At 35.8% G+C, this 143,519-nt stretch overlaps 13 protein-coding genes and 2 long non-coding RNA genes across 18 annotated transcripts; 9 read left to right on the top strand and 6 right to left on the bottom strand.

The window, feature by feature from the left end:
* Window positions 1-1,186: 1,186 nt before the first annotated feature.
* Hand (heart- and neural crest derivatives-expressed protein) lies at window positions 1,187-17,189 on the bottom strand. Its single transcript, XM_073965103.1, has 5 exons — window positions 16,893-17,189; window positions 16,380-16,607; window positions 16,027-16,235; window positions 9,471-9,629; window positions 1,187-1,529 (listed from the first exon to the last, which is right to left on the bottom strand). The coding sequence occupies exons 1-5, from the start codon at window positions 17,005-17,007 to the stop codon at window positions 1,449-1,451; spliced, it is 792 nt and encodes a 263-aa protein (XP_073821204.1). The 5' UTR covers window positions 17,008-17,189; the 3' UTR covers window positions 1,187-1,448.
* Window positions 17,190-37,200: 20,011 nt separating this feature from the next.
* On the top strand, window positions 37,201-38,578 carry l(2)SH0834 (lethal (2) SH0834). Its single transcript, XM_073965104.1, has 3 exons — window positions 37,201-37,547; window positions 37,811-37,888; window positions 37,950-38,578. The coding sequence occupies exons 1-3, from the start codon at window positions 37,319-37,321 to the stop codon at window positions 38,444-38,446; spliced, it is 804 nt and encodes a 267-aa protein (XP_073821205.1). The 5' UTR covers window positions 37,201-37,318; the 3' UTR covers window positions 38,447-38,578.
* A 1,306-nt stretch (window positions 38,579-39,884) lies between these two features.
* Rpn3 (regulatory particle non-ATPase 3) lies at window positions 39,885-41,761 on the top strand. The gene is made up of 3 exons (XM_073967126.1): window positions 39,885-39,987; window positions 40,052-40,236; window positions 40,300-41,761. The coding sequence occupies exons 2-3, from the start codon at window positions 40,076-40,078 to the stop codon at window positions 41,615-41,617; spliced, it is 1,479 nt and encodes a 492-aa protein (XP_073823227.1). The 5' UTR covers window positions 39,885-39,987; window positions 40,052-40,075; the 3' UTR covers window positions 41,618-41,761.
* Window positions 41,762-42,351: 590 nt separating this feature from the next.
* Window positions 42,352-44,671, bottom strand: Usp14 (ubiquitin specific protease 14). Its single transcript, XM_073967127.1, has 6 exons — window positions 44,303-44,671; window positions 44,053-44,228; window positions 43,891-43,995; window positions 43,428-43,825; window positions 43,140-43,362; window positions 42,352-43,073 (listed from the first exon to the last, which is right to left on the bottom strand). The coding sequence occupies exons 1-6, from the start codon at window positions 44,316-44,318 to the stop codon at window positions 42,513-42,515; spliced, it is 1,479 nt and encodes a 492-aa protein (XP_073823228.1). The 5' UTR covers window positions 44,319-44,671; the 3' UTR covers window positions 42,352-42,512.
* A 207-nt stretch (window positions 44,672-44,878) lies between these two features.
* On the top strand, window positions 44,879-46,962 carry LOC141393717 (uncharacterized). Of its 4 annotated transcripts, none has more exons than XR_012410165.1 (8): window positions 44,879-45,007; window positions 45,090-45,240; window positions 45,317-45,548; window positions 45,624-45,733; window positions 45,792-45,988; window positions 46,050-46,453; window positions 46,521-46,733; window positions 46,793-46,962. It is a non-coding gene; the product is annotated as an uncharacterized lncRNA (long non-coding RNA). The 4 variants fall into 4 exon arrangements; XR_012410167.1 differs by having other exon boundaries at window positions 46,521-46,721; XR_012410166.1 differs by lacking the exon at window positions 44,879-45,007 and having other exon boundaries at window positions 45,022-45,240; window positions 46,521-46,721.
* Window positions 46,963-61,365: 14,403 nt separating this feature from the next.
* Window positions 61,366-65,255, top strand: LOC141393719 (FAD-dependent oxidoreductase domain-containing protein 1-like). Its single transcript, XM_073967129.1, has 4 exons — window positions 61,366-62,222; window positions 62,338-62,491; window positions 62,553-62,702; window positions 64,216-65,255. Exons 1-4 carry the CDS (start codon window positions 61,803-61,805, stop codon window positions 65,052-65,054), a joined length of 1,563 nt encoding a protein of 520 aa, XP_073823230.1. The 5' UTR covers window positions 61,366-61,802; the 3' UTR covers window positions 65,055-65,255.
* Window positions 65,159-77,123, bottom strand: LOC141393721 (calcium load-activated calcium channel). The gene is made up of 4 exons (XM_073967130.1): window positions 76,959-77,123; window positions 76,825-76,902; window positions 65,587-65,761; window positions 65,159-65,508 (listed from the first exon to the last, which is right to left on the bottom strand). Exons 1-4 carry the CDS (start codon window positions 77,017-77,019, stop codon window positions 65,271-65,273), a joined length of 552 nt encoding a protein of 183 aa, XP_073823231.1. The 5' UTR covers window positions 77,020-77,123; the 3' UTR covers window positions 65,159-65,270.
* LOC141393718 (uncharacterized) lies at window positions 70,129-75,884 on the top strand. The gene is made up of 4 exons (XM_073967128.1): window positions 70,129-70,651; window positions 70,738-70,800; window positions 73,540-73,702; window positions 73,762-75,884. Exons 1-4 carry the CDS (start codon window positions 70,581-70,583, stop codon window positions 75,793-75,795), a joined length of 2,331 nt encoding a protein of 776 aa, XP_073823229.1. The 5' UTR covers window positions 70,129-70,580; the 3' UTR covers window positions 75,796-75,884.
* Window positions 77,124-83,221: 6,098 nt separating the features above from the next.
* On the top strand, window positions 83,222-85,212 carry LOC141393723 (E3 ubiquitin-protein ligase CHIP-like). Its single transcript, XM_073967132.1, has 2 exons — window positions 83,222-83,323; window positions 83,407-85,212. The coding sequence occupies exon 2, from the start codon at window positions 83,462-83,464 to the stop codon at window positions 84,341-84,343; it is 882 nt and encodes a 293-aa protein (XP_073823233.1). The 5' UTR covers window positions 83,222-83,323; window positions 83,407-83,461; the 3' UTR covers window positions 84,344-85,212.
* Window positions 84,930-91,870, bottom strand: IntS3 (integrator complex subunit 3). Its single transcript, XM_073967131.1, has 9 exons — window positions 91,289-91,870; window positions 90,609-91,219; window positions 89,921-90,554; window positions 88,444-89,859; window positions 88,217-88,374; window positions 87,212-87,356; window positions 87,025-87,150; window positions 86,756-86,944; window positions 84,930-85,462 (listed from the first exon to the last, which is right to left on the bottom strand). Exons 1-9 carry the CDS (start codon window positions 91,382-91,384, stop codon window positions 85,394-85,396), a joined length of 3,444 nt encoding a protein of 1,147 aa, XP_073823232.1. The 5' UTR covers window positions 91,385-91,870; the 3' UTR covers window positions 84,930-85,393.
* Window positions 91,871-99,029: 7,159 nt separating this feature from the next.
* Window positions 99,030-100,026, top strand: Polr2C (RNA polymerase III subunit RpII33). The gene has a single exon (XM_073967134.1). The coding sequence runs from the start codon at window positions 99,133-99,135 to the stop codon at window positions 99,958-99,960; it is 828 nt and encodes a 275-aa protein (XP_073823235.1). The 5' UTR covers window positions 99,030-99,132; the 3' UTR covers window positions 99,961-100,026.
* mRpS23 (mitochondrial ribosomal protein S23) lies at window positions 99,974-100,873 on the bottom strand. Its single transcript, XM_073967135.1, has 3 exons — window positions 100,715-100,873; window positions 100,495-100,656; window positions 99,974-100,433 (listed from the first exon to the last, which is right to left on the bottom strand). Exons 1-3 carry the CDS (start codon window positions 100,756-100,758, stop codon window positions 100,040-100,042), a joined length of 600 nt encoding a protein of 199 aa, XP_073823236.1. The 5' UTR covers window positions 100,759-100,873; the 3' UTR covers window positions 99,974-100,039.
* A 59-nt stretch (window positions 100,874-100,932) lies between these two features.
* Polr1D (RNA polymerases I and III subunit AC2 l(2)37Cg) lies at window positions 100,933-101,489 on the top strand. Its single transcript, XM_073967137.1, has 2 exons — window positions 100,933-101,078; window positions 101,132-101,489. The coding sequence occupies exons 1-2, from the start codon at window positions 101,061-101,063 to the stop codon at window positions 101,423-101,425; spliced, it is 312 nt and encodes a 103-aa protein (XP_073823238.1). The 5' UTR covers window positions 100,933-101,060; the 3' UTR covers window positions 101,426-101,489.
* On the bottom strand, window positions 101,440-103,159 carry DCTN6-p27 (dynactin subunit 6). Its single transcript, XM_073967136.1, has 3 exons — window positions 103,049-103,159; window positions 102,532-102,991; window positions 101,440-101,583 (listed from the first exon to the last, which is right to left on the bottom strand). Exons 1-3 carry the CDS (start codon window positions 103,069-103,071, stop codon window positions 101,482-101,484), a joined length of 585 nt encoding a protein of 194 aa, XP_073823237.1. The 5' UTR covers window positions 103,072-103,159; the 3' UTR covers window positions 101,440-101,481.
* A 468-nt stretch (window positions 103,160-103,627) lies between these two features.
* On the top strand, window positions 103,628-106,560 carry LOC141392150 (uncharacterized). Its single transcript, XR_012409787.1, has 5 exons — window positions 103,628-103,863; window positions 103,940-104,129; window positions 104,190-104,644; window positions 104,940-105,775; window positions 105,835-106,560. It is a non-coding gene; the product is annotated as an uncharacterized lncRNA (long non-coding RNA).
* The last annotated feature ends 36,959 nt before the right edge of the window (window positions 106,561-143,519 follow it).

Genomic DNA, 143,519 nt, shown 5'->3' on the forward strand with positions numbered 1-143,519 from the left:
TTGACAATTGTTTTTTTATTCGACACAATTTTTAAGCACTTCCAAGTAAAACAAATTGAACAGGTGGTGGTATCGACAAATTTTGAATATCGCAGAAAAAAGTTTGCATTCGTGGATCGTTTTTTATCAGTATAAGTGCCGTTGGAGTATTTTTTTTCCTATGAATTCACTTATGAATTTTATAAGAGAGCGCGTAGCTAGCATTCCATTTTGCTTCCACAGCACACAGCTAGGATGCACTCCATTTTCGATCCCAATCTCGGCTTTTGATGCAGTGCTTTGGATTGAATTTAAAGCCATTGTTCGGATTACATTTTTAATCAGTCTAAAGATGCAATATCCCAGAATAAATAAAATGCATTTAATAAAATTAATTTTTTTTACAAAGGGATTTGAAACTTTATATTCGAACAGTGTGACACCACTACCTATATAATATGCCTTGAGTTATATTTAAATCATACTACCAATAAAAAATACTAAAATGTATTTAACAATAAACAACAATTGAAACAAATTTTATATTTCATGTTCTCACTTGGATTGTTGTTTTGTGTGATCTTCATAGTAATTCCAATAATTGTTATTTTCACTACTGGCTAGGGCTTCTGCTGCCACACAAAGTAAATAAACAATTATTTTTGTTTACAATTCAATTCAAAAACAAAAGAGTTCAGGAAGTTCGGGTTGAAACACTTTTCGGGCCAAAAGTTGCCGTTGTTATGGCGGGTATAAAGGCAACTACATAAACGGAACGGAAACATTGCGCTAATGTCAAACGGAAACCATTTCAATTCATTTCAAGGTGTGAAAATTTAAAAGAACCCGCGGTAAGGTGAACTAAATCAAAACAAAATTTGTATATATTGAGGCATGTGACAATACATTCTTTGAATTCAGAAGAATGCCTGCGGTTTTTAATGAAGTCACTAAATGACTTGAAAACAAGAACATTAATCCTACCCCAAAATGTTTACGCTTGTTACCCCCCCTTTCTCCGCCTTATATTTTTTTCTGTTTATACAAAATGTTAACAATTACAAAAACAAATATTGGTGGTTTATTTACATAAATACAAGAATACAAATGTGTTGTTGTTTTACTTACACGTAACGTTCATTGTATCAATTGCATACATACGTCAATTAGTAAATGATTAACCCAAAATGAGTGTTTACACCATGTATTTTGTTTCGGTTTGTTTGTTTAGCGTTAAAACTACAATTCTATGTTTTTTTATTTAAGGAATAATAAATTAAGGAATCCATAGAGTTTGTTTATATTTCAAAGAGAGCGAATTTATAAACCATTTTCGTATCCCCATTCATCCTAGATTGGTTGTGGTATATATTTGTGGTAGACAAAGTGTCGTTGTGCCTTTATTATTTGAGGGTGGGGAAACATTTTTAAGAGATATTTGGTTTTTTGTTACAGCCATTGCAAACGTTTTACTCTTGCTCAGGCACCAATTCAGATGCCCATACATCTTGAGGCCATCCAGTACGTCCTTTACTTTGGCGATTAGCTGCCTATAAGGAGATAACGGAAAATAAAACAATAAGTTAAGTTAAAGTTTATTGAGACTCATATAAAAACATTAAAAATGGTATTGGGAAACAATACATAAATAAAGAAACTTAAAACTATAAAAAAAATCGTTCAAAGTGTTATTTTCATCATTGAATGTAGTAGTTGAGTTTGAGATTGGCTCCAAAGTTCTTCAAATTGATCCCTCAACATCTTCCACATATCTGATGGACGATGTGCAATTGTAAATAGATTGAAAATGACACTTTAAATGCTCTAACTGACGATCAGATCCTTCGATTTCCTGGCCGTTCACGGAAACTGTTTTAACAGAGGAACGATTTGGTCTTCCAATGATTTTATAAACCTCTTTATATGTTGATGGTCCTGGTTTAATCTTACTAAGATGGTCATTAAATGGCTTTGCTTGATCGATATAAATTTGCAACCTTATTATTATAGAAATAAGCTCGATTTGTTTGGAAATCAGGAGATAATTTGGATCCCTACGGTTCAATGTCCGCGCGTACATGGTCTTTGAATCTTTTTGCCAGCTATACTTTATTTTTAAAAGCTGTTTCACCTTTTCGGAAGTTCTGAATTTTTAGAGTTGAATTCGATCTGCTCAAAGTGCAAAGATGTTACACGATTGACAGTCAATTCTAAATTTTCTATGTATTCATCAATTTCTACATTTGACAAGTCCCTTTTTTTTGCCGGAGAATTCTCCGAAATTGCATTGCAAATATCATCTCTAAAGTTGCTCCAATTCGTGTTTCTGAAAGAAGTTGTTTTACTTGGAATTTTATACAGTAATTTCTGGTTACCTGCATCATTCATAGCTACATTTTGGCGTTACCTGACGAAAAATCAGTTTATAGGCAACTATTCTCTAGATTCTGTTCAAGATATTATGTTTTAGTGCACATTCAATAGCTGCATTTTCGGCATAGCTGCACCAAAATTTTGGTGATATTACTTTAATTTGTTTGAAAAATTTGTATATATCTGCACAAGAAAAACATTTAAATGTTTTTGCGAACTCATGACAAGGATACATTTCAACCTCTCTGGTTTTGTGTTGATAAGAGGTGTGCAAAACAAATGCAACACAAGAAAAGATTATGAAATGTAAACAATTTTACCGTTTTCTCTCGCTAACTTGATATGTCTCTCACTTTATTATTGCTTATAGCTGCACATCATATGCACGTAAGTAATATTAAAGATATCTGCCTTGTTGGGCAGGTAATCGAATTTAAGCTTCCTGCATTTTGGGGATTGCTGCACAACAAGTCGTGCAATTTTTGATTGTGCAGGTAAGCAAAAAATACTGTAAATGAAATCAAAATCAGCTAAAGATATTTCACGCATAGAGGAAGATGATCAGAGAATGTCGGTAGAGTAGATGTATTATAATTTGTGTTTAAACTGTCAATTATGCTATTACTTATGATGAAATTATCCAAATGCGAAGATCCCAGAGGAAAAGACGGAAAGACGTCGCATATTCTAGAAACTGAAGGTGATTTGTAATTTTTAACCAACTCAAAAGGACATTGCCGTTGTAATTATCTTCGTTGAAATGTTCCATGAAATGTTTTTCGCATTTAGATCCCCACCTAATATTAAGCCATCAAAATCTTCGGAAAATCTTAGAATTGCCTACAGTCCATTAGTAATTTCCATACGATTGTAGTTGCTGGGAAAGTAAACTGAGCCAGCAAAAACAAACAAGAAATTATGCCCAGGGATAAAAATTCTGTTAAATGTCATGGCCTAATGTCATCTGACAAGATTTATTAACTATATTTGTAGTCACTTCCTTACGAGATTTCTGCTCGAGCACTTGTTTGTTGCGCATGGTACAGTAGCTGGCATAAGCTTTACATCACCTAAAGTTAGAAGGGTTTTGCATCACTAGCACATTTCAAAGAACAATTGACAGGTTCATATGATTGGTCGCACTTAACGCAAGCAAAAGCTCTGTTGCAATTTTTCGAAAAATGTCCCCATTGTTGACATCTCCAACATTGGGGTATTTTAGTACTTACATTTGGTTTTTCAAAAGTTACCCATTGATCCAAAATTTTTTTTAGACACGTAATATTTGAAAACTTCGCTCCCGGTTTTAAAGTAGTTAAGAAAAGGCCTGTATCGTAACCTTTTTTTCTAGAATAGTCCGTTGCAAATTTAGTAACATCGTGTACTGTTTTGGGAGAAATTTCCTCTAAGAAATTTTTAATATCCAAAACATTAGTTTTATACTATAATCCTCTACATATCACACTCTGACGCTTTAATTCTTTAAGCCCCCGGCAAATACGGCCCGTTATGCGTCGCGTTACAACAACCACATGAAAACTTCAACAACAAACTTGGCATCACTTACACTTTTTTCATGTGGTTGTTGTTATTAACGCGTGACGCGTCGCACAACGGACCGTATGTACCGGGGCCATTAGGCGTATACGTATAAGAGTCAACACCCTTTTCTCTCAAATACTTCATTTCTACAGCGTCGGGCAAGTATAGCTTACTCTCTGCTCCAGGTTTGTTCCTTATTTTAAAGATAACGTTTTTGGACTTGAGATTATTAATCAGCGGGTTGATGTTAATGTTCTTCAAACAGAATGGTTTTTTGGTATCTCCAGGCTTTTTTGTTTTCGTGTTGTTTTTATGTACATTCATGTTTCTGTTTGTACAGTCTAAAGTTTTAGATCTAATTTTGATTTTTCAAAATAGTCTGGCTTAATCCCTTTTGTTGTTTTAATATTTAAAACAACAAGTTTATTAGTGGAGAAGGTTTGGCATTGTTCGCCAAGGGGTAAGGCAAGGAAGACTAGTTTCGATCCACGCCACTGGATCTCATCAGTTCCCTTTGTTTCTAGTCTTCCTTGCCTTACCCCTTGGCGAACAATGCCAAACCTTCTCCACTAATAAACTTGTTGTTTTAAATATTAAAACAACAAAAGGGATTAAGCCAGACTATTTTGAAAAATCAAAATTGTAACAGCTATCCCAATTAAATAAACGCCACCAATGTTCTATTTGAGAAACACTGGCACGGTTTTGTGTGTTGTTGGTATACAAGCTACCAAACAGCATTTGGGTATGTGCATTCGTTGAAAAATCAATTACACATACGAGTGGAAGAAGGTTTGCTTTGTTTCGTAAACACTTTCGTCGGAGTTGTGTTAGGTTACCAAAGAAAAACTTCTCATTGAAGGTTTTTCTTTGTTTACGTTTATACTTCGAGCTGACGATTGATGTTTGGGTATAAAAAGTTTCTTGTTGAAGAAGTTATTGAAAAATAACTTCGGTGGAGAATATCCACAAACAAGAAACAAAGGGAACTGATGAGATCCAGTGGCGTGGATCGAAACTAGCCTTGGCGAACAATGCCAAACCTTCTCCACTAATAAACTTGTTGTTTTAAATATTAAAACAACAAAAGGAATTAAGCCAGACTATTCTGAAAAATCAAAATTGTAACAGCTATCCCAATTAAATAAACGCCACCAATGTTCTGTTTTAGATCTAACTAATTCAATATCGAAATTTTGGAGAATTGAGAATCTGTTGGCAGAGCCAGCATGATTCGAAATATCAGTACCTTGCTTACGATTTCTAGAATTTATAGGATTGCTTCTTTTGAACTTCTTCAGGCCTGCGTACATAAACTTCCTCGAATGGTTGCCTTGCTTGCTTCTCATGGTAGAACAAATACAAGGTAAAGTTAATACTACAACAAATACAACTCGAACAACAACCACAAAGGAATTTGTTTTTGTTTGTAACGTTACTGCCAGTTGTATTTGTAAACAAAACAAGGAAATGTCTATAAATTATTGGAATTTAAAAAACTAATAAATTTTCACATTTGGTTGAATATTTTGGAAAACATGAATGAAAATTCGTTACATTTTCAATTTTTATGTTTCCACATCATTCCACTAAATGCATAAATTCTCGCAGAAAGTAGAATTCTTGCAGACAAGTTTGGGGTCGTTGGAAATTCATAGAAAAAGGAGAAGCTGTTTCAATGTTTTGTTTTAGAAATCAAATGTTTATTAGGGCTTAATTTCTTTAAATTTTAACAAAATACCTCACATATTAACAAACGTTGTATCGCCTCTACAAGCGGGGATTTACTGCGCGGCTTATCGTTCGAACTTGGAGGAGGTTACATATTATTGATATGAAGAAATCTTTCTGGGAAATGGTTTTTTCCGAATGATATATTTTTTTCTCAAAAAATATATGTCCCTAATGTACATCGAAATAGAAATAAACGTATAAAATGTCATATGAAATTTGACACTAACGTTACAACCCAGTTCAGTCAGCTGCGTATTGCTGCTACCTTTTCTTATTCTACCATGCTTGCTTCTGATAAATGAATAAAAAGAAAAGGGCAACCCAGTTCGAAATTTGCTCGGCCTCATTTATTCTTTTATTTTTATTATGTCAAAACTGAAGCAGGAAAGCAAGGCAACCAGGCAAACAGCTTATGTACCCAGGGCCTTTAAGGCCTGCGTACATAAGCTGCCTTGCCTGCTTACCTTGCTTACTTCTGATAAAAGAATAAAAAAGAAAAGGGCAACCCAGTTCGAAATTTCCTTGGCCTTCTTTATTCTTTTATTTTTATTATGTCAAAAATGAAGCAGGAAAGCAAGGCAATCAGGTAGAGCAGCTTTTGTACGCAGGCCTTTACTTCTTACCTTAGTGAACTTTTCATCATCTTCTAGTAAGTTATCGTGTTCCATAGAATTTGCGGAAAGAATAGACGTAATTGTATCATTACTTCCAAATATGGACAATTTTGAGGAGTCAGACATTTTATCTTGATTAGTCCCGGTCCACACTAGCGTGAATTTCATTAAAAAATTTCATGAAATTAGGCGTTCTTAAATCGAATTTCTCAGATTTTTCTCTACTATGAAAGTCGATCTAGAGACTCATAATTTCATGAAATTTTTTCAATGAAATCACTCTAGTGTGGACCGAGACTTAGATACTTCATTCATTGAATTAAGGACAGTTGAGTTCATGTATTGATTGTCAAAATCGCACAACTTGCCTGTGTGACGTAGGCGTCCCGACAACTGCAAAAACAGTTTTAAAATTTTGAATGAAAATCGTCGATTTCTTTTTATTTCCGTTCACATATTTTGTTTATGTCCATGTTCTTTTGTTTTCAACACATTTCAATTATTATTTCACCTATTTTTGCAAAAATGCCAAAAAATTGTCTTCCTTACTGTCTGTGAAAAAAATATGGACAGCTGGGAGACAAACGACAAATGTATGTATGTGTTAGTAAATCAGAGTTGTATTTGAAGACAAACTGTCTGGTGTAAACGCCTAGTTAGAAATGATTTTGAGAAACTCGTCTTTGCAACACTTGCATTTAAATCCTTCCGACCTTTAATGATTTGGTTTAGAACATTAGTCGTCTTCCCAGATAGACTCAAACAAGACGATTCAATAGGGGATCTAGCTCCGGAATGGGGATTCTTAGAAGGATCTTCCATTTTAAAATGGACCACCATAAATAGACCAGGGATCTTTTTTTAAAGCTTTAAGGAAGTTCAGGAATATTCCCAGCGAAAGAAAAATTATTAATGGTCTGTTCGAGAACTGCAAGAATCTAATAATTTTTACTATTTTTTCCGATAACATAAAGGAAAAAATGTTATCGTAGTAAAAAATAGTAGCTTCTTGCAGGTTCTGGAACAGGCATTAAATTTTTCGATTGACAGGAAAAGTTTTATTTTTCTTTGACCGTGTTTAGACATTCAAACTGGAAAGAAAATTTTTCTTCTCAATTTCTTTTAAAATTTCCTTGTTGTTTAGACACGGAAATCATGTTTGTGTCAATTTTATAATTTTTCTTATTCTTCTTCACACTCATTTTTTCATTGCGCCGTTCAAAAACAAAGCCAAGGCAAAATTGTAATAAAAAGTAAAATTGGACGTGTGTGATAAACAATTAATTATTAAAGGAACCCTTGAAATGCATTTTAATTTTGATATTTCCACTTATTTCGAATTGTTTTTGCTTAGAAAGATAGTTTTTCCTCCAAATGGTTTTTTTCCAATTGTCTCCGCAGTTGTTTGTTTCTCGACAGAGAAAATAAAATGAAAGAAAATGCAAAAACAAAACAGCAGCCAACTTCAGGTTGTATACGAAGAAAAACAAAACAGAATTTGCCAGTACAGAGGTGTGTGTATCCCCTCTTTTTCCTCTCTACTCCCTAGCCCATAAACTCAATTTTCCCTGTATAAAGTCCCTTATTTTATAAAATATATATTTTTTTCCGAATATGAAAAGTACAACCTTCAGGTTTGAATGTTCAATATTGAATGAAAAGCACCGTTAAAATAAAAGAATTTTAAATTATAACATGGGTTTTTTTACAATTTCTACGGCAACTATTATAGTAAATTAAATTCAGTGTTATTATGTGGAAATATTTGCGGGGTTATTTTACAAATTCAGACAAACCAAATCGAACACATGGATGTAATGCTTGGTTTACATTTACGAAATCCACTCGATTTCAACCGTCAATTTCTTTGCGTATACGTCAAATGAAAACTCATCTGAAATCCATTGGACTTCATTTGACGTTTACGCAATGAAATTGACAGTTGAAATGGAGTGGATTTCGTAAATGTAAACCAAGCATAAGAAACTGAAAGATGCACAAATTAAATGCAGAAATAAGGAATAGCAATTTTTCTGACCATAGTTCCTAAATCATGTTTGCTCTCACAAAGAGTAAACATGCAAATGCGGCACGCGCCTTAACTCATCATAAAAAATTTGAGGTTAAAATCCAATCGCTTAACTTGATATGTACTCCCCCAATTTCCCAAATGAAAACCAGAACAAAGATAACATTTTAATGCAATACAACAATTATGGGAGATTAGAAAAGTTCTGAAATAGCCAGCCATGTGTTTTTTACACTACAATGCCAATACTACGGACACAGCATCAACAAAGCACTTGTTCGGCCAAATTCAAAATTGCTGCTGATAAAAATGCTTTTTGGAATAACATTCAGTATTGCAGTGGAACCATCATGGTTCTGGTACATATACATTAATATATTTTTATGATTATGATATACTCTGCTATGTTTTTGTAAGCAGAAGGGAGAAAACACTTGCTGAATTAAGTCAACCAAAAAGCCAGACACCACTTGATATTGGCCACACACATAACAGCAGTTGGGGATTTTGTGAGACAAAACAAAGACAAGTGAAGGCGGAAAGAGGCACCTTATTTTCCCAGATGTCATAACACCAATGTAATTCAATTGAAATGTTAAGTACATAACATGCTACAACATCAAACAACAATAAATGGCCAATCACCCACCCCTCCTCCATCCTTTCTATTAACAGACAACTATTTCGGTAATTGTTTCAATATAAAATATTGAACATACTTATCTACTTATAAAAGCCCAGAAAATTATTATTTAAGTGCATTTGTGGTTTTTGCTGTTTGTTTTACGAGATTGAATCATAAATTAGACAATACAATTTATTTAAGTGTCGCTTAATGAGGCATCTATCCACCAACCAACCCTCTTTGTCATTACTTGTTTTGCCAACAACAACCCCCAAATTTTCACAAACATTCTATTACATGTTTACATTGGTTGCTCAGTGCTCTGTTCTCTATCAAAATGTTTCTGCGGGCGGTTTGTGTGTGATTGTTGTTTTTATTTTATTTTTTTGCCACCTTGATTCTTTAATCGTTCGCGCTTAACTTCTTTTGTGTACATTTTTATGACAGCAGGTCCATAATTCTTTATGGTAATTGTTTGTTTAATAATTTCGCAAAGTGATTTATAATGTAAATCGTGTAAACATAATTTTGTTGTAATTGAACAAAGTAAGTCACTATTCTTTTTCACACTTACCTTTGCCGTTTCGCTTCGAATGTACGCTCTCTTTTCGTGGGAATTTTTCCTATGCAATGGTTTGAGATCGGCACGAAAACCATTATTTGGATCTTGATCACCATCCAGAACTTCGACTAGATATCGTATATATAGTATGGCCAATTTGAGGGTTTTTATCTGAAAGAAATAGGTGCGAAATTGAGTTAGATTATTTTTAATAATAGGTATGTTCCATAACTGCAAGTCCCGGTACACACAAGAGTGATTTTAATGAAATTATCTCATGAAATTGGGCGTACTTGGATCGATTCTTATACCCCGGTTACATTTAACCGGATTAACCGTCAAATAAATCCTCATGAAGTGAGTTAACCTGGTAAAAACTGTAATGTAACTGTACTATTATAGCACGGTTACACTAGGGTTAACCCACTTTATGAGGATTTATTTGACATTTGCGCTATGGAATTGAGATTTGAAACCCAAACCCAGTGGGTTAATTCGGTTAAGTGTAACCGGGGTATTAGATCAATTTCCACACTAAAGTAATTTCATTGAAAAAAATCATGAAATTGTGCATTTCTAGGCCGAGTTCCATAGTAGAGTAAAAGCATAAAATTGCTGTAGTGGGGAGTTCGAACTAATATGCCACTTAGATATGACACCATTAGCCGAATTTAGCCCATTATCAGGTTTTATTTGCAAAATCCAGCCAAAATCTACCAGATTTCCCATACAAAAATAAATCCTCCTATGGAGTGGATTTGTTTTAAATCTGGCATAAATCCTCGCATACAACTCTGTTTTTTGCAACATGTTGCTAGAAAAAACAAAAAGTTGCAAGCTGGCACAAGAAACAAGGTAGATGCATCGGTGAATTGCTACACTAAAAATAATTTAAAATGTAAAAATTTGTATACAAGGCGGAAAAATTAAATTTGTTTTGATGTACAAAGTTGATTTTAATCAACCAAGACTAATATTTGCGATGTCTAAACGATAAAATAATTCGTTTATTTATTTTAGATGGGCAAACTGCGATAAAATAATTCTTTATTTGCTCTTTAGTTAGCATTAGTAGCATAATGTGCTAACATTTTCAGTATTAAACAATACATTTGTAATTTGACGTATGTTTTTTGAGGCGAATTCAATTTACAAAAAATTCTTTTCACGTTTCACATTCGTTCAGATGGGCTGATGCATCTACCTTGGTAATTCTGCTATGAACAAAAATCAGCTGACTGCCATTTAAATCCTCCAAAATGTATATCTAAATGCAATGAGATTTGTACTGGATTTATTAAATCCAGTCGAGGATTTATGGCTAGTCTAAATGAGCTATATACAACTCTGTTTTTTGCAACATGTTGCTATAAAATACAGAAAGTTGTAAGCTTGCACAACAAACAAGGTAGATGCATCGGTGAATTGCTACAATAAAAAAATTTTAAATATCAAAATTTCTAAACAAGGCGACAAAATTAAATTTGCTTTGATATATAGAGAGTTGGTTTTAATCAACCAAGACTAATATTTACGATGTCTATACTATCAAATTATTCATTATTTGCTCATTAGTTAGCATTAGTAACATAATGTGCTAACATTTAATAAATTTGTAATTTGCCGTATGTTTTTTGAGACGAATTCTGTTTACAACAACTTCTTTTGACGTTTCAAATTCGATCAGATAAGCTGATGCATCTACCTTGGCAATTGTACTATGAATAAAAATCAGCTGACTGTCATTTAAATCCATCAAAGGTAATCTAAATGCAATGAAATTTGTACTGGATTTATTAAATCCAGTTGAGGATTTATGGCTAGTCTAAATGAGCTATAATGCTAAGATTTCGAGATGTAAACTTACTATAAGAGAGCGTTTATTTTCTTGATATGACCAAGCAAAAACATGGAAGTTGTCGTGGTTTCCCGGCAGATTGTAGATCCCTATAAGCCACGACATCATTCTTCCAAAGACAAAATGAGTGCATAAATTTCTAAAATTTTGTTATAAAAACTAGTTGCAAACATTTTTGAGGAAATTATTAGTGGAGTTGGAGTCCTTGTTAATATCTGAATTGGTGATGGTATCACTTACACTTTTTTATTCTTTTCAACGCGCAAAGCGTCGCACAACACATGTGCCCCGGCCTGAAGTTAGGATTGCATTTAATGGAGATGTTGTATAATTTGTGTATCTGAAAGGAGTGTCTCACGGCACAACTTGTAGAGAAGTTTTACATGGCTGAAATTCTCTTTAAATGTCGCTTACATCATGCTGACGGGTTTTTGCGACCGCTGAAAATGTGATGTTGTTTGCCCTGGGAAATTAAACAAGACATAAAGTGTGCAAGGAGGGTGTGTATACGATTTCATGACGTTGGTACATACAAACGAATAAAGAATAGTGGTAACATATAGCGTAAAGGCTCGTTTAGACCATATTATTAAGGATATTGTCTCGATTTGTTTAACCTCAGGCTCGTCTAAACTTATAGCTTTTGCTGCGTTAACCCACTTTGAGAGGATTTATTTGACGTTTGCGCAATGGAATTGACATTTGAAATCCAAACCCACTGGGTTAATCCGGTTAAGTGTAACCGGGGTATTACTCCTAAACTTGGTTTAGACTATGCACTTATACTATGATTAAGTACTTCATCTCGATTTTTTGACATATATTGTATGGAAATGACGGGTGACGTAGGGGATGGAAGATACCAAGGAACGGTAATGACCGGTTTTAACATGGCAAAGCCCAGGATTTATCTTGGTCCCTCTTTCATCTCAAGTAGACACAGACCTCCCTGTGGTGTCACCTGGGGAACTGCCTTTAACACACGTTAAAGGTAGTGAGCTAACATGTGCCGCGCGTTCACCCATAAGTACGTTAAAACTTGGGTTTGGGCGTCGGGTTAGTAACCCTCCCCTCGGAAAAACAGCCTACTATGAAAAAACGAAAGAAAAGAAAGACAAATCCCTCTAAAGTTGACGAAACCCGCAGACGTTTTAAGGACCATGATCTGCGAATCTGCACCTGGAATGTTCGCACTCTTTATAGAGAATGTGCAGACTTCGCTTGAAAAGGACAAGGACGATATTACTGCCATACAGGAAATACGATGGATTGGGAAAGGCGTCACAACAACACCTAAAGGTGACGCACTGTATTATAGCTGCCATGACGTAAAGCATGAGTTTGGTTGCGGATTCGTAGTTAGTCGGAGACTAAATCATCTGGTATCCAGCTTCACCCCAGTGAATGAAAGACATGCTGCAATTCGAATAACAGCTAAATTCTTCAACATCAGCTTTATTTGGGCTCATGCTCCCACTGAAGAAAAGTACTAACAGACCAAAGATATATTTTACGAGCGCTTAGAAGAAACATATGACCGTTGCCGTGCCCATACCATTAAAATCATTCTAGGCGATTTTAATGCCAAAATTGGAAAGGAGAATATCTTTGGCCCAACAGTCGGGAAATTCAGTCTCCACAGTGAAACATCTGACAATGGTATGAGGCTGATAGACTTTGCAGCTGCAAATCATCTCGATATTCATAAGGGCACCTGGCTGTCTCCAGATCAAAGAACAAGTAATCAAATTGATCATGTTGTGATAGATGGAAGATATTCATCCAGCGTGTTGGATGTACGATCGTTACGAGGCGCAAACATTGATTCGGACCACTACCTTGTTGCAGCAAAGGTACGTACCCGTCTAAACGTTGTAAATAAAGCACGAACAGACACAACGGGGATGTTGGACATCGAAAGGCTGGAAACACAACAGATAGCCACAGCATATTCCACTCAACTAGCCCAATTGCTTAACGCGAGCACTCCTTGTCCCGATAACATAACAACACAATGGCAAAATATTGCCCACTCCATGCAAACAGCCGCAAAATTCATACTTGGATTCCAGAGACCTCCACAAAGGAATTAATGGTATGACCAGGAGTGTCGTGCTGCTACCGAAGAGAAAAATGCGGCATATAGAGCTACTTTACAATCAGTAGCAACGCGTAGCGCACGAGAGAGATATCGGGAGAAAAGGAGAGAAACGTCTTTTCCGCAAGAAAAAGAGAGATATGGAAAAGCGGTAGTGTTAAAAAATCGAGATGTACATGAGCCAGAATGAAGTCCGAAAATTCTACCAAAGAGTGAAACATCAAACAGATGCCTTTGGTACAGGCACATCCTCCTGTAGAGACCAGCAAGTAGCGAAGTGTCGATAAATTCACATTTTTCCTAGGATATCTCAGGAAGTTAATAGATTCCTCGGAATTCTTGGCTCAAATTACATACAGAAGACCTTGAATTGTGTTTTAATATGGCGTTATATAATCCTTGGACACCAATTGAATCAGAAATGTACAATTATCCGATACTTTCCGACCCTTTATTTACGGTAATGGTTATAATACGAAAACTACGTTGTTCACAGCGTTAATTTCATGGTTTTTGGTAGTGATTATATTTTGATGCTTTGGGAGCAGGTTTTTAACAGAATATTTCACATTTCTGATTCAATTGGTGTCCAAGGATTATATAACACCATATTAAAACACAATTCAAGGTCTTCTGTATGTAATTTGAGCCAAGAATTCCGAGGAAACTATTAACTTCCTGAGATATCCTAGGAAAAATGTGAATTTATCGACACCCAGGAAGGTGTGTTATGCACAAGGTCAACTAAAAAGCTTTCTAGGATCTCAAAATCTATAATCTGACACTAATATTGTGGCTTTTGTATACTCAAATACCTAAAACGAAAGAAATCAGCAAGGGTCCGCTTTAACGAGCTGTACAAGAAGTTTGGCATTAAATAACGGCACTTAACACCCAAAAATTATTTTTTTTCTCTAAAATATATCTCGGCCACCCAGACACATTCGCCAAAACAATAAAATGTATAAATTTTGCTGCTAATTCCATAAATTTTACGATAATACTCATATTTCCTTGGGGCGTATCATGGCACAATTACCCAGGTAGTGGCATCGTAAAATTTAGAATATGTTATGTCAAAACTTTCTTTATGTTGTTGGGGAAATTACAACAAAAATAACTTTTTATAAAGGGATTTGACTTTTCATATTCGATCAGCTGGTGTGATACCACTACCTGGTAGTTCTGCCATGGGGCGTATGTATACTTTTGTAAGTATCATTTTTTGGTTTTTGTAAAATTTACCGTTATTTATATTATGGAATATACTTTTGTTGTATTAAATATTGTTTATTAGTGAAACGAAATAAACCTGCGTACTTGGAATTTCATAAATATCATTACTTTTTCTAAAACCCGAGATTTATGGGGCGTACGTATACTTATGTAAGACTGTGTACATGCCACATGGCGGTGCACGCAGAATCGGCAGGCCTAAGCTTCGATGGAGCATACAATTGGATGAAGAAATGAAAAGGCGCGGTATTCCAAAAAGTCAAGCGAAAGGAATGGAGATATTTTCTTAGTTCGGTCTATGTAACAAATGTTCTGTAATGGGACAACTAAGTAAGTAAGTAAACAACCTTCGATTGCTAAATTAAATCTTATTCGCCAAACTTCTTGTTTGTCAAATCAGCTGACTTCATGCAAGTTTTTGCAAACTGTTTTTCGATAACATTCTGCAAATTTTTAGCTTCGACAGAGTAAAATTAGTGGAGAGAAGTTACTGAGAACTTGCTGAGTACTTGCAAGTACTTTTTACTTGCGAAGTTATCGTACAGACCAATTATTTGCATCCAATGACATTCACAATAAAGAAATCTTTTAAACAACCAAAGAGGATTGCATGGAATGTGTACAACCTAGCCAGAACGAGAAGAGCCTTTAAGGATGAAATAAGCGATTGGTTACAGTACGTCTGAATATAACCGGCAATAATAAAGCCAATAGATTTCAAATATCTATTCCAATATCAATAAATACTCATAAGGAAGGTTAAACTGGCAAAAAGACGAAAGCCAAAATTTCACAAAGTCGTTGGATCTATTGATGCTAGCTAGCATTCTTTCGAAGTAGGTGACTTACTAAATCCTCCACATTCGAATATGTACGAAACCTTGAAATGAGAATACAGGAACGATATTCATGTATACAGAAGAAAAACATTGAAGCATAATGTTTCGGATGATATATTGAGATCTTCCAAAACATACCCAAGCTGTTTTATTTGTAATTAGGGAGTCATTGAACAAGTTAGCACAAATGGCAGGCTTAATTGCTGATACTGCGGAACCTTGGGATGTTTAAATTATTTCAAAAAAGCTACGGGAATCATATTCAACATCAAAAATACGAAATTTGGAATCAAAAATCGATGAGCTTAGAAAGAAAATTGAGAAGATGTCCAGCAGTGGCCGATGACCTTTCATCTACTAAAATGACTCGTGGACATTGAAAGGAGTGACTCTCAAAGGTAGGCCAAGATGGACTATTTCGGCCCATTTCTAGTCACAAATCGATTGGGTTTTATTCAAAATCCGCTTGATTTCTCAAATGTATACGTACTATAAGATTACTAAAAAACTATTAACTATAGTGCGTTGTTGACTTACCTTTGATAATTTCGTATCGTATGGTACATTCGGAATTTTATCTCGTAAACATGAGAATGCATTATTGATACTCTGTGTCCGTCGCCGTTCTTTCTTGTTCGCCGTGTTCCGTTTCTTAACAACACGAACTGGAGAAACAGAAATAGTTGTAAGAGGAGGTTTCGGTGAGTCATTTGTAAACAAACTATCATGAAATTGGCTTTCCACATCTTAAAACAATAACAAAAGAAATTTTCACTTGAATTACAACATATATTTCTCTGGAATAATTGGCATTAGTTTTAACGCCAATACCATAATTAAGAAATTTAAAATTTGATTGAATCGACGCAATCAATTGATTTTTTAGTTACCTTCTAAATCGGATGAGGATGCAGGACAATAACTACTGGGTGAACGATAATAATGATTGCTGGCATTAATATTAGCGGTCAAGGTGCAGGTTGTAGTAGCCGTTGTGGTTACAGGTTGACAACAGTCTTGTGCTGTTTGTGTCTGGTGCAGTTGATGATGATGTTGATTCTGATGATGATTGTTGTGTTGTTTTGTTTCTACGCAATATGTTGGCGTTGTCCAGGCATCTATTAGAAATTGAAAACAAATTTGAAACTTAGTTATGAATGTTTTTTTAGAAATCCGCTATTAGCCAAATTATTTGTTATTATTGGAATCATCGAGCAGTTGTCAAAATATTCTTATATAAATATTAAACGAAACAACGATAAAATTAGTGAATTGATTCCGCATTTATTGTGTTTTGCAGAAGGTAGTCACATTTCCAAGCTCCTTATTACCAACATTTTTTCATAACTTCACATTACTGTTTTTTATTGTTTTTATATAGTTTTAATAAATTTTTAACCTACGTTCAATTGTATTCATATCCATTAAACGATAACTATTATTGTAAAATAAATGATCATTTTGTTGATAAAACGGCGATGATTCGCGACATATTTGTTGGGTTTCATATTTAGACATAACGATTTGTTTTGATTACTTTTTTGTAAATCAAATGCAAACTTCTCATACGAATTGTTATTATTCTTTATTTGATCGGTTTTATTTTTCTCTCAACACTTTACTTTTTCATTTTTCTGTTCTTTGGAAAATAAGGAACCCGTTACACACGTCTTTGTTTGAACAAGTTGCGTATAAATACTGAATTCAGTTCAATACAAAATGTTTTCATTTCAATGATTTTTCATTTGTTGTTTATTTTCTTTGAGCACATCCACACACACACACATAATACGGAAGAGGCAGGTCTTTTGTTATCCACCCCTGAATGTTATCGACCAATCAGAAGAAAACAAACAATTTTGTTGTGCTCTGTGATTGGTCGGTTGAAACTCCATGTTGTTTCATGAATTTGGTGGATGAAAGAAAAACATTAGGGTGCTCTAGATTGAATTGTGCATTTTCATTTTAAACTCAAGTTAATGTAGAAATACAAGGTTTTTCAATGTTGACAGCAAAAATATAAAATTGAAAATAAAATACAAGTTACAGCCAGTTTCACTATGTCGAACGAAAATGAAAACGAAAGAAAAACTACTTAACTCGTGTATGATTTTCAAATGTTGTATTTGTTTCTAAACAAAAAGGTCATGGAAGAATAAGAAGGTAATATCATTTGAAAAATCCGTCCTTGAGCTGTCAAATACAACCATGCATGAAACGATATGAAAGTTGTTTTTGTTATTGTATGTCAATGACAACAATAACAAAATACTGTTTGTTTACGTTTTTAAGAAATTGATTTTTGATTTCAATTTTATTGAAGCAGGCCAAAAAAACGGTAAGCAAAAATGAAGCGGACAACGCGATTTATGTGAATATATGGAAATTCAGTGAAAAACCGCAAAAATAACTGTGAAAAAAGCAGAGAGAAATTTTGATTTTCTGTTTCCCTGCAATGTAAAATATAACTTCAATGTTTTTATTGCTATTCGTGTTATTGCAGAGTTTAGCCAACGCAAGACCACTGGAAAATAATGGCAAATCATGAAAGACGGTCAGCAAGCAGTGTTAAGGGCCCCCAATTCGCCCTGATGACAAAATGTCTACCTATTGAGGCGTTGTAATAAGCGTGGTAACACCAGGTCAGTGAGTCATTGGGTTGCAGCGAAAATGAATGAGTTTATATTCATATACTGAATGTGTGCCTTTTGTTACAGGTGTTGTTCCTATCCCCCGTGTCTGTAGTTGTGGTACTAACCGTTCTTGCGAAAAAGCAATTGCAAATTCGATGCATTCTAACTATGAGTGTTGACAAGATTAAACTATGTTTACAACTATTAATTCCTTTGCGTATACGTCAAATGAAAACTCAACTGAAACCGATTCGATTTCAATTGACGTTTGAGCAATCGAATTGACAGTTGAAATCGAGTGGATTTCGTAAATGTAAACATAGTATTAGTGTGTGTTAATTGACCCCTGGTGCCCTTGATGGCGTTTCCTCATCTGGACCGAAACTGCATTCGCCATCTTAAATCTAAAGAAAGCAGCGAGTTGCTGCGTGAGTCTGTCGAAGCTGCTGAGCGAAACTCTTTTCTCGCTGCCATATGATTTGTTGGTTCCTAATGCTGATGTTTTCTGACGACGTGCTGCTGACAAGCGTACCATTGCTGTAGTATGCAAGGGGTTAAATTTGTAGAAATTTAGGTGGAAATGTTTGAAGATGAATCCTCTGGCCTGGCATGCATAATTCACCAGCCTTATTGCTCGTCGTAGGGGTGGGATCTTGCCGAGAAATCATGCTTTCGATATGCCAACTTACAGTTTATTTTCTTATGCATGTATAAAAAGTGATAGGGAGGATAGAAAATAAGAAGTTAGAAAAAGAACCAAAGAGTAAGATACCTATAGACCAGAAGGGAAAAGAAGAAGGAAAGAATAGAGTCTATATCCATCATAGTTAGCTAACGCCATGCTAAGTTGACATGCATGGCTCGCCCTCCCATCCTGTTTACCAGAAACATCCAGATATCCATAGAAATCGATCTATCTTTATGGTAAACCCACAATTGCTTACCCTGCTTCACAAATCCGAACCCTTTTCAAATTAAACTTAAGATTTTCTGTTTACCACATGATTGAAGTAACCAACTCTTTATTAGCAACAATATTCATTATATCTATTTTATAAAAAAAAATTCATCAAATATCCAACTAACTAGCTTAAAATATTATAAATCGAACTGATTATATAATCAAAAATTTCCAATACTGACATGCTATCCAATAAGTCTACGAACTGGGAACTATTCAAGTGTAATATGTATGACAAATTCGATTAAAAAAAATATATATATATCTCAGAATTCGACTTAACCTACATTGAAAAGCCAAGCACAATCCATGCATGTAAATTCATGGCAACTATTTCAAAGATATTCCTCAAAATATAGTAAAATGTAAGAATGACAGTTTGCATGTAATATAATATGATATTTTATCGGTGTAAAAATGGGTAATATTCAAAATATTCGGGTTCGAAACGATTGTATCAATCTCCAATATTCAATAAACTGTGATGGTTACGTTTGTTCGTATGTTTGTGTGTTTCAGTTTTTCGTGTTTTATATTTGTCTTTCAATCGAACAGCTGATTAGTACATTGACCTGTGCGAGTGATGCTTTACATACCACACACACAACCGGCCGACGGGGAACACACGAAACAACTGAATATGGCACAATGTTGGAGTTGATTCGTAGGCACAGCCACTTGTGGACATTAAGGGCAGCAATATAACGAGGCGGGGAAAAGGGAAATCCTAAAAACGATAGAAACAAGAAAAAAAAACCCAGGGCACTTGTAGTTTTAAGGCAAATTAGCGACCTTTGTAAAAGCTGTGCTTACCAAGTGAAAAAAATGATCACATACGTGGTATTGCCAGGAAATAAAAACAGCGCTCCAGGAAACAAATAAGGTTTAGACAGCTCCAAGCGAAACTATTTTATAACGGCCAAGGAAACAGTGGATTTTAATGCGAAAGCAGTCCTTAAGGACGACAAATAAAATCCAACCTCAGACGCAACTTCTGATCCTCGATAGGAAGATGAAAACAGAGTTTTCTTTCAGAAAACAGCAGATGACAAACTCAATCAAATATTTAACACTCTTTAAACCATCATTTCAAGAGAAAAATATCACTTTGAAAAAAAACTAATAATCTGGAGTTTTTTTTCCTTTTCCTTTAAAACCGAGACTTGACTTGGACAATATGCACAGTTTCGCAGTTAGAATAATATGACAAACATGCCTCCTCAGTTACCACCTTTTGTAACCTCAGCTAAGATACAGGGAATACGGCTGAATACCTAACTGAAATCAAATTTCCAAAATCTATCATGGCCACTTTCTACTACCCATACATCAACAAAACACTCAAACCCGAAGGGTTCTAAACACATGAATACAAAACCCATGAAATAGGCAGAATACATTGAGGGGAGGTTTTCACCACACTACTAAAGATAAATTATAGCAAGTATACAACAATGGTGGCTATGATAAGATAACTACTTTAAGGTCATCAGTGTTTCCTAAATGTCGAAAGACCTCAAAATATGAAATATAAAAATAACAAAAATTAAAAATATCAACGAAAAATGATAAAAAAAGAAAAAAAAATGGGATAAAAAAAATCGATCGTACCAGAGCTCGAACTCGGGCCCCCCGATTCAGAATCTAAGACACTTCCTCTAGGCTACCGAAAGACTTGGTTCCGGACCAGCTAATCGCGAACCACCTCGGCTAATGGCCAACAACGTAAGACCGTTAGGATTTTGAGGTGCTCGTTACAACATTACAGAATTGTAACAACAGAGAGAGGTCGACTGCGGTTGCTATGCCAGAAATCAAAATCTATAAATAGAATATAAGATGCACAAAAAAAAAATCTCACGAATCCAAGCTAAATCAAAGAGAGGCTTTGAACGTACTGGCATGTAACAACATAGCAATGTTATTCAAGGAATGAAATGATAAAAGAATGTTAAGTGACATAACATTGTAAAACCTTGCAGAGGTGTCCAGTAATGTGGTATGAGGGTGCCAAAGTAAATTCAGAAATCAATCAGGCTAAATCTACATGCGCCACTACATATACCCCCCGCCAAAATCAGACTTGGGGTAATAAATAAACAACAAGGCTGATCACGCATGTAGATTTCCACTATTGTCGTAAATCTTTAGCGTGGTATGTGCCAACTAACCTACCCTGAAGGTCCTCTAGTTCGTAGTAACTGTTGCCAAGTTTACTACGAACTCTACTTTTGATAAATGTAGGAGCAAGTTTCGCATTATATCCTTTCTCAAAATTACTTTGAGAGAAATTTCTTCTGTAAATTTCTTGGCCAACCTCATAAGATACCTGACGTGATCTTAAATTGTATTGATTTGCATTGCGCTCCTGTTGTTTTCGCATCACTTTAGCAGCTTTAGACCGGATGATGTCAAAAGAGTCAGACCTATTGAAATTTACTGATCTGTCCTCCAAAAGATTCAGATTCCTCAACAACTGGTAGGTAGATCCGTTGGTGACCATATTTTGGCCAAATGCCATAAAATAAGGTGAAGTTCCTATTGCGGTATGGACACTTGAACGCAAAGCACAGGCAATGTGACTAAGCTTTTCGTCCCAGTCTTTTTGGTCTTGTTTCACGTAAGCCTTAATAGCGGATAAAACTGAACGATTTACCCTTTCAGATGCATTTGCCTGTGGCGAATGCACTGCGCACTATAGGTAATTTGCCCAGTTTTTGAGGCAAAAAGTCGATTTTGCAACTTTTAATAATAATAATTTTTTAGTTGGCATAGAAAAAAGAACATGTCAAAATTTATTAATATGAATGATATTTTTAAAAATAGCGCCATTATCGTGGTTTAAATTGCCTTCAAAGTGAGAATTTCGAAGAAACACTAAAAAAATATAATTTAAAGGCATATTTCAATGTATTTAAAACCGCGGAAAAATAAACCAAATATAAATATATGTAAAATGGAATTGATTGGCAATTGCGAGAGGAATTTATTTAATATATAATATAGCTTAAACATTTTCGGAAGCGACCAAAAAACACAAAAACTCAGAAATATATATTTTATTTTTCTTAAACTCACTTCATATAGACTTATACTAAATTGGCCGTGTTTGGCCGTGATATTGCCACCTAGAACACATTACTGAAAGTCTTCTGCATTGGTATTACTAGGTTTCAAAACCCGATTTTGCCCGTTTTTTGATATTTATGAGATTTTATTAGGTTACTTATGAATAAAAAGTCTTAAAATTGTGGAAGTTTGGTTTGAGGAAATGAATAATAAATGTAAAAAATATTGTTGTTTACAATTTCATTGCAAGTAAATAAGCAATGGTTACAAATTGTTCGGTATATCCGTGGTTTTCTATAAACGGTGCGGCAGTAGTAAGCTTTATTTTATCTCTCTATTACATATTAATCATTGATACGGTTTAAAGGAGAACTAAACTCGTCTTTATTAACGTATATTCAAAAAATATACAAAACTGTAGTAACAATTCGTTTGAAAATCTACTCGCAAGGACAAAATTTTTGTTACTTACTACCGTGATCGTTTTCAGCAGTTTGTCGTGTATAAGAAAACTAATGAAAATGGCATTGAATGAAATAGCGTTGTTCGTTATATACGTAGTTGCTTATAACCGTTGTTCGTTATATCCGAATTTATCTGTAGAAATCTTTGTTTTATCTCACTTTTACACATAAATAATTAAAAAAGTTAAAAAATCCTGTAATTCCGCTGCTATTCATTTTTGCCTCAAAAACAGGGCAAATTACCTATAGTGCTGCGGTGTAAACGTGTTTAATATTATAGGAATTCAGGAGATTATTAAATTTATGAGCCTTAAATTGTGTGCCATTGTCTGAGATGACAGCTTCGGGTACGCCAAAGGTATGGAACAACTCTTCTTCCATATACTTGACTACAACGTCAGCAGTGAACTTCTTAACGGGTCGGAGAAACGAGAACTTTGAGAAATGATCTAGGACTATAAAAATGCCTATGTTACCTGACCTGGATCTGGGGTATGGACCAATAAAATCTACATACAGTCGTTGGAAGAATCTTTGCGTCGTACCTGTATCACCTATAGGTGGTCTCATCGTGACATTTGGGTGTTTGGTACTTTTACATACCTCGCATGAGTTTATATAATTTTTGATATCAGTAACTAGATTTGGCCAATAATAATACCTACGAACTTTTTCCAACGTTTTATTTATACCGCTGTGTGAAGACAAAGGGTCGTCATGGTGTTTCCGAAGTAGTTCTGGAACCATACCCTTCGGAATCCATAACTTCCAGGCCATGTCATCTGTAACCTGTTCACCAACAGCATGTTCCGTTCTCCTATATAGGTACCCATCGATAACCCTTAAATCGGGAGTGGAATCTATGTTAGCTTCAACTTTTTTTATAAGATCTTTATATTCATCTGACGAAAAGTGACTGGATGTTAAGTCCACAAACACTCCACAATCATTACCCACCTCGGATAGACAACAGATCCCCGACAAGTCATCGGTGTTGGTACGCGAAAGCGCATCAGGAACTATGCTCTGCGACCCTTTTCGATGCTCTATCTTGAACCGGTACCCTTGAAGCTTTAAAGCCCATCTAGCCAGCCTGGTGCTTAAGTCGGATTGGGACATGAGCCACCTAAGAGAAGCATGATCGGTGATCACCGTAAACTCATGTCCCTCGACATAAGCTCTAAATTTCTTAATGCAAAGCATTGCTGCTAAGCATTCCTGTTCGGTGACACTGTAGTTGCGTTGGGCTTGGTTTAGTTTCTTCGACATGAACGCTATCGGAAACTCGTCGCCCTCCGCATTCTTCTGCACCAATACTCCTCCTATTCCTGTCTTGCTTGCATCACAATGTATGTAGAAAGGCATTGTGAAGTCAGGACTATGCAAGACAGGGGCTGAACTAAGGATGGTCTTTAACTCTTCAAAGGCTTCTTGTGCCTCATTGGTCCACACAAATTTTCGATTAGTCTTTAACAAATCGGTCAAGGGGGTCGAAATAGCAGCATAGTTCCTAATGAACTTTCGGTACCAACCTGACATACCGAGAAATCTTCTAACCTGCCTGACAGATTTCGGAGTTGGAAACTCTGTTATAGCAGAAATTTTATCGGGATCTGTTCGGATGGTTCCGTTCCCAACCACGTGACCTAAATACCGGACTTCAGTCATACAGAACTTGGACTTTTCTACGTTGATCGTAAGACCAGCGATTCGGAGACACTTAGCCACTTCCTTGAGCACTTCGATATGCCTCTCAAAAGTTGGAGATACCACTAGAAGGTCGTCCAGGTAGACCAAAACCTCAGTCCTGAGAGACGCCGGTACCACTCGATCCATCAGCCTACACATCGTCTGCGGAGCGTTGCATAAGCCGAATGGCATGACTTTAAAGTGGTACAGCGGTCTCCCAGGGACTGTGAAGGCAGTCTTACCCTTCGACGACTCATCCAATGGTATCTGCCAAAAGGCATCTTTTAAGTCAAGGCTCGAAATATATTCTGCCTTGGGCAGGCGGCTCAAAATCCCTTCAATATGTGGAAGTGGATAAGCATCCCCTTCCGTCACGGCATTAAGTTTCCTACTATCTAGGCATAGGCGATTCTTACCTGGTTTCCTATGCAACACAATGGGAGAAGACCAAGGACTCGTTGATTCTTCTATTACCCCCATAGATAACATTCTGTCTAGCTCCTCATAAATGAGTTTCTCAATTGCAGGAGAAACTGGGAAATGCCTTTGCTTGATTGGTGTTGCTTCACCAGTATTTATGGTATGGCAAATAAGGTTTGTTTTTCCCAATCCCTCCTTAGCAAATGATGGAAAAACATCTATGGCACTCTGTAACTGGAATTTTTGATCAACGGTCAAAGGCTTCTGATCTAAGGGATTGTTGCTACTACACAAAGAAAGTCCAACACTGGCAATACTATTCATAACCGAAGGTGGGAGAAGATTGTACATTTTCCAAAAATCTATACCCAATATTAGGTTCTGCGATAGGTTAGGAACAACGTACACGGTAATAGGCTGACTTTTCTCTCTAAAAACGATATCCGTCGTGAAAACTCCCGAAATACTTTGGGGCTTACCATCCGCGGTATTGACTGTGGTATGTAACTTTTTATATGGCATTTTTGAAGAAAGAAAATCGATGGCGGCTTGTGAACCCAAACATGTCACAGAGGCCCCTGTATCCAATAAGCCAATCATAATTTTGTTCAATAACCGAACCTCGGCATAAGGTCTGACATCTCCTGGTCGTTCCAAAATAGAAATGGCGAACTTTTTCTTGAATAATCTGACACTTTTCCAAAAATCTCTCATCCTCTTACTGGACCGTGTTACTTTCGGCTCTTCATTAAATATACGATCTCTTACTCTATTATAATTCTCTAGCCTAACATGAAACGGAATAATTGGTCTAGGACCTACATTACAGGGAAAAGAAGAAGAATTCCGACATAAAATCGATGTAGAATTCGATGTCATCAAATCATTGTTGTTGGATGGTATGTTATCAGCTGTTTTGTGTTTGACATCTGAGGAAACTGAGGGACAAGGAATTATATTCAAATCGTCTGTGAGGACTGTTGACAGGTCATTGGTTTGGGTGCACTTTTCAGTGCAGACATACGCAAGTTTTTTGATTCATTTCACTTTCTGCAGTTGGGTTTGTATACTTGTGGTGTACCACAACCGTAACAAAATACAGTGCGGTCCGCCACACACTCCTGATACCTATGACCTGACTTTCTGCAGTTCCAACATACTGATGAAACTTCAGAAACCTCTTGGTACTCTAACAACTCAGGACCATCATCCTCAACAAACTCAACTTCAGCAGCCCTTCGGGTGAAGTTACTCTGACGATGACTACCAAATCCTTGCCTTCTACTGATGTCCTGCAAGAAGAATTCTCTCCTGCGGCATATTTCCCGAAGCTGACCTACAGAATTGATAGACATATTCAAAATCTCGTGTTGTATGTCTGGTTGCAAATTTCGTCTCAAGATCTCGACAAGGGTCTTATCATCAAACGGCCTATCTAACCTATCAACCAAATCAATGACAGAGTCATAGAAAGTATCAAACGGCTCGTTTGGTTTCTGTTTCCTATCTCTTATCAGTTCCCTAAAGTCAAGGTCCGTTCTCGAATCCCTGTATTGCTGACGTAAGGCTTTACAAAGACTGCTCCACTGAACTACTGGTACTGTGCGATGGAACCTCCAAAACCAGTCGCTGGCTTTACCCTCGAACAACGTGCTGGCGCTACGGCATAAAATATCAAAATCCCCATTAAGGGTCTGTTTGGTAAGGGCTTCGACCCGGTAAATAAAATTATCCACTGGCAAACTGGTGGAACTACCACTAAATTTAATTTTCCAGTTCGTGATAATTTGACTCACCTTATCGGGGCGAGAGGATAAGTCACGAACGGACATGGGAAAGCTGTCACGAGATCTATTGGCGGAACTGGAATAGTTTCCAGCTTGACCTAGCTGACCAAAATCTGTATTGGCTGGGTTATTGCCATTACTGGGAGGCAACCCTAGCAACTGCTCCAAGGACCTTTGTTCAATATCACAAACGGTTGGTATAGCCTGAGCATTACCATGTGCAATAGGGGAAGATGCATTGTTAGCCTGAGGGACACCATTGATATTCAAACGGGCTAAACTAGCCTCAACGCTCGTTTCCACCATCGTAGATAACTGGCTGGTCAGTGTTCGAACCAACTGTGCTTGTTGACTGTTAAATGTCGAAATCACTAAGTGTTTGACATCCTCAGCACTTAAACCTGACGGGGTAGTAGCAGGTGCTCCTGCAGAAGGATGAGAACTAGTGGCCGTATCCTGACGAAAGGATTCTTCTGCTCTGTTTGCGTCAAAAGTCTTAGCCTTAGAGGATGATCTGGTATTTGCGGCGATAGACGACTTCTGAGAAGTAGAAGGATTCGACTTTGCGTTATCCTTCACTATCTTGCTACCACAAACAGGACAATCTGAATGAGTCTTTGCGTAGTTATTGATGCAAATCTTGTGAAAAGAATGCCTGCAGCAAGTCTCAAGCAAAGCTGCCGGATTCTGAATAGGAGAACTACAAATTTTACATATCAACGCATTATCAACAGAGGAAATATCCTCGGAACTTCTTTCGAGAGGCATCGTGTAAATGTTTAAAGAAAATCAGGCAAAATAGGCGGAGTAAAAAAAAATGATAAGAAAAAATACTAAAACTATAACAACAGGAAAACCCAAAAATATAAGAAAATCGAATCGGAAATAATCAACAACTCAATAATATATTGTTCAAGAGCTAAGTTCAATTCGTCCAGGTGATCGGAAGTAAAGTAGGGTAGTAAAAAACAGCAACCAAACTATGAGGATATAGTAGGAAAAAGGATATAGCACTGAAAAACGAGTGAAAGAGAGGGAGAACAAAAAAAACGTCTATAGGCAGTATTTTACGCTGGTTAAAAATGTAATCAATAACAAGTTTAAGTTCCAAAGCGCAAACCGAGATAGAAGTAGAAGCATCACATCAGGCAAAAAAGCTGGAGTCAGAATTGAATCAATGTCCAAAAACTGCATTCATCAAACCCTAAAACCCTGAAAGAAACCTCTACAAGGATCATTAAGAGGACAAGTCAACATATTTCCTGGTTATAAACTTCAGCACTGCTGCATAAAACTCATAAATTCCAAAGAAATATATTAACAAGTGAGGTGAGAAAATTATAAGGAAAAAAAAAACAAAAGGAAGATATATGAAGGTAGAAATAAGGCCAGAATGGAACTACTATGATATACGAAATATCTAGATTTCTTTAAATTAAAATTTTCAAAAAGCTTAACGTCCATTCGGGCCCCACGTTGGGCGCCAAAAACTGTAGTATGCAAGGGGTTAAATTTGTAGAAATTTAGGTGGAAATGTTTGAAGATGAATCCTCTGGCCTGGCATGCATAATTCACCAGCCTTATTGCTCGTCGTAGGGGTGGGATCTTGCCGAGAAATCATGCTTTCGATATGCCAACTTACAGTTTATTTTCTTATGCATGTATAAAAAGTGATAGGGAGGATAGAAAATAAGAAGTTAGAAAAAGAACCAAAGAGTAAGATACCTATAGACCAGAAGGGAAAAGAAGAAGGAAAGAATAGAGTCTATATCCATCATAGTTAGCTAACGCCATGCTAAGTTGACATGCATGGCTCGCCCTCCCATCCTGTTTACCAGAAACATCCAGATATCCATAGAAATCGATCTATCTTTATGGTAAACCCACAATTGCTTACCCTGCTTCACAAATCCGAACCCTTTTCAAATTAAACTTAAGATTTTCTGTTTACCACATGATTGAAGTAACCAACTCTTTATTAGCAACAATATTCATTATATCTATTTTATAAAAAAAATTCATCAAATATCCAACTAACTAGCTTAAAATATTATAAATCGAACTGATTATATAATCAAAAATTTCCAATACTGACATGCTATCCAATAAGTCTACGAACTGGGAACTATTCAAGTGTAATATGTATGACAAATTCGATTAAAAAAAATATATATATATCTCAGAATTCGACTTAACCTACATTGAAAAGCCAAGCACAATCCATGCATGTAAATTCATGGCAACTATTTCAAAGATATTCCTCAAAATATAGTAAAATGTAAGAATGACAGTTTGCATGTAATATAATATGATATTTTATCGGTGTAAAAATGGGTAATATTCAAAATATTCGGGTTCGAAACGATTGTATCAATCTCCAATATTCAATAAACTGTGATGGTTACGTTTGTTCGTATGTTTGTGTGTTTCAGTTTTTCGTGTTTTATATTTGTCTTTCAATCGAACAGCTGATTAGTACATTGACCTGTGCGAGTGATGCTTTACATACCACACACACACACGATCAAGGTACTTGATTTCAATAGCAATTCAAAGCGATTTGGTTTGTTTATATAACAACTCTATACCCAATAAATCATATCATGCATAGAAGGATGTATTTCAATATATATAATGTGTTGGATTTGTTAACAATAATCATACAATATCATTCAAATATGGAAGAAAAACGAAATTTATTCATTAACATAAACAAGAAGTTAACAGTGCATTAAATACAATGTCCTCTCTTCATTGCAGTTAACATGCCAAAATACTGTTTATAACAGCACGTCGTCTGTTCACCGACCACTTAACATAACATATCCAACACATATATGGTTTAACATATGAAATGATCATTTCTAACAAACACCAACACAGATATCCTTTAAATTATTTCATATGGGAAAATAAGATATTTTAAAGGCATTAAAATTTTAAATAAAGAGTTTTAAAATTCTTAAAAAACAAATTTGCAAAAAAAATATTAAACGTTGATGGTCAACGAATTTTGAGAGCAATAGCGGTTAATCTCTCACTCTCAAAACGTTTGGTCAATTTTGTTGGTGGTTGTTGGACACAAATTGTAAGAGATTTAGTGCTGTTTTACATTTAAGCGACTTGTCTTACGATTTTTTGTCTCCTCTTTGCTCATCTTCGTAAATTTCACACACAGGGTTGCATTTTTTTGTAACATGGTACCAAGTGTACATTTTGTTAAAAATACTTAATGTAAAAATAAGGTATTTTATAAAAATATGTTATACAAATTTTAAAATGCTTATAACAAATAATCATTTTATGCTTTAAATGATTTTTTATGCACAAAAATCATTGCAAAACTAAATTTTGTTTCAATTTCTCTTACTATGTTTTGCAACTCTGCCTAACAAGAATAACCACCACAAAGAGGAGACAAAAAATCGTAAGACAAGTCGCTTAAATGTAAAACAGCACTTAGACTCACTTTGTTATGGTTGGAGCTCCCACGATGAAAGGCCTTCCATAGGGGGGGGTGATTGATGCAAAATTAATCAGCAACTCCTTTCAACTGCACATATGTCGAACTTTGTAGGCATTTTCCTTGCCAATTATATTTATGAAACACAGTTCTTATACTTGATATGATTATATTTTATATGAAAAAAATTGAAGTCAAGTAGGTTTTTATTAAAACCGATGAACACACACACACACACCGATTAGTTTCTCTCAACTTTTTTTAAATGTTTCGTTACCGAATGTTCCGAATCTTACCGCACTTTTTAACAAAACAACAACTATTTAGCAAATCTCTCTCAAAGAACATTACACACTTGCAAAATTATTAAACTAAATTATGAAATTATGTAGTTTTTTTTTTTTTTTTAATCAGAACTTTTAAACAAATTAACACTAGGGCACTAGGGATTATATAACGATTTTTCCCAAGAATCACTGAAAATTGCGGCTTCCGAGATCGAACATAAGCAAAATTATCCAACTTTAGGATGCTGTCACAACCGGCCGACGGGGAACACACGAAACAACTGAATATGGCACAATGTTGGAGTTGATTCGTAGGCACAGCCACTTGTGGACATTAAGGGCAGCAATATAACGAGGCGGGGAAAAGGGAAATCCTAAAAACGATAGAAACAAGAAAAAAAACCCAGGGCACTTGTAGTTTTAAGGCAAATTAGCGACCTTTGTAAAAGCTGTGCTTACCAAGTGAAAAAAATGATCACATACGTGGTATTGCCAGGAAATAAAAACAGCGCTCCAGGAAACAAATAAGGTTTAGACAGCTCCAAGCGAAACTATTTTATAACGGCCAAGGAAACAGTGGATTTTAATGCGAAAGCAGTCCTTAAGGACGACAAATAAAATCCAACCTCAGACGCAACTTCTGATCCTCGATAGGAAGATGAAAACAGAGTTTTCTTTCAGAAAACAGCAGATGACAAACTCAATCAAATATTTAACACTCTTTAAACCATCATTTCAAGAGAAAAATATCACTTTGAAAAAAAACTAATAATCTGGAGTTTTTTTTCCTTTTCCTTTAAAACCGAGACTTGACTTGGACAATATGCACAGTTTCGCAGTTAGAATAATATGACAAACATGCCTCCTCAGTTACCACCTTTTGTAACCTCAGCTAAGATACAGGGAATACGGCTGAATACCTAACTGAAATCAAATTTCCAAAATCTATCATGGCCACTTTCTACTACCCATACATCAACAAAACACTCAAACCCGAAGGGTTCTAAACACATGAATACAAAACCCATGAAATAGGCAGAATACATTGAGGGGAGGTTTTCACCACACTACTAAAGATAAATTATAGCAAGTATACAACAATGGTGGCTATGATAAGATAACTACTTTAAGGTCATCAGTGTTTCCTAAATGTCGAAAGACCTCAAAATATGAAATATAAAAATAACAAAAATTAAAAATATCAACGAAAAATGATAAAAAAAGAAAAAAAAAATGGGATAAAAAAAATCGATCGTACCAGAGCTCGAACCCGGGCCCCCCGATTCAGAATCTAAGACACTTCCTCTAGGCTACCGAAAGACTTGGTTCCGGACCAGCTAATCGCGAACCACCTCGGCTAATGGCCAACAACGTAAGACCGTTAGGATTTTGAGGTGCTCGTTACAACATTACAGAATTGTAACAACAGAGAGAGGTCGACTGCGGTTGCTATGCCAGAAATCAAAATCTATAAATAGAATATAAGATGCACAAAAAAAAAATCTCACGAATCCAAGCTAAATCAAAGAGAGGCTTTGAACGTACTGGCATGTAACAACATAGCAATGTTTTTCAAGGAATGAAATGATAAAAGAATGTTAAGTGACATAACATTGTAAAACCTTGCAGAGGTGTCCAGTAATGTGGTATGAGGGTGCCAAAGTAAATTCAGAAATCAATCAGACTAAATCTACATGCGCCACTACATTGCCAAGCTATCGTCAAGAAAAACAACGTTGAATTGGGTAAGCCACCAAAGCTGATACCAACAGCGCTATAATGCTACAACAGGCCTTTGAAGTCAGAAAGAAGAATACCACAGCTGCCCCCAGAAGATGTAAACTTTTGCAGTCCTTTTAACTTTGTGAGAATATTGTGTCCTTTTACAGTTACAAAATGTATGATTTATTATAATATAAAAGAATATATAAAAAACAACTTAAGTTTTAATGCCATGTTCATACTAGAATTTGAATCACGTAGTTCGTTCTCATAATTACGTACACGAATTAACCCGTTCATACGACATGGTACACAATTCATAGCAACATGATTCATATTTTCATACTTTTTATTTTCTGATTTTAAAGAAAGTTTCATCCAAAAGACGAGTAAAATTAATTGATATGAACTGAAAAACTATTTGTCCTTCTTTCAGATATCTATTTAATATTTAATTACATTATTTTCATTCATCTTTTCTATTTTTTCTCACAATTTTGGTGTTTTCAGCAAATAAAAATATTTTTCTATTTTCAAAATTAACGAGAGAGACGCCTGCCAAAATAACATTTTGGTATACAGACTTTCTGGCAGGCATTTGATTTTTGTTTTTAAATTTGTACGCGAATTTGAAACGATGGACAAGAAATGCAACTGCAGTAAACGAAAATAGAAAATTTGCTATGATTTGAATGTTTATTAGTCCTTAAACCGTTTACTTTTCATTCAGCTTTTGCAGTTTTACTAAAAATTTTTGGGTTTTTAATAAATTTTAAATTTTATATTTTTCCTGTCATAATTAATTTATTTCGATAAATTCTCTCATTTGTTAGAGATGGGACATATTTTATCGTCGTTCTGAGAGTAATTTAAATTGAACAAAGTACACAAATCGTTGTTCGTTATCAATATTTTGTATGGGAAATGAAGTAATTATATCGTAATTTGGGGTCGAACAACGAATAGAGAACGAATTACCGTCAGTCTGAACAAGGCATAAGGCCTGCGTGCCTGATTGCCTTGCTTTCCTGCTTCATTTTTGACATAATAAAAATAAAAGAATAAAGAAGGCCGAGGAAATTTCGAGCTGGGTTGCCCTTTTCTTTTTTATTCTTTTATCAGAAGTAAGCAAGGTAATGGGTACTTTACACGATATGTTTTTTACATATGAGTTGTCACTTTGCATATACATTTTGTGTGGGAGAAGTGACAACTCATATGTAAAAAACATACCGTGTAAAGTACCCATAAGCAGGCAAGGCAGCTTATGCACGCAGGCCTTTACAGCCGTATTTGCTTGCAGTATATATATCATGGGGAAAAATACATATAAAATGTTGTAGTCATGACTGTGTAGTCCTCGTAATCATGACTACTAATTTGACTAATTTGGGGGAGTCATTTCGATAGTTGTCCTGCCACACAACCATTCTTGTTTGTCTCCGTTGCATTTTTTGAGATTTGGGTCATATTCCGATGTGCAAAAGTTGGACCAATGTCTCTCACTCTTTCAATTATTGTGACCACCAGCCATTTATACTGGGCACTGTCATATTTTTGAAGCTTTTGAACAAATATGTCTGGAAGCTTGCACATGATCACGAAACATATCATAGCCCTGTTGCAAAGGAATTTAAACACGATTCCCTAACAGCCCTTAGACGAAATTTTTGTGTGGAGGCACTCGAAGGACTGGATCTACGCCCGGAAAAAATGACGAATATTTTTTAGACAAAATTAGTAATTCCTCTCGTGATTTTTCATACGCACCATTTTAGCGAAAATCTGTGAACTTTTATGGGGCAGTTATCGCAAGAAGTGGACCCTCCCACGAGGAATAATTTTTGAACTACATTGATCCGTTCGAGAGTTATTCTTTAGACAGACGGGCAACAGTACAAATGTCTGAAAATTTTAAGTTTAAAAATTTTGAAATTAAATTTGTTTGGAATTGGAAATATAAATAATAGTACGTTTATATATAACCGGATTTAATAAACCCACTGGGTTTCAAATGTCAATTCCATTGGTTATATGTCAAACAAATCCTCATAATGAAGGTTAACCCGGCAAAATACCTCTAATGTGTACGACTTTAAACCTAACATTTGTGTGTTTTAACATATACATACAAAGTTTGTCAAAATCATTTTGTCAATGAAGGGACTGCAAAGCGAATACAACTCTGTGAGCTGTGAGCGTGAGGTTACCTTGTATCATGCAAAAAGGTCAATATAACCATGAAAAGCAAAGTTTAGGTGTTTTTTGTTCGCATTCATTTTCTTTCGACATAGTGAAACAGGCCCTTAATTTATTTACATACATATATAAAGCTGAAAACACATCCAACGTTTGAGTAAAGTTTTGTGTTGGGCATTGAGAAAAAAACAACAACAGGGCGACGCCGACACCAAAGTTCAGCGTTGATGTGTTTGCCGGCATATATATCAAATAAATTTAAATTTTTTGGCATCATGCCGAACAGCGTAAAAACGGCCAAAACGACACAAAACTTTACCCAAACGTTGTATGTGTTTTCAGCTTAACGTATAAGCTACGTTCCCGTACTTTTTTAATGGTGAAAGTTGCAAAAGAGCGTTCTGTTAAACATTGCGGCCACACAAAAACTAGTTTAAAAAGTTCGGGAACGGAAAATTGTGAGAAATTGGGACACCAGCCATTCAGAACACGGCTAATATGTTACAACATTTGTTCGCCGTGTAAGATGTTTCTAAGGAGCAGTGTGGCCGTTGTGCCACTAAATTATCGATTTTGAAACTTCTTTAGGCTTTAAATCTTCTGTGCCACCTTTTTATTTTGATACCAAATGTGCCACTTTTTGAAAATGTTTGCCACTTTTTCATACCATTTGCTACTATTTTTAAATTAAATACATAGTAATGTAAAGAAAAAACGACGAATTATACCCCGTTTATATATAACCGGATTTAACAAACCGACTGGGTTTTAAATGTCAATTCCATTACTTATATTTCAAACAAATCCTCATAAAGAAGGTTAACCCTGCAAAAAGCTCTAATATAAACAGCATAGCATTACGGATTTGAAGTAACCCAGCAAAAAGTTTGCATCCGCGGATGCAGTTGAATCACTACATCCCAGCAAAAAGTTTGCATCCACGGAAGCAGTTAAATCACTGGTGCAAGTGTCACGAAGTGCTTCTTTTTCTATGAATTCCTCAGTGAATTTTACAAGGGAGCGCGCAGAAAGGAAGCACTCCATTTTGCTTCCGCAGCACGCAGTTAGGAAGCACTCCATTTTGCTTCCGCAGCACGCAGCTAGGAAGCACTCCATTTTTACAATTTTTACCACTTTTACGAGTTTTGCGTTCCCGTACACAAAATTTGTATGAAAATCGTTTACGACTTTTACCACTTTGTAAAGTACGGGAACAGGCCATTAATAAGACATTTTAATTTTATTCTTATAGGCCGTTTATATATAACAAGGTTAACCCAGTGGGTCTGGGTTTCAAATGTCATTTCCATTGTATATACTTCAAACAAATCCTCATAAAGAAGGTTAACCCTGCAAAAAACTATAATATAAACGCCGTATTACTTTAATTTCATTTGTTGAATGAAAATTGAATTTTTTATCGTTTATACATAAAAGTGCTTGTTGGATGTAATCCAAATGTGTGGGAAAAGGATTGCCTTTTTCATTAGTCCACTGGAAGCGCATCCATGCATGTAATGAAATCCTCACTCCAACTTGCACCACTTCCATTTTTTTTTGCTGGGATGTGAACGGTACATTTGCCGTTGGAGTACATCTTTTCCTTTGAATTCACTTATGAATTTTACAAGAGAGCGCGCAGCTAGGATGCACTCCATTTTGCTTCCACAGCACACAGCTAGGATGCACTCCATTTTCGATCCAAATCACAGCTTTTGATGTAGTGTTTTGGATTGAATTTAAAGGCACTCTTCGGATTACATTTTTCATCAGTCCAAAGATGCAATTAAAATGTAAGCCATTGCGAAATATCCCAAAATAAATAAAATGAATTTATTATTTGTGTAAAACAAGAACACAAAGAACTTTATTATATAAACACAAATTAAAAAAAAACTTTCCATTAAATTCAATCACATTTGAGCTTACTTCCTCCGTTCTCGATTTCATCCAAATGCATCTGATTTTCTTTCATCATCCTAAAGTTTTTTATGTTGCCTTTCCATCACTAGTTCAGCTTTCGACATGGACTCCAACTCCACTCCATTAAAAATTTCCGTCTCGTAAATCACCGCAAAAATGTTCGCAACTTATGTTATTTTTTTATTTTATACAAAATTCTTCGAAATGTATACACTGTTTTTTCTTTAGGAATCTCTACAGCAACTGCTTATAAAATGTATCGAACGGAGTGCATTTTTCATAACTCTTTTGGACTACATCGAAAGATGTTGTGAAATCATAACTCCAATTGCACAACTTCCAAAATTTTTTGCTGGGTAAGCTTTCGCCCAGCAATGCATGTTATGTTGTTACGTCGAGTTACAATGACTTTACCATTGCGTTACGTTTTCGATTGTTTTATACTTTGTTTGAAACACCCTGTGTTTAATATACCAACTCTTCAACTAACTCTTGTGCCAGACACTGAAAATAAAACATGAAAATATTTTAGCTTTTTGGAGAGAGCGGAGGTGAAGGAGCTCCCTTTCTCCCTTCTTACCCATAAACTGAAAACATTTTCATGAAAATTTTCATAGTCTGGCACAAGACTAAGTAATCATATGGTGTTTGTTTTTTTCTATTTTTGACCAGAGGAGGAAGCCAGTCGGCTGAAAATCGGCGGCGCGCCGCCACCTCTCGTTTTCGTCGAGCCGCCGCCGATTTTGTCGGCTCAAATCGGCTAAAAATCGCCAGTCGTCAAATCGGTAGAAACGGCGCGCGCCGATAATTTTCAGAAAAATCCATGAAATTTGGCGATGTACATAGTCCCGGTCCACACTAGACTGATTTCATTGAAAAATTTCATGAAATTTTGCTTTCTGAGTAATTTTATGAAATTTCTGTAGTGGGGAGAATGAATTTCATTAAAAAATTTCATGTAATTAGACGTTCTTAGGTATTATTTCATGAAATTTTTTAATGAAATTCATTCTAGTGTGTACCGGGACTATGTTTAAACTACATGTTAACTAAGCTGAAATTTAGCCGCGAGTCGGTAAATAAGACGGCGCGCCGCCGCCGATTGTCTTGCAAAAAATCGGTCGGCTTCGTTGTCTGAAGTTCAGACGCATTTGTCCAAAAAAGAATTGGAATTAAATTCCTTTACAAAGAGTTAGAATAAATAAATTAGACATGGAGGAAACAATTAGCAACGAAACAGTTGAAAACAATGAAAATGACAATGAGATGCTAGCTAAAGATAAATTGAATCAAAGACGTGAAGCACGCAGACGAAAAATTTTGGAGAATGCCAAGAATCGCTTGGAAAGGTTAAATGGACGGACAGTTGCAGTCAATGACGAAATGCCTCCTAGCACTGAAAGACGACAACCAATTAAAATAGAATATGAACACACAAACGGTAAGTAGCACTAAATGTACCTTTATGATGTCATAAGTGGGCTAGAAGGATGGTGGGTTGTCATTAAAAAAGCGGCGACGGGCGCCGGTTTTTAGGCAGACACGCACAATTGTAAACATGTTGAGATTTGTGGAATGTGGTATGGGAGTAAGCTTGATGTTGTTTTATTTAAGATTGACCTATTATTTTATCGATATAAATGAAACCAAAATATAGCCCTAAGAAGATGCATTGATTGATTATACTGTTATTCCTGTCCATAGGTCCAACGACAACAGCAACCGAAACTGCTGAATTTTCTGATCCTGAAGTCGAACCTGATATTTTACCACAACACATGAGTAAGTCCTTAAAAACACTATCTTTTAATTTTCCGCCATTAACCTTGTTACTTCTTTGCAGGACAATTTGTAAGAGACAATGGTGGTTCATTGCCCTTTAATAGCTTTGATCTAAATACTGCAACACTGCAAGATGAAACACCAACAAACGATTTAAATGACTTATTAAACATGTTCCAGACCGTCCCCACTGTTAAAGAACGTCACATACTTGTAAAGGCACGCATACATCTTATTGTGTCCGCTTTAATTTCTTCTGTGTTTGCAATATTTTGGCCTGAAATTGGATATAGCATTTTCATTTTACCCGGCATATGTGTCATTACTGACTTGTTGTTTTTCCGCGAACAAAAACCCTTACATCCTATGTTGAATATGATCTTTATGTTATTTAGTAATCATTTGCCACCACAGGCACAAAAATGTCTGCATATATTTACAATTGTACAAAGTATAATTGTGGACTTGGGTGTATTTATATTTAGTTTTTGTACACTATTCTATTTGATAACGTTGTGTACCAATAACGTAGTTACCGGTCTTATGGTAATTAAATAAAAATGTTTTTTTTTCGACTTTTTTAGTTTTCACACTGAATTGATTTTGTGTAATGTACGTAATTTAACGATTGTTTTGTTAATAAAACATCCTATAAATAAAAACATATATTTATTAAAGGGACTGACACAATTGATTTGTTTTTTATTGCTAAGGATGTCATTAAGAACTTGAAACTATGGTACCACTTGCTCAATGTCCAAAAATGAAGATCCAACGCCGTGTGATCAATAGATCAAGTTAGAATGTTAACTATTTCTTACTATATGCAATTTTATTTGTCGCTATTTTCAGTTAGAGGATATGAGAAATATCGTGCTAATTCCGGAGCAAGTCGAGTTTTTGCGCTAAGGCAAGGCAACATTTTCTTAAATCGCAAGTTTTTTTCTAAGTAGCCGGCCTACGACCGGGAATTTAAGTCTTTCTTCTATTTATAGTAACCGGCATTTAACAAGGGAGTTTTCGTAATTTCAGAGGCCCATATTTCGGGAAGTAACCAATGTTATATATATTTGTGATCAGAAATATAACCAAATGTATTTTTCAACAATTCCATCTAATATTCACAATTTTCATTCCTAATTTATGGCATGTTCCAGAACCTGCAAGAATCTACTAATTTTTACTACAATAAAATTTTTTCCTTTATGTTATCGAAAAAAATAGTAAAAATGAGTAGATGCTTGGAGTTCTGGAACAGACCATTAATTTTAAATTTTTTTCTTTTAAACTACACTTCTAACAGCTGATTACCCTTTTAACTGATCTAACCCATCTTCCTTTATTATTAGTTGTGTCTTTTTACTTTTTCAGTAATAATTATTCAGTAACTTCTTTTCAGAGAGTAAGAGAGATTTTACTCTTTGATACGAAAATAGAGAAAAAAGTAAAATGACAGCATTTAGTAAACTTTAGCAAGATAACAGTTTATAACCAAAACAAAAACATTGGCGCCAATGCATGAACGAAAAAATAACTCCAAAGCAATGAAAAAGTTCTTCATTTTTAAGCAAAATTAATAGAAAATAATTAATATATTAATAAAATAATCAATAAATAAACGTGAGTCGTAATATTTATAGTATTTTTCCACAAAAAATAAGATAAACATTGAGCAGTTGACCATTTGCAGATGATTAAAAAACAGCTGATCGAACTTGCTAAAGGTTGCTGGGAAAAATTCTTTCAGCAACTTTTAGCAATTTCTCAGCAAACAACTGTCAAACTTGTTCTCTCACTTCGCTCTCTTTTACTGAACTTTTGTGTAAAAAGACAGCATTTAGTAACATTTCCTAATAATTGTTACAAATTATCACGTAAAAAGACACAGCTATTATTGTGTGTGTTAACAGTCCCATTAGTCATTTAAAGCTGATGTGTTACCAGCCCACTATACTTTGCCATGTACACAGTCATTCTCAATGGTTTAATTATATTATTGTACACCCTGTGTGTTTCGTTTCACACATTCCGCCCATTACAAACACAAAGAAGAAGAAATTTACTTGTGTCAAAGCATTACTCGACAACTTTTAAAAGAGGTCTGTGCAAAATTTTTGCTAAACAAACCACAATTAATAAATAAATCCTTCTTTAATCAATAAGAAATTCATAGAATCAAACTTCGAAATGACGGTCACGGAAGCTGTTAAAGATAACGAAATGGAGGTTGATCCAAGTGAGGATACAACAACTAGCGATGGCAAAAAAGATCAAGATGTTGTGCATATTTTGGAACTTCGTGAGCATATACGCAAGATTGATAAGGCCGTCATAAGCAATGAATACCGGTGAGTGTGGAAACATTAACGTTTGATGTTTTACAATTGAAAAACAAATTGTTTCCTTTGCAGCTTTATTGCCCGAGTCTTGAGAACTTTGCCAAGTACTCGCCGCAAATTGAATGGTGTTGTCTTGCGTTTCTTGGCCACAATTGTTTATCCTCCAGGTGCTGAACGTGAAGCTGCCTTGGCCTTTGCTCCTGCTGTGGCTGCTGGAAGTCAAGAACCCAAAGTGGGAAAAGTACGCACAGCCACCACCAACCCTATTATTGAAATTGATGCCTATTTCCATTTGTTACTGATCGTGAAACTCATCGATGACAATGAGCTACAAAAGGCCTCTGCCTGTTCGGATGCTTTGTTGGCAAAAATCCAGGGACAAAATCGTCGCAGTTTGGATTTGATTTTAGCCAAATTCTATTTCTATTATTCTCGAGTTGCAGAACTGACCAATAATTTGGAGGGCATACGTCCCTTCCTACATGCTCGCCTGCGTACGTCTACTCTGCGCAATGATTTCGAAGGCCAAGCTGTCCTCTTGAATTGTCTTCTACGTAATTATTTGCACTACTCCTTGTATGACCAGGCCGACAAGTTGGTCAAGAAATCGGTATATCCAGAATCGGCCAGCAACAATGAATGGGCTCGTTTCTTGTACTATTTGGGTCGTATAAAGGCAGCCAAACTGGAATATAGTGATGCCCATAAACATTTGGTGCAGGCATTGCGTAAAGCCCCCCAAACTGCAGCAATTGGTTTTCGTCAAACCGTCCAAAAGTTGATTATTGTTGTGGAACTGTTGTTGGGCAACATTCCTGAACGCCAGGTATTCCGTCAGGCAACTCTAAGGAAATCTTTAGCCCCCTACTTCCAACTTACACAAGCTGTTCGCCTGGGTAACTTGAAACGGTTTGGTGAAGTTGTGGAAAACTTTGGTCCCAAATTCCAACAGGATCACACCTATACTTTGATAATACGTTTGCGCCACAATGTCATTAAGACTGCCATTAGATCGATTGGCTTGTCCTATTCACGTATCTCGCCGGCGGATATTGCCAAACGTCTTATGCTCGACTCACCCGAAGATGCTGAATTCATTGTTGCTAAAGCTATACGTGATGGTGTCATTGAGGCCACCTTAGATCCTGCCAACAACTTTATGCGCAGCAAAGAAAGTACTGATATTTATAGCACCCGAGAACCTCAATTGGCGTTCCATGAACGTATATCATTCTGTCTTAATTTACACAATCAAAGTGTCAAGGCTATGCGTTATCCACCCAAATCGTATGGCAAAGATTTGGAAAGCGCCGAGGAACGTCGTGAACGTGAACAGCAAGATTTGGAATTGGCCAAGGAAATGGCTGAGGATGAAGATGATGGTTTCTAAACAGTGCATTCTTCTCTTTGATATGATGGCATATTTAAAAGCTGTGCTTTATTATAACAAGATTTATCTATCTACGCGTTCATACCATACCATTTATAATTGTAATGAAAACTAACAGTAATTAAAAATAAACAAAATAAAAAATATAAGTAAATGTTTTGATTTGCTCTCTTGCAGAACCTGCAAGAAGCTTCTGCTTTTTAACTACGATAACATTTTTTCCTTTGTTATCGAAAAAATTGCAGATTCTTGCAGGTTCTGGATAAGACATACGGGCATGTGATGGAAAACGATTCGACTCGTTTTGCCATAAATCGAAATCGTATATTTCTAATTTTGGTGAATATTTTAATGAAATTGAAAATGGATTATAAAAATATTATTCAAATAAGGGACGTTTGCGAAGCAAAACTATATATATCAACAAAGGCAACCCGCTAATATACCATTTCGATTCTGCAAATCGACTCGATTCGGTTTTCATCACATACCTGATAAGGTATAGAAAGGTATTAGCAATACGGGGATTACATCGACTTTAAAAATGACTACTTTAGAAGTCAATGCTACTTTTTATTGGAAAAGTAAACTGACTAACCTATTGTAATTTAAATTTACAATTTGTCGTGGAACCATTCCGCTTCACTGTTCAATGTCATCAGACATTTTCACTTTTGAGAGCAAGGACTTCCACCAATGTAGGTATACGGAATAATTTGTTAACTAAAAAATAATTCAAGTATTTTTTTTTTTAATTTATTTATTAAATAAGTTGTTTTGAAATGCTTTTACATAAACAATAATGATGTTATGTAGGGGCTTGTTGTATAAATGTTCGGCCTTCCATGATGTTTTCCTGTTCGTGGTATGCTCGCTCTCTCCTCTTGGAAAATGTTTATGTACTGTCCATGGGTTCAACAGATTTTGGCAGTAATTTAGGTCCGTACAACAGAACATAGGCGCAATGCCAATCACCGCCGCCAGAGAGACGTAAAATCTCTTCACTTGTTACCGATGAAACAACATCATCATCGAATTTAAACCACACCTCATCGGTGTGCTTAACCCAAGCAACATAATGACCCGAAGTAGATGAACGACCTTTGTGTGTTAGCACAGCTTGGAGTGTATAAAAGCCGGAATTGTTACTACCCGCATCATCTTCAAACGAATAGGGTTCATATTCTATTTTAGGTTTTTCTTCGCCTTCTTTTGTCTTCACCTCGGCCAAGGGATCTTTAATTTGTTTTTCCAATTTCTTGTCTTCCAATTCCTTGAATTTAGCACGCACTGGACAAAGTTTGTTTTGTAATTCGGGAGTACACAAATCGAAGGCATCAAATTCCAACGGAAATTTAATGTCTTTTAAAACCTTGGCGTTGATACCCTCCTTGCCTTTGTATTGGAAACGTACAAAATTGATTGTTAAATAAGCAGGCAAACGGGCAATTAAATACTAAAACGAATAATCAAGCAATTAAGATTAGGTATGTTGGAAGATATTAAACGATTTATTACTTACCGATCTTGTGTAGTTGGCATCTCTACCCAGAGATTCGGAACGCTTTACTAAGGTCTCATTAAGCTTTGACTTAAGACCGCTATGCATGTATTTCACTTCTGGTGATATAAAACAACTTAGCTGCAAAAAGTTTTCCTTGGATGTTGATGTTTCTTCCTCTGGAGCTTCGCTGCAACTCATTTTCACCTCAAAAGTACCACCGAAATATTGTTCTATGAAAGAGCTGTAACCAGGAAGAATTCAACATTTGTTATTCTAAATTTTAATAAAACCACAAAATGTACGTACTTATATTTCTTTACTTGCTTTTCGCTCTCATCTCCTCCAGCCCCTTTATTGGAGGATGGCAATTTTTGTTGTAACATCTTCAGTAATTCCGACCAACATTCATTGGCATCCTGTTGACGGTATGTACCGTTTTCACCGGTTTGTGCAAATTGTGGAAAGGCACGATGCAAAGTACCCAATAAAACAAATGGTGTTACAGTACTGCCGGTACGTTCCATTTGTTTGAATAGAAATTTCATAGCCGAGGTGATGGCTAAAGGCATTGAATCAGCATCAGCTGTTTCCACACGGAAATTATCTAAAGCCTCACGTAACTCAGGAATTGCCCTTAAACATTGGAGTGTGGCATTCATATAACATGTATTACCCAAATTTGTCAGACCAGCTGGTACTTCCATCTAAAAATTAGCAAAACACAAGTCTTTAAAATGAATATACAACAACAACAATATGATACACTTACAACTGTGGCCATTTCAGCATCATTCATGTCCTCAATAAATTTAACTGGTTCTACAGGTTTTTCCGGCACTTGTTCCTTGGTGCCCAACAACAATATAGTGGCTCCCTATAAATGTAATAAATCATTGCAAGGCTGTACTTAGTTGGCATCCTTTTAACCTACCTCCTTAATTTGCAGATTCCATTGATCATCCTTTAAAATGCCACCTTTACACATAACCTTTTGTCGATCTGGAGCCACTCCTGTCAAGGCGAACAACTGTGCCTTAAACAATATAGGTTCCTCATCCGTGTTAACTTCAATATCTGGAAACATTTCACGGCCCCACTTAACTTTAACTGTAAGCAACAACAACAATAAAATATATTGTGCAAAAAATTTTCTTCAAAATTTACAGACAATTATTACTCACCTTTGAATTGTGGCATTTTATTTGTTTAGATTTAATGAAAATATTTCACTAAATTATTGATATTTGTATCTACTTCTCTTAAAATTAATAAAATTACAAATGTTTTTACAAATATTCTTCCTTTCTAGTTACTACTCGGCAAAATTTTTAAAAGTCATTTAATTTTGGCATTTAATATTGGCGAGTCGGCTTGTTGGTATAACCATAGAAACAATGTGGGAATGAAACATTACAGGGTGCCGCGGGTATTGTTACAGTGACATTTTATGTTGTTAGGCATACGGCATGATACAATTAAATAGGTAGATGCCTCAGCCCAGCTGATCGAATCTAAAACGTCAAAAAACTAGGAATTCGCCATGAAAAATCAAAACAAAGACCATATGATTTTGTAAGTAAGAGATAGAAGTAAGTAAGTAAGTAAGTATCTTTATTGGAGTCTTCTTCTTTTCGATAAATTTTACATACAAGTCGAATGGTTAACATGTGTTTTGCTTAGAACTATTGTTGTCTTGTTCTAATATACGGTGAATTCGTGGTATGCTACTTGCAAAATATTGTAAATGTATATGTTTATGAACAACGATAAAGTAGAGAGAGTAAAATAAGGCTTGCTCCCGGCCTCAGCTGTGAATAGCAGAGCAATTGTGTCTGCAGCGAAATAAATAGAGAATCAAAACAAACTTAAAACTAAATAACAAAGAGGTCTGCTAAAAAACAGTGACTAACAGAGATCATATGAATGACTATTTTTTTAAGATTAATTAAAGTTAATTTGTTATTATAGATATTCGAGTGCTCAAAAAGCTGCTTGTAAAAAAAAAGGAGACATTTGATAAAAACAAAATTGGTATCACAGATATTGTGTTCAAAAGAACATCACGTTAAAGTTATCGAGTGCTCGTAGAGCGTAATATGTAATAAAGTGAACCTTACAGGTAAGTAAAAAAATTGTAAATCTAAATTTGTAGTGAATAAATAACTTATCTATTATCTATCCTCTATGACATCCAGACGTGGACTTCTTGTAGAACTCTGGCAAGCTGTAACCATTTGGGACATGAGGAACTTCACTTAAGATTCCTATAGGCGACAGATAGGGAGATTCTGCCCATGAATTACTCTTCTCGATGTCGTAAATATCTTTTATTAAGGAGTTATCATGTGCGGCAAGTTTTTCGACGAATGTTTTCTGGTGGAATAGAGCATACTCGCAAAGTGGAACAACCCGCGATTCAGTGTAGATGTGAGTGTTTGAATATCTTTTCTGTTCATTTATGTAGTTTTTGTTGACACATTTCCTAAGAATTTTTCTTTCTAGGACTTCCAATTCTTTGGCCACTATTGGGGAAATAGTGAACCAGATCGGGAATCCGTATAACAAAATTGGTCTGATGGCCACCTTGTAGAGGAGAAGCTTTGTCTTTTCAGGTAAATGTTTGCTGTTTAACACATATGCAAATCTCGCCAATACACCCTTTGCTTTCAGTAATATGGAGCGAGCATGGGAGTTAAATTTCATCAGGTTGCTAAATTGAATTCCGAGGTATTTTAGGGATGTTCTGAAGGGTATTTCCACCCCTTCTAAGGACAGCTGAAGTAGTTTGCTCTCAGGAACTACAAACCGTGGACATTTGCCGGATGCGTTACGTATACAAATTGCAACTGATTTTGCAGCGTTGATTTGTATGCCCCACATTTTGTAGTAATTGTTGATGATTTGGAGATGATTTTTTGCCTTTTCTAGCGCAAAAGACGGTGATGTATGGTGTGAATAAATTAAGCAATCGTCGGCATATAAAATTGCTTGCGAGCTCTGGCTGGTATGAGGGAAGTCATGTAGAAAAAGATTGAAAAGATATGGCGCCAGAACGCTACCTTGCGGGACGCCACTTTTTACTGACCCCAATGGAGATGATACATCATTGATATTAACTGAAAATGAACGCGATGTGAAGAAACTTTTCATCATTTTCACCAGATATGGATCTATGCCAATTTGAATAAGCTTGTAGAGGATTCCAATATGACATACCGAATCGAATGCTTTTTGAATATCTAACGATATGGCGACAGTGCATGTTTTGTTCCTTAAATTTGATGTTATATCGCTGTGAAACTTGAGAAGGGCGTGTTGAGTGGAATGACCAGGTTTGAATCCAAATTGGTAATTAGGAACTGGATCTATGAGGAGTTCATTTTCCATCTTCTCTTTCAGGACTAACTCAAAGATTTTCCCTATATTGGATAAGAGAGAGATCGGACGAAAATCATCAACAAACGCAGTATTTGGTTTTTTCTTGATCGGGATAATTTTTGCACATTTCCATTGACGTGGAAAATATCCGTTGTTGATGCAGTTGTTGAAAAGACAGGCCATGAGTCTTATTGTTGCATCTGGAAACCTTCTGATTATAAAGTTTGATATCCCGTCGGGGCCACTAGACTTTTTGGTATTGGTGTTAGAAATAATGCATTTTATCTTTTCAGGGCCGATGAAATGATGACTATCTTGGTTGTTTAATGAGCGGAATCCGTCATCAAAGGAGTATATACTGGATGAAGTAGCATCGATACATGATGCAACTCTAGAATTAAGATCTTGAACTGGATTCGAAGGCAATTTCTCTTGAAATATAGTGGAATAATACGTTTGAAAATGATTAGCAATTTCAACACTGTTTGTGATAATATCGTTACCGTGTTTAAGCTTTTGACAAAAGGGGGATTTGGTTTTCCCTGTAAATTGAGCAATTTGCTTAAATGCCGATGGTCCAGGCTTGACTTTTTTTAGCTTGTTATTGAATGTTTGAGCAGATTCTATGTTTATAAGCTCTTTGATGATGTTCTTTAAGAGTTGTATTTGTTTGGAAAGGATTGTGTACTCACGATTTATCCTGTTACCTGTACGGTGGAATATCTTTTTTAATTCTTTCTGCCATTGGTGTTTTATGTTGAGAAAGTGCTTAACTCTGTCAGAGAGAGGGGGCTTTCCATCTTTTAAGATGATCCTTTCCGTATGCATGTTATGAATGCGTTTGAACTCGTTATTGAAATGTTCGATAACCGTATCAATCTCATCGTTTTCCAGATTTCTGTTTGTCGGCGGCATAATTTCTTGCGATGCTGACTCTAAATCATGACGGAAATTATTCCAGTTTGTGTTTTTGTACGATGTGAAAGATTTTGGCTGTCTCAGGACTAAGTTGGAACATTCAAGTCTCAACACTAGTTTTATTGGAAAATGGTCTGAAAATGTCGGCAGGGAGGAAATGCGGTAATTTAGATTAGCATGATCAATTAATTGTGAACTTAGTAAAAAGTGATCCAAGAAGGAGGATCCATTGGGATAAGACGGTGAGGTATCACAAAGCCGAGTGACGTCTAAGCAATTGTTACTTAGCCACGAACTCAAGACTTTTCCGTTAGAGTTTTCGTATAAATCGCCCCATATCGGACTTTTCGAGTTAAGATCTCCGCCGAGGATAAAACCATCAAAAGAGTTACAGAAATGCAGAATTTTATTTAGATCCGCTTCAAGCCTGTTTACGGGAAAACTGCAGGGTATATATACCGATCCAATTATGTACTTTTTGGAGCCATTGTCGGAAGGTGTTTCTACTTTTATTAGAGATGTAATAATCCCAATATCGTTTATGTATACTCGTGTGAAAAGAATGTTGTTTTTCACTATGACGGCTGTTCCTACTGGGGAATTATCGTAGACAAAGCTGTATCCATCTATCTTCACATAAGGGTTCTTCCGAAGATGACATTCTTGAATAAGGGCAAAATCTATTTTTTCCTTGTGGAGTATATTTCGTAACTCCACTCGGCGACTCGCATCAATAAGTGAGCGTACATTGAATGTAAGGAATTTTATGAACCTATGGTCCATAATGGGTCCTTACTTTTGTAAGAAGCCTCAAGAACTCTTTTTTGGCTTCATGTTTTGACATGTTTTTAAAGTTATTTAAAAACATCTGAATTTCTTCTTCTAGAGTTAACTCTTCTGGCTCAAGAAATTGGTTGGCAAGTTTTAAAAACTCTTGAATTAGTGGTGATTGTTGAGTGTCATCATGTTTGCTTGTGGTTCTCGGTTGAAGAAAACTGGCAAAGGTCTTCCCGGGAGAAAAAATAGACATATTGGTAGCTCTTTTGACGTTGTTTTGGGCAATGTTTTTATTTTCAATAGCCTTAGATATCTTACTTTTTCTAACAGCGAGGTATTGCTTATATGATGGACAGCCTTTATAATTAGCAGGATGTCCTGCTTTGTTGCAATTTATGCAGAATGGTTCTGAGGTGTCAGATTTAGTACGCTGGCACTCCCCTGGAAGATGTACTTGATCGCATTTAACGCATTTGTACGATGAATTGCAGTTTCGGGAAATATGACCCCAACGCTGACATCTACGACACTGAACTTCACCATTTTTCTTCTTAGGCTTTTCCCAAGAAATTGATTGGTTTTGCAAACCACGTATATGAGAGACTTCCTCAAATGTTTTGCCTGGCAACAATGTTACCAAGAAGAGACCCGTGTCTGTGTTCATTTTTATAGACCTGGGCGTTTTAAATTTGGTTACGCTTGCCACTGTGTCTGGGACAAGAGTATCAAGTTTCTGTTTTATTTGGTCTGGATCAGTGTTTGGGTACAATTTTCTTATTAACATTGGTACCTGTTTAAGCTCCTTTGGTGTGAATGAGTAGGAGTTAATATTTTTTGCCTTCAATATGTCCATCATTGATGCATGAATTTTCGGGTCTGCAAAGTAGAGCTTACTCTTTGAACGATTAACATTTTTTATCTGAAATGAAGATTCAGGTATGGATTTTCTTAATGTCTCCACCAATGCATTAATATCGACATTAAATATAAAGATCGGAGGGCACCAGGTTTTTTTGGTTTTGGGCTCTCCATCGTTGTGGTTTTGTGGTTTTGGTTTGGGTGCTTGACTTGGCAAATTAATGTCTATGTCTGCTAGCGCTCCAAGAATGCCGAATCTGTTTTGATCGTCGGTGTTGTGTTTTAATAGTTGATTGTTAAGATCAGAGATATCAACATTTATGGGTGACAGAGCACTTTCAAGCCTTTGCCTTTTCCGCTCATTTTGTTGGATTTGTTTGGCTTGGTTTGTTTGTGTTATTTTTGTTATTGTTTTTGCTATCGCCGGTAAAGGATGGTTGGAAGTTGTTGCAACAACCTCCATCACATCATGCTCCATATCAGGAAGGCTGTCAGGCATCTCCATTGCAAATAAATGCAAATAAAGATGCCTGTATTACAGTCACTTGTTTTAAAAATAATAAATTTTGATTTATTGTAATTCCGCTAAAAAATCGCACGTCTGGTTTGTTGTAGGGTTCACTAGTTTTCCCGTAAGAGATAGAATGTGTTCGCTTTCTAGACAAACACGTGCGATAAAAAGAGACAACAAGAGACCATATGGCGAAAATTTTGACATTTTACATTACAAAAAAGATGCTTTGTTGTAGCAATTCGCCGATGCATCTACCTTTCTTATTGTACCATGGCATACGGTGACTTGTTGGAAAAATAATCATGGTAGATGTTCATCTCAGCTGATCCTATATGAAATCTCAAAACAACATTTTCTTAATTAAATTCGTCGTAAAAAATTAGGAAAATTTTTTTATGATGAGCATTATCACAAATTAGGCCGTCTGTACTAATAAATAGCAACAAAGAAATATTTTATCGTTTACCTAGTAACTACACAAAAATGTTTATGAATGACTGCCAAACATGTAGTCTGTTCCTTTATGGCTATATTACACCATATGCTTTTTCACATGTATGTAGACACTTTGGGTATACTAATATACAGACCAGCTGATGTCATACATGTGAAAAAGCATATGGCTAATATATCCATTACTTTTGAAAATGGTAAAAGTGCTCCAATATCGATGGAATAAAAAGGTGTTACATCAATATTGTTACGGAATTAGATTTAACTAATCTCCGTGTAGACGTTGTTTTATTTCCCAGTACGATTTGTACCAAATAAAACAGGGTTCGTTTTAGATTACGTTTCTACAATGCTTTATTTACTTTATTACACTTATTCGGAACCGACTTTAATTACTAAGCACACAGCAAGTCTCTAGTTAGCACGCAGCAATTCTTTAACCGATCTGTTCAGTTCAACGCTTAAAACACAACTCACTCGTCATTGCCAGTTCCCCTGTATTTATACCCCAAAGTCTCCCTGTTCTAGAGTCCTCTAGAACACATATGGCAACACCTCGAATCTGTGCAGCGAACACACAGACGCACATTCGCACTAAGCGAACAACCATACTGACATACATACATGGGGGGAATACAATTGGACGACAAGCACAGTAATGACGTAACTACAACAACAAACAGATGCAAGAAATAAAGAAGTGACAAACTAGACAATAATTACATGACTATGGCAAAACAAAATAAAAGCACATTAATGAAAGTTAAAGTAACATCTAGAATAATGAAGAGAGTTCTACATGGTAGTTGTTGTTGCTTAAATAAAGTAACTGCGTAATAAAAACTTTACGTTACAATTCAAATTAAACTAAACTAACTTAAACCTATCAGTTACATTCGTAACAATATCAATAATTGTGCCATTAATCATACGAAACGTCAAATTTGTCCACAATAACGCATTATTGTGAATTGCTTGTTTACATTTTGTATATGACATTTTGACAACTAGTGTGATCATCAGCTGTTTTTGCCGTTGTACCTGCATTATTGTGTAATGAGGAACATTTTTCGAGTAAAAAGTGCTAAAACTTTAAGATACTTGCACTGTCAAGTATGCAAAATTTGTACAAAACTGACGTTCTGTTACTGACATTCTTCTACAGTACAATGCAAAAGACCTTAAGGGGTGAGTACATAAGCTGCCTTGCCTGCTTACCATGCTTGCTTCTGATAAAAGAATAAAAAAGAAAAGGGTAACCTAGTCCGAAATTTGCTCGGCTTTCTTTATTCTTTAATTTTTATTATGTCAGAAATGAAGCAGGAAAGCAAGGCAATCAGGCAAGGCAGCATACGTACGCAGGCCTTTAAGGCCTCGCCACATAAGAAGATTTCTGGCATAATTCATTGAGTTGCATGTTCTTCCGGCTTTAAGTCAAAAGTCAAAGCATACGAAAATCGTGTTTCAGCACACATTCAGCCGCGTAAAGATGTGGCAACTCTACGCGGCTGAATGTGTGCTGAAAGACGATTTTCGTATGCTTTGACTTTTGACTTGAAGCCATTTTTAATTTTCAAGCAATTCTTTTTGTAAATTCGCGTATGTATACGTAAACAAATATCAGCTGACTGACATCTTATATAATTTTAGACTAGTCTAAACAACTTGGATTTGAAAGTTGGATTTAGAAATCGAGTCGATTTAAAATGACTAGTCTAAACGGGCTACAAATTTGTCGTGTAAAAAGTTTCTAAAGAGAAAGCTATTCAGCGCCTTTTTTGTTCAAAGAGAAGTGAACATTTTGCAACTTTTTTGGTATTCGGGAACGCAATTTGGGGAAAAATGTGCAAAATGTGTTAAATGTATAAAAACTTTTGAGTTCTGGAACGAAGCTTGTGTGTTTTCGTTTATTGAAAAATTTTACAAATTGTTACTGGATGTTGTTCGTTTACTCTACAGTACAATGCAAAAGACCTTAAGGCCTCGTCACATAAGAGGATTTCAGTAGTGCGATTCTCTAACTCATTTTTTGAGTTACCGACAAAAATCGGTAAGATTAAAACGCAAAATTATGAATGAAAAGTTCAAATTAAATTAAAACGCAAAATTATGAATGAAAATTTCAAATAAAAGTTGATACCAATTTTGCTATCAGTAGAACTTTGCGACTACTTTTTATTCGTCGACATCTTACCGAAAAACATCGTTAATTACCGAATTTTAATTTTAACGACATTTGTCGGTAACTGAAAAAATGAGTTAGAAAATCCCACTACTGGCATAATTCATTGAGTTGCATGTTCTTCCGGCTTTAATTCAAAAGTCAAAGCATACGAAAATCGTGTTTCAGCACACATTCAGCCGCGTAGAGTTGCCACATCTCTACGCGGCTGAATGTGTGCTGAAACACGATTTTCGTATGCTTTGACTTTTGAATTAAAGCCGGAAGAACATGCAACTCAATGAATTATGCCAGTAGTGGGATTTTCTAACTCATTTTTTCAGTTACCGACAAATGTCGTTAAAATTAAAATTCGGTAATTAACGATGTTTTTCGGTAAGATGTCGACGAATAAAAAGTAGTCGCAAAGTTCTACTGATAGCAAAATTGGTATCAACTTTTATTTGAAATTTTCATTCATAATTTTGCGTTTTAATTTAATTTGAACTTTTCATTCATAATTTTGCGTTTTAATCTTACCGATTTTTGTCGGTAACTCAAAAAATGAGTTAGAGAATCGCACTACTGAAATCCTCTTATGTGACGAGGCCTTAAGGTCTTTTGCATTGTACTGTAGAGTAAACGAACAACATCCAGTAACAATTTGTAAGATCAGAGATATCAACATTTATGGGTGACAGAGCACTTTCAAGCCTTTGCCTTTTCCGCTCATTTTGTTGGATTTGTTTGGCTTGGTTTGTTTGTGTTATTTTTGTTATTGTTTTTGCTATCGCCGGTAAAGGATGGTTGGAAGTTGTTGCAACAACCTCCATCACATCATGCTCCATATCAGGAAGGCTGTCAGGCATCTCCATTGCAAATAAATGCAAATAAAGATGCCTGTATTACAGTCACTTGTTTTAAAAATAATAAATTTTGATTTATTGTAATTCCGCTAAAAAATCGCACGTCTGGTTTGTTGTAGGGTTCACTAGTTTTCCCGTAAGAGATAGAATGTGTTCGCTTTCTAGACAAACACGTGCGATAAAAAGAGACAACAAGAGACCATATGGCGAAAATTTTGACATTTTACATTACAAAAAAGATGCTTTGTTGTAGCAATTCGCCGATGCATCTACCTTTCTTATTGTACCATGGCATACGGTGACTTGTTGGAAAAATAATCATGGTAGATGTTCATCTCAGCTGATCCTATATGAAATCTCAAAACAACATTTTCTTAATTAAATTCGTCGTAAAAAATTAGGAAAATTTTTTTATGATGAGCATTATCACAAATTAGGCCGTCTGTACTAATAAATAGCAACAAAGAAATATTTTATCGTTTACCTAGTAACTACACAAAAATGTTTATGAATGACTGCCAAACATGTAGTCTGTTCCTTTATGGCTATATTACACCATATGCTTTTTCACATGTATGTAGACACTTTGGGTATACTAATATACAGACCAGCTGATGTCATACATGTGAAAAAGCATATGGCTAATATATCCATTACTTTTGAAAATGGTAAAAGTGCTCCAATATCGATGGAATAAAAAGGTGTTACATCAATATTGTTACGGAATTAGATTTAACTAATCTCCGTGTAGACGTTGTTTTATTTCCCAGTACGATTTGTACCAAATAAAACAGGGTTCGTTTTAGATTACGTTTCTACAATGCTTTATTTACTTTATTACACTTATTCGGAACCGACTTTAATTACTAAGCACACAGCAAGTCTCTAGTTAGCACGCAGCAATTCTTTAACCGATCTGTTCAGTTCAACGCTTAAAACACAACTCACTCGTCATTGCCAGTTCCCCTGTATTTATACCCCAAAGTCTCCCTGTTCTAGAGTCCTCTAGAACACATATGGCAACACCTCGAATCTGTGCAGCGAACACACAGACGCACATTCGCACTAAGCGAACAACCATACTGACATACATACATGGGGGGAATACAATTGGACGACAAGCACAGTAATGACGTAACTACAACAACAAACAGATGCAAGAAATAAAGAAGTGACAAACTAGACAATAATTACATGACTATGGCAAAACAAAATAAAAGCACATTAATGAAAGTTAAAGTAACATCTAGAATAATGAAGAGAGTTCTACATGGTAGTTGTTGTTGCTTAAATAAAGTAACTGCGTAATAAAAACTTTACGTTACAATTCAAATTAAACTAAACTAACTTAAACCTATCAGTTACATTCGTAACAATATCAATAATTGTGCCATTAATCATACGAAACGTCAAATTTGTCCACAATAACGCATTATTGTGAATTGCTTGTTTACATTTTGTATATGACATTTTGACAACTAGTGTGATCATCAGCTGTTTTTGCCGTTGTACCTGCATTATTGTGTAATGAGGAACATTTTTCGAGTAAAAAGTGCTAAAACTTTAAGATACTTGCACTGTCAAGTATGCAAAATTTGTACAAAACTGACGTTCTGTTACTGACATTCTTCTACAGTACAATGCAAAAGACCTTAAGGGGTGAGTACATAAGCTGCCTTGCCTGCTTACCATGCTTGCTTCTGATAAAAGAATAAAAAAGAAAAGGGTAACCTAGTCCGAAATTTGCTCGGCTTTCTTTATTCTTTAATTTTTATTATGTCAGAAATGAAGCAGGAAAGCAAGGCAATCAGGCAAGGCAGCATACGTACGCAGGCCTTTAAGGCCTCGCCACATAAGAAGATTTCTGGCATAATTCATTGAGTTGCATGTTCTTCCGGCTTTAAGTCAAAAGTCAAAGCATACGAAAATCGTGTTTCAGCACACATTCAGCCGCGTAAAGATGTGGCAACTCTACGCGGCTGAATGTGTGCTGAAAGACGATTTTCGTATGCTTTGACTTTTGACTTGAAGCCATTTTTAATTTTCAAGCAATTCTTTTTGTAAATTCGCGTATGTATACGTAAACAAATATCAGCTGACTGACATCTTATATAATTTTAGACTAGTCTAAACAACTTGGATTTGAAAGTTGGATTTAGAAATCGAGTCGATTTAAAATGACTAGTCTAAACGGGCTACAAATTTGTCGTGTAAAAAGTTTCTAAAGAGAAAGCTATTCAGCGCCTTTTTTGTTCAAAGAGAAGTGAACATTTTGCAACTTTTTTGGTATTCGGGAACGCAATTTGGGGAAAAATGTGCAAAATGTGTTAAATGTATAAAAACTTTTGAGTTCTGGAACGAAGCTTGTGTGTTTTCGTTTATTGAAAAATTTTACAAATTGTTACTGGATGTTGTTCGTTTACTCTACAGTACAATGCAAAAGACCTTAAGGCCTCGTCACATAAGAGGATTTCAGTAGTGCGATTCTCTAACTCATTTTTTGAGTTACCGACAAAAATCGGTAAGATTAAAACGCAAAATTATGAATGAAAAGTTCAAATTAAATTAAAACGCAAAATTATGAATGAAAATTTCAAATAAAAGTTGATACCAATTTTGCTATCAGTAGAACTTTGCGACTACTTTTTATTCGTCGACATCTTACCGAAAAACATCGTTAATTACCGAATTTTAATTTTAACGACATTTGTCGGTAACTGAAAAAATGAGTTAGAAAATCCCACTACTGGCATAATTCATTGAGTTGCATGTTCTTCCGGCTTTAATTCAAAAGTCAAAGCATACGAAAATCGTGTTTCAGCACACATTCAGCCGCGTAGAGTTGCCACATCTCTACGCGGCTGAATGTGTGCTGAAACACGATTTTCGTATGCTTTGACTTTTGAATTAAAGCCGGAAGAACATGCAACTCAATGAATTATGCCAGTAGTGGGATTTTCTAACTCATTTTTTCAGTTACCGACAAATGTCGTTAAAATTAAAATTCGGTAATTAACGATGTTTTTCGGTAAGATGTCGACGAATAAAAAGTAGTCGCAAAGTTCTACTGATAGCAAAATTGGTATCAACTTTTATTTGAAATTTTCATTCATAATTTTGCGTTTTAATTTAATTTGAACTTTTCATTCATAATTTTGCGTTTTAATCTTACCGATTTTTGTCGGTAACTCAAAAAATGAGTTAGAGAATCGCACTACTGAAATCCTCTTATGTGACGAGGCCTTAAGGTCTTTTGCATTGTACTGTAGAGTAAACGAACAACATCCAGTAACAATTTGTAAAATTTTTCAATAAACGAAAACACACAAGCTTCGTTCCAGAACTCAAAAGTTTTTATACATTTAACACATTTTGCACATTTTTCCCCAAATTGCGTTCCCGAATACCAAAAAAGTTGCAAAATGTTCACTTCTCTTTGAACAAAAAAGGCGCTGAATAGCTTTCTCTTTAGAAACTTTTTACACGACAAATTTGTAGCCCGTTTAGACTAGTCATTTTAAATCGACTCGATTTCTAAATCCAACTTTCAAATCCAAGTTGTTTAGACTAGTCTAAAATTATATAAGATGTCAGTCAGCTGATATTTGTTTACGTATACATACGCGAATTTACAAAAAGAATTGCTTGAAAATTAAAAATGGCTTCAAGTCAAAAGTCAAAGCATACGAAAATCGTCTTTCAGCACACATTCAGCCGCGTAGAGTTGCCACATCTTTACGCGGCTGAATGTGTGCTGAAACACGATTTTCGTATGCTTTGACTTTTGACTTAAAGCCGGAAGAACATGCAACTCAATGAATTATGCCAGAAATCTTCTTATGTGGCGAGGCCTTAAAGGCCTGCGTACGTATGCTGCCTTGCCTGATTGCCTTGCTTTCCTGCTTCATTTCTGACATAATAAAAATTAAAGAATAAAGAAAGCCGAGCAAATTTCGGACTAGGTTACCCTTTTCTTTTTTATTCTTTTATCAGAAGCAAGCATGGTAAGCAGGCAAGGCAGCTTATGTACTCACCCCTTAAGGTCTTTTGCATTGTACTGTAGAAGAATGTCAGTAACAGAACGTCAGTTTTGTACAAATTTTGCATACTTGACAGTGCAAGTATCTTAAAGTTTTAGCACTTTTTACTCGAAAAATGTTCCTCATTACACAATAATGCAGGTACAACGGCAAAAACAGCTGATGATCACACTAGTTGTCAAAATGTCATATACAAAATGTAAACAAGCAATTCACAATAATGCGTTATTGTGGACAAATTTGACGTTTCGTATGATTAATGGCACAATTATTGATATTGTTACGAATGTAACTGATAGGTTTAAGTTAGTTTAGTTTAATTTGAATTGTAACGTAAAGTTTTTATTACGCAGTTACTTTATTTAAGCAACAACAACTACCATGTAGAACTCTCTTCATTATTCTAGATGTTACTTTAACTTTCATTAATGTGCTTTTATTTTGTTTTGCCATAGTCATGTAATTATTGTCTAGTTTGTCACTTCTTTATTTCTTGCATCTGTTTGTTGTTGTAGTTACGTCATTACTGTGCTTGTCGTCCAATTGTATTCCCCCCATGTATGTATGTCAGTATGGTTGTTCGCTTAGTGCGAATGTGCGTCTGTGTGTTCGCTGCACAGATTCGAGGTGTTGCCATATGTGTTCTAGAGGACTCTAGAACAGGGAGACTTTGGGGTATAAATACAGGGGAACTGGCAATGACGAGTGAGTTGTGTTTTAAGCGTTGAACTGAACAGATCGGTTAAAGAATTGCTGCGTGCTAACTAGAGACTTGCTGTGTGCTTAGTAATTAAAGTCGGTTCCGAATAAGTGTAATAAAGTAAATAAAGCATTGTAGAAACGTAATCTAAAACGAACCCTGTTTTATTTGGTACAAATCGTACTGGGAAATAAAACAACGTCTACACGGAGATTAGTTAAATCTAATTCCGTAACAATATTGATGTAACACCTTTTTATTCCATCGATATTGGAGCACTTTTACCATTTTCAAAAGTAATGGATATATTAGCCATATGCTTTTTCACATGTATGACATCAGCTGGTCTGTATATTAGTATACCCAAAGTGTCTACATACATGTGAAAAAGCATATGGTGTAATATAGCCATAAAGGAACAGACTACATGTTTGGCAGTCATTCATAAACATTTTTGTGTAGTTACTAGGTAAACGATAAAATATTTCTTTGTTGCTATTTATTAGTACAGACGGCCTAATTTGTGATAATGCTCATCATAAAAAAATTTTCCTAATTTTTTACGACGAATTTAATTAAGAAAATGTTGTTTTGAGATTTCATATAGGATCAGCTGAGATGAACATCTACCATGATTATTTTTCCAACAAGTCACCGTATGCCATGGTACAATAAGAAAGGTAGATGCATCGGCGAATTGCTACAACAAAGCATCTTTTTTGTAATGTAAAATGTCAAAATTTTCGCCATATGGTCTCTTGTTGTCTCTTTTTATCGCACGTGTTTGTCTAGAAAGCGAACACATTCTATCTCTTACGGGAAAACTAGTGAACCCTACAACAAACCAGACGTGCGATTTTTTAGCGGAATTACAATAAATCAAAATTTATTATTTTTAAAACAAGTGACTGTAATACAGGCATCTTTATTTGCATTTATTTGCAATGGAGATGCCTGACAGCCTTCCTGATATGGAGCATGATGTGATGGAGGTTGTTGCAACAACTTCCAACCATCCTTTACCGGCGATAGCAAAAACAATAACAAAAATAACACAAACAAACCAAGCCAAACAAATCCAACAAAATGAGCGGAAAAGGCAAAGGCTTGAAAGTGCTCTGTCACCCATAAATGTTGATATCTCTGATCTTAACAATCAACTATTAAAACACAACACCGACGATCAAAACAGATTCGGCATTCTTGGAGCGCTAGCAGACATAGACATTAATTTGCCAAGTCAAGCACCCAAACCAAAACCACAAAACCACAACGATGGAGAGCCCAAAACCAAAAAAACCTGGTGCCCTCCGATCTTTATATTTAATGTCGATATTAATGCATTGGTGGAGACATTAAGAAAATCCATACCTGAATCTTCATTTCAGATAAAAAATGTTAATCGTTCAAAGAGTAAGCTCTACTTTGCAGACCCGAAAATTCATGCATCAATGATGGACATATTGAAGGCAAAAAATATTAACTCCTACTCATTCACACCAAAGGAGCTTAAACAGGTACCAATGTTAATAAGAAAATTGTACCCAAACACTGATCCAGACCAAATGACTAGTCTAAACGGGCTACAAATTTGTCGTGTAAAAAGTTTCTAAAGAGAAAGCTATTCAGCGCCTTTTTTGTTCAAAGAGAAGTGAACATTTTGCAACTTTTTTGGTATTCGGGAACGCAATTTGGGGAAAAATGTGCAAAATGTGTTAAATGTATAAAAACTTTTGAGTTCTGGAACGAAGCTTGTGTGTTTTCGTTTATTGAAAAATTTTACAAATTGTTACTGGATGTTGTTCGTTTACTCTACAGTACAATGCAAAAGACCTTAAGGCCTCGTCACATAAGAGGATTTCAGTAGTGCGATTCTCTAACTCATTTTTTGAGTTACCGACAAAAATCGGTAAGATTAAAACGCAAAATTATGAATGAAAAGTTCAAATTAAATTAAAACGCAAAATTATGAATGAAAATTTCAAATAAAAGTTGATACCAATTTTGCTATCAGTAGAACTTTGCGACTACTTTTTATTCGTCGACATCTTACCGAAAAACATCGTTAATTACCGAATTTTAATTTTAACGACATTTGTCGGTAACTGAAAAAATGAGTTAGAAAATCCCACTACTGGCATAATTCATTGAGTTGCATGTTCTTCCGGCTTTAATTCAAAAGTCAAAGCATACGAAAATCGTGTTTCAGCACACATTCAGCCGCGTAGAGATGTGGCAACTCTACGCGGCTGAATGTGTGCTGAAACACGATTTCCGTATGCTTTGACTTTTGCATGGCCCAATTATAGGTCCTCCGGAAAAATCAGATGATTTCGATTTGAGCTGTCAAAATTCATATTTGTCATTTGAATTCGCTGTGAGGTATTGAAATGTCGAACTGTATAGAAACAGGTAGACGTATCTCGATAAAAGAAAACAAATAAACTTAATGTTGTACACGTAAAATGTCAACATTTGTTTTGTTTGTATGAGAATTTAATTTACAATAACTTATTTTAGCAGTTCAAGTTCGATCAGCTGGTATTTTCTGTTTCGTCAAACAAAAATAACTACGGTAACAACTTTTTCTCGGAAAATGTTTTGTATGTATCTACCTGAATAGACAGAAATTTTTTCGCCTCTGTTTATGAATTTTGACATTAAGGTTTAAGGTTTAATTTATTGAGCCTTCTTTTCACAAACGTTATAAATTTTAAGAGTGGTAGTGATTGGTAGTATACTTAAGATTATAATGTATTATCTAAATTTACATTGGGTGTGGAGTGTGTACAGCACCATGCTTTTACATCAACCAGAAAATAGCAATAATTAATTGTAGATAATGAATTTTGACATTTAAAATCGTTGTTTTTCTTTGAATTCGCTTGATGGAGGACCTATTACTGGGCCATGACTTGTACAAATTATTGAGTAAACGAACACACCTAATGTCAGGTTATAAATTTATTATTTGCTAATAAAATATTCATGTATTGCTTTTTAAGTGTTCCGGATTTTATGTCATCACTTTAGAAAGGGGTTTAATTGTTATGTTTAATATTCTCACACATTGTATACAAGAACTTGCTTCTGTATAACAATCATATCACATATATACATAATAGTTAAGTTCATAAATAAGTGAATTAAATGTGCCATTTATTATTGCAGTACAATAAACCAATTTACAAAATTTAATTTGAGTTAACGTATTCTATCACAACACAAAAGGCATACTAATTGGAAACGTCACAGTGTTACTTTTATATCGGCATCTCTGGTCAATATCAATCCATGACACAATTACCAAGGTAGATTCATCGCCAAAACAAAAACAATAAAAAACCTTTTGTTGCACACTTTAAATGTCAAAATTTGTTATGTTTTTGTATGAGAATTCAATTTACAATAACTTATTTTCACAGTAGATCCACTACCTTCGTAATTGTGCCATGCATCATTCATCTTTAACACAATCAGCTGTTTATAAGAATTTTATTTTTCACCCTGAGATTATTTTTATTTTGTGGACTACTTTTATTCCAGACTCGGCAACTCTGGCTCTTATCACCACTTCATGGCACAATTACCAGGTAGATGCATCAGCAAACAACTACAACAAAAACGAGTTCAGTACTGTGAAATGTCAAAAATGTTTTCCAAAAATAAAGCGATTCACACATTTTTTTCAACAAAATTTTGTTGGGCAGTTATTAATAAACACATTATAACTAAAATCCGTCAAAAATTCACAGTTTTTCTTTTAAATTTTTGTTTTTTTAATTTTGTGTTTTCAATTACAACAACTTTTTTGACAGCTCACAGTACATCAGCTGGGCTGACGCGGATACCTGTATGATTGTGCCATGCACCACTTGAGAGAACTTGTCCGTTTTCCATATGTCGCGTAATAGTTTATAAAAAATAATTTAATTTTAGTTAAATACAGTTAGTCTTAGTTCAATTATCCAAGTGATAACATAAACAACTCTTTATACGGTGTCTACAATTGCAACATGTTGAGATTACCTTGTTTTATCAGGCCTGTCTCCCGACAATTACGATATTTTGCATCCACATCATCCGCTTTGGCCAAGTCGAGCGGTAGGGACACAGGTGAAAATGTTCCACAATCACCAAACGAAGAGAATCCAATGTCAAGAACATTTAATATCTTAAAAACGGATCTGAATAAATTCAAGGATAAGTTCACGTCCAAAAAACCCGCCGCCTCAACAACATCCTCTGAGGAGGAGATAAGTGATGAAGAAAAATTGAAACGTTTTGAAGGTTGCTATGGTCCGGATGATATTTTCCAAACGCATTGTGATGTTTTGGTTATTGGTGGTGGAGGTGTAGGTTCCTCGGTGGCATATTGGCTTAAACAAAGGGCCAGAGATGGTCTAAATGTCGTTGTGGTGGAACGAGATTCTACAGTAGGTTTTTAATCGAAATATGGCAAATACGAAAATATATGTTATCACTTATAAAATCAAATCAACAACTAAATTCAAGTGTTTTCATTGTTTTGTCTCGTCTGTGTCCATTTAGTATGAACGTGCCTCTACAGTGTTATCAGTTGGTGGCTTGCGACAACAATTCTCACTGCCGGAAAACATACAAATGTCTTTGTATGGTGCGGATTTTATGAGGGATGTAAAGGAACATTTGGGTGATGATGTGGAGCTAAATTTTACCCCACATGGTAAGCTTATCTAAAAAAGCGTCGGTGTTAATTGCTATAATTTATTGGATTTTTATTAAAGGTTATTTGATTCTGGCCTCTGAGGAAGGTGCTGAACAATTGACGCGCAATTCTAAATTACAAAATGAATTGGGCGCTCGTAATGAGCTATTAAATTCTAATCAATTGAAAGCGAAATTCCCCTGGATCAATACAGATGGCATCGTTTTGGGTAAATATATGTATATTCCGTTACTGAATGGGGAGCGTATAAAATTTAAATATTTTTGAATTTTCCTCGACATATTGACGGGATTCTTCGCCTCCTACGGAGGTCTTCTATTCTATAGAAGCCTCCTACGGAGGTATTCTATTCTATAGACGCCTTCTACCGGGTCTTCTATTCTACAGAAGACTCCTACGGAGTTCTTCTATTCTATAGAAGCCTCCTACGGAGTTCTTCTATTCTATAGAAGCCTCCTAGGGAGTTCTTCTATTCTATAGAAGCCTCCTAGGGAGGTCTTCTATACTATAGAAACCTCCTACGGAGGTCTTCTATTCTATAGAAACCTCCTACGGAGGTCTTCTATTCTATAGAAACCTCCTACGGAGGTCTTCTATACTACAGAAACCTCCTACGGAGGTCTTCTATACTATAGAAACCTCCTACGGAGGTCTTCTATACTATAGAAACCTCCTACGGAGGTCTTCTATACTATAGAAACCTCCTACGGAGGTCTTCTATACTATAGAAACCTCCCACGGAGGTCTTCTATACTATAGAAACCTCCTACGGAGGTCTTCTATACTATAGAAACCTCCCACGGAGGTCTTCTATACTATAGAAACCTCCTACGAAGGTCTTCTATTCTATAGAAACCTCCTACGGAGGTCTTCTATACTATAGAAACCTCCTACGGAGGTCTTCTATACTATAGAAACCTCCTACGGAGGTCTTCTATACTATAGAAACCTCCTACGGAGGTCTTCTATACTATAGAAACCTCCTACGGAGGTCTTCTATACTATAGAAACCTCCTACCTCCAACCTCCTTCTATACTATAGAAACCTCCTACGGAGGTCTTCTATACTATAGAAACCTCCTACGGAGGTCTTCTATACTATAGAAACCTCCTACGGAGGTCTTCTATACTATAGAAACCTCCTACGGAGGTCTTCTATACTATAGAAACCTCCTACGGAGGTCTTCTATACTATAGAAACCTCCTACGGAGGTCTTCTATACTATAGAAACCTCCTACGGAGGTCTTCTATACTATAGAAACCTCCTACGGAGGTCTTCTATACTATAGAAACCTCCTACGGAGGTCTTCTATACTATAGAAACCTCCTACGGAGGTCTTCTATACTATAGAAACCTCCTACGGAGGTCTTCTATACTATAGAAACCTCCTACGGAGGTCTTCTATACTATAGAAACCTCCTACGGTGGTCTTTTATTCTATAGAAACCTCCTACGGTGGTCTTTTATTCTATAGAAACCTCCTACGGTGGTCTTTTATTCTATAGAAACCTCCTACGGAGGTCTTTTATTCTATAGAAACCTCCTACCGAGGTCTTTTATTCTATAGAAACCTCCTACCGAGGTCTTCTATTCTACAGAAACCTCCTACGAAGGTGTTCTTTTCTATAGAAACCTCTATAGTTTCTATTCAATAGAAACCTCCTACTAAATCAAATTATCCCAAATTCCTTCCTAATCACCTACTTTTTTCCTTTCCAGGTTGCCATGGCCTCGAACGTGAAGGTTGGTTTGATCCTTGGGCCCTCTTGATGGGCTATAAAAGACGTGCCAAGGAATATGGCGCCCATTTTGTGAATGGTGAAGTTGTTGGCTTTGAATTCAAAGAACAACCCGACATTATTGTTCGAGGCAACACGGAAGGAGATTATCAAGCCTTGGATAAGGTCAGAGTTAAAATGCCAAATGGAGAGATAAAAACCATCAAATTTGCCATTTGCGTTTTGGCCGCCGGTGCCTTTTCGGGTGATGTTGCACGCATGGCTGGCATTGGTATGGGCAAGGGATTGTTGGCTTTCCCTCTACCCGTGGAGCCGAGAAAACGTTATGTCTATGTTATTAATACACAAGGCAGCAATGCTCCCGGTTTAGGTACTCCCTTAACAATAGATCCATGTGGCACCTATTTCCGACGTGATGGTTTGGGTGGTAATTATTTGTGTGGCCGCAGTCCGACATGTGAGCAGGAACCTTGCGTGGATAATCTCGATGTAGATCATGATTTCTTTGAGTGCGAAATATGGCCCAGTTTGGCTAAACGTTGCACAGCATTTGAATCAGCCAAGGTTGTCAATTGTTGGGCTGGTTTTTACGAATATAATGTGTTCGATGAAAACGGCATCATTGGTGCCCATCCATATTATAATAATATGTTAATTGCCACTGGATTTAGTGGTCATGGTATACAGCAGACACCAGCTGTGGGTAGAGCCATTTCGGAATTGATAATAGATGGACAATTCCGTAGCATAGATCTGACACGTTTGGGATTTGATCGTATTGTTGTTGACCGGCCCATGTTTGAGACAAATATTGTCTAGCAGCGGATGATGGCGAGACTACTGCAGGAGGGAGGTAAAATGTGATCGATAATACCCTTAAAAAAGGCTATTATAAAGTTTTTAAATAAATTTAGGATAAAAAGTTTCAAATAAGCATTTTGTTATTCTTTTAATGTTGCATGATGTTTACACAATAAACATAAACTGATTTTTTTAAATAAAATTGAAATTTGTAACTAATTTTGTTGTTGTAACTTATTTAAATTGTCCTGGTGCTGGACCAAATAGACCACCACCTTGTTTGCTGGCTGCTCTTGATGGGGCAAAACCCAAAAGTTTTTGTATATTTTGCCTGATGGACATGGTACAGAGGATATAAAGGAAAATGAAGGAACAATCCGTGTAATCGTCTCCAGATAAATTACGATGACTTAGACCTTGAATCCATGAAATTGGTGTAAAGGGTAATTGGGCTACCACACGACCATCAAAACTAAATTGTAAAAGAAAAGAAAAATGTTTTATTAAAGTGGAGTGGACGGTGGAGGCGTGTGGGATTGTGTATACTTACATGCTATTGAACATACTCAATAGAGCTGTAAAGGCAAAACCTGTTGCAAACATGGATTTCATTTTTACTAAGGACAAATCCCTGTTATTGTTTTTCAACTTCTCCTCATCACGTTCGATTTTCTTCTTTTGATGTTTATCCAATGATTCGCCATGGATTTCTTTTCTTCTTTCCACTGTAAATGAAAAAATAATAAGAGGAAGATAGAGACGTATTCAACAAATTGATGACATTTGAAAACAGTGTTATAATCTAATCTTGAGGTAAACAAATATAGTTTGTTTACATTAATTAAGACTGCTGCCCTCTAAGCGATTTCACGTATTAAACATGGGCAAATACTGTGAATTTCACAATTTTATTAAATGAAGGAAATAAACATTTTATTGGATAATAAAGAAAATCTATGAAAGCGTGGCCTCATAGTCCCCTTAAATGTCATGAAGAAGAACCCCCTTTCCTTAGAATGAGGGTGAGTGAACATTATCGTCGGCAAACATATTGCATTTTTCTGTGTGCTTTTATTGTCATGTCAAGTTTCCGCTTTGCCACTTCAATTTAATTGATCTATTATATACATGCAACAAAGGACAGTGAAAGTTTGTTTTGTTGCTGTTTTTCGCAATTAGGAGGGATGAATGTAACAAAAAGGTCAAAATGTTTGCCATTGTGTCTCGAATTAACAAACACAACATAAACAAAATACATATTTTCTATAGTGACCTAGTCCAAATAAAGTAAAAAATACTGCAATATTTGTGACGTAAATATGTGCATAGATAGAGAAGAGCAAACAATTAAATAGAAGATAGAAACGGCAAAAACTTTGCCTAGGTCGAATCAATTATACTCTATATCCGACCTATTTTGCTAATGCTATTTGATTGTAGTAGATACATTATCCGACCTATAGAAACTATTTGTTTGAAGTAGATACATATCCGAGCTATTCGTTGCAGTAGATACACCATACGACGAGCTATTTGGTTGCAGTAGACACGTTATCCGAGCTATTTAGTTCCAGTAGATACCTTATCCCAGCTATTTGGTTGCAGTATATACCTTATCCGAGCTAATTTATAGCAGTGGATATATTATCCGAGCTATTTGGTTCCAGTACATACATTATCCAAACTATTTGGTTGCAGTAGATACATTATTTGAGCTATTTGGTTGCAGTAGATACACCATACGACGACCTATTTGGTTGCAGTAGACACGTTATCCGAGCTATTTAGTTCCAGTAGATACCTTATCCGAGCTATTTGGTAGCAGTAGATACATTATCCGAGCTATTTGGTTGCAGTATATACCTTATCCGAGCTAATTTATAGCAGTTTATATATTATCCGAGCTATTTGGTTGCAATAGATGCATTATCCGAGCTATTTGGTTGCAGTATATACCTTATCCGAGCTAATTTATAGCAGTGGATTTATTATCCGAGCTATTTGGTTACATTGGATACACGATACGACGAGCTATTTGGTTGCAGTAGACACGTTATCCGAGCTATTTAGTTACAGTAGATACCTTATCCGAGCTATTTGGTAGCAGTAGATACATTATCCGAGCTATTTGGTTGTAGTATATACCTTATCCGAGCTAATTTATAGCAGTTTATATATTATCCGAGCTATTTGGTTGCAGTAGATACATTATCCGAGCTATTTGGTTGCAGTATATACCTTATCCGAGCTAATTTATAGCAGTTTATATATTATCCAAACTATTTGGTTGCAGTGGATATATTATCCGAGCTATTTGGTTGCAGTAGATACATAATCCAAACTATTTGGTTGCAGTAGATACATTATTTGAGCTATTTAGTTGCAGTAGACACGTTATCCGAGCTATTTAGTTACAGTAGATACCTTATCCGAGCTACTTGGTAGCAGTAGATACATTATCCGAGCTATTTGGTTGCGGTATATACCTTATCCGAGCTAATTTATAGCAGTGAATATATTATCCGAGCTATTTGGTTGTAGCAGATACATTATCCGATCTATTTGGTTGCAGTAGAAACATTATCCGAGTTATTTGGGTAAAGTAGATACATTATCTGAGCTATTTTATTGCAGTGGATACATTATCCAAGCTATTCGGTAGCAGTTGATACATTATATGAGCTATTTGTTTGCAATAGATATCTTATCTGAGCTATTTGATTGCAGGGCATATATTATCCGAGCTATTTGGTTGTAGTAGATACATTATCCGAGCTATTTGGATACAGTAGATACATTATCCGAGCTATTTGATTGTAGGAGATACAATATCCGAGCTATTTGGTTGTAGTAGATACATTATCCGAGCTATTTGGTTGTAGAAGATACATTATCCGAGGTATTTATTTGTAGCAGATACCATATCCGAGCTATTTGGTTGGAATAGATGCATTATTCGAGCTTTTTATTTAGAGTAGATACATTATCCGAGCTATTTGATTGTAGTAGATGCATTATCCGAGCTATTTGGTTGTAGTAGATACATTATCCGAGTTATTTGGATACAGTATATACATTATCCGAGCTATTTGGTTGTAGAAGATACATTATCCGAGGTATTTCGTTGTAGCAGATACCATATCCGAGCTATTTGGTTGGAATATATGCATTATTCGAGCTTTTTATTTAGAGTAGATACATTATCCGAGCTATTTGGTTGTAGTAGATACATTATCCGAGCTATTTGGTTGTAGAAGATACTTTATCCGAGCTATTTGGATACAGTAGATTCATTATCCGCGCTACTTGGTTGCAGCAGATACATTATCCGAGGTGTTTCTTTGTAGCAGATACCTCATCCGAGCTATTTGGTTGGAATAGTTACATTATACGAGCTTTTTATTTCGAGTAGATACATTATCCGAGCTATTTGATTGTAGTAGATACATTATCCGAGCTATTTGGATACAGTATATACATTATCCGAGATATTTGGTTGTAGAAGATACATTATTCGAGGTATTTCTTTGTAGCAGATACCATATCCGAGCTATTTGGTTGGAATATATGCATTATTCGAGCTTTTTATTTAGAGTAGATACATTATCCGAGCTATTTGGTTGTAGTAGATACATTATCCGAGCTTTTTGGTTGTAGTAGATACTTTATCCGAGCTATTTGGATACAGTAGATTAATTATCCGAGCCACTTTATTGCAGTAGATACATTATCCGAGGTATTTCTTTGTAGCAGATACCTCATCCGAGCTATTTGTTTGCAATAGTTACATTATACGAGCTTTTTATTTCGAGTAGATACATTATCCGAGCTTTTTGATTGCAGTGCATAAATTATCCGAGCTATTTGGTTGTAGTAGATACATTATCCGAGCTATTTGGATACAATAGTTCCATTATCCGAGCTACTTATTTGCAGTAGATACATTATCCGAGGTATTTCTTTGTAGCATATACCTTATCCGAGCTATTTGGTTGGAATAGATACGTTATTCGAGCTTTTTATTTAGAGTAGATACATTATCCGAGCTATTTGATTGTAGTCGATACATTATCCTAGCTATTTGAAATTAGATACATTATCCGAGTTATTTCGTTGCAGTATATACTTTATCCGAGCTAATTTATAGCAGCGGATATATTATCCGAGCTATTTGGTTGCAGTAGATACATTATCCAGACTATTTGATTGTAGTAGATACATTATCCGAGCTATTTGGTTGTAGTAGATACATTATACGAGCTATTTGGATACAGTAGATCCATTATCCGAGCTACTTGGTTGCAGTAGATACATTATTCGAGGTATTTCTTTGTAGCATATACCTTATCCGAGCTATTTGGTTGGAATAGATACATTGTTCGAGCTTTTTATTTAGAGTAGATACATTATCCGAGCTATTTGATAGCAGTAAATACATTATTCGAACTATTTGATAGCAGTAGATACATTAAACGAGCTATTTGGTATCAGTGGATACATTATCCGAACTATTTCGTTGCAGTATATACGTTATCTGAGGAATTTCCTTGCAATAGATACCTTTTCCTAGCTATTTGATTGCAGTGATACATTATCCGAACTATTTGGTTGCAGAAGATACATTATCCGAGCTATTTGGATACAGTAGATACATTGTCCGAGCTATTTGGATACAGTAGATACATTGTCCGAGCTACTTGGTTGCAGAAGATACATTATCCGAGATATTTGGTTGCAGTGGACACACTATCCGAGCTATTTCGTTACAGTAGATAAATTATCCGAGCTATTTGATTGTAGTTGATACATTATATGAGCTATTTGTTTGCAATAGATATCTTATCCAAGCTATTTGGGTACAGTGGATACATTATCCGAGCTATTTGGTTGCAGTAGATACATTATCCGAGCTATTTGGTTAAAGTAGATACAATATCCGAACTATTTGATTGCAATAGATACATAATCCGACATCGTCAACCATGTCAAGCTGTTGGATGATATGTAGAAGATGTCCCTACAGCAGTGTTTGCAACGTTTGTGGAGGCAAGTTGTTTGCGACAAACCATACCAAAACCAACCATGCATCCCTAAACTTGTGTAGGGTATTGCCATAGAGAAAGGTCGCAACATTTTCAAGACTAGATTAGATGTAAATTAATTTACAAAAAAGGGGAGAAATAAACAACACGCAACACACAAAAGTTTCTAGAAATTCCTTATTACTCTATACAATGAAAAGGAGCTATGTAGTTACTTGTTTCCCACCCCTACGACAACCACCAAAAAATTGTAACGTCTGCTAAATGTTGTTGCCACGGCGACAAACTTATGTTTGAAATAAACAAACTACTCATTGAAGCTAAAAAAGGATATGAATGTTTTTTACCTCCAATACATTTAATATAATAATAAGGATACGAAGGTGTGATACGAATTGTGAAAGAAGTTTTGCTTAAAAATCTTCTAATTTTATTAACAAAAAAATTGAAATTATTAACGATTTTATGAAAGCCTAGTGTTAGAGAGTGCTAATTATAAACCATGTTCCCACAATCGGAATTGGAAAATTATAAATTACAAGTGGAATTGTTACAAGAAAAATTACAAAGAAGGTACGAGGATAAAAAAGCATATTAATTGCGTGGTTTTCGATTTCACTGAAAATAAATAATTATTTTTTTTTTTCTTCAAATTAAAGTGAAATATCTCGCCAACAATTGGAGCATAAACTGGATAAAATTTTACAAAAACGCGATGAACAGTAAGTTGATTCAATATTAAAGCATTTTTAATTATTCATTGGAGCAAAACTAAAAATTGAACGATAATTGCAATTTTTCTCAACTTGCGTGACTTGTGTAATTAGAATTAACACAATTTCTCAATTTTATGTAGACCTACTTTGATTGCTTGGTATTAATATTTTAAAGTAAATGTTATGTAGAGGACACTAAAAACACTCTTTTGCGATATTTGAATACTGTAGACACATTACTTAGACAGATTATATAATATAGACATATTAGTCATGGAGTATGGGTTGTAAAAATACATTATCCACGTGGATAGGATAAGCTAGGTATATAATTCAATCAATCTTGGTGCAAAATATACAGTATCTACTTCGTATGGATAATGTGGTTACAATAATCTGTCTATTTTCCTTTATCCAGACTTTTTGATTGTAGTAGATACACTATCCGAGGTATTTGGTTGCAGATTATCCGAGCTATTTGATTAAAGATACATTAACCAGCTATTTGTTGAAGTAGATACATTATCCAAGCTATTTGGTTGCAGTATATACCTTATCCGAGCTATTTGATTGCAGTATATACATTATCCGAGCGTTTTGGTTACAGTTGATATATTATCCGAGCTATTTCGTTGTAGTAGACACATTATCCGAACTATTTGATTGCAGTAGATACATTATCCGAGCTATTTGATTGCAGTAGATACATTATCCGATCGTTTGGTTACAGTAGATACATTATCCGAGCTATTTCGTTGTAGTAGACACATTATCCGAACTATTTGATTGCAGTAGATACATTATCAGAGCTATTTAGATACAATAGATACATTATCCGAGCTATTTGGTTGCAGTAGATACATTATCTGAGCTATTTGGATACAACGATACATTATCCGAGCTATTTGGTTGCAGTAGATACCTTATCGGAGCTATTTGATTGCAGTAGATACATTAAACGAACGTTTTGGCCACAGTAGATACATTATCCGAGCTATTTCGTTGTAGTAGACACATTATCCGAACTATTTGATTGCAGTAGATACATTATCCGAGCTATTTGATTGCAGTAGATACATTATCAGAGCTATTTAGATACAATATATACATTATCCGAGCTATTTAGTTGCAGTAGATATATTATCTGAGCTATTTGGATACAATCGATACATTATCCGAGCTATTTGGTTGCAGTAGATACCTTATCCGAGCTATTTGATTGCAGTAGATACATTAACCGAGCGTTTTGGTTACAGTTGATATATTATCCGAGCTATTTCGTTGTAGTAGACACATTATCCGAACTATTTGATTGCAGTAGATACATTATCAGAACTATTTAGATACAATATATACATTATCCGAGCTATTTGGTTGCAGTAGATATATTATCTGAGCTATTTGGATACAATCGATACATTATCCGAGCTATTTGGTTGCAGTAGATACCTTATCCGAGCTATTTGATTGCAGTAGATACATTATCCGATCGTTTGGTTACAGTAGATACATTATCCGAGCTATTTCGTTGTAGTAAACACATTATCCGAACTATTTGATTGCAGTAGATACATTATCAGAGCTATTTAGATACAATAGATACATTATCCGAGCTATTTGGTTGCAGTAGATATATTATCTGAGCTATTTGGATACAATCGATACATTATCCGAACTATTTGGTTGCAGTAGATACCTTATCCGAGCTATTTGATTGCAGTAGATACATTAACCGAGCGTTTTGGCTACAGTAGATACATTATCCGAGCTATTTCGTTGTAGTAGACACGTTATCCGAACTACTTGATTGCAGTAGATACATTATCCGAGCTATTTGATTGCAGTAGATACATTATCAGAGCTATTTAGACACAATATATACATTATCCGAGATATTTAGTTGCAGTAGATATATTATCCGAGCTATTTGGATACAATCGATACATTATCCGAGCTATTTGGTTGCAGTAGATACCTTATGCGAGCTATTTGATTGCAGTAGATACATAAACCGAGCGTTTTGGTTACAGTTGATATATTATCCGAGCTATTTCGTTGTAGTAGACACATTATCCGAACTATTTGATTGCAGTAGATACATTATCAGAACTATTTAGATACAATATATACATTATCCGAGCAATTTGGTTGCAGTAGATATATTATCTGAGCTATTTGGATACAATCGATACATTATTCGAGCTATTTGGTTGCAGTAGATACCTTATGCGAGCTATTTGATTGCAGTAGATAAATTAACCGAGCGTTTTGGTTACAGTAGATACATTATCCGAGCCATTTCGTTGTAGTAGACACATTATCCGAACTATTTGATTGCAGTAGATACATTATCCGAGCTATTTGATTGCAGTAGATACATTATCCGATCGTTTGGTTTACAGTAGATACATTATCCGAGCTATTTGGTTGGAGTAGATATATTATCTGAGCTATTTCGTTGCAGTGAAAACATTATCCGAGCAATTTGGTTGCCGTAGACACATTATCTGAGCTAATTGGAGTAGATAAATTATCCGAGTGTTTATTATTTGATTGTACTAAATGCATTATCCGAGCTATTTCGTTACAGTAGAATTATTATCCGAGCTATTTGGTAGCAATAGATACATAGTCCCCGGTATTTGGTTGCAGTATATACATTATATCCACGTCGTTTGGATACACTAGGCACATTAGCCACACTCTACCGCAAAATAACCTAAAGTAATTGTTTTCTATTTTCAGTGATAAAATTCTCCGGACAAAAACCAAACAAAAATATCAACAATTTTTGGAAGAACAACAACGGCGCAATGAGCGCAATAAACAGCTGGTGGAAATGTTGGAACGCATAGAACAACAGACGGCAGCAATGAATGCTCGCAGCGAAAGACTTAAAATGATGAAGGTAAGGGCACAAACACTCCCCTTATTTTTTGTTTAAATTAACACCATTCCTAATTCCAGCTTCAATATGAAATGTATTTTGCCAAATTGGTACACTCTCAAACTCGCAGATGTCTACAGACATCCGTTATGGCAATGACAGCCCCGCCAATGATGACTGCGATGGCGTCAGGAACATCAATGCCCTCTGGTGTTGGGACTATACCACAAAAAATGATGGGAAATATCAACACGTCTTCAATGGATGGCTGTTATGGTGGTTACCCGACTAAAATCTATGAAGAGCCAACTATATTGCCCAACAACTATCAAAGATATGAACTTGAAACCGCACCATTTGAACAAAACAGGAAAGAAATTTCATCAGATTCGCCAATAATGGGGACAGCCAATTCAGACTATACCTTAAATTCTTCATTTCGAAGTGATAACAGCGATGTGAGAAGGGATATTCCAAAGCCATATTTTACACAGGAAAGATATCCAGAAAATAACAATAGAATTGGCGAATTGGCGATGGAAAACAAAACACCAGGCTATGAATTGAAAGCCAACAACAATACTTTTAATGGGTCTAGAACTTCTGCAGACTTTGATTTGCCAACAACACCGACATCATCTTCCGTAAGTGACCGCAACAACATGGACCGGATGTTAACTCCGAACATTAGACATGTTGAAAGTTATAAGGACACTATTACATCTCCGAACATTAGACATGTTGAAAGTTATAAGGACACTATTACAGCTAATAATGGCTTAAAAATTCTCCAAGCTCCTGCTAAGAATGAAAGACCCCAAATGCAAGAACTTCCAATTCCCACACAAAAAGCCGTTGAACCAATAAGTAATGCTATTGGTCAAGTTGGATACGTGGAAGCTATCAAGCAACAAGAAAATTTAACAACTAAGCCATCAGAGTTGGAAAATCACATTAAGGGCTATTCCGCTTTAGAGGAAACGACCCAAATACTGAACAAAGTAAAACTTCAGGAAACTCCCCAAACCATTTATAAGGAAGAAAAACTAGTAACTCCGGAACCCAAAGATATTGTAGAAGAACCTCAACCGAAAGAACAAGAGGCAACAAATTTGGAAAAGTCACCCACCAATCCGGTATCTATTGAAAACATTGAAAATGCACTTGGCGAATTGGTCAATTCATCTGAAGAAACCCAGAATGTTCCACCGCCTGAACTGGCCACAGTACCGGCCACATTGCTGGAAAATTTGGTAACACAACCTCCAACAACTTCGGAAGATATTGAAGAAATAATCGAACAACCTTCTGAACATCAAGAACAAAAGACAAATAGTGAAACCGTCGAAGCTCCTCTTTCAAATGAAAATAAAACCGAAGAACAGGAAAATCAACTACCTTCAGAATCATATGATTATAATGCTACACTCGCCGAAGGTTCTAATATTACAAATAACGAAGAATATGCTGGGTATGAAAACAATACCAACATTGCCGAAGAAGGTCAAGAACAACAGCAATACGACTACAGTAATTATGATCCAACACAATATACATATCCCGGTTATATATATGATGAAGCAACAGGTGAATATAAACCAGATCCAAATGCCACTGCAGAACAATATGCCCAAGATGGACAACAATATGCCGCCGAGGGTTATGATCAACAATATCAGCAACAAGAGGGATATGACTATAATCAGGCATATGAACAACAAGAACTGCAACCTACAGATGCTACAGATCCAAATGCAATGTATGAAAATTATGATACCACACAAAAAATTGAACCAACTGAGGACAATACTTTCGCAGAACAAGCGCCACAAGAAATACAACAAAATCTCGAAGAAGGAACAGAAGTATCAGATTTATCTAAACAACCATCAACGAGTGGACAACAGAAACCTAAACCTACTTCAATTCTAGCCACCGGAGATAAAAAAGATGGTCAGAAAAATAAGAAACGTGTCAACTTTGTAGACAGCAGTGAAACTGATGAAAGTTCAGTAGATAAAGGTCAAGCAAAAGCAGTTGTAAAGCCAAGTGGTGGAAATGAAAGTGATTTTGATTTCTCGTCCAGCAGTGAGGTTGCTCCGGAAACAAAGTAAATTCCTGCTTAAATCTAAACACGTTATTTTTTCTAAAAAACTACATGTTATCTAAATGCTTAAACGTAATAAAGGAAAAAATCGAAAAATGTTTGCAATATGCCTAGCTCAATATATAGGTTGGATTGCTTCGCTAGCCCGCATTATTTGGGTAGAGAAGCACAAGACAAACATTTTTAACCGAGTGAAAACAAATTCTTTAGTTTAGGTGGGAAATTGAACGCCACATAGTTTAATTTATAACTCTTTTTAACCAAACGAAGTAATGTTGCTTTTCAAAAGAGGCTTAATCCCATAATCGTTGTTTTAATATTTTATTAATATTAGTGGGAAAAAGGCAGAAAAGAATTTGGTTTTGTTTGCAAGTGAAGTTGTTCGCGTTTAGTTAGTGCCAAAGAAATTCTCGATCATAGTGTTTCTTTGGGCACGTATCTATTAGAGCGAATAATTGACACTTGGGTATAAAAAGTTTCGGCATAAATTGAATACTCTACCAGCTGGCGGAAAAATCTGTTTGTTGGAAGTCCATACTTCCCGAGAAATGGGCCTCTGAAGTTCCGAAAATTCCCTTGATGAAGTAAGAAAAAAATTGACTTAAAGAAATGTTGTTCCCGTGCGCTAAATTGGCTCCTGTCCATAGGAGAACGTCTTAAATCCCCGGCCGAAGGACGGCTACTTAAAAAAAAACTTACAATTAAAAAAAACAGCTGGTAGAGTATTCAATTTGTTCCAAAGTTTCTTGTTGAAAAACAAGAAGCAAGGGAACTGATGAGGATCTGTGACGAGATCTAAAGATTATGGGACTAAGCCTATTTTAAAACGTCGTCGTTAAGAGGTCGTCATTCCACATAAAAAACGCCAACCCCCTCCAAAAGGAAGTAATTCAAAAACTCCACAGTTCCACTTTTCTAACAATTGCATCTATGAGAATAGCGGTTCAAACATGTAACATTAGTATCCCCCATAAAATACCCCATGACTTGACTCTATTAATTAGGTCAAGTGCATTAACGTGCTAGTGTTACTTACATTTTTTGCTCTGCTTTTCCACTTCCCCCTTCAGCTTCTGATATTTTTCCGTGCGATAAACTAAAACCCATGTAAGACCTACAAACGAAAATCATTATCATGAATGGACATTACATTGATTTTATAATGCTCACCTTCGCCCAAAAAGGCTGTACAGATTGATATAAATACAATTAAAATTGTATCGCCCCACATTGTTTTAATTATTTATTAAATTTAATAAATTCGGCTAATCAGCAAAAAATAGAAAAAGGGAACGTCAATTGCCAGTGTTGCCAGATTCCGACTGTGACGTTTGACAAACTCCGAAGTCAGACATTGAAATGTTCTACGACGCCATGTTATCATTTACAGATGATTAGCTAATGCCCCCCATGGTACAATTACAAAGGTAGATGCCTCTGCCCACCTGATCGAATCTAAAACGTCAAAAAACTAGGAATTCGCCATTAAAAATCAAAACAAAAACCATGGCTCAATTGCAGGTTCTCCAGCAAGCGAATTCAAAGAAAAACAAAGATTTTAAATGTCAAAATTCATAAACAGAGGCGAACAAATCTTTTGAGGCTAATTTCTTTTCTGTCAATTCAGGTAGATACATACAAAACATAGTACAATTACAAAGGTAGATGCCTCAGCCCAACTGATCGAATCTAAAACGTCAAAAAACTAGGAATTCGCCATGAAAAATCAAAACAAAAAACCATATGATTCGGTAAGTAAGAGATAGCATGTCTACACCTTATAGACAAACACAAGCGATAAAAAGAGACAACAAGAGACCATTTGGCGAAAATTTTGACAGTTTACATTACAAAAAAAGTTGATTTGTTGTAGCAATTCGCCGATGCATCTACCTTTGTAATTGTACCAAGGATTTAGAGAAACTAATGCTTGTTTTACATTTACGAAATCCAATCGATTTCAACTGTCAATTCCATTGCTTAAACGTCAAATGAAATCCAACGGATTTCAGATGAGATTTCATTCGACGTTTGAGCTATGGAATTGGCAGTTGAAATCGAGTGGATTTCGTAATTAGTCTGTTCCAGAACTGCAATAATATAATTAATATTAATATTTTTTCCGATAACATAAAGGAAAAAATGTTATCGTAGTAAAAAATTGCATGTTCTGGTACAGAGCAAACTTCTTGTGCTTCTCTTCCTATGCCCGCCAACGGTTTTTACGTGCCAGCCTTAATTGCGATGTTATATCGTCCCCAAAGTTTTGTTTTTGTTCCTTGGACAAGTCATAAACCCGTTGCAAGTGTGTAATTGCTTCATCATACAAGTCCATTTCCAACAAAGATTGTCCACCAAAAAATGAGCCTTTAACATATTCGGTTCAATATCCAGAGCCCTCCGGCAATCTTGACACGATAATTCCCATCGTTTAAGTTTCAGGTAACACAGAGGTCGATTGGTAAAGTAGGTTGCAACATCTGGGTTTTTAATAATTGCTTTTGTATAGCACTTAATTGCATCGTCATATTTGCGTGCTGCAAACAGGCAATTGCCCTGTTCCTTGAGTTGAACATCCGTGTAGTTAGCAGTTGAATATATCGGATTGCTACTTCTCATTTTTTATTTATTTATTTTATTTATTTCAATTTTCATATGCCCAGTCTTTCGACCTTAAGGCTGTATACTACAGTATAATGTTCAATTTAATATTATATAAAATAGCTTAAATATAACAAGGGAGGGATGTTAGAACTACTCAAAAAAAAATAATTACTATGTATAAAAAAGGGGGCAGTAATTATAAAATAAAAAAAAATGCAAATAAAAAACATTTTGATTAATTGAATTTTGATACTCCAAGAATGGAAAGGATAATAAACTACTCCAAAAGAAATACAGCATTTATAATAAGAGCAATATAAATATGCATAAATAATATTAAATTTGTTATTTTTTGATTAATGAGAATTTCAAAAACAAATATTTTATGAAAATTCATTATTTTTTATGAAACTTCAGATCATTAAATGCAAAGTAAGAATTTGAACTACTCCAAACTACTCATTCCGGTATGAAGTTGGAGTTACTTTCAAAGTACAAAGCAAAAAATATGCTAAAGTCTGTGAAAATAAATAAAATGAAATTGCTGATAAAGATTAGGAAAATGTCGAAAAATAAAAAACGACAGAGTTCTTTGGATTTACCCATGGCCCAATAAGGTCCTCCATCATGGCCCTATAGGTCCTCCAGCAAGCGAATTCAAAGAAAAACAAAGATTTTAAATGTCAAAGTTCATAAACAGAGGCGAAAAAATTTTTGAGGCGAATTTCTTTTCTGTTAATTCAGGTAGATACATACAAAACATTTTCCGAGAAAAAGTTGTTACCGTAGTTATTTTTGTTTGACCAAACAGAAAATACCAGCTGATCGAACTTGAACTGCTAAAATAAGTTATTGTAAATTAAATTCACATACAAACACAACAAATGTTGACATTTTACGTATGCAACATTAAGTTTATTTGTTTGATTTTTTCGAGATACATCTACCTGTTTCTATACAGTTCGACATTTCAATACCTCACAGCGAATTCAAATGACAAACATTATTTTTGACAGCTCAAATCGAAATCATCTGATTTTGCCACAGACAGCCGGCATTTTTGTGAAAAAGAAGTGAGATGATAATTCAAATGTGCTGAAAACAAAAGAATATGTACGAAACAAAATATGTAAACGGAAAACAAAAAGAAATCGTTGATTTTCATTCATAATTTTACAACTGTTTTCGCAGTTGTCTGGACGCCTATGTCACACAGCCAAGTTGTGGGATTTTGACAATCAATACATGAAGTCAACTGTCCTGTCATTTGTAAACGCAGGGTTACTAACCGGCAGGCATTTGATTTTTGTTTCTAAATTTTTACGCGAATTTGAAACGATAGACAAGAAATGCAACTGCAATGGAAGAGAAGACGAAATTTTCTATGATTTGAATGTATACTAGTCGTTAAACCGTTTACTTTTCATCCATATATTGTGGTTTTTCTAAAAATGTTTGGGTTTTTAATAAATTTTTAAATTTTGTATTTTTCCTGTCATAATTAATTTATTTCGATAAATTCTCTCATTTGTTAGAGATGGGACATATTTTATCGTCGTTCTGAGAGTAATTTAAATTGAACAATGTACACAAATCGTTGTTCGTTCTCAATATTTTGTATAGGAAATGAAGTAATTACATAGTAATTTGGGGTCGAACAACGAATAGAGAGCGAAGTTTTGAAGTTTTATGCCTTGTTCAGACTGACGGTGTCTGAACAAGGCATAAAACTTCAAAATTATATACACAATCTGTGTATGTGTGTGTGCTGTTTGAAAAATATGCCAAACAATTTTAAAAACAATCGAATTCAATGATTTTTAAAATTGTACACATTTGTATGGAAGAAATTCTTCCGCTTTGTATTGAAACAATAATTTTATCATATCCACAATTCGATTATGTGGAGAAACTTTGACACTTAATTCATTTTTCGCGTTTTGTATAACATGCTCAAAAAATGTATTGTAAACAAACCCACTTGTTGCTTTTGTGTTTACTAATTTTGAAGTTTTAGGAATTCAGGAAAAAAGGGTTCTATAGATTGTTTTCATTTAAATCTACCTCTCTACTTATACCATGGAATCAAGGTTTCAGTAAAGTTTTGTTGAGGTGGAATAAAAAGGTCAAAATTTATTTACACATTACTCATGGTTCACACATACGCAAGAGTTTCTGCCATTTTTCAATTCCGCTTTGACCGTTTTTCTTATGTTTAACAGACGGGTTGCATTTTTATCAGTTTTGTAACAAACGTACTTTGTAAGTCGGAGCACATAAATTATTAGTGCTCCGCAGTCGGAGCTCTACGATTTTTAGTGCTCCGGCATGCGGTACACTACGATTATCGTTGTGTTCCGGTACTTCTTCTTCTTCTTTATTTACTCATCCGTTATCCGGATATAAGTGATCGCACAATTCATCTTTTTTTAATATTTATCGCATTTTAATTATTATCTTATTGTATAGTGGTTGTCAGCTCTCTGTGTTTTGCGGCATTCTGCAGATCAGTTTCGTTGGTATAACCTGTCCAGTCCATGATATTTTTGAGCCAGGATGTTTCTTTCCTTCCTCTAGCTGGCCTTCCTTCAATTTTCCCTTCAGAATTGCTTGTAAAATTATGTATTTGTTGTTCCTTAATACATGTCCCAGATACGCTATTTTGCGCCTTTTTATAGTTGTTATTAATTGCCGGCTTATATTCATCCTTCTTAGTACTTCGTCATTAGAAATTTTCGCAGTCCATGGTATTTTCAGTACTCGCCGGTAAATCCATATTTCAAAGGATTCCAATTTTCGTTCATCAGAGGATTTGAGCGTCCAAACTTCTGTTCCATATAACAGCACCGACCAAACATAACATTTTATAAAACGTATTTTTGTTGTTATATTTATGTCATGACTTTTCAGGGTTTTACTATATTTACAGAAAGCATCTCGCGCCATCTCTATTCGACTTTTTATTTCTTTCGAGGGATCCCATTTGTCGTTTATTAACATCCCAAGATATTTAAAGGTTCTCACTCTTTCTATTTGTGTACCTTGTACTTTTAAGTTCACCTCAGCATGGGGATTTTTTCTGCTAATGATCATGTACTTCGTCTTCTTCATGTTGATTTTAAGACCATATTTCTTACTTACACGTGCCAGTTTCTCTACTAGTTTTTGTAGACCGGATATGCTCCCTGCCAGTAACGTAGCATCGCCCGCATACCTTATATTGTTAATTAGTTTCCCATGAATTCTGATTCCGATGTTTTCTCCTTCGAGTGTTTCTTGGAATATTTTCTCTGAATACACGTTGAATAACAGGGGAGATAAAAGGCATCCCTGTCTAACACCCCTTGATATGGCAATTTCTTTTGTGGGTTCTCCACTTACGTCAATTCGTGCCGACTGATTCCAATAAAGACTTTTAATGCACTGGAGTTCGTTTTCTGGTATTCCAATAGTATTCAAGATTTCTATTAATTTGTCATGTTTGACGGTGTCGAATGCCTTTTCATAGTCAATAAAACACAGTATCACTAAAATATTTTTCAGTGTTTGTGTTCCGGAGCGGTACACTATCATAGTGAGAAATTAATGTAAAACCTTTTTATTCCACCACGATTTAAACGCTGGACTGCTAAACCTAAATAACGACGCGACGTACACAATTTTTTCCTATGCAATGAATTGTATTTCATGTTTTGTTGGCTTTTGTTTTTAATATGCCATTTAGATATGACACCATTAGCCGGATTTAGCGCATTATCAGGTTTTATTTACTAAATCCAGCCAAAATCTACCAGATTTCCCATACAAAAATAAATCCTCCTATTGAGTGGATTTGTTTTAAATCTGGCATAAATCCTCGTATACAACTCTGTTTTTTGCAACATGTTGCTAGAAAATACAAAAAGTTGCAAGCTGGCACAAGAAACAAGGTAGATGCATCGGTGAATTGCTACACTAAAAATAATTAAAAATGTAAAAATTTGTAAGCAAGGCGGAAAAATTAAATTTGTTTTAATGTACAAAGTTGATTTTAATCAACCAAGACTAATATTTATGATGTCTAAACGATAAAATAATTCGTTTATTTATTTTAGATAGACAAACTGCGATAAAATAATTCTTTATTTGCTCTTTAGTTAGCATTAGTAGCATAATGTGTTAACATTTTCAGTATTAAATAATAAATTTGTAATTCGACGTGTGTTTTTTGAGACGAATTCAATTTACAAAAAATTCTTTTAACGTTTCAAATTCGTTCAGATGGGCTGATGCATCTACCTTGGTAATTGTGATATGAACAAAAATCAGCTGACTGCCATTTAAATCCTCCAAAATGTATATCTAAATGCAATGAGATTTGTACTGGATTTATTAAATCCAGTCGAGGATTTATGGCTGGTCTAAATGAACTATAAAATACAAAACACACACACACATTCAAACAATAACGTTCAGTCAAAGTTAAACTTTTTCAACTTACAAAAAGTATACGCTTGACGTATTTCGGTAGTTCTCACAAGAATACATGTGTTCTACTTTTTTCACCACACACGCCCTGGGTATACGTCCGTATATAGGTATGGGCCCGACACAACAAAACTTTACTGAAATCTTGATTCTATATTATGTGTGTTCGTTTACTCAAAATTTGTACGAATTGTAGCTGGAAGTTGTTCGTTTACTCTACAGTACAATGCAAAAGACCTTAGTCGATCACAAGAAGTTACTGGACTTGTCAAATTTGTACAAATTGTTGAGTAAAAGAACACACCTATTATTTTTTCCGGCTTTGAGAAAAGCAAATTTGAGAGCCCTATATATGATCAGCTGATTATCAATTTTCGTTATTTTTTAGTAGTTTTGTTTTGGCTACTAATTTTTATCGGTTATTTTCTTATTCACATCGCTCTATTAAACTCCCATTCATCAATGTAAATCCAAAGAACTCTGGCGTTTTTATTTTTTGACATTTTCCTAATCTTTATCAGCAATTTCATTTTATTTATTTTCGCAGACTTTAGAATATTTTTTGCTTTGTACTTTGAAAGTAACTCCAACTTCACACTGGAATGAGAAGTAGTAATCCTATATATTCAACTGCTAACTACACCGATGTTCAACTCAAGGAACAAGGTAATTGCCTGTTTGCAGCACGCAAATATGACGATGCAATTAAGTGCTATACAAAGGCAATTATTAAAAACCCAGATGTTGCAACCTACTTTACCAATCGAGCTCTGTGTTACCTGAAACTTAAACGATGGGAATTATCGTGTCAAGATTGCAGGAGGGCTTTGGATATTGAACCGAACATGTTAAAGGCACATTTCTTTGCTGGACAATCTTTGTTGGAAATGGAATTGTATGATGAAGCAATTACACACTTGCAACGGGCTTATGACTTGTCCAAGGAACAAAAGCAAAACTTTGGCGACGATATAACATCGCAATTAAGGCTGGCACGTAAAAAACGTTGGCGGGCATTGGAAGAAAAGCAAATTTCACGAGAAATTGAATTGCAATCATATGTAAATCGCCTAATCAAAGAGGATATGGAGAAACGTTTGGCTAAGTTAGCAATTGACGAGGATCAGAGTAATGAAGATGATGTTAAATTAAAAGAGCAGCAACAGGAAATCGAACAAAAATGTGATGATTATATTAAAGAGGTAAACACCCTATTTGCCAAGGTTGATGAACGGCGACGAGAACGTGATGTGCCCGATTACTTGTGTGGCAAGATAAGTTTTGAAATTTTAACAGATCCTGTTATAACTCCATCTGGAATCACCTATGAACGTAAAGATATTGAAGAACATTTGCAGCGTGTAGGTCACTTTGATCCGGTGACACGTGTTGAATTAACTCAAGAACAGCTAATTCCCAATTATGCGATGAAAGAAGTTGTGGAAGCGTTTATTGCCGAAAATGAATGGGCTTTGGATTATTAGCGATTCGCGGAGTTATGTTTTGAATATTGTAAGAATTATATATTATTATTATTTTCACTTAGAAATACATATTTATTAAACAAAACAAAAAAATTGGCCAAAAACCTAATGCCAATTGGATGGTTTTCAACAGAATTTGTATGTATGTACAATGTAAAGGTAGTATCTTTAGATATTACGAACACTTATTTTTTGGTCAAGATTTCTGTAGGGAATAGAAAAAACTCTATGTAGATCATCAGAAGACTTAAACAAATGTGGTTATGAAATAAGTGGTGTGATAAAATTTGTATTAAAAAAAATTATTTCTTCTAATTTTCGTGAACAGAATTATTTATGAAATAAAATCGTCATAAGAAAACAAAGATAATTCTTGTTATTATTAATTCGAAATTGGAAGGTTGTGGAAATAGAATTGCGATTTCTCCATCAATTCCGTGGTCTTATTGTAGAGCTATAGAGTCCGAATTTTTGTTTAATAGAATCGAGTGGGAACATGGACCAAGTCTAACCTGTTTCAAAACATTCCCTGCGGAGCCCCTAAACTTTACTTCAGCCTTTCTCTTTATATAAAAAACAAATGCCGTTCTTAAAAAGACACATTTTTTTATTCTTAACTTTTTTGTTGTTGTTTGTTTCTGTTTTACATGATTAGTCTTTTTACATAGATTTGTATTATTATTTTTGTTTTAGTGTGAGGATGATAAATTGTGTTGTTTTTTTTTTGTAATAAATTTTGGAAATTTTTTATTTTTATTAAAAATAAAAAAATATAACGTGAATATTTCAACATTCAAAAACTCTACATTGGCATACTATTATTATTATATATCATACTTATCAAATAAACTTTAAATTTTATTTTGTAATTATGTTGTTGTTTTATGTGGGTTTTCTGCTTAAGAATTTTTTTGTTTTTAATTTTGTGTGTTTTGCGTTTTTTTGATGATTTTTCTGTTTGTATTTCTAGAAAAAATCTTTCTCATTATTATGTTCATCATCATTATCATCGATTTCCTCTAGACAATATGGTGACGACTGGTACTGCTGTCAGTCGGAGTCATTGATGGTTTTCTTCCTTTTTTTAGCCTGTGAAATTTTTTGCTTGGACCAGTCCTCCTTTAAGAGAAATAAAATAGACAGAAACATTAAGAAAATAAACGAAAACATCAAATAACAAAATGTTTACCATAGGTAGTACTTGGTAACCTGATCACAATGATATATATTTTTCCTTTTCGTCATTATGATGGGACCCATATCTCAAGAAGTATGGACTTCCGCGATGAAAACTATATGTCGTTTTGATCAGGGTTACCAAGGACTACCAATGGAAAAAATTTCCACCCGATCCGACAGGTGCCTGCCTATACGATATTTAAGACAAGTGTCGTTTAGGGACACCTCACTGATCGGTTTGAAATTTTTAGCATATATAGTCCTTGATACCCTGATCACAACGATATATAGTTTTCTCAGAGTAAGTTAATACTTCCCGAGATATGGGTCTTGACATTTTCGGATATGTTTTACTTTACCACCATTATGCTAAGACCATATACCAGGCAAGTATGGACTTTCCCCCGGATAACTATATATCGTTGTGATCAGGGTACGAAGGACTATCTGTGGTAAAAAATTCCACCCGATCCGAGAGCTGCACCTAGACGATATTTAAACCTTGGAACAAATATTGATTATGGTCATCTCTTGGATCAGTTTGAAATTTTTACCATAGGTAGTCCTTGACACCATGGTTTCCTGAAATTCATACTTCCAGATATATGGGTGTTGACTTTTTCGAATAAAAGGAAAAAAAGTCCAGAACCATATTTCGAGAAGTATGGACATCCACCCCCCGGAAAGGAATATATCGTCGTGATTACGATAGCAAAGAGTCCTCATGAAGAAAGGGAACAAATTGAATACTCTACCAGCTGACGGAAAAAATCTGAAAATTTTTTTAAACTGTAAGGTTTTTCTAAGTGTGAATTTTAGACTTTCTTCTATGGAAGGAGCCAAGTTAAGGCACGAAAACAACATTTTTTTAATTTAATTTTTTTTCTTACTTTAACAAGGGATTTTTCGGAACTTAAAAAGCCCATATCTCGGGAAGTATGGACTTCCCCCAACAAACTTTATATTTTTGTGATCAGGACGTAAAGATCTACCTGTGGTAAACATTTCAGATTTTTCGGCCAGCTGGTAGAGTATTCAATTTATGCCGAAGAAAGTAATGGTGATAAAGTAACAAATATGGACTTCCCAGTGGAAAACTATTTTCATTACGGTACCAAGGACTATATATGGTAAAAATTCCAAATGGCTCCGAGAGGTGTCCCGAAGTGTTTTTCGGACATCAGCAATCATCTGACAAAATTTCCAAATTTGCTCCTTCCTCTTCACACTCACCTCACTAGAATCCTCATCCGACGTGTATACTGTTTTAACAGGATCTGAATTTTTCTTACTATTAGCACTTGAACTGCTTGAATCTTTTTTCGATGTTGGTTGTTTGCGACCTCGCCCACTAGTACCACGACGGCCAACTGCAGTTGTTTCATCTTCGGCAGCCAAAGAAAATAGATCGCTATATTGTTTCTAGAGAGGGGGGGGGGGGGCGAAAAATAGATTCCTTACTTTTTTCAATGGAACAAAAAATGTGAATGGGGTCAACAAACCTTTGTGCTTTCTGTACTATGTGTGTATGCCGTTTGTAATGCCCTTTGCATGGTATCATGTACATATAACCCGGTGCCAGTACCATGGCGGCAACTTCTTCGATAATGCTCTAAATGACTTAATACCTGAGGAATGGTGTAAATAAATTAATAAGTGGTTCATTTATATGGTTAAAAGTCCAACTACCTGATCTGCTGATGGTGTACTATTTAATGCTGAACTTCCTTTAAGCGGCCTTTTCCGTTTGTTGGGAGATGACGAGGGATATTTTGATGTTAATAGTGATGCTATGATTTCCGATAATTTTTCTTCACTTCGTTGACACCAAAACCTGGAAAAATCAAGACAAATGGAATTAATCAATTTTAAAGACTTAATTTTAAATAAAATTTTTTCACCCATCATCAGACCAATAAACGTGGATTTTTTAAAGAATATTTTTTCACCCATCATCAGACCAATAAACGTGGATTTTTTAAATAATATTTTTTCACCCATCATCAGACCAATAAACGTGGATTTTTTAAAGAATATTTTTCACCCATCAGACCAATAAACGTGGATTTTTTAAAGAATATTTTTTCAACCATCATCAGAACAATAAACGTAAATTTTTTAAAGAATATTTTTTCACCTATCATCAGACCAATAAACGTGGATTTTTTAAAAAATATTTTTCCCCCCCATCATCAGACCAATAAACGTGGATTTTTTAAAGAATATTTTTCACCCATCATCAGACCAATAAACATGGATTTTTTAAAGAACATTTTTTCACCCATTATCAGACCAATAAACGTGGATTTTTTAAAGAATATTTTTTCAACCATCATCTGACCAATAAACGTGGATTTTTAAAGAATATTTTTCACCCATCATCAGACCAATAAAAAACGTGGATTTTTTAAAGAATGTTTTTTCAACCATCATCGGACCAATAAAAAACGTAGATTTTTAAAGAATATTTTTTACCCATCATTAGACCAATAAACGTGGATTTTCTTTAAAAATATTCTTTCACCCACCATCAGATTTTTTCACCCATCATTGATTTTTTAAAGAATATTTTCCCCCCATCATCCGACCAATAAACGTCAATTTTTTAAAGAAAGTTTTTCGCCCATCATTACACAATTAACCTCTCACACTTTTACCTATTTTCTCTTTAAGATATACTTCTCTCTTCCTTACCTTAAAGCCGATGTTACAAAAGGATCACCACGTGACTTTGTTTCTCGACTTAATAATAAACGTATTAGCTCATTTGTTGGTTCTTCGCTTTTCAGCAGCAGCAATAGGTAACCCAATGCTTCCGGATGATTGGCAGATTCTAATTCAGGTAAGATATCCTATAATAAACAAATAAAATCCACATTAGAACCAATTTACCACTCATCATAGTACAACAAAATTCTCACTTGCAGACATTTAAGAGGCACATCATGAGCCTGCACCAATTGCCACAGACACAATTGTTCAAATGTCTCATAGCCTAGACTATCACGTATACATTCAATAAGACCATCCTGTTTGAACAGTGTCAGTTTACCCTGGGCCACATAATACATTAGATCCCTTAGATTACGAGCGTCTATACATCGCAGAGTTATGCGCAGCAAATCACTATTATTTATAGCTATCGATTTGAATTCACGATAAATATCCGGCAGTAACCATAAATAAATATTCGTATTCTCTTTTTCCAGCAAATCTAAATCCCGGGCCAAACAATCATCTAATTTTTCGTCTACAGCTTCGCAGATCATACGGTAGATATTCGTCTTAAATTGTGCCGATTGTTGGGCATTCTTTCGTGTTTGTAGCTTTACATGGACTTTCATAAAGTACAGCAACAGAAATCCGGTTTCTGGTATACGTGTACAGATTTCGGTGAGCAAAGTTTGAAATGGCTTCTTACTTTTATCCTCATTCTCATAGAGAAACCGAAATAGCCCAAATATCGGATAGCTTATACTTTTGGCTAGATTCTTTTCATCTGTTTTACTCTCCGGAAAGATATTTTGCACTGGTAAAGTTTCTCGTAGAATTAAATGCGTATTCGAGATCACATACTGAAGCTGTGCATCGTCTAAAGCTGAAGCGGGTAAGGGGCGAAAATCCTCTAAGAATGCCTCCCATGTAAATGAATTGCGTTTGGTGACAAACGTTTCGAATGTATCACTAATCGAGGCAGGAAGATCAACTTTTTCCGGTTTCTCGGGTTTTTCTTTTAAGCGCACCTTGGACAATGGCAGATCATCATCATCGTCTGTGTTCTCTTCATTTTTTACATCTTTGATATCTTCATCGTCTTCACTGAAGGCCGCTTCGGTTTCTACGTCATTATTTTCGGGGGGTATAATTGATAGTTTGTTATCTTCATCGGCCATATTTGTAGCATTACCGCCCACCACATTTACACCGGCAGCAAGGGGACCAGCAAGCGGGGGTCCTCCACCGCCGCCCACACCTCCACCACCACCGCTGTCGATTGAATGTGGATGTTCAAGCAAATCGGCTGTATTCGTCATGTGAGGCTGGTAATGATTTTGCATATGCTGCAGGTCATGTTGCGGCTGAGGTTGTTGTTGGGTTGTTGTGCCACTACCGCTGCCAAACATAATGGCGCCTTGATGTAATGTTCGCTGGTCCGCTTCTTTTTTAAACACCGGGGCTTGTATAACCGAAGAAGCACCAGGATACATGGGTGGCCCCACATTACCAGTGGGCGGCGCTGCCGGTGATACAAATTCGCGGAAATTTTCACGTATCAGCATACGCAATTCACGATCTAATTTAGGGGACTCAAACAAAGGTTGGATATTTGGAATGACCTAAAAAAAAAAGAAAAAGATGTCAAAAATTTTTTAATTTGAAAACTTTTTCAAAACTCACCTGTTTTTCTAGAATTTTATGCAACGAGTTGTACACACCCATCCGAATTTTGTCCTCATGTTTCAAACAGAAATTCTTCATTATACGACACAGAAAATCCAGCAACGTACTACTAACACTCGGATGATTACGTATTGAATGGTACATAACCAATATACCCGGTTCCACGTTCATAATATTATCCTTGAGCGGATCAAAAAATAACCAATCATAAAACAGTGAAAGCTTTGCATTGGCCGATGCTATTGTATTTGTACACGATGATATTAACCAACCAATAATGGCCCATCTTGGTATTATATCCGAACATAACATATCATTTGAGGGATGTATAACGTTGATGATGAAACGTATTAAATCTGATCGCAGCGAATGTGATTCGGGGGTGGCGAAATATTTATCCTGAAACCAATCTTGATAACGTTTTTGATTACCAAATTTTACCGACGAGGCTAAGAAATGTAGTTTACGCTCAACTTCGGGTGTTAGGCGACATTGCAGATAACGACGACTTGTTCGTATTTGCAGCAATTGCCAGATGCCATTGAATGTGGGATGAAGACTTTTTGGATTGTGTAAAATATCACGCCACAGCTGTTCGAATTCGGGTATGCGGGCCACATTTTGTAGGAGCCTGTTAAAGAAACCATGAGAAAACAATTGTGAAAATTAAGTCAATTCGACTTACCTCACAAAATCCCTTCCCAATGGTATGACATCTGAAAATCGCTCACGTATCAATGATATAACAAACTTCACCTCCTTGTGACGTAATGCCGTCAATGCGGGACTAGCATGATCTTCGATCAGTCGCACATAACTGTACACCACAGTTTGTATGAGAAATGATTGTGTCTCCAGCCACGGTCGATATTCTATGAATATATCCAGCAGACTTTCAACGAGAAAGAGATTTTTCGGTGTAACATCACCACCACCGGCTTGTCGTAAGCAATTCCATATAATGTTTTCAACATTAAGGACTTGATGTTTTACCAGCTCACGCAGCAACCATATCAATTGACGCCTGGCAATTTCTGTAAGCTTATTATATTTCTCGGCCACAAGCATTGTTAAATTGGAGACGACCAGATTCATGCCATCGCGTGCAACTAGTGTAAGATCACGATAGCTTTTTGGGGCCAATACTGGATCCGTAAGCATAAAATACAGAAATCCAATCGAGATTTCTTCATGTTGCTTCTCTTTGCATACCAGTTGGGATAACTTGTCGTGCATATCCTTGTCGCTGAGGCCATTGATTTGTTGCTGCAAGCTAATATAGGCTCGTTCAAATCGCTAAAGGAAGGGGAGTAAAGATAAACCAGGTAAGTATGTGGTTTTTAAATGACTTAATAATTCAAATACCTCTTCCAATTCATCTTTAACATCAACGGCAGTGCTTTGGAATAATTTCGAAATGTATTGGATTTTTTGTGTTGTTTCCATTTGTTGTTGTTGCATTATTTCACAAGTGAACGCCTGTTTTGCTTCTTTACCCTTGGCTGGAATAAAACTGCTTCACGTTCTGGACCAATTTGTCCAGAGCATACAAAGTGGTGGACCCCTTTGGAAACGTCGACAAGTTTTGAGACTTCTTTCCACTGTTGTGTTGTGCGCCCGCAGCGTCGAGCTGCAGCAACCTACAAATCATACGCACACACAAACACACACACGTACTAACTACTCTCGATGCACACACTGGCCACCAACCAACAAATAACTATGGAAGAGTGTTCCAATGTTTACATTCACCTTAGAAAATTATCTGTATTCGCCTAACTGTTAACTCTGCCAATAATAGAACATGTTTCTGCAGATATAAAAATAAAAAATGAAATGTTCCAGCTGTAAAAGCTTGCCCTAAAATATAAAATCCTCTGGTAAAACTGAGTTCTCAAGTCTCAAATATAGGGATAGATAGATTGGTAAGTTGATTTTAGATTAATCGATTACTTGATTTTTTAGTTTGAAAAGTTAAAAATATCGAAGTCAACTCTTGGTTGTAGAGAAAATCGAAAAGTCGACTTTTCTCGGCTGATTTTCGATTTTCCAACCCATGATTTTTTATTGGTCTGTTCCAGAACTGCAAGAATGTACAAATTTTTACTATTTTTCGAAAATATAAACGCTCTGTTCCAGGACCTGCAAGAATCTACTATTTCTTACTACGATAACATTTTTTCCTTTATGTTATCGGAAAAAATAGTAAAAATTAGTAGATTCTTGCAGTTCTGGAACAGACCAAAAGTAAAAAATGTAATCGTAGTAAAAAGGGGCGCAATTCTGTTTCTATGAAAATGTGAAATGAAAAATGTTGTAAAGGAAATAGGTCTGTTCGATAATTTCGCAAATAAAAAGTATTTGCAAGTTCTTGCAACTAATTGCAAGTACCTATCATTTCTCTTTTATGCCATGTTCATACCAGCATTTGAATCACGTTTTCGCTCTCATAAATATGTACACGAATTTACCTGTTCATACGACATGGTACACAATTCATTTCAGCATAATTCATATTTTCGTACTTTTTATTTTCTGATTTTACAGAAAGTTTCAGCCAAAAGAAAATTAAAATTAATGCATATGAACTGAAAATATAATTGTCATTCTTTCTGATATCTATTTAATATTAAATTATAGCTTCGAACCCGTACTTTTTAATGGTAATACTCGTGAAAGAGAGAACTGCAAAAAATTTGTTCTCACACACAAGTTTTTTGAAATAGTTCGGGAACGGAAAAATGGAAAATATGTCAAAAAAACTGGAGCAAATGTCAAAGTCGGCGTATCAGCCAATCAGACGCCGGCAAATTTGTCGTGTAAAAAGTTTTTAAAGAGAGCGTCATTCAGCGCCATTTTTGTTTAAAGAGAAGTGTACGGGAACGCTTTTTCGAGTAAAATGTGTAAAAGTCGTAAAAATTGTAAAAACTTTTTAGTTCTGGAACACAGCTTATATTATTTTCATTCATCTTTTCTATTTTTTATTTATTTTTGCTCTGTTCCAGAACTTGCAAGAAGCTACTACTTTTTACTACGATAACACTTTTTCCTTTATGTTATCGAAAAAAATTGTAAAAATTAGTAGATTCTTGCTGTACTGGAACAGACCATTTATTTTTTATTAATATTTGTATAACATAAAGCCTAAAGGCCAAATAATTTGTATACATGACAAAGAATACCTGAGTTTATATATAATTGGTATGTTCCAGAACTGCAAGAATCTACTAATTTTTACTATTTTTTGCGATAACATAAAGGAAAAAATTTTATCGTAGTAAAAAATAGTAGCTTCTTGCAGGTTCTGGAACAGAGCTTATATGTATAATACAACTTATATCAAAACAATTAATTTTCTAAAAATTCTTTAAATTTACACGAAATACTTTCGTAATCTTGGCTCCCCAGCCAAAAAATGTTTAGAATAAGATAAATTTTGTCCAATGAGCTATAACTCGATTTATGTAATATAATAAAAAAACAGTTAGTTTTGAGATAGCGAAAACTAAGCGGAATGCATTATTGCTGTGAGAGAAAATTCGCAGTACTAGCGGTAAAAAATTCCAGCAACGTGCTACTCGGACAATAAATGATTTTAAAAAAAATAATGTTCCAAATCATAGGAATGAATATTTGAGTACTTCTAGAAGAACGCGTTAAGACGAAGGTTCTTCTTAATGCAGGAGGTTTTTCACTTTTTATCATTTTGTAAAACGAAAGAAGGCAACGGAATTTTATGAACATATCAAAAGAACAACCAAGGAAGTTTATAACGTAGGAAGAAACTTGACTATCACGACTTAAATTTTATATGAAGCGCTTGATAGTATTTACGATTCGCTTCAATCTGATAATATTCATGGCAGTAAAACCCGAGTAAACTTCGAGACCATACAATATTTGTGAAAACAAAAGAGAATTTGCCAGTGTTATCTTAATTCGATGGGGTAAATATAAATTGGCACCATAAATTCTACGTAATGAACTCCATACTTTGCCGGATTGACTTTTAATGAGTTTTCTGTTGCAAATTGGACAAATGTATTTAAGTGAGAATTAATGTTAATTTCAAGCAAATTTGGAAATTGACGATTACCATTAAAAAGCAAAAATAGGTCATCTGCGAATATATAAGTGGAGCAAGTCGTAGAATTTAAGAGATGCGGAAGATCATTCAGATGTAGAATGAATAAGAGAGGTCCAAGGACAGATCCTTGTGGTACCCCAGACAATAAATTCTGACAATTAGACTTATGGCCCCGGCACATACGGTACGTTGTGCGTCGCGTTACAACAACCACATGAAAACTTCAAGAACAAACTTGGCATCACTTACACTTTTTTCATGTGGTTGTTGTTTTTAACGCGTGATGCAACGCACAACGTACCGTATGTGCCGGGGCCATTAGAACTATTTAACTCGCCAAATTGATTTCTGTCACATAAATAAGAAAAAATCAGTTTACAAGCAGATTTCAAGAAATGAAAATCGTTCCTCATGCTATGTTTACATTTACGAAATCCACTCGATTTCATCTGTCAAATCCATAGGTTAAACGTCAAATGAAATCCAATGGATTTCAGATGAGATTTCATTTGACGTTTGAGCTATGGAATTGACAGATGAAATCGAGTGGATTTCGTAAATGTAAACTTAGCATCAGCTTGAAAATCAGTAACGAATGGTCAATACTGTTGAAGGCTTTAGACAAATCTAAGGAAATTAGCACACTCAGCCTATTCATATTGATGTTTTCACGAATGGAGTCTGTAAGTTTTAAAAGCAAATGTGTAGTATAAAACCCTTTCCGAAAGGCATATTGTGACTCATTGATCATGCGATCACAAGTCTGAAGCATTTGAGCTTTAATTATGTATTCTAGTATCTTAGATAAAGCCGGTAATATAGATATTGGCCTAAGATCATCAGAATCAAGAACAGAGCGACACTTTTTTCTCACAATTTTGGAGTTATTTAATTTTTTATTTTCAAAATTAACGAGAGAGAGACCTGCCGAAATAATTTTTTGTTATACAGACTTTCTGGCATGCATTTGATTTTTGTTTCTAAATTGAAACGATGGACAAGAAATAGGACTGCAATAAAAGAAAACAGAAAATTTGCTAGGATTTGAATGTATAGTAATCGTTAAACCGTTTACTTTCCATTCATGTTTTGCAGTTTTTCTAAAAATGTTTGGGTTTTTAATAAATTTTTAAATTTTATATTTTTTCCTGTCGAAATTAATTTATTTCGATAAGTTCTCTCATTTGTTAGAGATGGGACATATTTTATCATTGTTTGGAAAGGCATTTATGTTCTGTTCCAGAATCTGCAAGAAGCTATTAAGGCCTGCGTACATAAGCTGCCTTGCCTGCTTACCTTGCTTACTTCTGATAAAAGAATTAAAACGAAAAGGGTAACCCAGTTCGAAATTTCCTCGGTCTTCTTTATTCATTTATTTTTATTATGTCAAAAATGAAGCAGGAAAGTAAGGCAATCAGGCAGAGCAGCTTATGTACGCAGGCCTTTATTTTTTACTACGATAACATTTTTTCCTTTATGTTTTCGGAAAAAAATAGTAAAAATTTGTAGATTCTTGCAGTTCTGGAACAGACCAATAATCCACTAATTTTTAATATTTTTCCGATATCATAAAGGAAAAATTGTTATCGTAGCAAAAAATTGAAGCTTCATTATGGCTGTTCCATTTTGACTTTAAGCGGAAAAATGTTATCGTAGTAAAAAATAGTAGATTCTTGCAGGTTCTGGAACAGAGCATATAATTTTTGTTCTGGAACAGACCAAATGTGTACCCCGCTTAAGAAAATGACGGACTTCTGACGAACATGGGAAGTTATTTTAGGAAATTAAATTTTTATAATTTAATAATAAAAAAATCGCGATAATTTTAACGTATTTGGCTTGTCGGTTTCGATAACGATCATGGTGGAATAAGAAGGTGTTACATCAATGCTCTGTTCCAGAACCTGCAAGAAGCTACTATTTTTTACTACGATAGCATTTTTTCCTTTATGTTATCGGGAAAAATAGTAAAAATTAGTAGATTCTTGCAGTTCTGGAACAGACCACAAATCATGTCAAACGTCAAATTTGCTCACAATAATGCATTACTGTGAATTGCTTGTTTACATTTTGTATGTGATTTTATTCACAATAACGCATTTTGACAACTGGTATGAAGATCAGCTGTTTTTGGCGTTACACCTTCTTATTCCACCATTGCTCTGTTCTAGAACCTGCAACAAGCTACTATTTTTTACTACGATAACATTTTTCCTTTATGTTATCGGAAAAAATAGTAAAAATTAAGCTGGGTACACATTGTCAGTTTTGAATGACAGCTTTGTTGTTGTTTGCTAGTGTGGCCGTTCATTTTGTCATTCATCATACAACCCATGGCCCAATAATAGGTCCTCCATCAAGCGAATTCAAAGAAAAACGAAGATTTTAAATGTCAAAATTCATAAACAGAGGCGAAACAAATTTTGTGGCGAATTTCTTTTCTGACAATTCAGGTAGATACATACAAAACATTTTCCGAGAAAAAGTTGTTACTTTAGTTATTTTTGTTTGACGAAACAGAAAATACCAGCTAATCGAACTTGAACTGCTAAAATAAGTTATTGTAAATTAAATTCTCATACAAACACAACAAATTTTGAAATTTTACGTGTACAACATTAAGTTTATTTGTTTTCTTTTTTCGAGATACATCTACCTGTTTATATACAGTTCGACATTTCAATACCTCACAGCGAATTCAAATGACAAATATGAATTTTGACAGCTCAAATCGAAATCATCTGATTTTGCCGGAGGACCTATAATTGGGCCATGATACAACCACAAAATATTTTGTGGTTGCTGGACGGTTGGACAGTTATCGATAACTGCAAAATATCGACATTCAAAACTGACAATAGCCCTGTTCCTTTAAGTGGGGTACAGACGATCAGTTTTGACTGACAGCTTTGCTCAAATAATCGGTTGCTTGCCAGTGTGGTCGTTCATTTTTGTCAGTCATCAGGCAACCACAAAATTTTTTGTGGATGTTGGACAGTCAGCTGTTGGTTGTTTGTTTGACCGTGTGAACGAAACAACGTCAGTCAAGGAATAAATTAGCAGAGTAAATATCAAATATAATTTAAAAAAGCCGTGTGTTTTTATTAATTTGATTGATTATTATTGCAAATAAGAGATAAAAATAGCAGACAAAAATCTTTTCCTTCATTTTAATATCGGCCAAGCAAAAAATTGCAAACAAAACGACAAACATGGACAACGAAAAAGAATTTTTAAAGGAATTTTTATGTTGCTACGAAATGCAAAGATGCCTCTGGGACATAACCAGTCCAGAATATATGATGCGCGACATTAAAACAAAAGCATATGAAGAACTACTAAATGTTATGAAGAAATACAAGAAGGATTGTTCTATTGACGACGTCAAGAAGAAAATAAACGTAATCCGCTCATCATACAGAAGGGAATTGAAAAAAATAAAGCTATCTGAATCTTCTGGAGCTGGAGTGGACAGCGTTTGGCTCAGAATCTCGAATTTCTTTTAAAATATTCACATGTGAATATTGTTTTCGGGAGGCTATCCATTTTTTTACCCATTTCCTTCTTCTTGTCACTTTATTTTCTTCCTCTAAAAGCGAAATGATCAAAAATGCACATCCAATCTTTTTGTCATCCATATTTATTAATAAAAGTTGTTATTTATATGATTTTATAGATATGTGAACACAGTAATTTTTCAACTTGACTGTTGGTTTGTCATCCAACTTGAATGACTGTTTGGCCGCTACGAACAGCACAACAATACTGAAGCAATCGATATTTGACCAAAAGCTGTCAGTCAAAACTGATCGTCTGAACCCCACATTACGCTCAAGAATCTTCAAGTTTTACAACTTTTTACTCGAAAAGCGTTCCTTTACTTCAGACACAATACAATTCATATGGGAGCAGTTTTCAACTTTTACTACTTTTGCTGGTTTTACCATTTTCAGAAGTAACGGAACAGACCAAATGTGTACTGCTCTTTACCCTGCGTTTGCAAATGCCAGTATTGGCAAGACAATAGCAAAAATACAAACCTTTTTCAGAAATACATTTAAAATTTTTAAATATGTATAGAGAAATTTATGAATGTATTGGTGAAAATGGTTTGTAACTTTGCTATTGTCTTGCCAATACTGTCTGTGTGTAAACGCCTAGTTAGTAGATTCTCGCAAACCAAACCAAATGTTTTAAAATATCGACTGCAATCGATATTATCGTTAAGTTGTCATCGCCATTAATTTGGAGATGAAAATGGCGGAAATGTCAATGATTTTCTTTAAGTTATGCAAAAGTAGTTCACAGAAATGTAAAGGAGAATAAACAACTGCTTTTATTTTATAAAAAATGTAAGTGTGTGTATGGTTTCGAGCGCCACCTTGCAAAGCAGCAAATAAAGATTGGCGATCCTTGGATGCAATAGCCAGGTTATATTCCAAATTTAGGTTGTATTCCACAAATAAATAATGTAAAAAAATAAATTTTATTTTACCGAAAAATGTGTACGTGTGACTACAGACTTACTTTCTTACACACATATATGTCCCGGTCCACACTAGCGTGAATTTCATAAAAAAATTTCATGAAATTAGGTGTTCTTAAATCGAATTACCCACTACAGCAATTTTATGATTTTACTCTACCATGGAGGTCGATCTAGAAACGCATAATTTCATGCAATTTTTTCAATGAAATCACTCTAGTGTGGACCGGGACTATCCGAAAAACAGCGAAATTTCTAGCTCTGTTCCTTTACGTGCAAGAATCTTCAAGTTTTACAACTTTTTACTCGAAAAGCGTTCCTTTACATCAGACTACATACAATTCATATGAAAGCAGATTGCAACTTTTGCCGGTTTTACCACTTTCAAAAGTAAAGGAACAGACCATCTATTTATTTCAATGGATTTCAGGTTAGGGGGTTTTATTCCTATAATATCGATAGGCAAAACTATCTATCGATATTGAATTTTTAAATAATAATCGATATTATCGATAGTGCCATCGATTTTTTGCCAGCTCTAATAATAAAAATACCAGTCGAGTTTTGTCGAGAAAGCTTGTTGTTTGTACAATTTAGCTAAAGTTTAATTTATTTCTACCAAACAAAACACGCATCATGCCCTACGCCAATCAGCCATCTGTTACTATTACCGAATTAACAGACGACAATGTAAAGTTTGTATTGGAAGATACTGAGCTTAGCGTGGCCAACAGTTTGCGTCGAGTTTTCATTGCTGAGACTCCAACCCTAGCCATTGATTGGGTTCAATTGGAAGCAAATTCCACTGTTTTGTCCGATGAATTTTTAGCTCATCGCATTGGTCTGATACCTTTGATATCCGACGATGTGGTGGAACGTTTGCAATATACGAGAGATTGTATATGTTTGGATTTCTGTCCGGAATGTAGTGTGGAATTTACTTTGGATGTAAAGTGTACCGAAGACTCGACTAGACATGTAACCACGGCAGATTTGAAGTCAAGTAATCCCAAAGTTTTGCCGGTGACTGCACGCCATCAAAATGATGAAGACAATGAATATGGTGAAAGTACGGACGAAATTCTAATTATCAAATTGCGTAAAGGTCAAGAACTCAAGCTGAGAGCCTATGCCAAGAAAGGTTTTGGCAAGGAACATGCCAAATGGAATCCAACAGCTGGTGTGTGCTTTGAATATGATCCAGATAATTCTATGCGTCACACACTGTATCCCAAGCCAGATGAATGGCCCAAGAGTGAACATACTGAATTGGATGATGATCAATATGAGGCTCCGTACAATTGGGAAGCTAAACCGAATAAATTTTTCTACAATATAGAATCATCGGGAGCCTTGAAGCCGGAGAATATTGTAATCATGGGAGTGCAAGTGTTGAAAAATAAATTATCCAATTTACAAACCCAACTCAGTCATGAAACCCAAAATGACGCCTTAGCAGTTTAAGAGAATGCATACGTGTTTTTACTATATAGTTTTTATTTTCCATAATAACATACAAATTTAACAAGATACCGTCTGTGTTTTAATCCTTAAACAGATTTTCAATATTGATGCCACCAATTTTGTTTTTAGAATCATCTTTGGTGGGAGTAGATGATTTCGTTGTTGTACTAGTTGTACTAGTGGAGCTTGATGCTGTTTTGGAATCCTTCAATTCTTTGGCTTCGCTAAATGCTTCGCTTAAACTTTGTGTACTGCTTTCTTCAACATCAGCATTGACCTGCTGGGCATCAAGTTTCATTTGAGCTCGTTTCTCTTGCAATAAATCCAATGAAGTTTCGAATATTTTCTCTTCATCCAAAGCACCTTGAGATTTTAATCCTTGATAGATTTGTATGAATTGTTGTGATTGTGTTTTACGTTGTCTATCGTACAGGCTGACCATTTCGGTTTGTTTTTGTGATTTGTGGAATTTACTGCAAGGAAAACAAGAGGTTATCTATAGAAGATTGTGATTGTTAATGTTTCTTTACTTACGCCCGAACTTGATCTTCTTCATAGAAGATATTTCTAATTGCTACCTGGGGTGCGGGTCTATCAAATCTTGGTTCCAATTTGGGTGGAAAAGCGGCATAGACATCGTACCAAAGTGGTTTGTCTTCCGGCTTCATTGCACCAGAGCGAAGTAAACCAGAAACTCTTCAGAGAAAATTGTAGTTAGTTCGTTGTTATAAATACACATTCGATTTAAAATTACCTGGTGAATATTGTTCCAATTTTTTCTAATCTACTTTGGGCCATTTTAATTAATTTTCGCTAATTTTTCTTAAAATATTACGAAATAAACGCGGAATGAAAGGATTCAATGAAACTATTCACTGGAAGGAACTAACCGAAAACAAAACATCTGATTTATTTCTGTTATCGATTACATACACGAAGTAAGAAGTCATCATTTACTTGTGTATACCACCTCAGAAATAAGAAGAAGAGTACATGTAAACAAGCAGAGCACGTTTTGGTTGAATTTCGTTGGATTCTTCTCTTTGTGGAGGAGTTTTTTTTATTAATTTGTTTGTAAAAAATAAACAGGCTAAAATAAAATGGGTTGCTTGGCAGAAGTAAGTGTTGTGTTAATTATATTCTTCTCGGCTTTATTAACAATTTATTTTAGGTCGCTGGTGATGAAAATAATGGTGAGGGTTCTCGTACATTTGTTTTCCAAGATGAGGGTCACACCTTGGGGAATGCTTTGAAGACCATTATTAGCCGTTATCCCGATGTTGACTTCTGTGGTTACACCATTCCTCATCCCACCGAGAATAAGCTGCACTTCCGTATTCAGTCATCACAAGGTAGAGCAATTGATATACTTAAACGCGGCCTCGAAGATTTGGAAAAGATCTGTGATCACACCATTGAAACCTTTGAAAGTGAAATTAAACAATTTAAAGTTTCAGCTACGTAAATTCTTAAGTATGATTTGTTTTTAGAAAATTTATTTTATAAATAAATTAGTTTAAGCTAAACAACGGAACGTGACTTTTTTGGATCTTGATTTGGTTTCCTCAAGTGATGATAGTTTGGTAGAACTTTGCGTAGAAAATCAATTTGTAGTGTTTGGTACTGGAAAACATGAAAAGAAAAAACAAACTTTGGAGATTATTGGAAAAGAGGAAGGTTTATAAAACAGCAACAGCAAACACATTTGGCATAAAATTAATACTCTCCCAGCTGGCGGAAAAATCTGAAATTGTTACCACAGATAGATCTTTTCGTTCTGATTACAAATTATTATGATTAATATGAATGTAATACCCCTCAGTAATGTTGGCGACATTTCCTGAGTATTTCAGCCATGTAAAACTTCTCTACAAAAGTGGTGTCTTAGACACGCCGTTCGGACTCGGCGATAAACTGTAGGTCCCATATCATTGAGCTAATATGAATCGGGGTGCACTCATTGATATGAGAGAAGTCTCCCTTGTCCCTATGGAATGTTGTGGAACAATTATATATATATATATATATATATATATAATATGAATGTAAACTCTCCGTGATTTCTGTCTTTCTGCCGCTTCAACTTAAAGGAAAAAGTGAGATCACGGAGGGTTGATTGATAATCATAATTGGGCTGATAAAGTAGAGGCGAAGTCCATTCTTCCCGAGATATGGGCCTCTGAGGTTCCGAAAATTACCATGTGTAAAGAAAATGTTTCCGTGCGTCAGTTTTGCACCTTTCCATAGAAGTTTTAAGGGTCGATTAATAATAGAAATTTTCATTTCCGCATTTAAATTCATACTTTTTTTAGAATTGAATTAATATAATAGCTAAAGGTTCAAAGCACTGGTATTGAATGAATTTGAGAAAAAAAATTCTGTAGGATTTTCTCTCGCAACGCAACTACAGTTGAGTTTCTATCCATAATTGACCCCTTAATTCAATTCCCGAAAGCCGGCAGCTTAGAAAAAACGTATAATTTAAAAATATTTCAGATTTTTCCGCCAGCTAGGAGTATTCAATTTGCTCCCCATGTTGTTATGGGATTGTCTTGAAGTATTTCATCTTACCGCATATTTATCAATGGCTTCGCGCTGCAAACAATCCCTTCCATAGATTACAGTACTTTCGGGTAATGTTTGTTTACACTTTAGACTAACAGCTGCACCCACAACACAGCCATTGGTGACCACAACTTCAGGCCCAACATAGCTTTTACATTCGAAAACATTTTTATCGCCAATTTTGTGGGCCTCCACTACGCAACCAACTTCAAAAACGTTATTCGAACCAATTACTAAAGGTGGGCCGGGTTCAAAGTTACCAGCTTCTTTCTGGCGTTTTTGCTCCTCACTCAAACGATATGCAATTGTGGCATATTCTTCTACAATACAATTTTCACCCAATATTATGGGTCCAGCTTCAGCCAATATAACGGCACTGGGATGTATGACGCATCCATGTGAAATTGTGATGTCACCTCGCAGTGTACTATCTTCGCAGACAATGGATTTGTTCATTATTTTCACACTGTGGAGAGGGGATTGTTTACAATTGATTATTGAAGATAATTTGTTATTTTCTTACTCATTATTATCTGCAACAGGCATTTTTAAAGGTATTTAATTTCTTGAAATTGCTAATTTTTGTTTTGTTGATGTCGGAAAAGTTCAATGGATGTGTTCACTGTGAAGAAATGAAGGAACTTGTTTCAGCCCTATGAATTAACAATTGTTATCGTTATCGATAACATGTTAAACACACTACTCTTTTTTTGCAACACTTGAGAGAGTCATAACGGTCAGAGAGATTCAAGCAAGAGAAAACTAAATGAATAATAAATAAGAATTTAATACATTGATAAAATTAAAGTGAATTTTTAAGATATTCAGCAAATTAATGTTTCGCAATGAACATTTCATTTTGTGCTTGTGGTTTGTGTTCTTTTCAATTGTTATTCTCATCCGTTATATTTGTTTTCTTCAAAATGACACGAGTTGATTGACAAGTGAGAAGTTGATGGCTATTCGACGTTTTGGCGCCAAAAATTGATAGTTGGCTTGTTTCTTTGTTAAACGTGTTTTTTTTTTCGGTTTGTTAGTAAATTATTTGTTTAAATATGTTATATTATATACTTTAATCGTGTTTTTGATGTATTCTTTGTAGTGGATGCATTATTAAGTCCCTGTTTATTGTCGGTTAAACAATGCAAAGGTTAAAGAAATAGCCTTTAACATCCGCCATGTTCCCGATCATGGTATGAACGCGGTTCCGGTTCCTTAGTCAAAGTGAAACGTCTCAACGTTGGGAAGGGGAGGCTTACAATATTAAGACGTTAACAGTGTTCGAATAGCAAACAATATTCAGATCAATGATAATGAACATGGACGTTGGTAGATCAGGTAAGAATAAATCTGCGGTTTTATAGCTTATCGTGTCGTTTGTGTTCTTTTATTATTTTCGTTATTATTTATTAAGATTATCGTCGCCAAAACAATGCGAAGGTTAGGGAAAAACTTTAATATTGGTCATGTTCCTAATCATGGTATGTACGCGGTTCCGGACCTTAGTCAATGCGAGACCTCTCTACGGTCGGAAGCCGTTAATAACTTCGAATAGCAAACAATATCGATATCAAGGAGAATGAAAACAGACGTTGGTAGATCAGGTAAGAGTAAATATACGGTTTTATAGCTAACTGTGACATTGTCTTTTATTATTATTCTAGTTTTTAGTTCGTAAAGGTGCAACCTGAATGGAAGCTGTACATAATTATGCCATTGGAGTATGTCAAGACAGGCAATATCGTACACCATTGTCATTGGAACATGCCTTTTGTAGTTAAAAATATCGAACGACGCAGGCGGTCCCATCAATCACAGCTGTGACTGTGACAACAGCACCATCCGGACATTCATTGTTGTCGTTAAGTGCAATATAAATGCGGATGGCATTAACAATGTATTATGCAATGAAAAAACTTTTCCTGACGTACTTGTAGAAGTCTATAAAGGAACTTAAGACTTATCAGAACGAATGAAATTTTTCTTTTACATGCTGGTTTGCATGGCTCTGTGCTTTTATGATGAATGTGGTCTATAACTATGGCATAAGCAGATACATAAGACGATTCTGCGCTAGAGGACATTTTGGAACAATAAAAAAAAGTGTTGAACATTTCAGGTAAGAACTTATTTAATACATATAATTCTATGTACTTTCGTCCTTAAATAAATACAGTCGAACATCTCTATAACGAACTTCACTGTAATGAATACTTCTTTATAAAAGAGTTGTTTTTAAGGAAAAAGTCGAAATTTTCCATCAAAATAACCTTTCTACAAAAAATTTTCTATATAGCGTAGTAATTTGCCGGTCCCCAAGTGCTACGTTATAGAGAAGTTCGACTGTAGCAGGACTTTTATAAGAAGACATTTAGAGCAATGTGTGATATTATTTTTTTTTTTTTCAATTCCAGATGTAGATGGTGGTGTTTAGAGGCTGTTTGTTTTTCATCTCCTCCATTCATAGTTATGAATTTTGCCATTTGAATTCCTTCACAACATAAATTGCAGCACCGAGACATCCTACACCTTGTACCTTCCATTTCAATTAAAAATTCTATTAAAATATTGTTGTTCTTAGGCTGCCTCAGGTCATAATACGACCATAATCTACGGTTTTCCAAACTGTCAAATGATTTGGAATATTCCAGTTTCATTTGTTTAGCCCTGCAGCAATTTGAAAGATTTATTTAGCTGTCTTTAACACAATTTGCAATGATTATTTAATCACAGCGTTCGTATTCCATGACATCCCTCCAGCAGCCCCACCAACATGAATTTCAATTTCACAATAAGGATATATTTATATACGTACTTATTTGTATTTGTCTACTTAACATATCGTGAAAGGAAAAATTACTTTTTTCTTTATAGACACTTTTTGTTTGCACGCTGTTGCGGGCGGGCTTAAGGACATTCAGCTGTTTGTGCTGCCGTTCTCCTATTGTCATCTATTTCAATTTCAATTTATAGACGAACGAAGGGAAAAAAGAAATAAACAGCGACCACAAAACACTTGAGAAAATGGTAATTTTCCTTGAAGAGTAAACAGAAGGAGGAATCAAATCATCTACATTGTTGTTACAACAAATGAAACAACAACAATGTAAGGAATCTGCAACCGTATGGAATGGTATTAAAATACTATAATCCAAAGAAAATGAATGGCATAGAAAAACACTACAACAAATATAATGGCATATTTGATTAACCACAAAGGGGCAGGGAGAAATGGTTGGAAGATTTCAAGGTAAGGATTTTTTTAGATGCAAGATTTGTACATAAATTTAATTCTATCTTACATTTTAGAAAAGGAGAAGGATAGATGGTGAATCTTATAAGAGAAATGTATAGCTTCTTAAAGAGGACCAGCACACATTGGTGTAAAACGGCAAAGGCTTCAGAGCGCGGATTTTTGAAGCCTTTTTCTTTGAGGGCTTTCAAAGGGATTACAGAAGCACGCTTTCTTTATGAAAGGGTCTATAGAAGCACAATTACTTCCAGAAATGGTCTAAGGAAGCACAATTTCTTCCAGAAATGGTCCAAAGAAGCACCCTTTCTTTCTGAAAGGGTCTATAGAAGCACCCTTTTTTCAGAGAGGCTCTATAGAAGCACCCTTTTTTCAGAGAGGCTCTATAGAAGCACCCTTTCTTTCAGAGAGGCTCTATAGAAGCACCCTTTTTTCAGAGAGGCTCTATAGAAGCACCCTTTCTTTCAGATAGTGTCTATAGAAGCTCCCTTTCCTTCAGAAAGTGTCTATAGAAGCACCCTTTCTTTCAGAAAGGCGCTATAGAAACTCCCTTTCCTTCGAGAAGTATCTACAGATGCTCAAACTTGTAGACGTTTTCCAAAAAAATTGCAACTGGTTAAAACCTCTGAATCATGAATCGTTGCCATTGACTTCGCAGATACATACATTCATACATACACCGCCATACACCATCTTAACAAGGATACTCGCATATAAAAATCCTACTTCAATTTAACCAAGTAAATAAAAGTAAATGACAAGATTACCGAATGAAAATTGCAAAAGAATCCAAGGAGAAGAAGGAAGGAAAGATTATGCCATAATATTATAGTGTTGAGTAAGGTTTAACAAATACATATGGACTTGCATACATACACCAATCTACAACCCAGTTGGGGTGAATAAAGTGTGGGTGCGCTACTTGTCGTCTGGAGTTTATGTAATCACCAAGTAAAAACTGTCAGGAATCTAAATGCAAGTCTGGGTAAGTAATGTTTTTTTTCTGTCACTTTGCAATGTGCATTGTCTGCATTTTTCTTTTGTTCGTTTTTTTCTATGTGCTTTGTGTGTAGATCTTAAGTGCTGGATGGCTTGGATTGGGCTTTGAAATAAGGAAAAGTTGTTGCTAAAGATTTAAGGTAAGATTTATTTGAAATTTTACCCAAGGAAGAACTTTTCAGACATTTCACGTTGAAACTTAATTTTAGGACTTTCTCCTATGGAAAGGAACAATCTCGGGAACGGGAACAAAATCTTCTTTTAAATTAAGAATTTTCTCTAAGTAGCAGGCCTTTCAACTAGGGAATTTCCGGAACTTCAGAGTCTCATATCTCAGGAAGTATACATTTCCCCAACAAAAGTTATACAGCCTTGGAATCAGCATAAAAAAACACTATCTGTGGTAATAATTTCATATTTTTTCGAATACTGTCGGTAAAGGAAAGATATGCCGAATTTTTGTACGTGGATTTTTTAAAGATTTTTTGTTCGTGGATTTTTTAAAGAATTTTTGTACGTGGATTTTTTAAAGAATTTTTGTACGTGGATTTTTTAAAGAATTTTTGTACGTGGATTTTTTAAAGAATTTTTGTACGTGGATTTTTTAAAGAATTTTTGTACGTGGATTTTTTAAAGAATTTTTGTACGTGGATTTTTTAAAGAATTTTTGTAAGTGGATTTTTTAAAGAATTTTTGTACGTGGATTTTTTAAAGATTTTTTTGTTCGTGGATTTTTTAAAGAATTTTTGTACGTGGATTTTTTAAAGAATTCTTGTACGTGGATTTTTTAAAAATTTTTAAAGAAAAAAGTTGTTGCTAAAGATTTAAGGTAAGATTAATTTGAAATTTTACCCAAGGAAGAACTTTTCAGACATTTTACGTTGAAATTTAGGATAAAGGTTTAAGGTTGATAAAGGATGACAAACGGGGAATTTTTGAAGATTTTTGGAATCCACCAAAGACTAATCAAAATGTGGATTTTTTAAAGATTTTTTGAAGCCACCCAAGACTCCTCAAAAAATGGATTTTTTTAAAGATTTTTGGAAGCCACCCAAGACTCGTCAAAACGTGGATTTTTTTAAACAAATTTGGAAGCCACTCAAATCTCCTCAAAACGTATTTTTAAAGATTTTTGAAAGCCACCCAAGACTTCTCAAAACGTAGATTTTTTAAAAATTTTTGTAAGCCACCCAAGACTCCTTAAGACGTGGTTTTTTAAAGGATTGGGCTTAAAGTCTTCTTCCTTCAAACATAATCCCTTACAGTAATTATTATTCCACTACATTTTTCTAGGACCTCAGATGCACTTCTTGCCCTTAATTACAAAGGATTTCGGGCAGTATTTCGAAACATGTCATAAAACCTTTTGCTAATAAAGACAATAATTACATCTTTCCATTTCCATTTATAACCAATTACAAGTCCAGATTTCTTTCATGACCCAAAAACTTCCATCATTGCCGTCTAATGCCTCAAGATTAACATAATTTAACAACTTAACAAGCTGTCTAACTATGAAACATTATATTAATATGCATTATGCAGTAAGTAAACCACCCTTCCGCTAATTACATCTCTAGGATTCATTCACTCTCACTCCCCACCACTTTGTTAATTGCTTCATAAAGATTCACGAAAAGAAGAAACAAAAGAAAAAAAAAACATTAGAAATTATTGCCAAAAAAATCTCATTACCGAGCCCAGCTGTCAGTTTGAATTTTGAACCACGCAGCCAACAGTGAGTGGTTGACCCTGTGCAATAAAAATCCATAAAATATTGGAGGATACAATAACCCATCAATGATTACAGGACGACGAGGGGTTTCGTTGTCTATTTTAATGGCTTTGCAAAAAACCAATAATGATTCATCATCCACCCTCCTCGAAGTAATACCCTGGAAAACAGGATGTATTCCAGCAACAGTCGGCTAAAGTTTTACATGCTACAAAAACAGAAACAACAACTACAACTTCATGAAAAATGTATAACAATAATAATTATACGAAATTAGTTAAGTGAAACGAAGCAGAGAGTGAGGGAGCGGAGCGAACGTTCGAACGAAAGAACTTAAAGGGAACCTTTCTACTTTCAGTGTTGCATATAAAGACATTTCTTTGTAACATTAAACGTCGCATATTCCAAGCGACCTGGGGGAATAAAATTATAGTCGGTACTTAAATGAAATAAAATAAAACACATATGTATGTAAATACCTACATATACGTATGTAGATATTAAATACGAGGGGTGCAGAGGGCAAAGAAGCGTTGATTTTTTAAGATTTCCTTTGAGGAAACCAAAGAACCTGAAAAAGTTGAGTTTTAGAAAAAATGTTAAGAGTCGCCAAAATTCCAAAAATTTGTACACAAGCGTTTTATAAAGATTTTTGAAAGGCGCCCAAGTCTCCTGAAAACATGGATTTTTAAAGATTTTTGGAATCCACCCAAGTCTCCTCAAAACATGAATGTTTTAAAGATTTTTGAAAGGCATCCACATCTCCTCGAAACGTGGATTTTTTTAAAGATTTTTAGAAGTCTCCACGTTTCTTGGTAGTCTTGGGTGGCGTTCAAAAATCTTTAAAAAATCCCTGTTTTGGTGAGTCTTGGGTGGCTTCCAAAAATCTTTAAAAAATCCACGTTTTGGGTAGTCTTGGGTGGCTTTAAAAATACTTTAAAAAATCCAAGTTTTGGGTAGTCTTGGGTGGCTTTAAAAATTCTTTAAAAAATCCACGTTTTGGGTAGTCTTGGGTGGCTTTAAAAATACTTTAAAAAATCCAAGTTTTGGGTAGTCTTGGGTGGCTTTAAAAATTCTTTAAAAAATCCACGTTTTGGGTAGTCTTGGGTGGCTTTAAAAAATGCACGTTTTGGGTAGTCTTGGGTGGCTTTCTAAATTCTTTAAAAAATCCACGTTTTGGTGAGTCTTGGGTGGCTTCCAAAAATCTTTAAAAAATCCACGTTTTGGTGAGTCTTGGGTGGCTTCCAAAATTCTTTAAAAAATCCACGTTTTGGGTAGTCTTGGATGGCTTTCAAAATTCTTTAAAAAATCCACGTTTTGGGTAGTCTTGGATGGCTTTCAAAATTCTTTAAAAAATCCACGTTTTGGGTAGTCTTGGGTGGCTTTCAAAATTCTTTAAAAAATCCACGTTTTGGGTAGTCTTGGGTGGCTTTCAAAATTCTTTAAAAAATCCACGTTTTGGGTAGTCTTGGGTGGCTTTCAAAATTCTTTAAAAAATCCACGTTTTGGGTAGTCTTGGGTGGCTTTCAAAATTCTTTAAAAAATCCACGTTTTGGGTAGTCTTGGGTGGCTTTCAAAATTCTTTAAAAAATCCACGTTTTGGTGTGTTTTGGGTGGCTTCCAAAAATCTTTAAAAAATCCACGTTTTGGTGAGTCTTGGGTGGCTTTAAAAAATCTTTAAAAAATCCATGTTTTGGTGAGTCTTGGGTGGCTTCCAAAACTCTTTAAAAAATCCACGTTTTGGTGAGTCTTGGGTGGCTTCCAAAACTCTTTAAAAAATCCACGTTTTGGTGAGTCTTGGGTGGCTTCCAAAAATCTTTAAAAAATCCACGTTTTGGTGAGTCTTGGATGGCTCCTAAAAATCTTTAAAAAAATCCACGTTTTGGGAAGTCTTGGGTGGCTTCCAAAAGTCTTTAAAAAATCCACGTTTTGGTGAGTCTTGGGTGGCTTTCAAAATTCTTTAAAAAATCCACGTTTTGGGTAGTCTTGGGTGGCTTTCAAAAATCTTTAAAAATCCACGTTTTGCTGAGTCTTGGTTGGCTTCCAAAAATATTTAAAAAATTCACGTTTGGGGTAGTCTAGGATGGCTTTTAAAAATCTTTAGAAGTTCTATGTAAGTTTTTTTAATAATTTTTTAAAAAAATTTCGGACTTGGATTTTTTAAAAATGTTTAAAGAATTTCGGACCTGGATTTTTAAAAAATTTTGGACGTTGATGTTCGAGCGGTTTTTAAAACAATTTTGTTTGGACTTGGATATTTGAAAGATTTTTTTAAAAAAGCTTTTGACGTGTATTTTTGAAATATTTAAAAAAAATGGACATGGATTTTTGAAATATTTTAAAAAAATATTGGACGTGGATTTTTGAAGGATGTTTAAAAAATATTCGTACTGCCTGCCCTACGACGCGGTTTTTGTTTGATAATTTTTGGACGTAAATTTATTTATCAACAATTTTTAAAGAACTTTTGGACATGGATTTTTTAAAGAATTTTTGGACGTGGATTTTTTAAAGAATTTTTGGACGTGGATTTTTTAAAGAATTTTTGGACGTGGATTTTTTAAAGAATTTTTGGACGTGGATTTTTTAAAGAATTTCTGGACATGGATTTTTTAAAGAATTTTTGGACGTGGATTTTTTAAAGAATTTTTGGACGTGAATTTTTAATGAATTTTTGGACGTGGATTTTTTAAAGAATTTTTGGACGTGAATTTTTTAAAGAATTTTTGGACGTGAATTTTTTAAAGAATTTTTGGACGTGGATTTTTTAAAGAATTTTTGGACGTGGATTTTTTAAAGAATTTTTGGACGTGGATTTTTTTAAAGAATTTTTGGACGTGGATTTTTTAAAGAATTTTTGGAAGTGTATTTTTTTAAAGAATTTATGGACGTGGATTTTTTAAAGAATTTTCGGAGGTAGATTTTTAAAGAATTTTCGGAGGTAGATTTTTAAAGAATTTTTGGACATCGATTTTTTAAAGAATTTTTGGACGTGGAATTTTTTTGAAGGGGATTTTTTAAAGAAGTGTTAGACGTGGATTTTTTAAAGAATTTTTGGACGTGGATTTTTTAAAGAATTTTTGGACGTGGATTTTTTAAAGAATTTTTGGATGTGGATTTTTTAAAGAATTTTCGGAGGTAGATTCTTAAAGAATTTCTGAAAATGGATTTTTAAAGAATTTTTGGTCGTGGATTTTTTGAAGAATTTTCGGAGATAGATTCTTAAAGAATTTCTGAAAATGGATTTTTAAAGAATTTTTGGACGTGGATTTTTTGAAGAATTTTTGGACGTGGATTTTTTAAAGAATTTTTGGACGTGGATTTTTTAAAGAATTTTTGGACGTGGATTTTTTAAAGAATTTTTGGACGTGGATTTTTTAAAGAATTTTTGGACATGGATTTTTTAAAGAATTTTTGTACGTGGATTTTTAAAGAATTTTTGGACGTGGATTTTTTAAAGAATTTTTGGACGTGGATTTTTTAAAGAATTTTTGTACGTGGATTTTTTAAAGAATTTTTGGACGTGGATTTTTTAAAGAATTTTTGTACGTGGATTTTTTAAAGAATTTTTGGACGTGGATTTTTTAAAGAATTTTTGGACGTGGATTTTTTAAAGAATTTTTGGACGTGGATTTTTTAAAGAATTGTTGGACGTGGATTTTTAAAGAATTTTTGGACGTGGATTTTTTAAAGAATTGTTGGACGTGGATTTTTAAAGAAATTTTGGACGTGGATTTTTTAAAAAATATTTGGACGTGGATTTTTTAAAAAAAATTGGACGTGGATTTTTAATGAATTTTTGGACGTGGATTTTTAATGAATTTTTGGACGTGCATTTTTTAAAGATTTTTAAATAATTTATGGACGTGAATTTTTTAACGATTTTTAAATAATTTTTGGACGTGGATTTTTTAAAGAATTTTTGGTCGTGGATTTTTTTAAATGTTTAAAAAATTTTTAGAAGTGGATTTTTTTAAAATGTTTAAAGAATTTTTGGATGTGGATTTTTTAAAGAATTTTTGTATGTGGATTTTTTAGGATTTTTTAAGGAATTGTGGGACGTGGATTTTTAAAGAATTTTTGGACGTGGATTTTTAATGAATTTTTGGACGTGAATTTTTTAAAGATTTTAATGAATTTATGGACGTGCATTTTTTAAGGATTTTTAATGAATTTATGGACGTGAATTTTTTAACGATTTTTAAATCATTTTTGGACGTGGATTTTTTAAAGAATTTTGGAATCCACCCAAGTCTCCTCAAAACATGAATGTTTTAAAGATTTTTGAAAGGCATCCACATCTCCTCGAAACGTGGATTTTTTTAAAGATTTTTAGAAGTCTCCACGTTTCTTGGTAGTCTTGGGTGGCGTTCAAAAATCTTTAAAAAATCCCTGTTTTGGTGAGTCTTGGGTGGCTTCCAAAAATCTTTAAAAAATCCACGTTTTGGGTAGTCTTGGGTGGCTTTAAAAATACTTTAAAAAATCCAAGTTTTGGGTAGTCTTGGGTGGCTTTAAAAATTCTTTAAAAAATCCACGTTTTGGGTAGTCTTGGGTGGCTTTAAAAATACTTTAAAAAATCCAAGTTTTGGGTAGTCTTGGGTGGCTTTAAAAATTCTTTAAAAAATCCACGTTTTGGGTAGTCTTGGGTGGCTTTAAAAAATGCACGTTTTGGGTAGTCTTGGGTGGCTTTCTAAATTCTTTAAAAAATCCACGTTTTGGTGAGTCTTGGGTGGCTTCCAAAAATCTTTAAAAAATCCACGTTTTGGTGAGTCTTGGGTGGCTTCCAAAATTCTTTAAAAAATCCACGTTTTGGGTAGTCAAATTCTTTAAAAAATCCACGTTTTGGGTAGTCTTGGATGGCTTTCAAAATTCTTTAAAAAATCCACGTTTTGGGTAGTCTTGGGTGGCTTTCAAAATTCTTTAAAAAATCCACGTTTTGGGTAGTCTTGGGTGGCTTTCAAAATTCTTTAAAAAATCCACGTTTTGGGTAGTCTTGGGTGGCTTTCAAAATTCTTTAAAAAATCCACGTTTTGGGTAGTCTTGGGTGGCTTTCAAAATTCTTTAAAAAATCCACGTTTTGGGTAGTCTTGGGTGGCTTTCAAAATTCTTTAAAAAATCCACGTTTTGGTGTGTTTTGGGTGGCTTCCAAAAATCTTTAAAAAATCCACGTTTTGGTGAGTCTTGGGTGGCTTTAAAAAATCTTTAAAAAATCCACGTTTTGGTGAGTCTTGGGTGGCTTCCAAAACTCTTTAAAAAATCCACGTTTTGGTGAGTCTTGGGTGGCTTCCAAAACTCTTTAAAAAATCCACGTTTTGGTGAGTCTTGGGTGGCTTCCAAAAATCTTTAAAAAATCCACGTTTTGGTGAGTCTTGGATGGCTCCTAAAAATCTTTAAAAAAATCCACGTTTTGGGAAGTCTTGGGTGGCTTCCAAAAGTCTTTAAAAAATCCACGTTTTGGTGAGTCTTGGGTGGCTTTCAAAATTCTTTAAAAAATCCACGTTTTGGGTAGTCTTGGGTGGCTTTCAAAAATCTTTAAAAATCCACGTTTTGCTGAGTCTTGGTTGGCTTCCAAAAATCTTTAAAAAATTCACGTTTGGGGTAGTCTAGGATGGCTTTTAAAAATCTTTAGAAGTTCTATGTAAGTTTTTTTAATAATTTTTTAAAAAAATTTCGGACTTGGATTTTTTAAAAATGTTTAAAGAATTTCGGACCTGGATTTTTAAAAAATTTTGGACGTTGATGTTCGAGCGGTTTTTAAAACAATTTTGTTTGGACTTGGATATTTGAAAGATTTTTTTAAAAAAGCTTTTGACGTGTATTTTTGAAATATTTAAAAAAAATGGACATGGATTTTTGAAATATTTTAAAAAAATATTGGACGTGGATTTTTGAAGGATGTTTAAAAAATATTCGTACTGCCTGCCCTACGACGCGGTTTTTTTTTGATAATTTTTGGACGTAAATTTATTTATCAACAATTTTTAAAGAATTTTTGGACGTGGATTTTTTAAAGAATTTTTGTACGTTGATTTTTTAAAGAATTTTTGGACGTGGATTTTTTAAAGAATTTTTGGACGTGGATTTCTTAAAGAATTTTTGGACGTGGATTTTTTTAAAGAATTTTCGGAAGTGGATTTTTAAAGAATTTTCGGAAGTAGATTTTTAAAGAATTTTTGGACGTGGATTTTTTAAAGAATTTTTGGACGTGGATTTTTTAAAGAATTTTTGGACGTGGATTTTTTAAAGAATTTTTGGACGTGGTTTTTTAAAGAATTTTTGGACGTGGATTTTTTAAAGAATTTTTGGACGTGGTTTTTTAAAGAATTTTTGGACGTGGATTTTTTGCAGAATTTTTGGACGTGGATTTTTTAAAGAATTTTTTGCAGAATTTTTGGACGTGGATTTTTTAAAGAATTTTTGTACGTGGATTTTTTAAAGAATTTTTGCACGTGGATTTTTTAAAGAATTTTTTGGACGTGGATTTTTTAAAGAATTTCTGGACGTGAATTTTTTAAAGAATTTTTGGACGTGGATTTTTTAAAGAATTTCTGGACGTGAATTTTTTAAAGAATTTTTGGACGTGGATTTTTTAAAGAGTTTTTGGACGTGAATTTTTTAAAGAATTTTTGGACGTGGATTTTTTAAAGATTTTTAATGAATTTTTGGACGTGAATTTTTTAAAGAATTTTTGGACGTGGATTTTTTTAAATAATATTTGGACGTTGATTTTTTTAAAGAATTGTTGGACGTGGATTTTTTAAATAATTTTTAGACGTGGATTTTTAAAGAAGTTCTGGACGTGGATTTTTTAAAGAATTTTTGGACGTGGATTTTTTAAATAATATTTGGACCTGGATTTTTAAGTCATTTTGATCGTGGATTTTTTAAAGAAGTGTTGGACGTGAATTTTTAACGAATTTTTGGACGTGGATTTTTAAAGATTTTTAAAGAATTTTTGGACGTTAATTTTTTAAAGAATTTTTTGACGTGTATTGTTTGAAGAATTTTTGGCCATGCAATTTTAAAAGTTTTTAAAGGATTTTTGGAGATTTTAAAATATTTTTTGGACCACCCTAATACATATTTTTTTTTTAATTTGTTAACCACCCTAATGTATTTTTTAAGCTTTTTAAAGAATTTGTATATCCTTCAACGTGACTATTTTAAATACATACAGGTCGAAATGTTGTTTGGTGATTTGTTTGATAAATTAAAATTAATGAGCATACTTTTAGGCGTTCTATTTCATAAACCCTGTTCTAGAGTAAAATACATCCAGTATGTTATTACAGATTAAAATATATAAAAAATTTCACAAAAATAGCATTATTTAGCATACTACAAAAAGATTATTAACCTGCGACATCTATTAGCCTTGCAGATAAGAATCGGAATCTGATACTTTGTAAAAAAGAGATCCTCGAAAATGAGCTTTAGTTCCTTTTGTAGAAGTCCTAAGATTTCTTTCCAAGCGATATTGCCATGTTTTTTTAACCAAACCATTTTACTCCACCCTCGTCCCTTAAAGTCTCCCACTTTCGGGGTTCGAAGCACACATATGTATGTACAATATACATATATTTACGCCTGAATGGTTTGTGAAACCTTTCGTCCTGTCAATTGCTATGTATGAATTCCATTGTTTTTTTTGCCCGCTTTATATTGAAAGCTCTCCAGACACAGATGGTGGGAAGGCGGAAGGGAGTTTTGGGTAAATTGAACAGCTGTACTTTGATTAAATAATTCAAAGTTTCTTGTTGTTGTTTTTTCGAAACAAAGTGTATTCCACGTTAAGTGCGACGATAGAAAAACATTTTGTAGTACCTTATAGTGTCATTATGTCTGGTTGTATAGGTAACAAACTGGCTGGCTGGCATTTGCCAAGGAACAGTTGTGCGTGCGTGGATGCGGTCTATTGAAAATTGTGTGCCAAAAAAAATCCACCCAGTTCAAAGGGAATCGTAACGCACAGCATCCTTTGCATGATTGTCATCAGACACACACACACCACTATCCTCAACGTGATCATCATCAATGTGGTGGTCTCTGGGGAAATATTATTCTGTAAAAGAGGGTGTATAGTCAACCGGCAAATATAGCGCGTAGATTTAAAGCTTTTAAAAATTCGTTGATATGAAATAAAGCAACAACTACAATAACATTATCACCACGAAAAAATGGAAACGGAAACAAATTGAACACCTTCTCTGTGTGGCTGTGTGTTTTTGGGGTGGATGAACAAACAGTCATCAGTATTATTCGATACGACGTGCCACAGTACAGTTGAGCATTGGTCTTTACAATCATGAGTTCCATTTTTGTTGTTGCTGTTCTCTGATGATGGCCATGAGGCAACGAAGAATTGTTGCACGTCTAGGTGGGTAGTTGGTGGTGGTGGGTGGTGAGATGTGATGCCATGAATCCATGAATTGAAGTTGGGATACAAAATATTTTTGTTGTATCTCCTCCCCCTTAAGAGTTTATTGACCTCTTGATGATGATGGTGATAGTCAGTCTCGGTCTCAGCCATACATATTTATGTTGAGGGTTGCAAACTTCCGGTTTGTTGCTCTTCTGCATCAGCCGAAACAAGGAACTTCAATTCAGCACTTCACTCCAAATAACAATTGGTGCGCATTGAAGTTTAACTTCGCAGCAACAGACGACAAAAGAAATCAGAGAGAGAGAAAGACAGAGAGAAAGGCAACCAACGAAAGAGAGAGTGTAAAATTCGAGAGAATTCTGGTCATCAATTGCAGAGAAATGGCAAAATGATGGTTGAATGGACCAACCACCCATTCAGCCAACCAATCCTCCCTCCCAGCCAGCCAGGCAAAACCAGTGTGGCCTTGCAACAACAACAGCTACAAAAAATATATCAACAATCAACTCTGATGCTGGGCAACAGATATGTTGTCCTTGTTTTGATGTGGTACCCCGGTTGGCCACAACAAATCTTATTGCAGACGACAGGCTGTCTGTCCATGTATCCATCTATCCATTCATCCACTGAGGGTATCATTTGGCCATTACTCCATTTGTTGAGGCATTCCTTTTAGTCAAGAGCCAACCGACCAACCATGTACAAACAATCAGGAAGTCAGACAGTACCCTTACTATAAGCGGACTCCAATACTCCCACCCAGACACCTACCAAATGATTAGTATTCGAGTTGTAAAACTTCACTAACACTAATGCACTCAGGGAAATCAAATGCGGACGAGGAATATACAAAGAAAATTTCAAATTTAAATTAAATGAAGGGGGGTTTTTTGGTCGTTACTATTCTGTCTGGGCAAAATTGAGACATAATCTGAAGAGGTTGGGATAGATACCCTGAGATCGAGACACTTTAATGGGTTGTGTTTATTAGTGGTCTTTGGATGGTAGAACACATAAGGAATATCGATTTTTGAGACAACCATTGGTGGACTCACAAAACGTAAATTTTTTAAATAATTTTAAAAGAATTTTTTCCAACAACAAAACGTGGATTTTTTAAAGAATTTTTTCCAAACACAAAACGTGGATTTTTTAAAGAATTTTTTCCAAACACAAAACGTGGATTTTTTAAAGAATTTTTTCCAAACACAAAACGTGGATTTTTTAAAGAATTTTTTCCAAACACAAAACGTGGATTTTTTAAAGAATTTTTTCCAACCACAAAACGTGGATTTTTTAAAGAATTTTTTCCAACCACAAAACGTGGATTTTTTAAAGAATTTTTTCCAACCACAAAACGTGGATTTTTTAAAGAATTTTTTCCAACCACAAAACGTGGATTTTTTAAAGAATTTTTTCCAACCACAAAACGTGGATTTTTTAAAGAATTTTTTCCAACCACAAAACGTGGATTTTTTAAAGAATTTTTTCCAACCACAAAACGTGGGTTTTTAAAGAATTTTTTCCAACCACAAAACGTGGATTTTTTAAGAATTTTTTCCAACCACAAAACGTGGATTTTTTAAAGAATTTTTTCGAACCACAAAACGTGGATTTTTTAAAGATTTTTTCCAACCACAAAACGTGGATTTTTTAAAGAATTTTTTCCAACCACAAAACGTGGATTTTTTAAAGAATTTTTTCCAACCACAAAACGTGGATTTTTTAAAGAATTTTTTCCAACCACAAAACGTGGATTTTTTAAAGAATTTTTTCCAACCACAAAACGTGGATTTTTTAAAGAATTTTTTCCAACCACAAAACGTGGATTTTTTAAAGAATTTTTTCCAACCACAAACGTGGATTTTTTAAAGAATTTTTTCCAACCACAAAACGTGGGTTTTTTAAAGAATTTTTTCCAACCACAAAACGTGGATTTTTTAAAGAATTTTTTCCAACCACAAAACGTGGATTTTTTAAAGAATTTTTTTCCAACCACAAAACGTGGATTTTTTAAAGAATTTTTTCCAACCACAAAACGTGGATTTTTTAAAGAATTTTTTCCAACCACAAAACGTGGGTTTTTTAAAGAATTTTTTCCAACCACAAAACGTGGATTTTTTAAAGAATTTTTTCCAACCACAAAACGTGGATTTTTTAAAGAATTTTTTCCAACCACAAAACGTGGATTTTTTAAAGAATTTTTTCCAACCACAAAACGTGGATTTTTTAAAGAATTTTTTCCAACCACAAAACGTGGATTTTTTAAAGAATTTTTTCCAACCACAAAACGTGGATTTTTTAAAGAATTTTTTCCAACCACAAAACGTGGATTTTTTAAAGAATTTTTTCCAACCACAAAACGTGGGTTTTTTAAAGAATTTTTTCCAACCACAAAACGTGGGTTTTTTAAAGAATTTTTTCCAACCACAAAACGTGGATTTTTTAAAGAATTTTTTCCAACCACAAAACGTGGATTTTTTAAAGAATTTTTTCCAACCACAAAACGTGGATTTTTTAAAGAATTTTTTCCAACCACAAAACGTGGATTTTTTAAAGAATTTTTTCCAACCACAAAACGTGAATTTTTTAAAGAATTTTTTCCAACCACAAAACGTGGATTTTTTAAAGAATTTTTTCCAACCACAAAACGTGGATTTTTTAAAGAATTTTTTCCAACCACAAAACGTGGATTTTTTAAAGATTTTTTGGAACAACTTTACTTTACCCTGAAACCTCGGATTTTTTTGAAAAAAAATATTTCGGTAGATCTTGTCTTCCTGATTACGGCAATATATATTTTTCGGCTGGGACGTACCCTGTTATCCGGTTATTTGATCCGTAAGTTTGAATAAAAAACCCACCCGTAGAACCGGTTATTTTGAACCGATTTACTTGATATGGGTATCATATGAAAGCTTATGAAAATGCCTATCGAATGGTATACGTGTTTATACCCGTCATGTAACCAGTTCGACAGATATATCCAAAAAACGTTTTATTTTTTTATTTTATAAAAATGTTAAATCGTTAAAAATAACCAAGTTTTTCCTGTATTTTAAAGATTTCCTAGACAGACGGCCTTCGGCCGGGGCTTAAGATTTTCATCCCTGGGGTATGTCCAAAAACCGGCTACGCAATCCAAAGTTTTCCTACATCCAAGTTTTTCCTATATTTTAAAGTTTTTCTAGACTGCCGGCCTTCGGCCGGGGCTTAGGATTTTCACCTCTGGGGTATGTCCAAAAACCGGCTACGCGATCCAAAATTTTCCTACATCCAAGTTTTTCCTATATTTTAAAGTTTTTCTAGACTGCCGGCCTTCGGCCGGGGCTTAAGATTTTCACCCCTGGGGTATGTCCAAAAACCGGCTACGCGATCCAAAGTTTTCCTACATCCAAGTTTTTCCTATATTTTAAAGTTTTTCTAGACTGCCGGCCTTCGGCCGGGGCTTAAGATTTTCACCCCTGGGGTATGTCCAAAAATCGGCTACGCGATCCAAAGTTTTCCTACATCCAAGTTTTTCCTATATTTTAAAGTTTTTCTAGACTGCCGGCCTTCGGCCGGGGCTTAGGATTTTCACCTCTGGGGTATGTCCAAAAACCGGCTACGCGATCCAAAATTTTCCTACATCCAAGTTTTTCCTATATTTTAAAGTTTTTCTAGACTGCCGGCCTTCGGCCGGGGCTTAAGAGGTTCACCCCTGGGGTATGTCCAAAAACCGGCTACGCGATCCAAAGTTTTCCTACATCCAAGTTTTTCCTATATCTTAAAGTTTTTCTAGACTGCCGGCCTTCGGCCGGGGCTTAGGATTTTCACCTCTGGGGCATGTCCAAAAACCGGCTACGCGATCCAAAATTTTCCTACATCCAAGTTTTTCCTATATTTTAAAGTTTTTCTAGACTGCCGGCCTTCGGCCGGGGCTTAAGATTTTCACCCCTGTGGTATGTCCAAAAATCGGCTACGCGATCCAAAGTTTTCCTACATCCAAGTTTTTCCTATATTTTAAAGTTTTTCTAGACTGCCGGCCTTCGGCCGGGGCTTAAGATTTCCACCCCTGGGGTATGTCCAAAAACCGGCTACGCGATCCAAAGTTTTACTAAATTAATTTTATTCCATTACATTAACATGGCATTATATTGTAAAAATTTAGATTTTTATAGAAAGAATAATGTAAATAGTTGAAGACCTATATCTCCGGCTCCATATATGGTAGCGCTGCGAATAGTATCGCGTTGGAAAGGTTACAGTGCAGGCTACAAACTATGTGATGTACTTCATAATCGGTTATTTTTAATGTTTTTAATTTTTTTTTATAAAATAACCGGTTTTTTTGATATATCTGTCGAACCGGTTAAATGAAGGGTATAAACCCGTATACCATTCGATAGGCATTTTCATAAGCTTTCATATGATACCCATGTCAAGTATATCTGTTCAAAATAATCGGTTATACGGTGGGTTTTTAATTCAAATTTACGGATCAAATAACCGGATAACCGGGTACGTCCCAGCCGAAAAATATATGTTGCCGTAATCAGGAAGACAAGATCTATCTATAACAAAAATTTCAGCGTTATCCGAGCCTTAAGGGTAAAGTAAAGTTAAGCCGAATTTTTTCCAACCACAAAACGTGGATTTTTTAAAGAATTTTTTCCAACCACAAAACGTGGATTTTTTAAAGAATTTTTTCCAACCACAAAACGTGGATTTTTTAAAGAATTTTTTCCAACCACAAAACGTGGATTTTTTAAAGAATTTTTTCCAACCACAAAACGTGGATTTTTTAAAGAATTTTTTCCAACCACAAAACGTGGATTTTTTAAAGAATTTTTTCCAACCACAAAACGTGGATTTTTTAAAGAATTTTTTCCAACCACAAAACGTGTTTTTTTAAATGGTGCTTCAATAGTCCCTTTCTGAAAGTAAGGGTGCTTCTATAGACCCTTCCTGAAAGAAAGGGTGCTTCTATAGACCCTTCCTGAAAGAAAGGGTGCTTCTTTAGACCCTTCCTGAAAGAAAGCGTGCTTCAATACACCCTTTCTGAAAGTAAGGGTGCATATATAGACCTTTTCTGAAAGTAAGGGTGCACATATAGACCCTTCCTGAAAGACAGGGTGCTTCTATAGACCCTTCCCGAAAGAAAGGGTGCTTCTATAGACCCTTCCTGAATGAAATGGTGCTTTTATAGACCCTTCCTGAAAGAAAAGGTGCTTCTATGGACCCTTCCTGAAAGAAAGGGTGCTTCTATAGACCCTTCCTGAAAGAAAGGGTGCTTCTATAGACCCTTCCTGAAAGAAAGGGTGATTCTATAGACCCTTCCTGAAAGAAAGGGTGCTTCTATAAACCCTTCCTGAAAGAAAGGGTACTTCTATAAACCCTTCCTGAAAGAAAGGGTGCTTCTATAAACCCTTCCTGAAAGAAAGGGTGCTTCTATAAACCCTTCCTGAAAGAAAGGCTGCTTCTATAAAACCTTCCTGAAAGAAAGGCTGCTTCTATAAACCCTTCCTGAAAGAAAGGGTGCTTCTATAAAACCTTCCTGAAAGAAAGGGTGCTTCTATAAACCCTTCCTGAAAGAAAGGGTGCTTCTATAAAACCTTCCTGAAAGAAAGGGTGCTTCTATAAACCCTTCCTGAAAGAAAGGGTGCTCAATAAACCCTTCCTGAAAGAAAGGGTGCTTCTATAAACCCTTCCTGAATGAAAGGGTGCTTCTATAAACCCTTCCTGAAAGAAAGGGTGTGTCTATAAACCCTTCCTGAAAGAAAGGGTGCTTCTATAAACCCTTCCTGAAAGAAAGGGTGCTTCTATAAACCCTTCCTGAAAGAAAGGGTGCTTCTATAAACTCTTCCTGAAAGAAATAGACCCTTTCTGAAAGAAAGGGTTCTTTTATAGACCATTTCTGAAAGGGTGCTACTATAGACCCTTCCTGAAAGAAAGGGTGCTTCTATAGACCCTTCCTGAAAGAAAGGGTGCTTCTATAGACCCTTCCTGAAAGAAAGGGTGCTTATATAGACCCTTTCTGAAAGAAAGGGTGCTTCTATAGACCCTTTCTGAAGAAATGGTGTTTCTATAGACCCTTCCTGAAAGAGAGGGTGCTTCTTTAGACCCTTCCTGAAAGAAAGGGTGCTTCTATAGACCCTTCCTGAAAGAAAGGGTGCTTCAATAGAGCCTTTATTTCAGAAAGAGTGCTTCTATAGACCCTTTATTTCAGAAAGAGTGCTTCTATAGACCCTTTCTGAAAGAACTGGTGTTTTTACAGAACCTTTCTGAAAGAACGGGTTCTTCTATAGACCCTTACTGAAAGAACAGGTGTTTCTATAGACCCTTTCTGAAAGAAAGGGTGCTTCTATAGACCCTTTCTGAAAGAACGGGTGCTTCTATAGACACTTACCGAAAGAGTGGCTGCTCCTATAGACCCTTTCTCAAAGAAAGCGAGCTTCTATCGACCCTTGTTGAAAGATAGGGTTCTTCTTGGAGAGGACCTTCTGCTCTTCTAAAGGAATACTTTCTTGTTTTCCTTAAGAAAACCTTCTGTCGTCCATTCCTTCAGGTACCTCCTCCACAAAAGTTCAACATCAACATTGGTAAAGGATTTTGCTAAGGTCTTTCAAATTCTTGACATGAGGAAATTTCTCACACATACTTTTATGACCATGTGGAGTAACTAACGACGCCAGAGTTCATTGACTAAAATACCCAAATATTGCTTTATGGACATTCAACTTCCTGATTTTCACTTCAAAGTCTTTGAATTGCATAAATGTCCTCCTCATCCACCTACCTCCACTCTTACGACATATTTGGGGTTGAAGTTCGCCACAGGTTCAAACAGATGCTGGCATGAAAATCTTTCCCACCTTTACCTTCAACCTGTGTCCATTAAAAATGAGTTTTGAATGGCAATATTTTAGTTTTGGCAGACAGATTTCCCCCAATGCCTCCCTGATGTGTTTGAGGGGTATTTTCTGAAAAATCTCCACCAAAATCTCAATGCAAACACAAATGCACACCCACACACAAAAACACTTTCCTGAGTTCAATGAACTTCCACGACTGTTGTGTGGTGTTCACATCTTGTAGTTGTTGTTATTTTTATGTCTGCGAAACTCCCAAACAACAAACTCTTATTTTCAAGACTTAAATCAAAACTGACCTACCCTTTTTTTGTGCGGCGACGATATACAACCGAAAAATCTACGGCTGTTGCAAACAACCCTCAGAATAACAACAAGAACACCAACAACAACAATGTGCCAACTCAAACCCCATAGTCTGTCTACAGATACAGGACAACAACCCAAAGTCACCCTCAGTTTTACTTTGCAATTTCGTCTAAACCTTCACCGCCTGCCCTGCGACTTTCCAACGATGCATTGTTTGTACAAAATTTTTTTGGCATATCAACTTCACAAAACTCCATCGCCCTCCCCCTCCCCCACACATGAGAAACACGTGCACACATGCACACATTAAAGTAATCAACCACCGCCGCAATGGCAGCAGCAGCAGACAGTCTGATACCGGAGGATTATTTGACGAATAATTTTTCTGTTCTTGTTGTTGTTGTTATTTATTTTATTTGAAATATTCTTTTGTAATAAGGAAAACATGTTTCCTAACTTCTATTAACTGGATTTTTGTTTATGGCGGAGGAGAGGGGGAAGAAGGAGGAAGAATAGAATGTTTTCCTTGATGTTTATGGCCCACCAAGGGGGGATTACAACGAAAAGTTTATTTGTTTTTTTTTTCTTTTTCTTGTTTACCTTTATGACTGGGAATTAGAGAAAAATACGGAATGAAAAGATTAAATTCGGAGGATGTTTCCGAATTGATATGAATTGTTTATGGCCCAGCAGAGAAGGATTGTGGAGGGGAAGGAGAACTAAAGTTTTTGAAGTTTTAAGGGCTTTATATAGAGGGATACTTTCTACTTTCTTTTGTGGAATAGAAGAAGAGATCATAAAACAAAGTTCCACAAATAAGACCTTCTGGTCTTCTATAAGGAGAGGACCGTTCAGTCTTCTTTAAGAAGAAGACCGTTTAGTCTTCTTTAAGAAAAATACCTCCCGATATTATAAATGAAGGCCTACTGATTTTCTATAAAACCTTATGATTCTCTATAAGAAGATCTTCCGGCCATCTATAAGAAAATTTTCTGGTCGTCTATAAGAACCTTCAGGTCGTCTAAAAGAAGGCGTTATTGTCTTCAATAAGAACACCTTCTAGTCTTCTATAAGAAGACCTTCTAGTCGTCTATAAGAAGAAATTCCTGTCTTCTACAATGCCTTTCTGGTCATACATACATACATATCAGGGACGTACGCAGGGGGGGGGGGCATTGGGGGCCCGGGCCCCCCCCGAAATGATTTGGTTGACTACAATTTGTTGAGCTACTTTCACAAATTATTACGTTTTTTCTCTAAAATAATTTTTATTTTTGGAATATTGAAAAGAAAAGTTAGATTGTTCTGAAGGTTATGTACTAAAAATGTACTGTATGAACAAGTTGTCTAAGAAATATTTAAAAATTTTTTGTTTGAATACTCTTTTCGAGAAAAACTTCCAGTAAAATCTGAATTACTTCTTTATCTCATGTAATTTCATTATCAAATAATAAATGGTCGAGGAATTCTATAATGAATATAAAGGTCTTGAGGCTTTAAACTCATTCTGTATTCAAAAACCAGTAAGGAAAGGATCAAAGTCGGGCGGGGCCGACTATATGATACCCTACACCACTGTGAATATGTAAAATATAAATCGGAGCTATATCCAGATCTAAACCGATTTTGATATAATTTGGCACATTTATTTCCAGACCGAATTCAGTCACACATTCCAAATATCATTGAAATCGGAAATATATAGCGTGTTTGGTACAGAAAATACGTGGAATCGGGCGAAAATATATATGGGAGCTATATCCAAATCTGAACCGATTTTCACCAAAAGCAATAGCGTTCTTCCTATGGCTAAAAAAGTTGTAGTCCCCAATTTTCAGCTGAATCGGACAAAAAATGCTACCTTTACGTTGCGAACAAAAATACATGGACAGACAGACAGACAGACAGACAGACGGACGGACACGCATAAATCGACACAGAAAGTGATTATATGTATATCCCCAAAAGGAACTATGGGTCTATTTCGTTTCCTTTTGTATGTTACATACAAATGCACAAAGACATAATACCCGTTACCACTGTGTGGTGTAGGGTATAATGACGAGTTTATTATTGTGCGGATTGGAAGTGCATGAAATGACATGTTTACTGGACAAAATGTACGATATATCAAGTGTTTTCCGTGGAGTATATCTCTAAAACCAATTAGAAAATTGTTTTACTACCTTAATTTTTTTATTATTTATTTAATGGAGAAAATTTATTGTTGTGCGCCATAAAGTGCTAATATCTGCTATAAGTAGCATACCCACCAGAATTTTTTTCCTACCATTAACAAAGTTGTAGCTGAAAACAACCGTAAACGAAATTAATGCTCAAACATTGGTTAAATGGTATTAAAATCTGCTGTAATTTCGGCCTTTAGGCTAACGATAAAAATGTACCTCATCGAAATAATGACCTTTGACTTCTCATATCTTTCGACAAAAACCGCTTCAAATAATTTGGCGTCGATTTAGCAAAAATATACAAAATATTTCGCTAAAATGGTGCGCTCAATAACTCTCGAAGGTCCAAATCGATTTCTTCGAGACATAGATTAGGTTCGAATGTGGATTATATAGGTTCACTCCTTCAGGTACATCGCACACAAAATTTCAATATCCGATTTCACCGAAACTATGAACATCCTAAAATTACTTCCGGACGTACATATCGCTCATTTACTCAAAGAGTGCCACATTTAAAAAAATCGAGTTTCGTTTTAAGTTGGCGATTGAAATTTGACTTCCCAACTTAAAAAGAATATTACATAAAAAACAAAATAACTACGTGGACCATATTTTTCAAACACCTAGCCAGATATCAGTGTGAAATTTCTGTGCAAGATCAAGCATGATTTGAAGTGTTTTATTGCTTCATAAACTCCAATAACTTTTGTTTTGAACTATGCGAAACTCGTAGTAAATCAGCTGTAACTCGTCGAGTTTTAGAGATATCAGCATGAATATTTGACACAAGATAAAGTAGAAGTCGTAGAAAAAATAGAAATTGCTAATTCAGAAAGTGCATTTTTTGAGTTATGCCACTCTTTGAGTAATTGAGATAGAAATAAGGCGGAACAACAACCATTGGGATATCAGTAGAGCGATTCTTTAACTCAATTTTTGAGTTACCGACAATTGTCGGTAAAATTAAAATACTTATAATTTCGGTAATTACCGTTTTTTTCGTTAAGTTAGCGACGAATAAAAAGCAGTGTAAAGTTATACCGATAGTAAAACTGTTTTCAATTTTTATTGAACTTTTCATATATAATTTTGGGTTTAAATTTTACCGATTTTTGTCGGTAACTCAAAAAATGTGTTAAACAATCGCACTACTGATGGAGTTTTTCGACTTAACCTATTTTGTCAGGACTTAGCTAAAATTTTGCCGAGACAGAATGTGGATTTCGTAGTCTCAAACAGTACTGCGAGTAGAATTCGGAGTCTATGAGTCGTAGTTGGTATCGTCCGACTCCTGATAAAAATGTTTTCTCTTTTTTCTAAATGTCTGTTCCAGAACCTTCAGGAATCTACACATTTTTATACCCTACACCACTATGTGGGGAGGGTATTATAAGTTGGTTTTGGCCAAAAAGTTTGTAACGCATCGAAATAATGGTCGTAGACCCATACTTATATATATCAAAATGAATGTCTCGACGAGCTGAGTCGATCTGGCTATGTGTGTCCGGTCGGATAATATTTAGGGGTCGGAAAGGGCAAAAAGCTTAGGTGGATAAAAAGACAACGTTTTTTTCCAAAGCCAATATCTCAGCTTCTATATGGGGTATACAAAAAGCAAAACCTGACAATGAAAGCAGAAAATATCACCTTTCTAATGATGTAAAGTAGGTGCTCGTAGGTGATCAAACAACGAAGATATCGCAATAGGAGCAAATAAAACCGCAATTTTCATTTTTGCGATTTTAATTATATTGACAAATATCACAGCTTTGGTTGAAAATTTTCCAAAAGCAAAATCTGACTCTGAAAGTAGAAGATCCCGTCTTTACAATGATGCAAACTAGGTCGGCGTAGGTAACCAAATAACGGAGATATCGTAATAGTCGGTAATACATCCCATTTTTCTATTTTTTTGGAAATCACGCTACAGGTCGTAATATTGATCGGATCGTCACGAAAATTTCAGTGTTAATGGGGGTCTCACAGATGAAGAAGCATATTGATTTTGGTGATGGTCGGATAATATTTAGGGGTCGGAATGGGCAAACACTTATTTGGAGAAAAGTCAACATTTTATTTCAAAGCCAATATCTCTGTTTCTTTAAGAGGTATATCAAAAGCAAAACCTGGAAAGGAAAGTAAAAAATATCACCTTTACAACGGTGTAGTAGTGGTTGTCGTAGGTGGTCAAATACCAGAGATATGGCAATAGTCGATAATGCATCCCATTTCCGATTTTTTTGTAATCACGCCACAGGTCGCAATTTTGATCGGGTCGTCACGAAAGTTTAGGGGTTAATGGGGGTCCCACAGAGGAAGAAGACTACTGATTTTAATGATGGTCGGATAATATTCAAGGGTCGGAATGGGCAAAAACTTATTTGGAGAAAAGGTCTACGTTTTATTTCAAAGCCAATATCTCAATTTCTTTAAGAGGTATATCAAAAGTAAAACATGGCAAGGAAAGTAGAAAGTATCACCTTTACAACGATGTAAAGTAGGTTGCCGTATCTGCTCAAACAACAGAGATATCGCAATAGTCGGTAATGCATCCCATTTTTCGATTTGTTTGTAATCACGCTACAGGTCGCAATTTTAATCGGATCGTCACGAATTTTTTGGGAGTTGATGCGGGTCCCACATAGGAAGAAGCCTATTGATTTTGGTGATAGCCGGATAATATTTAGGGGTCGGAATGGGGAAAAGCTCATTTGGAGACAAATTCAAAGTTTTATTCTTTGTGAATATATTGGCTTCTAGTAGGGGTATTCCAACGACAAAGCCTGGCAATGGAAGAAGAAAATATTACCTTTACATTGGTGTAAAGCAGGTTGGCGATGGTGGTTAAACAAGGGAGATACCACAATAGTCGGTAATGCATCCAATTTTTCCATTTTTTGCAATCAAGCTACATGTCGTAATTTTGATCGGATGGTCACTAAATTTTGGTTGCTTATGGGGGTCCCAGAGACAAAGAGGCATATTATTTTTGGTGGTTGTCGGTTTATATTCCCTAAAAGAAATGTTTACCAGTGAAAAGCTTATGCACAGGGGTAGTGGTGTAGGGTATCACATGGTCGGCCCCGTCCCGACTATAGCCTTTTCTCACTTGTTGCTACTAAAAATGAGTAGATTCTTACAGTACTGGAACAAACAGGCCATAAATGTAATTTTCTGAATTTTTTAGTTGGCTTGCATGAACTCTATCACTTCTGGTAAAATAGTAAAGTTTTGGTGTTTTTATGACATAAAAGAATATTATTTTCTAACAATAGTTCGGTACAAGCCCAATCTGCACTCGCGGATTCGATTAATTCTTTTTTGTAGTTATTGATTTCAATTAATTAATGGTATACAAATAACAATAGTAGGTTTTTAGATAGAAATTCTTGTCAGAATCAGTCCTCGTGGTAAAAATGTGTCCGATTGATAACTTAATAAGGCAAAAATAAGACAAAACTTTTTTAATGGGACTGAAGTTAATGTGGGATATATGGATATCCCTTTGAAATAGAATCGAAAATGCCAAATAAGAGCTACTGTGGTTAACAATTCTGGGATACATTAAAACGTAAACCTATTTGGGTAATGTTCATTTGAAAGATTTTTTAGTTATTGCGTCAATTGCGTTGGAGAATTTGGTTAAAATCTTAAAAGTACCAGGCGGAATTTGTGTATGGGGACTATACTGAACATGTTCTGATATGGTTAATTTCAATTCTAAACATCCAAAGACTAATTTATTATACTCTGTTCCAAATTTCAAAGTTATATCTAAAATATTGTAAACTCTCTCAATTGAAATTATATACTTTGTATCAATATTTCATATAAAATCAACTAAACCCCCTTTGAAATAGCTTTACGTAATGCTACACAACATTTTTTAATTTCATAATTTTTGGTCAAGTTGGCCCCCCCCCCCCGAAATGAAATCCTGCGTACGTCCCTGATACATATATCAGAAGACTTTCCGGTCTGCTATAAGAAGACCTTCCGATCTTCTATTAGAATATCTGCGGGTCTTCCTCTGATCATCTATAAGAAGACCTTTTATAGGAAACCATCCGGTTTCCTATAAAAAGTCCTTCCCGTCTCCTATAAAAAGACCTTCTTGTCGTTTAAAAGATGACCTACTGGTCTTCTCTGATATAGGAAGACCTTTCGGTCTTCTACAAGAAGACCTTTCGATATTCTCTAAGAAGACTTTACGATCTTCTATAAGAAGACTTTTCCGTCTTCTACAAGAAGACCTCCCGGTCATCTATTAGAAGACCTTCTGGTCTTCTATAAAAATACCTTCTGGTGTCCTAAAAGAGAAAGGATTTATTGAAATATCCTTTCTTTCAGGAAGGGTCTATAGAAGCATCCTTTCTTTCAGGAAGGATCTAAAGAAGCCTCGTTTCTTTCAGGAAGGGTCTATAGAAGCTCCCCTTTCTTTCAGGAAGGGTCTATAGAAGCTCCCCTTTCTTTCAGGAAGGGTCTATAGAAGCACCCTTTCTTTGAGGAAGGGTTTATAGAAGCACTCTTTCTTTCAGGAAGGGTCTATAAAAGCACCCTTTCTCTCAGGAAGGGTCTACAGAAGCACCCTTTCTTTCAGGAAGAGTTTATAGAAGCACCCTTTCTTTCAGGAAGGGTCTATAGAAGCACCCTTTCTCTCAGGAAGGGTCTATAAAAACACCCTTTCTTTCAGGAAGGGTCTATAGAAGCACCATTTTCTTTAAAAAGGGTCTATAGAAGCACCCTTTCTGAAAGAAAGGCTCTATTAAAGCACCCTTTCTGAAAGAACGGCTCTATAGAAACACCCTTTCTCAAAGAAAGGCTCTATTGAAGCACCCTTTATTTCAGGAAGGGTCTATAGAAACACCCTTTGTTTGAGGAAGGGTCTATAAAGCACCCTTTCTTTCAGGAAGGGTCTATAAAAGCAACCTTTCTTTCAGAAAGAGTCTATAAAAACACCCTTTCTTTCAGGAAGGGTCTATAGAAGCACCCTTTCTTTTAGGAAGGGTCTATAGAAGCACCCTTTCTTTCAGGAAGGGTCTATAGGAGCACCCTTTCTTTCATAAAGGTTCTATCGAAGCTCCCTTTGGTCCAGAAAGGGTCTATCTAAGCACCCTCTCTTTCATGAGGGGTCTATCTAAGCACCCTTTCTCTCAGGAAGGGTCTATAGAAGCACCCTTTCTTTCAGGAAGGGTCTATAGAAGCACCCTTTCTTTCAGGAAGGGTCTATAGAAGCACCCTTTCTGAAAGAAAGGCTCTATTAAAGCACCCTTTCTGAAAGAAAGGCTCTATTAAAGTACCCTTTCTGAAAGAACGGCTCTATGGAAACACCCTTTCTGAAAGAAAGGCTCAATTGAAGCACCCTTTATTTCAGGAAAGGTCTATAGAAACACCCTTTGTTTGAGGAAGGGTCTATAGAAGCACCCTTTCTTTCAGGAAGGGTCTATAGAAGCACCCTTTCTTTCAGAAAGGGTCTATGGAAACACCCTTTCTATCAGAAAGGGTCTATGTAAACACCCTTTCTATCAGGAAGGGTCTATAGAAACACCCTTTCTTTCAGAACGGGTCTATGGAAGCACCATTTCTTTCAGGAAGGGTCTATAGAAGCACCATTTCTTTCAGGAAGGGTCAATAGAAGCACCATTTCTTTCAGGAAGGGTCTATAGAAGCACCATTTCTTTCAGAAAGGGACTATAGAAGCACCCTTTCTTTCAGAAAGGGACTATAGAAGCACCCTTTCTTTCAGAAAGGGACTGTAGAAGCACCATTTATTTCAGAAAGGGACTATAGAAGCACCCTTTCTTTCAGAAAGGGACTATAGAAGCACCCTTTCTTTCAGAAAGGGTCTATAGAAGCACCCTTTCTTTCAGGAATTGTCTACAGAAGCACCCTCTCTTTCAGAAAAGGTCTATAGAAGCACCCTTTCTTTCAGAAAGGGTCTATAGAAGCACCCTTTCTTTCAGGAATTGTCTACAGAAGCACCCTTTCTTTCAGAAAAGGTCTATAGAAACACCCTTTCTTTCAGGAAGGGTCTATAGAACCACCCTTTCGTTCAGGAAGGGTCTAGAGAAGCACCCTTTCTTTGATGAAGGGTCTATAGAAGCAAAATTTTTTCAGAAAGGGTCTATAGAAGCACCCTTTCTTTCAGGAAGGGTCTATAGAAGCACCCTTTCTTTCAGGAAGGATCTATAGAAGCACCCTTTCTTTCAGGAAGGGTCTATAGAAGCACCCTTTCTTTCAGGAATTGTCTACAGAAGCACCCTTTCTTTCAGAAAAGGTCTATAGAAACACCCTTTCTTTCAGGAAGGGTCTATAGAAGCACCCTTTCGTTCAGGAAGGGTCTAGAGAAGCACCCTTTCTTTGATGAAGGGTCTATAGAAGCAAAATTTTTTCAGAAAGGGTCTATAGAAGCACCCTTTCTTTGATGAAGGGTCTATAGAAGCAAAATTTTTTCAGAAAGGGTCTATAGAAGCACCCTTTCTTTCAGGAAGGGTCTATAGAAGCACCCTTTCTTTCAGGAAGGATCTAAAGAAGCACCATATCATCAGAAAAGGTGAAAAGAAGCACCCTTTCTTTCAGGAAGGATCTAAAGAAGCACCATATCATCAGAAAAGGTGAAAAGAAGCACCCTTTCTTTCAGGAAGGGTCTATAAAAGCACCCCTTCTTTCAGGAAGGGTCTACAGAAGCACCCTTTCTTTCAGGAAGGGTCTATAAAAGCACCCCTTCTTTCAGGAAGGGTCTACAGAAGCACCCTTTCTTTCAGAATGGTTTATAAAAGCACCCTTTCTTTCAGGAAGGGTCTATAGAAGCACCCTTTCTTTCAGGAAGGATCTATAGAAGAACCCTTTCTTTCAGGAAGGGTCTATAGAAGCACCCTTTCTTTCAGAAAGGGTCTACAGAAGCATCCTTTCTTTTAGAAAAGGTCTATAGAAACACCCTTTCTTTCAGGAAGGGTCTATAGAAGCACCCTTTCGTTCAGGAAGGGTCTAGAGAAGCACCCTTTCTTTGAAGAAGGGTCTATAGAAGCAAAATTTTTTTCAGAAAGGGTCTATAGAAGCAAAATTTTTTTCAGAAAGGGTCTATAGAAGCACCCTTTCTTTCAGGAAGGGTCTATAGAAGCACCCTTTCTTTCAGGAAGGATCTAAAGAAGCAAAATTTTTTCAGAAAGGGTCTATAGAAGCACCCTTTCTTTCAGGAAGGGTCTATAGAAGCACCCTTTCTTTCAGGAAGGGTCTATAGAAGCACCCTTTCTTTCAGGAAGGGTCTATAGAAGCACCCTTTCTTTCAGAAAGGGTCTATGGAAACACCCTTTCTATCAGAAAGGGTCTATGGAAACACCCTTTCTATCAGGAAGGGTCTATAGAAACACCCTTTCTTTCAGAACGGGTCTATGGAAGCACCATTTCTTTCAGGAAGGGTCTATAGAAGCACCATTTCTTTCAGGAAGGGTCTATAGAAGCACCATTTCTTTCAGGAAGGGTCTATAGAAGCACCATTTCTTTCAGGAAGGGTCTATAGAAGCACCATTTCATTCAGAAAGGGACTATAGAAGCACCCTTTCTTTCAGAAAGGGACTATAGAAGCACCCTTTTTTCAGAAAGGGACTATAGAAGCACCCTTTCTTTCAGAAAGGGACTATAGAAGCACCATTTATTTCAGAAAGGGACTATAGAAGCACCCTTTCTTTCAGAAAGGGACTATAGAAGCTCCCTTTCTTTCAGGAATTGTCTACAGAAGCACCCTTTCTTTCAGAAAAGGTCTATAGAAACACCCTTTCTTTCAGGAAGGGTCTATAGAAGCACCCTTTCTTTCAGGAAGGATCTACAGAAGCACCCTTTCTTTCAGGAAGGGTCTATAGAAGCACCCTTTCTTTCAGGAATTGTCTACAGAAGCACCCTTTCTTTCAGAAAAGGTCTATAGAAACACCCTTTCTTTCAGGAAGGGTCTATAGAAGCACCCTTTCGTTCAGGAAGGGTCTAGAGAAGCACCCTTTCTTTGATGAAGGGTCTATAGAAGCAAAATTTTTTCAGAAAGGGTCTATAGAAGCACCCTTTCTTTCAGGAAGGATCTAAAGAAGCACCATATCATCAGAAAAGGTGAAAAGAAGCACCCTTTCTTTCAGGAAGGATCTAAAGAAGCACCATATCATCAGAAAAGGTGAAAAGAAGCACCCTTTCTTTCAGGAAGGGTCTATAAAAGCACCCCTTCTTTCAGGAAGGGTCTACAGAAGCACCCTTTCTTTCAGAATGGTTTATAAAAGCACCCTTTCTTTCAGGAAGGGTCTATAGAAGCACCCTTTCTTTCAGGAAGGATCTATAGAAGAACCCTTTCTTTCAGGAAGGGTCTATAGAAGCACCCTTTCTTTCAGGAAGGGTCTACAGAAGCACCCTTTCTTTTAGAAAAGGTCTATAGAAACACCCTTTCTTTCAGGAAGGGTCTATAGAAGCACCCTTTCGTTCAGGAAGGGTCTAGAGAAGCACCCTTTCTTTGAAGAAGGGTCTATAGAAGCAAAATTTTTTTCAGAAAGGGTCTATAGAAGCACCCTTTCTTTCAGGAAGGGTCTATAGAAGCACCCTTTCTTTCAGGAAGGATCTAAAGAAGCACCATATCATCAGAAAGGGTGAAAAGAAGCACCCTTTCTTTCAGGAAGGGTCTATAAAAGCACCCTTTCTTTCAGGAGGGTCTATAAAACCACCCTTTCTTTCAGGAAGGGTCTATAGAAGCACCCTTTCTTTCAGGAAGGGTCTATAGAAGCACCCTTTCTTTCAGGAAGGGTCTATAGAAGCACCCTTTCTTTCAGGAAGGGTCTATAGAAGCACCCTTTCTTTCAGGAAAGATCTATAGATGCACCATATCTTCAGAAAGGGTGAGAAGAAACACCCTTTCTTTCAGGAAGGGTCTATAGAAGCACCATACCTTCAGAAAGGGTGTACAGAAGCACCCTTTCTTCAGAAAGGATGTACAGAAGCACCCTTTCTTTCAGGAAGTGCCTATAGAATCACCATTTCATTTCATTCATTCTTTCAGGAAGGGCCTATAGAATCACCATTTCATTCAGGATGGTTCTTTAGAAGCACCCTTTCTAAAAGAAAGGCTCTATTGAAGCACCCCTTCTTTCAGGAAGGGTCTATAGAAGCACCCTTTCTTTCAGGAAGGGTCTACAGAAGCACCCTTTCTTTCATAAAAGGTCTATAGAAACACCCTTTCTTTCAGGAAGGGTCTATAGAAGCACCCTTTCGTTCAGGAAGGGTCTAGAGAAGCACCCTTTCTTTGAAGAAGGGTCTATAGAAGCAAAATTTTTTCAGGAAGGGTATATAGAAGCACCCTTTCTTTAGGAAGGGTCTATAGAAGCACCCTTTCTTTTAGGAAGGGTCTATAAAGCATCTTTTCTTTCAGGAAGGGCCATTAGAAGCACCCTTTCTTTCGGGAAGGGTCTATAGAAGCCCCTTTTTATACCCTCAGCCTTTAGGCTAAAGAGGGTATTTACACTTTGATACGACCAAAAATGTGCCTCATCGAAATAATGGTTTTAGACCCCAAGTATGTTTGTACGATATCCGTTTCAGACAATTTTGAGTAGATCTAGCAATGTCCGTCCGTCTGTCTGTCTGTCTGTCTGTCTGTCTGTCGCAGGCTGGTGCGCACGATAGCTCTCGAACGGATCAATCGATTCGGTTCAAATTTTGGGTATCGAAATATTTTGTCTAGATTCGATTTAAGTTCGAAGATGGGCCATATAGGTCCACTCCTTCGGGTACCTCCCACACAAAATTTCGGAAAAGTTCAGTTTAGGACCTGGTCTCGAATCGCTTTGATTTTTGTTTACGTAAGTTGCATTCGCTGTCCTCTATACGACGCTGTAAGTCTCATTAGGGGCAAGTCCATACTTCCTGAGAAAATGGCCTGAAAGTTACAAAAAACCCAATGACACCGTGAGTAGTGGTTGGAGCGCAAGATAACTCTCGAACGGATCTGCCGATTCGGCCCAAAATTTGGCTTTCGTAATATTTTGTCCAAACTTAGTTTAAGTTCAAAGATGGATTATATCGGTCCACTCCCTCCGGTACCTCCCCCACAAAAGTTCGAAAATGTTCGGAAAATTTGTGCGTACGATAACTCTTGAAGGGAGTAACAGATTTGTTCCATACTTTGCACATTATGAAATTTCTACCAGACTTAGATGAGGTTCCAATATGGACTCAATCGGTAAACTCCTTTGAGTACCTCCCACACAAAATTTCGGAAAAGTTCAGTTTAGGACCTGCTCTCGAATCGCCTTGGTTTTTGTTGTAGCATCTTATATTCACTGTCCCCTATACGAAGGTACAAGTTTCCTCAGGGGCAAGTCCATACTTCCTGAAAAAATAGCCTGAAAGTTGAAAAACAAACCCTATGACACCATGTTTATGGGTGGAAGCGCAAGATAATTCTCGAACGGAAATGCCGATTCGGTCCAAAATTTGGCTTTCGTAATATTTTGTCCAAACTTAGTTCAAGTTCAAAGATGGATTATATCGGTCCACTCCTTCCAGTACCTCCCCCACAAAAGTTGAAAAATATTCGGAAAAATTGTGCGCACGATAACTCTTGATGGGAGTGACCGATTTGGTCCATACTTTACACATTCTCATAATATCTACCAGATATAGATCAGGTTCGAATATGGACTATATTTCTCCACTCCATCCCGTACCTCCCACACAAAATTTTGGATAAGTTCACTTTAAGACCTACTATTGAATCACTTTGATTTTTGTTGAAGCAACTTACATTCGCTGCCTCAATTACGATGGTAAAAGTTATTTCAGGGGCAAGTCCATACTTCTTGAGAAAACAGCCCGAAGGGTGTAAAAACCCCCCATGGTCTATGTCGGTCCATTCCTTTAAGTACCTTTTCCGCAAAATTTTTGAACTTTAATCCACAGGCTGAGGGTATATCTCTGTCGGCAAAGCCGACTGATACTTTTTTACTTGTTTCATGAGAGTTCTATAGAAGGTCCCCTTTCAGAATGGGTCTATACAAGTACCCTTTCTTTCAGAAAGTGTCTATAGTAGCACCCTTTCTTTCAGAAAGTGTCTATAGTAGCACCCTTTCTTTCAGAAAGTGTCTATAGTAGCACCCTTTCTTTCAGAAAGTGTCTATAGTAGCACTCTTTCTTTCGGGAAGGTTCTACAGAAGCACCCTTTCTTTCAGGAAGTGTCTACAGAATCACCCTTTCTTTTAGGAAGGGTCTATAGAAGCAGCCATTCGTTCAGAAAGGGTCTATAGAAGCATCCTTTCTTTCAGGAAGGGTCTATAGAAGCACCCTTTCTTTCAGGAAGGGTCTATAGAATCACCTTTCTTCCAGGAAGGGTCTATAGATGCACCCTATCTTTCAGAAAGTGTCTATAGTAGCACCCTTTCTTTCAGGAAGGTTCTATAGAAGCACCCTTTCTTTCAGGAAGTGTCTACAGAAGCACCCTTTCTTTCAGGAAGGGTCTACAGAAGCACCCTTTCTTTCAGGAAGGGTCTATAGAAGCAGCCTTTCTTTCAGGAAGGGCCAATACTTCTATTGGCTTTCTTCCCTTTCTTTCGGGAAGGGTCTATAGAAGCACCCTTTTTTCATTAGGGTTCTATAGAAAGTCCCCTTTCAGAATGGGTCTATAGAAGCACAATTTCTTTCAGGAAGGGCCTATAGAAGCACCCCTTCATTCAGGAAGATTCTACGGAAGCATCCTTTCTTTCGGAAAGGGTCTATGGAAACACCCTTTATATCAGGAAGTGTCTATAGAAACACCCTTTCTTTCAGAACGGGTCTATGGAAGCACCCCTTCTTTCAGAACGGGTCTATTGAAGCACCCTTTCTATTAGGAAGGGTCTATAAAGCAACCTTTCTTTCAGGAAGGGTCCATGGAAGCACCCTTTCTTTCAGGAAGTGTCTATAGAAGCACCTATTGGAGTACCCTTTCTTTCAGGAGGGGTCTATAGAAGCTTCTTTGTTTTCAGGAAGAGACTATAGAAGCACCCTTTCTTTTAGGATCGTTCTTTAGAAGCACCCTTGATTCCATGAAAGGTCTATAGAAGCACCCTTTTTCAAGAGGGTTCTATAGAAACACCCTTCTTCGAGAGGGTTCTATAGAAGCGCCCTTTTTCAAGAGGATTCTATAGAAGCACCCTTTTTCAAGAGGGTTCTATAGAAGCACCCTTTTTCAAGAGGGTTCTATAGAAGCACCCTTGCTTTCAGTAAGGGTCTATAGAAGCACCCTTGCTTTCAGTAAGGGTCTATAGAAGCACCCTTTCTTTCTGGAAGGGCCTACAGAAGCACCCTTTCTTTCAGAAAGTGTCTCTAAAAACACCCTTTCTTTCAGAATTTGTCTATAGAAGCACCCCTTCTTTCAGAAATTTTCTATAGAAGCACCCTTTCTTTCAGGAGGGTTCTATAGGCGCTCCCTTTCTTTCAGGAGGGGTCTATAGAAGCTTCCTTTTTTTCAGGAAGGGTCTATAGAAGCATCCGTTTTTTCAGGAAGGGTCTAAAGAAGCTTCCATTTATTTTAGAAATGGTCAATAGAAGCAGTTCATAGTGCAAGTGCAGTTTCTGGATAACCTTTCTTTTAGAAAGGGTTTAAAGAAGCACATCATAGGGGAAAATGAGGCGGAGTTGTCCGATATAGACTGTCTGGTAACTTGATTAAAGTTTGAGAGAAATATTACAATTTGCAAAAGTTTGGCCAATGCCGCCAGTCACTCCTTTCGATAGTCGACCGTGCCTACCAGCCATTGTAGTTGGCCATCTTAGGATTTTTTTGAGCTTAGGAAGCATTGACAAGGCAAAGAAACCTTGTTGACCACATATAACGACATAGGTCGGTCTGTGTTAAGCAATGCGGCGCCTACCACAGATATGTGGTCAACAAGGTTTCTTTGTCTGCACACCAAGTGACTTGAGGACCTGGTTCTTATATCCCAGCTTGTCGGAGATAGCATGCGCGGACGATATACTGGCGGATATCTGCATATTCCTCGCTTGGAGAAAGGTGGTAAGATCAGTCAAATAGGGGTTCAGTCTTTCACAAATGACATTAGGGAAGGTATCCGATGCCAATATCATATAGCCATCTTCACATGTAAAGATCTCAATGTAGACTAGAGGAGGTGAAATACAGGAAAGGGAGTGGTTAAACAGTTTCGGAGATATCACCGCACCAAGGGGGGGCTACCTGTTTCACTCTACAGGGCTTCGACTTCTTGACCCTAAATTCCACGTACGACTGGTGTCCGCACATATAATTGAGTGTGCAATGTTTCAAACTCTGCGGGGCTTGCTCTGGTTGAGTCCTCGACTAATATGGTTGGAGATAACGTGCAACGCTGTTGTGCTGCTCACGAAACCTATACTGATTAGGATTAAGGGCTCGTGAGTATTTGCAACGAGAAACAAAAGCGAAATCGGTCTGCACGTTTCACCTTTGCTATCACCCTTACCTGGCTTTGGTAGCGGGATCACCCTGCCCATTTTCCAGACTTCGGGAACGTTGGTGCGGGTGGCTAGCGACAGGTTGAGAATTTTGGTGAGATACTCGATTCCCGGCTCATCCAGCTGTATCAGCATTACCCTGGAGATGCCGTCAGGGCCCAAAGCTTGGGCTGATTTAGCGTTCCATTCGCAACAGTATCCATTTTGAATTGTTGCCACTCGGTAGGAAGAGGTCTAATGCAACGTAGTACCCTTCTCTTTGCCGGGGTGTCCGATTAAAATAATTTGCACACCTTTTCGGATCAGTCAGCGTAACGTCGCCAAACGTGGCTTAACCGTTTACTACAAATCAATTATTACGGCCTCAATGTTGGAACTCTTCAGTTGATCTATCCACTTGTTCTACTTGGTTTCAGCTAGCAACCTGTTAACTTCCAGTGTCAGTTTCATGACTCCGGAGTCACTAGAGTTGGCTCAACGAAGCTCATAACACTAACTAGCTAGACCTGCCGGATATGCTGGGAAATTTTGTCTCACTTCGGGTATTCTACCAGCAGATATATGTATATCACAACCACCCGACCTAACCACCAAAAAGGTTGTGCATTTCTCTGAAGCGATGATTGATGAACTTTCTGAAACTAGGCCAATTAGCCAACTGATGAATACAAGGCATTCAAAGGTCATGAAGTTGGGTGGTCTGCTGATGGTAACGACTATATGGAGATGGTGTGACCCAAGAGAAATTACGGATTGCCAGGGGATGTCATTTGTTTAGCATGCAGCAACATAGTCCCTGTCGTATTCCATCTTATGAACTAGTTCAGAACAAATGGACTTCGTCCCGGTACTTACCAAAGAATCCGAAAGAAGCATGCCTGGATATAAAGTTCCCAACATAAAACAAAAACAATAAAAACACGAATAAATGTACACTGAGGTAAGAGCCGTTGCCCGGAACAGGGATATTGTATGGTTCCTGGTCAATCCGGTGTTGAAGAACCTGTCGCCGTAGTATTATTTTATTGTGGTATTAAGGTCATAACTATTGACATTGTGATGGTATCCACGAAACGCATCAACTTCATCAACTTCTTTTCTATTCCCTCATTTTTATTTGCCGGCTTCATCATCTTTTCTATAATTTGCATTGTTGTAGGTTGGAACTCCTGGAATTGCCGCTCAATTTTTTTAACGAACGCTTCTTATCTTTGCTTTGGCAATATTTATCGGAGTTAACATTCTTCACTTCCGTTCCTGTGGTACTTAATTTTATCGGAGTTTCTACACATTATACTCATTTGCTAGTTCTGTCGCCTCTGCTGAATTATTTGGTCTTACTTTGAACTTTTAGTAGAAGTATTTGTCATTTATAGACCTTTTGGAAATAAAACTACTAACGGTAACAGCTTCACAAGGATTTTCAAACAGAACAGGGGTGTGGCTGTTCCCCCTCCAGACCCAGCTTACGACACTGTCCATGGGAAATATCTGTAATATAATTAAAAAATCAATGTCATAGAACCATCTTATTAAATTCCGTAAAATGAAATTAAAATCTACACAACACAACTAAATACGAGATTTCCAAAATTATTTAAATTTCATTGGAATTCTCATATTTGGAGATTTTAAAAACTGTATCAGAATAACAATGAATGGATGATTTGTTCAGCAATTCGAACGAACCTCCCCCTTTGAGCTACACCACTAAGCGATTTATTTCATTGTGAATATAACATTTGAGATAGCTGGCTGGCTGGATGGCCGGGCTGGCAGGCTAGCCTCTCGCCACAGTAAGTCAAGCGTGCAACAACAGTCCGTCCGTTGCCATACAGCAGGCATTAAGTCAAGCATTTGTATGAGCAAATGTTCAACAATTCAGCTGCTGTTTGTGTTCCAGCCATCAGCCAGCAGCCTCTCAACTACTGGCAAACCAAACCAAGCCGCCACCGCCATCTATGGTGACAAAGGCAACCATTGAAATCAGCTTGAGGGCTAACAAAATCTGCAGACATAGTCACCGATACATACATACATACATATGAACACACGTATGTATGTAAATACATACATATGTAAATATGTATGTAAAATGTGCATAAATTCCTGCCACTTCCGCCTCACGTTTAAAGTATGAAATTTGAAAATAAACGGCACAAAAAGCGCCATCATTGTGCGTATGTAGCTGTTTGTTAAGCGCAGAGTTGCCAAACTTATAGCTTTAATCAGAATCAGATTCAGAAAAGGGTCTATAGAAGCAGCCTTTCCTTTAGAAAAGGTCTATAGAAGCACCCTTTCGTTTAGAAAGGGTCTATAGAAGCACCCATTTTGTTCCGAAAGGGTCTATAGAAGCACCCTTTTGTTCTGAGAAGTTCTGTAGAAGCACCCATTTTGTTCCGAAAGGGTCTATAGAAGCACACTTTTGTTCTGAGAAGTTCTGTAGAAGCACCCTTTCGTTTAGAAGGGATCTATAGATGCACCCTTTCGTTCAGAAGGGATCTATAGAAGCACCCTTTCGTTCAGAAAGGGTCCTTAGAAGCACCCGTTTGTTCAGAAAGGGTCTATAGAAGCACCCTTTCCTTCAGAAAGGGTCTATAGAAGCAACCTTTCCTTCAGAAAGGGTCTATAGAAGCAACCTTTCCTTCAGAAAGGGTCTATAGAAGCACCCTTTCCTTCAGAAAGGGTCTACAGAAGCAACCTTTTCTTCAGAAAGGGTCTATAGAAGCACCCGTTTGTTCAGAAAGGGTCTATAGAAGCACCCTTTCTTTCAGAAAGGGACTATAGAAGCACCCTTTCGTTCAGAAAGGGTCTATAGAAGCACCCTTTCGTTCTGAAAGGGTCTATAGAAGCACGGCTTTGTTCAGAAAGGGTCTATAGAAGCATTATTTTGTACCGCAAGGGTCTATAGAAGCACCCTTTCGTTCAGAAAGGGTCTATAGAAGCACCCTTTCGTTCAGAAAGGGTCTATAGAAGCATTATTTTGTACCGCAAGGGTCTATAGAAGCACCCTTTCGTTCAGAAAGGGTCTATAGAAGCACCCTTTCGATCAGAAAGGGTCTAAAGAAGCACCCTTTCGATCAGAAATGTTCTATAGAATCACCCTTTCGATCAGAAAGGGTCTATAGAAGCACCCTTTCCATCAGAAAGGGTCTATAGAATCACCCTTTCGATCAGTAAGGGTCTATGGAAGCACCCTTTCCATCAGAAAGGGTCTATAGAAGCACCCTTTCGATCAGAAAGGGTGTATAGAAGCACCCTTTCGATCAGAAAGGGTCTATAGAAGCACCCTTTCGATCAGAAAGGGTCTAAAGAAGCACCCTTTCGATCAGAAATGTTCTATAGAATCACCCTTTCGATCAGAAAGGGTCTATAGAAGCACCCTTTCCATCAGAAAGGGTCTATAGAATCACCCTTTCGATCAGTAAGGGTCTATGGAAGCACCCTTTCCATCAGAAAGGGTCTATAGAAGCACCCTTTCGATCAGAAAGGGTGTATAGAAGCACCCTTTCGATCAGAAAGGGTCTATGGAAGCACCCTTTTCTTCAGAATGGTTCTGTAGAAGCACTCTTTCGTTCAGAAGGGATCTATAGAAGTTTAGAAAGTGTTTATAGGAGCACCTTTTCCTTCAGAAAGGGTCTATAGAAGCACACTTTCCTTGAGAAAGGGTCTATAGAAGCACCCTTTCTTTCAGAAAGGGTCTATAGAAGCACCCTTTCGATCAGAAAGGGTCTATAGAAGCACCCTTTCGATCAGAAAGGGTCTATAGAAGCACCCTTTCGATCAGAAAGGGTCTATGGAAGCACCCTTTCCATCAGAA

This window comes from Musca autumnalis, unplaced genomic scaffold, assembly GCF_047663935.1.
Source record: "Musca autumnalis isolate F117 unplaced genomic scaffold, ASM4766393v1 scaffold_2, whole genome shotgun sequence".
Taxonomy (NCBI): domain Eukaryota; kingdom Metazoa; phylum Arthropoda; class Insecta; order Diptera; family Muscidae; genus Musca; species Musca autumnalis.

Coding starts and splice junctions, on each gene's coding strand:
- Hand (XM_073965103.1), bottom strand. CDS start 17,007: ATGTCTAAATATGAAACCCAACAAATATGTCGCGAATCATCGCCGTTT. Junction 16,236..16,379: donor ATCCTCATCCGATTTAGAAG/GTAACTAAAAAA, acceptor TATTGTTTTAAG/ATGTGGAAAGCCAATTTCAT. Junction 1,530..9,470: donor TTCGAAGCGAAACGGCAAAG/GTAAGTGTGAAA, acceptor ATCTCCTTATAG/GCAGCTAATCGCCAAAGTAA.
- Rpn3 (XM_073967126.1), top strand. CDS start 40,076: ATGACGGTCACGGAAGCTGTTAAAGATAACGAAATGGAGGTTGATCCA. Junction 40,237..40,299: donor GTCATAAGCAATGAATACCG/GTGAGTGTGGAA, acceptor TTTCCTTTGCAG/CTTTATTGCCCGAGTCTTGA.
- Usp14 (XM_073967127.1), bottom strand. Junction 43,363..43,427: donor AAGCAAGTAAAGAAATATAA/GTACGTACATTT, acceptor TCCTGGTTACAG/CTCTTTCATAGAACAATATT. Junction 43,074..43,139: donor ATGCCAACTACACAAGATCG/GTAAGTAATAAA, acceptor TATTCGTTTTAG/TATTTAATTGCCCGTTTGCC.
- LOC141393719 (XM_073967129.1), top strand. CDS start 61,803: ATGTTGAGATTACCTTGTTTTATCAGGCCTGTCTCCCGACAATTACGA. Junction 62,223..62,337: donor TGGTGGAACGAGATTCTACA/GTAGGTTTTTAA, acceptor GTGTCCATTTAG/TATGAACGTGCCTCTACAGT. Junction 62,492..62,552: donor GCTAAATTTTACCCCACATG/GTAAGCTTATCT, acceptor TTTTTATTAAAG/GTTATTTGATTCTGGCCTCT.
- LOC141393718 (XM_073967128.1), top strand. CDS start 70,581: ATGTTCCCACAATCGGAATTGGAAAATTATAAATTACAAGTGGAATTG. Junction 70,801..73,539: donor TTACAAAAACGCGATGAACA/GTAAGTTGATTC, acceptor TTCTATTTTCAG/TGATAAAATTCTCCGGACAA. Junction 73,703..73,761: donor AAAGACTTAAAATGATGAAG/GTAAGGGCACAA, acceptor TCCTAATTCCAG/CTTCAATATGAAATGTATTT.
- LOC141393721 (XM_073967130.1), bottom strand. CDS start 77,019: ATGTGGGGCGATACAATTTTAATTGTATTTATATCAATCTGTACAGCC. Junction 65,762..76,824: donor GGAAAAGCAGAGCAAAAAAT/GTAAGTAACACT, acceptor TTTCATTTACAG/TGGAAAGAAGAAAAGAAATC. Junction 65,509..65,586: donor TTGAGTATGTTCAATAGCAT/GTAAGTATACAC, acceptor TTTACAATTTAG/TTTTGATGGTCGTGTGGTAG.
- LOC141393723 (XM_073967132.1), top strand. CDS start 83,462: ATGAGAAGTAGTAATCCTATATATTCAACTGCTAACTACACCGATGTT.
- IntS3 (XM_073967131.1), bottom strand. CDS start 91,384: ATGCAACAACAACAAATGGAAACAACACAAAAAATCCAATACATTTCG. Junction 91,220..91,288: donor TTAAAGATGAATTGGAAGAG/GTATTTGAATTA, acceptor CCCTTCCTTTAG/CGATTTGAACGAGCCTATAT. Junction 89,860..89,920: donor ATAAAATTCTAGAAAAACAG/GTGAGTTTTGAA, acceptor TTTTTTTTTTAG/GTCATTCCAAATATCCAACC.
- Polr2C (XM_073967134.1), top strand. CDS start 99,133: ATGCCCTACGCCAATCAGCCATCTGTTACTATTACCGAATTAACAGAC.
- mRpS23 (XM_073967135.1), bottom strand. CDS start 100,758: ATGGCCCAAAGTAGATTAGAAAAAATTGGAACAATATTCACCAG. Junction 100,657..100,714: donor ATTGGAACAATATTCACCAG/GTAATTTTAAAT, acceptor TTTTCTCTGAAG/AGTTTCTGGTTTACTTCGCT. Junction 100,434..100,494: donor GAAGAAGATCAAGTTCGGGC/GTAAGTAAAGAA, acceptor TTTTCCTTGCAG/TAAATTCCACAAATCACAAA.
- DCTN6-p27 (XM_073967136.1), bottom strand. CDS start 103,071: ATGCCTGTTGCAGATAATAATGA. Junction 102,992..103,048: donor CCTGTTGCAGATAATAATGA/GTAAGAAAATAA, acceptor CCCTCTCCACAG/TGTGAAAATAATGAACAAAT. Junction 101,584..102,531: donor AAGCCATTGATAAATATGCG/GTAAGATGAAAT, acceptor CATGTTTTCCAG/TACCAAACACTACAAATTGA.